The 144,179-nt window shown below is 40.2% G+C and overlaps 1 protein-coding gene and 2 long non-coding RNA genes across 6 annotated transcripts; 1 reads left to right on the plus strand and 2 right to left on the minus strand.

The window, feature by feature from the left end:
* Positions 1–22,759: 22,759 nt before the first annotated feature.
* Positions 22,760–39,931, minus strand: LOC131195935 (uncharacterized). Of its 2 annotated transcripts, none has more exons than XR_009154582.1 (2): positions 39,710–39,931; positions 22,760–24,947 (listed from the first exon to the last, which is right to left on the minus strand). It is a non-coding gene; the product is annotated as an uncharacterized LOC131195935 (long non-coding RNA). The 2 variants fall into 2 exon arrangements; XR_009154581.1 differs by lacking the exon at positions 39,710–39,931 and adding an exon at positions 39,331–39,692.
* Positions 39,932–43,716: 3,785 nt separating this feature from the next.
* MAFB (MAF bZIP transcription factor B) lies at positions 43,717–48,335 on the minus strand. Of its 2 annotated transcripts, none has more exons than XM_058175808.1 (2): positions 46,584–48,335; positions 43,717–44,104 (listed from the first exon to the last, which is right to left on the minus strand). In XM_058175808.1, exons 1-2 carry the CDS (start codon positions 47,555–47,557, stop codon positions 44,059–44,061), a joined length of 1,020 nt encoding a protein of 339 aa, XP_058031791.1. In that variant the 5' UTR covers positions 47,558–48,335; the 3' UTR covers positions 43,717–44,058. The 2 variants fall into 2 exon arrangements, with proteins under 2 accessions (XP_058031791.1, XP_058031790.1); XM_058175807.1 differs by lacking the exon at positions 43,717–44,104 and adding an exon at positions 45,390–46,176.
* Positions 48,336–50,824: 2,489 nt separating this feature from the next.
* LOC131194615 (uncharacterized) lies at positions 50,825–112,472 on the plus strand. 2 transcript variants are annotated; one of them, XR_009154242.1, is made up of 4 exons: positions 50,825–50,876; positions 55,230–55,404; positions 107,242–107,414; positions 109,813–112,472. It is a non-coding gene; the product is annotated as an uncharacterized LOC131194615 (long non-coding RNA). The 2 variants fall into 2 exon arrangements; XR_009154243.1 differs by lacking the exons at positions 50,825–50,876; positions 55,230–55,404 and adding an exon at positions 106,338–106,508.
* Positions 112,473–144,179: the final 31,707 nt, after the last annotated feature.

A 144,179-nucleotide genomic window follows, 5' to 3' on the forward strand; every position in this document is an offset into this window, starting at 1 on the left:
AGCCCAAGTAGATGAAATATTAGCATCTGAGAAGATTTATGTTCATGACCTTCTGGATGTAAGGTGACAGTATAGCTTATGCTCCACTCTGGTTGATATGCATATTCATAGCCCGTTTATTCATGGAAGAAATGACTGGATTAGCAATCGTTTGAAGGACAGCAAGCTTGAGACTAAAAGAAATTCAGGTGGCTACAGGCAGAAATTAGATCTCCATCATCTTTGTCATAAAGGCAAGTCTTGCCATAAAACCTTACCTATTCCACTTACTGTTATTGGAAAAGCCATGCATTTTATAGTAGTGAAATTGTTTCACAGCTATCAAGCTGTCAATTATTTTAGTGCAACACTAGGCTTTCTCTTCTTGATAGATGACCATTTGATTAAAAAAAAGGATGTCTTAGTTTCAGCAGATGGGGGAAGGGTGGGACATGATTCATTCAGCAGTGAATTCTTGTTCCATGAACTACATACAACATCCATATTCAACAGTGGAATTTATTTACATACAAACTATAGTTATGCTAAGCATTTCTAGCTTTCTTTTCAGTCACTCAATAAAGCTCCCAAATCCTCTTACGTACAGCCAGTTTAAAACAGCTACCATAAGATAGCTCTTACTTATTGATTTATAATCTGAGAAAATTCTCATAACAGGAGAGGAAAAAGGATTGGAAAAACAAGAGGAACGCACTACAATGACAAGGATATGGACACTACTGAAGGGGTGAAATCCAGCAGGTTCGGTAGCGAAAATTTTGGTAGCGAAAATTTTGAGTAGTTCAGAGAACCGGCAAATACCATCTCTGGCTGGCCCCAGAGTGGGGTGGGAATGAAAATTTTGCAATATCCTTCCCCCAAGAGTGGGGTGGGAATGGGGATTTTGCAGTATCCTTCCTCTGGAGTGAGGTGGGAATGGAGATTTTGCAGTATCCTTCCTCTGGAGTGAGGTGGGAATGGAGATTTTGCAGTATCCTTTCCCTTCCACATCCACCAAGCCACACCATGCCCACCAAGCCACGCCCACAGAACCGGTAGTAAAAAAAAATTGGATTACACCACTGCACTACAGCCAACCAGAAGAATTATAGAAAGAAGGAGTGAACAACTGCTTTACAAGGAAGAAGCTGGGCAGTTAGGTTGCCCCGGATTGCACTGATGAAGCTTCATAAGATTTTCCTTGCAGTAGAAATGAAAATGGGATTGTCTTTGGTTAGGAGACTGTCACACTCCTCAGATCTCTCTTACACCCTTCAAAGATAAGATAATGTTTCTCAATCTCAGCGTGGGGTTACCAAATGGCCATTTCTCAATATTGTTCTTCACAACAAGGTGGAATTGCTTGCCACTGCCTTTTTCAGGATTTTTTTTTTCAATTTCCTAATGCCCTTTATAGTTCCAGAATTAGTCTCCCATCCAACTACTAGCCAAATCTGACTCTACTTAGCTTCTATGTCAGGGAATAGGGATTAGAATAGTTGCCACCTGAATTTACCCCCTCTATAGCTGGAAATAATTCCTTGTCTTGGGACAAAAGAGAAAAAGAGAAATAAGCTGCCCCATCCTCAAAACTCTCCTCTGTAATGAATGGAGGACAAGCCCCCACCTTCCTGTTTACTGCTGCCAGTTCCTCAGGTTAACAGCAAGCGGCCAGTTCAGTCTTCAAATATATTTCTGTCAAGCAGATAGTCAGGATTTTTGGCATATATGCACACAAAGATCCTGGCAACCCTTTCTTCCTGCTGGAAGAAAAAAAAACCAATGACTTGATTTTTCAAAGGTTGAGCAGACATAGTTGAATCAGAGGCTGGATGCTGGTGGGCCTTATTATATTATTATTATTATTATTATTATTTATTTGATTTTTATACCGCCCTTCTCCCAAAGGACTCAGGGCGGTGTACAGGCAAAGTAAAAAACGAACAATACAATATACAGTTTAAAAATGCAAATTTAAAAAACTTATTATAATTGGCCTGAAACTTTAAAAATATATAAAAACTAAAACCCCATTTTAAAAATTAATGGTAGAAAATTTAAAATCAATAAAATTTAAGCCAGCCCCGCGCGAATGAAAAGATATGTCTTCAGTTCGCGGCGAAAGGTCCGAAGGTCAGGTATTTGGCGTAAGCCCGGGGGAAGCTCGTTCCAGAGTGTGGGAGCCCCCACAGAGAAGGACCTTCCCCTGGGGGCCGCCAGCTGACATTGCTTGGCGGACGGCACCCTGAGAAGTCCCTCTCTGTGAGAGCGTACGGGTCGGTGGGAGGCATGTGGTAACAGCAGGCGGTCCCGTAAGTACCCAGGCCCTAAGCCATGGAGCGCTTTAAAGGTCGTAACCAAAACCTTAAAGTGCACCCAAAAGGCCACAGGTAGCCAGTGCAGTCTGCGCAGGAGCGGTGTTACAGGAGCTACGAAGCTCCCTCTATCACCAGCAGCTGCATTCTGGACTAACTGAAGCCTCCGAGTGCACCTCAGGGGAGCCCCATGTAGAGAGCATTACAATAATCCAAGCGAGAGGTAGCAGGCGCATGAGTGACCGTGCATAAGGCATCCCGATCAAGGAAGGCGCAACTGCGAACCAGGCGAACCTGGTGGAAGGCCCTCCTGGAGACGGCCGTCAAATGATCTTCAAACGACAGCCGCTCATCCAGGAGGACACCCAAGTTCGCACCCTATCCTTTGGGGCCAATAACTGCCTCCAACAGTCAGCCGCAGCTGCAGCTGACTGAATCGGGATGCCGGCATCCACAGCCACTCTGTCTTGGAGGATTAAGCTTGAGCCTGTTTCTCCCCATCCAGACCAGACGGCTTCCAAACACCGGGACAGCACTTCAACAACTTCATTGGGGTGGCCCGGGGTGGAAAAGTACAGCTGAGTGTCATCAGCGTACAGCTGGTATCTCACCCCAAAGCCACTGATGATCTCACCCAACGGCTTCATATAGATGTTGAACAGAAGGGGCGAGAGGATCGACCCCTGTGGCACCCCACAAGTGAGGCACCTCGCGGCCAACCTCTGCTCCCCTGTCAACACCGTCTGCGACCGGTCGGAGAGATAGGAGGAGAACCACCGATAAACGGTGCCTCCCACTCCCAATCCCCCCAACCGGCGCAGCAGGATACCATGGTCGATGGTATCAAAAGCCGCTGAGAGGTCTAATAGGACCAGGGCAGAGGAATAACCCCTGTCCCTGGCCCTCCAGAGATCATCCACCAACGCGACCAAAGCTGTCTCCGTGCTGTATCCGGGTCGGAAGCCGGACTGGAACGGGTCCAGATAGACAGCTTCATCCAGGTATTGGGGTAGCTGTCGCGCCACAGCACTCTCTACAACCTTCGCAACGAAGCGAAGGTTGGAGACTGGACGATAATTAGCCAAAATAGCTGGGTCCAGGGAGGGCTTCTTGAGGAGGGGTCTCACCACCGCCTCTTTCAAGGCGGCAGGGAAAACCCCTTCCAACAAAGAAGCGTTGATAATCCTCTGGAGCCAGCCTCGTGTCACCTCCTGAGTGGCCAGTACCAGCCAGGACGGACACGGGTCCAGTAAACATGTAGTGGCGTGAAGCCTCCCCAACAACCTGTCCACGTCCTCGGAGCCACAGGGTCAAACTCATCCCAAACAGACTCAACAAGACGTGCCTCCTCTCCCTCGCTTGATCATCCCAATTCGGTCCAGACCATCCCGAGCTGAGCGATTTTATCGTATAGATAACCACTAAACCTCGGCACGCCCCTGCAAAGGGTCATCCCGCACCTCCTGATGAAGGAGGGAGCGGGTCACCAAACAGGGCGGCCGGGCGGTTATCTGCCGACGCAATGAGGGTGGAGGCGTGAACCTCGCCTCCTCATTGCCACTAGGTAGGTCCTAGAATAGGACCTAACTAGTGTCCGATCAGCTCGGAACGACTGACCTCCAGGTGCTCTCTAGGCGCCTTCTCCGCGTTTCATCTCCTCAGCCCCTCGGAGAACCAAGGGGCGGGGGGATATCTGCGCCGGGTCAGAGGCCGCAAAGGCACGACACGGTCCAAGGCCCCAGCCGCGGCCTGTTCCCAGGCCACGACTAGTTCCTCAGTCGTGCCATGGGCCAGATCCTCAGGGAATGGCCCAAGCTCCGTCAGGAACCTCTCGGGGTCCATCAGGCGCCTGGGACGGAACCAACGTGTAGGTTCCGTCTCCCTGCGATGGTGAGTGGCGGTTCGGAAGTCTAGACGAAGGAGGAAATGATCGGACCATGACATCGGTTCTGTTACTAAATCATCTAATTCCAGATCATTTAACCACTGTCCAGAGATATAAATCAGATCCAGCGTGCCTCCCCCCATGTGCGTAGGGTCATCCCATTAGCACCCAGTTTAAGCTGTACTGTGCAGGAAACAAGATTTTCTAGCTAACAAAATTTGTATAAAACTATCATTTGTCCAAGAGTCATCTATTCTCTATAGAAATAGGTAAAAGTTAATAAAGAATTACAGTATACTGTTCAATTTCTTTTTCCGTGTGATGTTCAGTTATTCTCTCTGGTGATTATTATTTCAGATATTTATGTTCTCTGTCCACCATAGCGATATTATATAACAATTGTGGCAAACCCTTTGCACTGCTTAGCCATTTCCCTTTTAGCATTGAACCTACAATGGGCCACACAGTTTAGGGATTGCAAATATTGTATAGTCAGACCATGTATAATTGACACTGGATTTTATTATAGATTTTAGTTGTTACTTATTATTTTATGCTAGAAGTTTTAAGTGTATATATACAGTGCTTTTATTTGTTCTGGTCTCTGGTCTAAGACTGTAATAATAAATTATTATTATTGTTCTGTTCTCGGTACATGCTGAGTAAATTGTGTGCTTTTATGCAACTTGAAACAATTTTATAAGAAAGTTCCTCTAAATTAAAGCCATACCAATAATAACCTTTAATTGTACTTTATAATTTTCTATGGGAAATCTTTCTTAAATTGGTTCTCTATGAATTTAACAGCTGTATTTTTTTTCCGTTATTCATATGTCACAACTTGGGAGTAACAAAAGGAATTTTATGCTTTCATTCTTCCTTTTAAAAAAACATGTAATTTTATTTATCACTTGTAAAGCTTTCATTTTCCTTATCACATCCCTCATGCTATAGGTTTAGAGGTGGTGAAATAAACAGAGTTTATTTCATTTTTATCTTCTTTTTTCCTTTACACTTGACAATAAAGACACTGCACGTTTGTTTATTTTTGCACAGACAAGGGTGAAATGGGAACAGGTGTCCACTGGAATGTAGGTCTTGGTAATAACTATCTAGCTGCACAGGTAGTTTTCACCCCAAGGGCTCAGCCATGCCATTCTTTCCTCCTACCAGTAGTTCACAGACCTTTGATTGTGGTGACTGATACACAACAGACTACAAAGAAGATAGACACACCCTTACCCAATACCTTTGCTTTGAACATTGGTGTAACAGCCTGAATGGAACTTGGTCAGGAAAAAGGATGATCCAAATAGCAATTAATCTCCCAATAAAGATGATGATGCAGGCCCACAACCCCATCCAAAGCAGCCAAGGAGAATAACCACTAATCATCTCAGTGACTATATCTCTTTTGTGTTCGCAAGTATATTTGAAACATTGGGAGCATGGTACAGAAACACAATGGCCAGTCACAAAATGCCCATTTACTGCAAGTCAAACTAGTAGATTTCTAACAGAATAGAATATATATAACTCAAAATTCAACAGTGGAGAGCCTGGTGCTCTTTAAGCTTGTTTACTAGGTAGCAGAACAGGTGTGGTGACTCTGTGGCTTAGTGACGTTGGAGATGGTGTCAGTCCTGGCAGTTCAAATCTTAATTCTCTGTGGCAGGGTGAGTGCCTATCACTCGGTTCAGCTTCTGTTCACCTAACAATTTGAAAGCATGTTCTATGCAAGTAGGTAGATAGGTACCACTTCAGTGGGGAGATGAGCTGGTCTCTATGCAGGTAGTCAGCTTCCTTATGGCTCTGAACCTTCCTAGTTGTGGCACCCATTTGTACGGCAACTCCGGGAAGGGAGGATGCTGCTGCAGGAAGAGCCTCTCATCTTTCTGTCTGGTGTGAAGGCAGCTTTCCCTCCTGTGGAGCACCTTGGGAAGAATACAAATGTTTTGTATAACCGGGCTGATACCTTGCAATAGCATTATGCTTTTCTGGCTACTGTAACAATGCTATGTGCTAATAATAATAACCAGGTAACATCATCAGAGGTAATGAGTGTGGGATTTGCTCCCTTTTTATAGAAAGTAGCTTACCCTGCCAATGTTGGTGGAGATGTCATGATATTTCCTTTTTAGGATATTATCTACTTCATTGTTTGCTGGTTTAATTCATGCTTATTTGGGGTTGATTTGGGGTTGATTGCTGGAGAGGACATGTTCTGGTCTTTTTGTTTCCTTCTTAGCTTTTTTTTTTGTCTCTTTTGCATGTTGTGTAAATATGCAAATGCAAACAATCTAAACAATAAAATATTGAAAAAGTTAAGCTTTCTATACTTGTGTCCCAGTGTTCTATTACACATTTATCTCTATGATGGCTAATCTGTGTGAACGCCAAACTTCCAGGAATTCCCTAACATTTCTTTTTTAATTTAGCTTGGTCCAGGATAGTCAGTCCAGCTCCTTGTAGGACATCAAGGACCTGATTTCCATTCCTACTAAATGTATGCCTGATAAAAGTATTTCACTTTGATGTCAATCAATTGCTTGAACTGATATACAGGAAACTGCTCTTAGAGAGATTTTTATATTGAGTATGTAGAGGATGAAGGTTAAATGAAACCAAACATTTGACAGTTTAACAAAAAGAAATAAGTGATTTCAGGCCACTAACAAATCATGAAAGTGGATGAAAATAAAAAGTCATTTTTTAAACTAACAAACTATGGTTTTATTAAGAAAAAAAGAAGCTTCAGATATCTCATTTCCTTTGGAAGCTTTAAAGTTCTGTGTGAAAAAAGAGATTTGAAGAAGAAATTTAGGCCTAGAGAATAACTTTCCTTCAGTCATTTAAACAACAGGAATAGAGTTGTAATGGATCTGAGCCAAAATGTAGAAAAAAATATATAAATGCCTTCCCAAATCTGAACAACCATATTTCTTACTTTGTAGAAAATAGATTTCTATTTGGTCAGATCTTGCTAGATTGCTGGCCTCTATCATCCTCTTCTACTCATTGGTATGCTTCTCAATAGTATATTAGTTATGCATATGAAACATCCATTTAGTACTTCAGAGGAAAGTATAACTCTCTTTCTAGTTACTGCACCAAGGGAGCTTTTCATAAAGCAGAAAGGCAAAAAAATGCCCCTGCTTGTGGTCTCAAGTGGTACAGTCCAGAATTCTTCTACCCTTTTAGGTTGCTTTTAGGTTCACATGTTTCAGCAAACAGCGCATCATATTTACAGTCCTTTGCTTTTGTCTTTGAATTTGAATGCAAAAAATCAATCTAAACAGAAAAATATTGAAAAAGGTAAGCTTTCTATAGTGTCCCAATATCCTATTATATCAAGTTATAAATGTTGGAAATCTTATTTAGGTGAAGTAAAGCTATTGACTAATTATATTTCGGTTTCTGTTCCAATAAATTGTTCTCCAACCCCCAACATCCACATCTATTCCATTCTGTTTTTCTATTTTAGACTTCATCTGTATAGCTATAAACAACTGAAAAATAAATCAATTATCTAATTAAATTAAATGTAGAGATAAAATATAACAAAGGAGAAGGTATTGATGAAGCAAATGCAAGTTATTAAGGTTTTACATTTCAGAGTAGTTGTAGGTATTTATTAATTAATTAATTTATTTATTTATTTTATCACAACAATATATGTAGGTATCATACAAAAAGATTATATAGTATATAAACACATATATGAGTAAATATAAGGAGGTATAAGAATATATATATATAGGAAGAAGAAAAGAAAAACAATAAAACAGGAACGGTAGGCACGTTTGTGCGCTTATGCACGCCCCTTATGGTCCTCTTAGGAATGGGGTGAGGTCAATAGTAGAAAGTTTTTGGTTAAAGCTTTTAGGATTATGAGAAGAGACCACAGAGTCAGGTAAAGTATTCCAAGCACTGATGATTCTGTTACAGAAGTCATATTTTCTGCAATCTAGATTAAAGCGGTTGACATTAAGTTTAAATCTATTGGTTGCTCTAGTATTATTGCAATTAAAGCTGAAGTGTCTCTAACAGAAAGGACGTTACAATAGATGATTGAGTTAAACTTAGTTAAACAGTTAATTCATCTGTTCAGCAAGCTATTTTTAAAATTATTTAATCAAAATAAGGGAAATTGCTGGATACATAGGTGACTTCTTGAGAGACAACACATGGTTTGGTTAGTTTACCCATGTAACTCATGTTACAAACTTTTATTTCCGCAAAAAAAAGAAGTGTGTGCATGCGCTCTGGAGATTTAAGTTCAAAAAGACAAAGGATGAGATTCACGTAATATACTAATCCAAAATGTAGGTTTTTTCTCTCTTTTTGTCATTTAATCTATTGTAAGAATTGAAGCTACAGTGGTTTGTGAAACATTTATGTTTATGTAGTTGTGAACCCAGCCAGCTATAATTTCCTCAATAATAGTTAAGTAGCCTTAATTACTAGCCTGTTGTACAACACAACCTAGGAAGGGGTTTAGAAACTGTGATAAGCTACATGCTTCCAGATTCTATCTTCACAGACTCTATAACATCATAGATTCACAGTGTTATGTATTTAAACTTTAGGAGGGAAGTTTGGGCGGGAACAAGCACGTTGCTGATTGGCTGATGCCTCAGCCAAAATAGTATTTAAAGAGGGGTTTTTGCTGTTGGTCTTTCGCTGGGTCACAATAAACTAAAGAGCTGTTGTCACTCGTGTGGTCTCCTGCCTCGTTATTGCCCAAACATAACATTGGCGACGAGGGTGGGATACTGAGGCAGCGAGACCAGGAAAAGAGCTGTAGGAGCACGGATTCGGAAAACCCAGCCGGTATCGGAAGCGGTCACATAGCCATGTCCAGCTATACACCGCCAGTGCCATTTGACCCGGCCAAAGAGAAATGGGGGTCGTACATGGCTCGTTTCGAGTGTTTCCTCGAAGCAAACAAACTACAGGGAGTCTCGGACAATCGAAAGCGGGCTTACTTCCTGAGTCACTGCGGACCGGAGGTTTTCGATACCGCCGAATCGCTGTCGGAACCAACGCCGGTACAGTCGGTGCCATGGCAAACGCTGCAGACAACATTGAAGGAGCACTACGCTCCGGTGCCGTCGAAGTTTGTTCAGCGTTTTGAGCTAAGACAGCGAGTGCAGCAAGAGGGCGAATCGATAAGCGTGTACATGGCCGCATTAAGGAAAGCCGCAAACCACTGTGAGTACCGGGATTTGGATGACTCCCTACTGGAACAACTCATTTGTGGGGTCCGGGACATTCGTTTACAGAGGAGGTTGCTGTCCAAAAGCAACCTAACCCTGGCCCTGGCCCTGGACGAGGCAAGGGCACACAAGATGTCCACCAAGGCGGCGGAAACCCTGCAGAAACCGAACACACCGAACACCGGCACGAAAGCAACGCCAGTCCACAGCGAAGTTGTCGAGGCCGAATCCGAGGAAGAGGAAGAAGGAGAGGTCTTCCATACCGGGCGGGCAGAGAGAGGCGACCGGGACGAGTGCGTGAGCTGCGGAGGCCAACACCAACAACAAAATTGCAGATTCAAGGACACAATTTGCCGGCGGTGCGAAAAGAAAGGGCACATCGCACAGGCCTGTCGAGCCCCTCAACCGTCCCGCCTAAAATTCAAACCGGCCAATCAGCAGAGCGCTGGACCGACGAAATGGCCAGGGATTGGCTCTTCCAAAAGAGGCGCGAAATTGAACCAAACAACTGTACGAGTGGGTCACGCATCAACGCGAATCGAAAAGAAGATATTCATACAAACACACATCGAAGGAGTGCCGTGTAAAATGGAGGTGGACACCGGATCGTCGATCACGATCATGTCCTGGGACACCGTCGCGAGGGACCTGCCAGCGGTCGCGAGACGCCAACTGCAAACCCAAAAGCTGAGAGTGCAAGACTACCAGGGAAACCGGATCCCTGTTCAAGGAGTCACGTCCGTCAAAGTGAGATACGGAAATTTTAAGAAAACTCTACCGATCACCATCGTAGATGGAGACCTTCCAAGCTTGCTGGGCCTGGACTGGTTCAGAGCCCTGGGGATGGAAGTGACCGGGGTTCACAGAAACGGAGTCACCCTAAAGGATGAACTGCTGAAAGAGTTCGAGGACGTCTTCCAGGACTGCCTGGGCAAGTACGTGGGGACCCCTATTTCGTTTAATTTAAACCCCGAAGTGGCTCCCATTAGGTTAAAGGCTAGGAGGGTCCCCTTCACCCTTAAACCCAAGATTGACCGGGAGTTAGACAAACTAGTAAACCAGGGCATACTAGTCCCCGTCGACCACGCCAAATGGGAGACACCAATCGTGACTCCAGTCAAGCCGGACGGGTCGGTCCGGATTTGCGCTGACTACAAGGCAACGCTTAACAAAGCATTGCAAAAGAGCGCATACCCCGTTCCCGTAGTGCAACATCTGTTGCACTCATTGAGACAAGGGCAGGTCTTCGCCAAACTCGATTTGGCCCAAGCCTACCAACAACTGCCCATAGACGATGACACAGCCGAGGCGCAGATGATTGTAATGCATCGAGGTGCATTCAAATGCACTCACCTCCAGTTTGGAGTCAGCGTAGCCCCAGGGTTGTTCCAAAATCTAATGGAACGTCTATTACAGGGAATACCGGGGGTCGTACCATATTTTGACGACGTACTAGTTTCAGCAGAGAACCTAGAAGAATTGGGGACCAAACTACGGAAAGTTTTGGGCATTTTCAGGTCTGCTGGACTTAAGGTCAAACTCAACAAATGCCAGATAGGAGTTGAGTCAGTAGAATTCCTGGGTTACCAAATAGACAGAGAAGGAATCCACCCCACGGAGAGCAAAGTGCGAGCCATCAGGAAGGCTCTGGCTCCCAAAAATAAGGCTGAGTTACAGGCATTTTTGGGGCTTGTGAATTTTTACGTGGTCTTCTTGCGAAATAAGGCAACAGTAGCAGAGCCGCTGCACAAGTTATTAGCAAAAAAGACTGTTTGGTCGTGGGGCAAGGCTGAGGCTAGGGCATTCGAGGGTGTTAAGAACCTATTGTCCAGTGATAGCCTGCTAATCCAATACAATGGGACATTGCCACTAGTGCTAGTCTGCGATGCGTCACCCTACGGGGTAGGGGCTGTCCTCAGCCATAGGTTACCGAATGGATCGGAAGCCCCCATCGCATATTTTTCCTGTACAATGTCAGCAGCAGAAAGAAACTACAGTCAGCTAGATAGAGAGGCCCTAGCCATAGTTTCGGGAGTTAAAAAATTCCACGAATACTTATTTAGGCGACAATTCGAAATAGTGACAGACCACAGACCACTATTGGGACTTCTGGCAGGGGACCGTCCAATTCCGGTTGCATTATCACCCAGAATGACCCGTTGGACTATTTTCCTGGCAGCGTACTCGTACAAATTGTCCCATCGTCCAGGAAAGGATTTAGGACACGCAGACGCTTTGAGTAGATGCCCCTTGCCAGAGACGATCGAAGACCCGACCCCGGGGGCACCCATCCTGCTAATTGACTCTCTAGACTCCGGCCCGGTCACTTCTAAGGAAGTGACTAGAGCATCATACAGAGACGTTATTATAAGGACTGTAATCGGATGGGTACAGAGGGGATGGCCAAATACACCGGGAGATCGCTTCAAGGACTTTACAAAAAAACGATCGGAACTGTCGGTGCAAGGGGGTTGTCTGTTATGGGGGGATAGAGTGGTTATTCCAGAGAAACTGCGAGAAAATGTGTTGGAACTGTTACATGAGGGGCACCCGGGAATTGTCAGGATGAAAAGCCTGGCAAGGAGTTATGTGTGGTGGCCACAAATGGATAAAGATATTAGCGATAGGGTAGGAAAATGCCAGGCCTGCCAAGAGTCAAGGCCACTACCCCCAACAGCCCCCATAAGAGAGTGGGAGAAACCCCAGGGTCCTTGGTCCAGGATCCATATAGATTTTGCCGGGCCATTCCATGGGCAAACCTTTTTAATCGTGGTAGACGCATTTTCAAAGTGGTTAGAAATTCTGCTCATGAAATCCACAACAGCCGAAGCTGTAATTACAACGTTGTGGCACCTTTTTGTAACACACGGGTTGCCGGACACTCTGGTGTCCGACAACGGCCTGCAATTCACGGCTACCCAATTCGAAGGGTACTTAGCAGAAGAGGGCATCCGACATGTCCTCTTGGCGCCTTTCTACCCGGCGACGAACGGACTTGCAGAAAGATTCGTTCGGAGTGCCAAGGAAGCGCTATCTAGAATCACCCCCGGTGATTGGCAAGCCAAAATCGACACCTTTCTAGCGGTACAACACAGGACCCCCTGTGTAGCCACAGGGCGCAGCCCATCCGAACTATTAATGGGTCGGAAACTAAGGTGTCCCTTAGATCGATTGAACCCTACATATTCCCCTGACAAGTACCAAGGCATCCACGAAAAAACCAGGGAAATGACAATGGGTGATTTGGTGTGGGCACATAACTATAGTGAAGGCCCAGCATGGCTTAAAGGAACAATCACTGGGGTAACTGGCCCAAAATCATACATAGTGGACCTGGGGGATGGCAGAGTATGGAGGCGCCACATAGATCAACTACGGAGAAGGGTACAAAACAAACCAGAAACCGCGCAACCAGACTCTGACTACCCAATATTTGAACCAACAGCTAACTTAAACCCGCGGCGATCGGAGGACTTATCTGAACTTGAAGAAGTCCAGCGACGCCAACCGGCTCCTCCTGAAGACTGCAGGGACGACTCTGCAAGTAATCCAGGGCCGGAGGGCCTAGAGGAGGAGCTGGGAGGAACAAACAGTCCCTCCGACCAGCTCGACTCACTCCCAGGGAATGAATTGCGCAGGTCAGAAAGAGTTAGGAGACGCCCTGTCTACCTGCGTGACTACGTGGAAAAATAACATGCAAATTCCATGCAAAGAAGTGGCTCAATGCGTTCTGGGAGGGGAAGAGTGTTATGTATTTAAACTTTAGGAGGGAAGTTTGGGCGGGAACAAGCACGTTGCTGATTGGCTGATGCCTCAGCCAAAATAGTATTTAAAGAGGGGTTTTTGCTGTTGGTCTTTCGCTGGGTCACAATAAACTAAAGAGCTGTTGTCACTCGTGTGGTCTCCTGCCTCGTTATTGCCCAAACATAACACATAGGACATAAGGGACCTTTGAGATTATTTAGTCCAACTGCCTGCTCAGTGCAGAAACCCACTATTACACCATTGCTGGCAAAAGTTTGCCCAGATTCTTTTTATACAGAAGAAGGAGGTGTATAAAAAGGTACAACCTCCTAAGATCATTTGTTCTATTGTTAACTCCATACCATTGGGGGTTCTTTTTCTATGTCCAACCAAACCTTGTAATGTAAAGCATTGTTTCTTCTGGTCTTCTGTTAAGACCTGTGGATAATTCTGCCCATTCTTAACGTAATATAACATCCCTTTAGATCAGGGGTGAAATGCTCCCAGTTCGCACCGGTTCTCCCGATTAGGTAGTGATGGCAGCTGCTGGTTCGGAGGACCGGTAGCAAAAATCCCTGGCCCCGCCCCCCCGCCTCTGCTGAGCCGCACCATCAGCAGAGGATTTTTTTTTTACTTTTAAAAGTTTTTCTTCAGCCGAAACATGCCTTTAAAAGTAAAGAAAAAAAACCTCTGATGATCGCGGGGCTGAGCAGAGATCATCAGAACACTTTAAAAGTTTTTTTTAAAAAAAACCTCTTCAGCCAAAGTGGAGAAAAAGGAAAGGGGGGGGCTTTAAAAGGCTCCTCTGGCTATCCCAGCTGAGTTCCTTATCACCAGAACCTTCAAAAACATGTTTTCTACATTCTAAAACAATTATTTTAAGAGGTTCTGGGCTGCTATGAAGGAACTTCAGCTGAGATCGTCAGAGGAGCTGACTTTAAAACTTTTTTTCCTCTGGCGATCCCAGAGGAGTTTCCTGGTCCTAGCAGGCTTTTAAACTCACTTTTTAACAGCCCCCACTTACAAGAGCCCCCACCCATGCCCAGCCAATTCCCCCTTCTCACTTATCTATAATTACTGCATACTGCTCCTTTCGGGCTGGCAACACAATACTTACTTCAGCTACTGATTACAGCCTGCTTTGACTTCCTGCTTTGCTAAATGAGGAACTCTGGGATTTGAAGTCCACAAACCTAAAGCTACTAAAGTTAGAGACCCCCTGATCTAAAAAAATAAATAAAAATAATAAAATAAAATATTTGTGCAGCTTTCTGAAATTTGGTGTGTTTCTGTAGTGTTTCACTCTAACTACACAAACACAAAATCTCACAAAGCTGTATGTGGCATTTTGTGTGTGTGTGAATCAGTTGTGTTGTGTGTGTGTAAAGTGTGAAAGTATGAGTTTCCTGCTTGTTGCAGGGGCCATTTTGGGTGAAGTGCAGCTGCTTTTACATTGTGTGTGAGTCAGTTGTGTTGTGTTGTGTTGTGTTGTGTTTGTGTAAAGTGTGAAAGTTGGTTTTTGGTACCTCTTATAGTTTTGTATACTTTATTATTTTTATTATTTATTGTTATTGGCCACGCCCACCCAGTCATCCGACCACCAAGCCACGCCCTCCAATTAAGTCATGCCCACAGAACCGGTAGGAAAAATGTTTAGATTTCACCCCTGCTTTAGATACTTGAAGTTAGGTATTTTGGTTCCTTAAACATTCTTTTCCTCCACAGTAAGCATACTCAATGCTTCCAACTATTCTTCATTATAAAAAAAAAAATTCAGCCTCATTATCATCTTGTTTCTGGCTCAATGTGATGGGTACTATGAGCAGCATTAAGCTTCCAATACTTAAGTTAGCATCTTTTCTTTTAAACAAGCTCTGATCTTTGAGTGTCTAACTTAACAGCCCTTCATTATGCGTATGAGAAAAGAAAGAGCGAACACTGCATTATCAACATGATAGGATCATATAGCAAAATAAAAATAGTGCAGATAAGACCGCAGAGTAGCCAGTTTCAGGCAGGCCCTATCAAAAATCCCCAACACCAACATTTAACCATAGCCAACTAAGAGAACTCATACTATAAAACTAATTATTGTGAGGATGAAGGTTCATTCTCTGAGCTTGTGAGTTGGTTCTGTTACCAGGCTAGGTAGCATCTTCAGCGGAGTTTAGGGAAATTATTGTAAATGAACAAGAAAAGCAGCATATCTTCACATCGTAAGGAATCTATGATCATAAAACCCTCCTGACACCTCCTCTGCCTCTGGGCTGAGAAGCATAAAAATATGAAGGTAGCGTTTCCCAAGCTTAGAGAAAGATTTGTTCTTTCCAGGTTCAAGTGATATCTCCTGCTTCATCACTATAGCTTTGTTCCCAGGGCCTAGGAAAAATTTGAGGGCTTCACAAACAAAAGGCAGTATTAGAATGGTGTGACGATGAGGTATTAGAACCATCACTCAAAGCATGGTAATGCTGGGCACATTCTCCCAATTTCTATTCTGGGGGACGGGGGGGGAGTGAGAAAAAAGACATTGGGGCAGTTTGGGTGGAAAGATAGAACTGAGGGAAGCTTAGAGTCCTAACCCTAGAAAAACCTGCGTCAGACTGACACATTTATTAATATATATTTAGTGCCAGGGAAAGCAAGTCTTGGCAGATTATAGATACATTGTAAAATGTAAAATGTAAGTTACGAGGAATCTACTAGGAGGAGAGTTTAAAAAAAACAGAAATCTAATTTAAGGGAACTTGTTTATAATCCATTTTATGTTCCTTAATAAAACTTAATGTGATTCTATATTGAATGTTTAAAAAGTGGTTGTACTGTTCTATTTCTTCTCTACCTATCATATTATGTTAAATATAAATCTATAAAATATTGGAGAAAGGGGAAAAAAAGACTTTCAAATAAATAATAATTTGGCTGGAAAGAAATGTGAATACATGCTTTAGAAATTTAAATTGGATTGTTTTAATTTTGAAAGAAAAAAAGAATCCCACAACTGTCTTCCCTTTTTAGCTGACTAATGTTCCTTATAGCCCTACTTTGTTAGTGAAAACATAAAAACAAAACCAGATTATGGGCTTCATGCGATAATCATAGGGCCTTCCTATGCATATACCAATCACAGTAAGGATAGCAACTAGTCAATAGAGGCCAATGATTGGAGTGGGAAATATTTTCCTTTCTACATACCCAAGATATATTTCTCGTTGTACTTTGCATCCCTTAAAAGAAAAGATAAAAATTGCAACTTTTCTTTCTTACATGACTACTTTAGGTGCCTGTTGTCTTAAGCAGAAAAAGCAAAAAAAGCTAATTGTTCTCCAAACAAGAAGGATCATAACAACATGAAACAAGTTTGAAATTCTGGGCAAAGGGAAAGTTGTAACTTGTTTTTGTGAGCAAGAGCATTGCTTCCATAGTCACACTGGAAAGGTACTGATACGAATAACAAGGGAAGAAGATACCCGTGGCCACTTGAAAGACAAAGCCAGTTTAAAGGTAAAAAGCCAGAAGAAATAGAACAGGAGAGACCCTTCCATTCCTAACTGAAGTCAACCTTTGAGCAGAAAGAGTGGAAAACAAAGAGGTCAGCTTATAGTCTTCATTATTTTTCAACTTTAAATAATAAAAGTCACATATAGATCAGTATATATAAAACGGGTAACATTGGTCGTTCTTAGTCATGCATTATAAGACCAAGATCAGTATTATTTTGTAAGTAGGCCTGAGCTTAATTTCCCAGAAGATCAGTTCAAAATATAGTGCTGCCTAAAGCAGCATAGCACACCTGCAGTCAACCACCAGTAGCTTAGGAACATGTAAGTGGCACTCAGGGACAATTACTATTGCCACACAAACACACACCCCAAAACTGCCACCTGAGAAAGTTACTTCATTTGGCTTTATAGCACTGTAATGATGGTCTGGTTCTTCTCATTAATCTTTGGACATGGAGGTGTAATCCTGCCGGTGTCCCTGTTTAAACCCTTGTGACACCCTTTGCTAAAAGCACATCTATAACAATGTTCTCTTACTAGCTCCCTCCAGGTATATTTGCTGTAATTCCAGACCAGCAACTGGCCTTTGGGAATTTCAAATCCTAAGAAGAGGCTTGGATGGAAAAGGAAGACACACACACCCCACCCCCATCTCTCTTTATCTCTCTCTCTTACTTTCTCATAGAAACAGAAAGCTGGAGGCAGCAAAAGACCTAGTTTGAGTTTTGTTTGGTTTGTTTTCTTCTTAATTTATGTATTTATTACTTTATTACTATTATTTATTTAATTAATTTTAATTTTTGTTGGATGATAAATATGTGTTTATTCCAAGCCTGTTTAAACTCAGTTATTGATGATTGACTGAATACCTCTGCTGGAAGTTGCTTCCAAGCCTCATTACTTCACTTACAGTATTTTCTAACATTACTTTTGAACTTCCCTCCTGTCAGCTTGAGGTTATGCCCCTGTGTCCTTGATTTTTGCTTAATACTGAAAATACTGCCTTATCGAACCTTATTCATGCCCTTAATATATTTAAGGATTAATATATTTAAATGCTTTCTCTCTCTCTCTGAGAAACCTAAAAGAAAGGCAAACATAATATGGAAAAAACAAAATTTTGCACTTGGGAGAAAAAAAGAAAGCAATTAAAAACATCTGCTGAGATTCCCAGGAAACCCATTAATTCATCTCGTCCATTAATTAATTAACAAGGAAGCATCTTCTTCATCAGGCCATTGCAATACACAGCAACTCTTCAGCTGGAAAAGTTACAGTGGCCCAACACAGATTAGTCTTGTTATGTAATGAAGCTCTTACGCTGTTAATTCAGAAGTGAAGCAGGGACACCCTTTCCTTGGGAGGTCTTGGGTTTTCGATGAAAAGGATCTTCATTTCATCCCTGTCATATGGGGTGTATTTGGTGGCTAGAACCACATGGATTCCAGCCAAGGCAGATATTGATTGCAACTCATTTAACTCCACTGTGTGACATAAATTGTCAGATCTTAGTTATTTGATCAATCAATGTCCCCTAAACAATTTTGAAAGGCTGGCAGAACACTTTCCAGTTCCCTGTAAGATATTGCATCTGACCAGTGGTGGGATTCAGCCAGTTTGCACCTATTCGGGAGAACCGGTTGTTAACTTTCTAAGCAGTTCGGGGAACCAGTTGTTGGACAAAATCTTATTTTGTTTTGTTTTTTTCACTTTACAGGGCTAATCCTGTAAGGAAGGCAGGAAGGAAAACATTCTGGTGTTGTTTCTAGTGTTTCGGGAGAAGGGCGGTATAGAAATTAAATTATTATATTATAATCTTTATTGCCCTGCTCACAGAAACTGCCTCTCTGGTTAGCCCTTATTACATTGTAACAGCTAAAGTGAAGTGCCCATCAACGTGAGTGACGTTGAGTTGGACACACCCAGTCACATGATCACCAAGCCATGCCTACCCAGCTGGTCATTAGGACAAAGACCTGGTTGTTAAATTATTTGAATCCCACCACTGATCTGGACTAGGTAAATACAGGTGAAATCAGCTTAGGGACTGCGTAGAATACATCAAATCACCTTTGCATGTTTAGGTGAAACTGGAAAGAATCATATACTCTGCCAGAGGTTCCTAGGTCTAACTAAGTTTACAAATCTATCCAGATCAGGGATATCTTTTAGAGCTATGGATTCCTTATATCCCCGTTTTTTAAAATTGATACATGAACAGTGATTTTTAGAGAACGGAAATTTACTCTTTGGTTTTCCAAATTTTTTTTTTTTAAATCTAACAGTTAAAAGGTTTTTCCTTCTCCTCCTTCCTTCATTCCCATTTGGGGGCACAGCAACAGCAATTTGAGGAGAAGGCAAAGCTAGCAAGAAAAAGTTACTCTTTTCCCCACAGTCCCATCTGAAAATTGTTTCCCAAAGTGGTAATTGGATCTGTTGATGGGGTGTTACACATCTCCTCACCCCAAGCAGAATTACATGGAATTTAGGCAGAGAAAATGATGGAAACATTACACATTATGTTTTGAACAAGGATCAAATCTGCAAAGGAACAAATATTCAATTTGATCCAAGCGTGTGTTTGATCATGGTCTTCTGAGCTAGAACTTTAGATTTTGAACTTCATGTGCTTTCCTGCCCTGAATTACAATGCTAAAAGTTTCTTTCTCTATTACTGTATATATATAGTGTGAATAGGTAGCCCAGCATCTTTGCAAGACTAAGCTGACTTAGCAATAGTTTTGTAAACCCATCAAGACAATATTGAAAAGAATAGTAAGGGATTCCTAATGAAGAGGATTGTTATATAAATATTTTGCCTTTTGAGAAATTCAGGGTGTGTGTGGAGGGATAATTAATTCTTACTGAATAAAGGAGGAAATGTGGAGATGTTCCTGTCATTCCACTTGTGTACTATTTCAATCAACTCAAAAGTAGCAAGACAATTACAATAGTATTGTAGGCTGAGCTATCTAATACTATTGAACAATTCTGACAAACTTTCGTTTCAATTTACCAGCTACCAATTTCTTCCATCGTTACATAGACTACATAAAACATCCTGGTGTCCTAGTATCCTATAGAGCTCATAGCAGGAAGCCATTTACATTCATCTAAAATGGGGCTAGGGTTCACAAAAGGAGGGTCCTGTGCTCAGCCTGAAATAGCCAGAAAATGTCTCTTTAATTTCAGCTACTTACTGGTCACTTGACTGAACTTCTGATATAAGATATGCCGAAGCATAAAAGATTTTTCACACTTGAAGCTGTCATTGGATGTTATTGATTTAAGAAAGAAAAAATTACTTTTAGCACTGGTACAGGTAAGAGTAATTCAAGTTTACTTCACTCATTGGTTCGAGACAAGACAAATACAATATCATACATTTTCCCCCTGTGCTGTGGGTAGGTAGAAGTTGGGAAAAGCTCTTATATTACCTGTATAATTTCTTCTTTTAATTCCCAAATTCCTTCCACTTCATATTACTCTATCTTTTTGTTTCCTCTGCCTGTCCCAGCCTACCATCATCTCTTTGCCCACCATCTCTACTTTTCTTTTTAATTTTCTTAATTGTCCTTTTTAATCCAGAATGGGACAACTTGCCACAGCCAACTCACTGCTGACAACTCACCATGGCCAACTCAGTGCAGGACAACTCATCACGGGTGAATTCAACCATTCAATTATTGTCATTCACATTTTATTTTGTCCCTTCTTTTGCATCCTTTCTTTAATTTGATTCTATTCTCCCATTTCTTTCATATTAGTGTAACTCTTGTCCTGTGGAGAGTTGTTCTATGGCAAGTTGGCCATGGTCAATTGGCTGTGGTGAGTTGTCCTACACCAGGGGTCTGCAAACTTGGCTCTTTTAAGACTTGTGGACTTCAACTCCCAGAGTTCCTCAACCAGCTTTGCTGGCTGAGGAACTCTGGGAGTTGAAGTCCACAAGTCTTAAAAGAGCCAAGTTTGCAGATCCCTGTCCTAGACCCTTTTTAATCTGTCTCTTCTATTACATTCCTGTTTTCCTCCTTCCCCCAACACCAACCCAGCATTTTAATCCATATATGCCAATACATTTTATTTTAAATTTCATTTTCAAAAGAAGATGATCGATAATTGGATAAGATGTTGAGAAAGAGTTTGGAATTGATTATAGGTAAAAGAGAGAAAAAAATCCTGTGATCTTAATCTGGAGTGGCTTCTCATTCACACTTTGTTTCTTTTTTTATTAAATTATCTAATTTTTTTAATGGGGGTAAAGCCTACATTGCTTCAGTGTCTAACATTGGGCTCTTGTGAGGAAAAACAGCATTAAAATGTATAAATGAATACAATATGAAGAATGTTTCTAGCTAACCTTTCTCCTGCAAGCAGTAATTTTGGATGGACTTGAAACTTTCCAACATATCCCCCAAATGTGCTTTTTCAGGAGACAACTGGACTTTCTTGAAGATGTTTTGCTTCTCATACAAGAAGCTTCTTCAGCTCTGACAAGATTGTTTACCTCTGACAGGAAATTCCGGTCAAACGACTTCTGACAGGAACATCTTCAAAGAAAAAGCAAGAAAGTTCAGTTGCCTCCTAAAAAGCACCTTTGGGACAACCATGACCTGGATGATTGACAATCTCTACAGACTTTTAGCTATACAATTTGGGATGAACACCCTTTGAATGGTGTGGGAATAGGAATGGATTTCCAGAGGGGGGAAAATGCAGACTACAGGAACTAGGAGCATCACTCAGGTGACCCTGAGGACACAGATAAACCTCCAAGTGTTTCAACAACCCTTGAAAAGGATGCAAATGACCAGCTGTTTGCAAGGAATATAAATCCTTCCATTCCCCAATATCCTGTCAGAGCTGAAGAAACTTCTTGGATGAGAAGTGAAATGTCTTCAAAGAAAAAACAAGTCCAGTTGCTTCCCGAAAAAGCACCTTGGGAACAACCATGATTTGGATGGCTGAGAATCTCTACAGACTTTTCCAACATATGGAAATCTGCACTGAAGACAAAGGCCATATTTTGATATCAAAAATCATGGACTGTGAAATAGTCATATGTTAAATTGCAGTATTTATCAAGTATCTGCTAGTCATTATCTTCCATATCCAAAGCAGCATTACTCAAATAAGAGGAGATGTGAAAAAGAAAGCATTCCAAAAATGCACAGTGTGAACTGAACATAATTTCACTTTATTAATTTACAGCCAGAGGCCAAAAACAGGGGGGGGGGCACATCCTCAGCACCCACAGATTACTGACTGATTTTGTAGAAAGAAACAATAAAATAAAATCAGAAGAAGCAGAAATGGAATGGAGTATTCTGAAACAGAGTACAGCAGGCTGAGCCACTGAATAAGAACACTCTCCACGAAAACATTTTGATATCAGACAAAATCTTGATAAATGAGAGCAATTCTATTTTAACTCCATGGATTGTTTCTACAAATGTAACTGATTTTCATAAGACATATTCCTTCCATAGCAAGGTTTTTTAAAAAAAAAATAGCATTGTCCCAGATACCGAGAATTCTTTGTGAATACAATACAATATAAGATTTATTTCTTCATTCATTTCTTCATTCTGATTTGCAAGGAGGTTGGATGGAAGCTGTACCTTGTAATAACCATCAAGTCACTTGTCTTTTCTGGGGGCTGGATAAAAATGGTATATGCAAACTTTTAAACCATTTAGTTTGATTACTTGCCAAGCCTGAAACAAGAGATATATCCAAAAATCACATGTAGCATTACCAAAGGAATGGAGTACTTGAATACAAGGACAAAAATAATTTGACAGCTAATATAAAGCTCTGTAATTTATACTTAGCTAAATTGAGAGACTTTCTTATTCTCCTTCCTAGTCTTGGAACAATTCATTTAAATATTTACTTGGATTCTGAGATCTTGCTTAACCCTCTAAGTGCCACATTTACCTTGTATTTTATTTTCAACAGAATCCCTTTTGTTTATCATGTAGAAGATTAAACTAAACGGGGGGGGGGAACCCCTCACTTATCAGCTGTTATGTTCACAAACATTATTCAGGACTAATTATGATGTATTTACTGTAAAGAACAATTGGATACAGATTAAAGAAGAGACAAAAGATATCAAAGTTACACTGATTTATTAGAACAACATTTTCACATTCTGTGACAGAGACAAGATAACTCTCTTATGTTTGTGTCTGATCCAAATTACTTCATAAATTATGGAACGGGATGACATAATCAAAGAGCTTTCTTTTGACTACAAATTTAACACTTATGCAGAGTTTACTTTTGATTAAGAATCTCCATGACTTGGCCTCGAAACCATTTTTCACTCTGAGATAATGATTCTTGTATTAAAAGAATTCATAAAATAATAATGGTAGCAGTATATTGAGGCATGTGCAAAGTGCTTTGGCTGCACTAGTAACATAAATTATTAAATATTTGACAATAGGAAAATATAATAGTGATTCATTGCAGCTACAGTTATGTCAGCCAGTGTTATGTCACTTCTTGTTTTATAAACCAAGCAAAATATTAACCTGAATTACACTTCTTCTAAATTTCAGATAAGACATATTTGGTTGGTAGTGTTTTATTCCTTTTATCACTCTATTAATAGCATTTATGAATAGTATTCACGTTTATTAATTCTGTAATCCTGTAATATTCCCATTCTACAGATATGCATAGGCAAACAGTTTAAAGAAAGTAAATTGGGTGCTAGTTCTCAAATCTGCAGGTATAACACTGTGGACCTGGTTGTTGTAAACATTTCTCCATGAAACAAAATTCATTTGTTCGTTTGATTGATATTACATTATGTTTGTTAGTGGTTTTGTTTGCTTGTGTCGTGTCCCACTCCTCCTCTGACGGCCGGGTCGGGGAAGTCTGTATCAAGCGTGGCCATAAAGCCTCTGCAGCTTTGCCAAAGTTCTGTCAGAGTTCTCAGGGCAGGCAGGAGTCCAAGATGTGACTTCAGCAATCCAAATGAGATTTTGCCTGACTCAAAGAATGCCAGAAAGTAGATCCTTTATATAGGCCATGGAGTGTGGCTCCATGACTCAGCACTTATCCAGGCCTGCCCCTCCCTTCCTTTTGCTGACGTCGCCTCTCCATTCTCCGGAAGCGTGGATCCCTCCACCCTCCAGCTGCCGGCAATTCCAGCTCATGACTGGCTTCATACTCCTCATGTTCACATGCTGTGGGGGAGGGGTTTATTTGCTCAGTTTGTCTGGGCATGGTGCCAGGACTGGGGGCTAAAGGCATGCCAGGCCATTCGTCTTGCTCGGTCTGTCCGGGCATGGTGCCAGGACTGGGGGCTGGAGGCATGCCAGGCCGTTCATCTTCATTATCCGTCTCTGGCTGAGATAACAGGAGATGAGAGGGGCCCGGCTGCGGAGAAGGGGGCGAGCAAGGCACAACAGCTTGTTTGTATCCATTGGTCTGTCTCAGCTGTACACTCAGGCCAGCTAACAGATTTTTTTTTAATTGCAAAAGATATAAACAAGACATCATCATCATCGTTGTCATCTAATAATTCAATATTTAATTCATACGAAATATAATTCTGTAGTTTTATTTTCTAGAAATTCAGTTTCTAGCTAAGAGTCAGGAACTGAGGACTGTAGATGTTTTGTTTTTTCAAGTCAATGGTCAAGATGTAAATCTTGTTATTTTTTAGATTGTTTTTAATGCTACAATGCTTTATTTTTATTTATATTTGGCAACATTTTGAAAAAGACTACTATCACCCTGAAATGGCACCATAAATTTACTTTTCAAAGTATAAGGAGACTCAAGACTCAACCACGGGAAAAGGACTAATTCTTAACATTGTCACACAATGATCTCATATGTATGTAAAATAGACAATAGTCTCTAAAGAAAAGAATGAGTCAAATGAGTACCTATAACTGAAATTGAAGATTGAAAAGATAAAGTTATTGTTCAAGAAAACTCAGATCTCTTAAAAATAGCCTACTCGGATGGTGTTGTGCTTCACTGAGTTAATAGCCAACTGTTTTAGCTTTATCACTGGAGGACCTAATAAAATTACAAGTGTCTACATTCAGTTCAACTTGTTTCTTTCTTTATGGTTTTTCAATGGAACATTGAGCTTGGTCATTTCAGAGTAACCTTATATTTTGCATCTGATGAGGTAGCCATGGCCTTAGAAGTCCTGGAGGCCTTAGAAGTCCTGGAGGATTATTTCCAGTAATTTCTGAAGCTCGTCTGTACATTTTTAGAAGGAAAAAAACTGCAGGTGAATGAATCCCAGGACTTTGTTTGCAAGTAGTCCTACCTGCCCAAAAAAAGACAAATCAGTGTTATCAGCGATATACCATTAGAAAAGAGAATATCAAAGAACATTATGACCTGAGTATATTTGAGTATGAAATGAGCATACAGATTGTAACTAACTCTTGCTCCCAATGGAGCTCCCATAACATGCTTTGATTTTGAAATACGATCATTGGGCCAAAATAACCTGGGGAATCACCTTTCTAAAGACTATATTTTTTGCACTGACTACTTGCATTGGGCTATTTCTTTTTTAAAAATGTTTTTATTATACAGTTTTCTTCATTTTACATTACAGTTTCCATTCTATACCAGCTTGTATCCACAATGTTTTACATTTATATATACTATTATGTTTACGTTATACTGTATATTTATCATTCTAAATATTTTTTACATTTTACATTTTTTGTAACATCTTACTGTAATCTAATATTGATATAATAAATATTCTTCATCTTTCTTTATACTTATACTTATTTCTGACTTCTATTTCATTAATTGTCTTTCATTGTTTATTTTCTAATCTTTGCATCTACTCTCAAGCCAATTATACCATATATTCCAAATTAAATAATATTTTGTTTCTTCTTTGTTTTTGATTTCCCTCGTCAACCTATCCATCTCAGCGCATTCTAATATTTTCTTTATTACCATTTCCTCAGAGGGTATATTTCCATTTTTCCAATTTTGAGCATATACAATTCTGGCCGCCGTTATTACATGTAGCATTAAATATTTTGGTGTTGTGTTTTTTTTTTGCTATTTCTCTGTTAATATGCCTAATAGAAATAACTCCAGTTTTACCTCTATCTGCTGCTTTACCATTCCCTCTAACCATTTTTTTATCCTTATCCAATATTTTTTTGCCAAAGGTCATGCCCACCACATGTGGTAATATGTTCCTGTATCTGTTTGCATCTCCAGCATTCTGGTGATCTATTTGGAAACATTTTTGCTAGTTTTGCTGGTGCTAGATACCATCTATAAAACATTTTACATAAGTTTTCTCTATATGCTGCCAATATTGTCAATTTATAATCTTTTTCCCACCATTTTCCGACTTGTCTAATTCTAGGATATAGCCGAAATTTTTTGCCCAAACTATCATAATTTCCTTCACTGTTTCTTCTTCCATTTTAAACCTCAATGAGTATTTGTATTTTTTTATCAATTTTTCATCTAAAAATTTCATCTTTCATAAAACTATGGGTTTTATGATGAACCACAAGAATTAGACAGGATATTACAAGGGGTATTGGGCTATTTCTATAGGTCTTCTTATTTCTTGATAAATGGGTCACAAAGAGTTGTGACTGGAAGCCTAGACAACCAAAGAACACCTTACATTAACATAGAAAACCTTCTGCCTTTTCTGGAACCAAGGTATTCTTTGACCGTATTGTAGAATCATGAGCCTTCCTAATAAATGAAATAGTCCTTGTCACTGTCATAGAAGAAGCTTGATGACATCAGACACTTCCATGCCATCATGTCTCCTCTCAGGAATAACAATAAAAAGTTTTAAATATGTTCTGTTTCAAAGAGCATTAAGCTTAATTAAAAAACATGTGGTTCTTTCACCTTATACCTGGCTCCTCATGCCTCAGGATATCATAAATTTTTGATCCCAATAAAAACGGAATTTTTGAAGAGCTGCTATTCTGCATTAAAGCAACTTTACATGAAAAGATGGTATAATAGGCAATAAAATTGAATTTTTGCTTGAGAATAAGTCCTTATTATTAATTTAACTGTTTTTATATGTCTTAGCAGCAGCTTATCATATATCTATATATTTAATTTCCTTCTCGATGCTTAGCAGCACTTTTCGCAGCTGGACAAATCTTTTAATGGAATACATGTATAGCATGGAAACATGGCATTTCACATTTGAGTCCCAAGAGGAATACTGAAAGGGGAAATAAAATATATTAGAAAGACAACTCTTTTTTAAAAAAAAAACCCATGCTAACTACTAGGGAGGCAGGGGGAGGCTATGTTCTTTTTTTCTTTCACTTTTTGTCTCTATTTCTAACAAGCTTGCCCTAATGATACTTATTTCTTGCTTAGCTACTATAAGAAATAAATTCTGGATAAGATGGGTTTTCATGAGATCTAGGAGCACAACTCATTTAATGCTGATAATTATGGCCACTCCTGAATGGTAAATACTATATTATTACATATAAAATCATTTGGCAAATATCAGCATGGATAGAAATTCCTGTGCCCTCTAATATATTTCAGAAACATAAAAGCTTTCTTCCATTCCAAGAATGTAGAAGTTTCTTGTAGTTTATCTAGCAGTCCTAACTTCTTCAAAGAATATATCATTTATTTAGGGTATATTTTAGACAGCTGTCCCTATAGGTTAAGTTATTTAATTTAACTCTCCCCAACCCAGCTACTACAATTATCACAACCTTCCTCCAACAAGGCTAGGGATTGTGAGAACTATTGTACAATTCATCTGGTGTTTTTCGCCTTTAAAGCTCTACATGGCATAGGACCAGGTTGCTTGCAGGATCATTTCTCTGCACACATTTCTGCCCACCTCACCAGATCCAGCAGAGTGGACATGCTTTAGGTACCCTCAGTGAATTCATGCCATCTTGTGGAACCTAGGAGATATTCCTTTTCCTGAAGGAAACAGTCCCCCATGGAAATCTAGACAACCTTGACCATTTGGCCTTTCAGAAAGTTATAAAAACCCAACAGTTATTAGAGCTGGGTTGTTAGTGGAATCCAATACTGATGAAGATTAAATGTCAGGAGCCTCAGATTTTGTATTTTATGTTCTCTGTTTATTTAGAGGACGGGGGAAGAGAAAGTAGTAGTATTTATGATGTTTTTAATTATTTGGGATCATAAGCATTTCAGAACCTTTTGTTAAGATGGAAGTTATATAGATTTCTTAAATAAAACAAGCACATCAGAGTCCACTGGAGTGGTGGCTATATTAAAACTAATATCATATCTGCAGGGTGTCATGCTGAAGCTGACATTTAGAGAGGAAGCCGTGCTATTCAAAAGTAAGACTTATTGAGCTCCCTGATATTGAAACCCTATTCCTACTCACAATGGCACCATTATGCCTGGCCACCCAAAGTTCCCCTTGCAATATGTCTCATCCCAGCCATGACTTTTACCAGCCCTACAATTTTGTATGGGAATAAAAATAGTGTTTCCAATATTGTTTCTATGTCATTTCAAAGCTATAGAAAATGAATGAATGAATGAATGTGCAATCCATACATATTGCCTCTCTTGAGGACAGGTGACCTATTGTAGGTGTAACCAGAGATGTTTGGTCATTTGGAGAGGAACAGGTGCTCCTTACCCCTCAGGTCACTAGCTATTGCACACCATAGCCCCGTGATGGGAAACCTATGGTAGGCATGCTCAAAGTGGCACACAAAGACATGTCACCCGGCACATGCGGCCTTGCCTGTTTGTCTTCTGGGTTTCTGGCATGCATGCGAGCAAGATGATCAGCTGTCCTTCGCGCACGTGACAGTGCTGAAAACCAGTGTGCGCATGCATGCCAGTCAGCTGATTGTCAGGTGCGCATGCACGGCGGAACCCGGAAGTTCGGCTTTTCTAAAGCACGATCCCTTCACATGCGTAGCAGTGCCGAAAACCACCCTGTGCATATGTGCTAGCCAGCTGATTGTCTGCCACGCATGCATGCTAGAACCCGAAGTTTGGCTTTTCCAGAGCGCAGCCCTGATGAGCGCACACCTGCGACGTTTCCGCGTGACCTTTTTGGCACTCGGTGCTGAAAAGGTTCGCCATCACTGCCATAACCACTTTCTTTCAGTATTAGTTCTCTTCTAGTGTTTTTCATCCTAGACTGCATTTATACACATCACTTTCCCTACCCGCTCATTTTAGAAAACATCTTCTCTCTATTTTAATCAGGTAGAGAAGAGCCGACCTCCAGTATTTTATTTGCAAAGAAGAGGAGGCATATTTGCACAATTCAAAAACATAAGTCTACTGGAAGTCTTTACATAAAGATGCAACAGGAATTTTCCTCATTGTGCTAACCTGGAAATAAGAGAAATGTTGAACATGTTGACTGCCGGTTTCCCTGCATTTCTAAGTTTCTATCATCCCCATCAGTTCAGCAGGCTAGGCAGTTTCTCTTATCCCTCTTTATGGGACATAATTAGTTAGGTTATCATGGCAGATCTGTCTCCCTTCTCTCTAGGGCTGGTTTTTCCCCCCCCCTAATTATATTGTCCAAATTAGAATTTGGTTACTGCTCAGGTTTAGTCTGCCTGTTTTTCAGGCACATGAACTAAAATCTTTACATACTGTATATTTTTTTCTTTCGCATTATTTTGGACTTCTTATGCCACATTGAGTGTGGGAGGAAGGGGAATCGATCCACACTAAGGAAGATGAAGCAGAGACCCAGATGATGCAGAAGCATCATCAGATGCAATCAATTCATTTTGCAATGACCCAACTGATGAATGTTGTCCTTCTGACTGGTAGCATGGTGAAATGGGAAAGACAGGAAAGCCCCCCCCCTTCCCACCCCACAAAAAAGTCCTCATTTGCTTACCTATATTGCGTATAGTCAAGGCTATGGTTTTCCAAATTGCAATGTATGGCTGTGAAAGTTGGACCATAAGAAAGGCTGAGCACCAAAGAATTGAGGCCTTTGAACGATGGTGCTGGAGAAGATTCCTGTGAGTCCCTTGGACTGCAAGACAATCAAACTGGTCAATCCTAGAGGAGATCAACCCTGACTGCTCTTTAGAAAGCCAGATCTTGAAGATGAAACTCAAATACTTTGGCCACCTAATGAGAAGGAAGGACTCACTGGAGAAGAGCCTAATGATGGGAAAGATTGAGGGCAAAAGAAGAAGAGGATGGCAGAGAATGAGGTGGATGGATGGAGTCACTGAAGCAGTCAGCATGAACTTAAATAGACTCCAGAGGATGGTAGAGGACAGGAAGGCCTGGCGGATTGTTGTCCATGGAGTTGCAATGGGCCGCCCTGACTTTGCAACTAACAACAAAAATTTACTAGTTAAATTGGGATGATAGTATTTAGCTAATTATATGATAACATTGTTTTCTGCTAACAAAAGACTAGATAGCACTTTAATTCAGTAGCAGAGAAGTAGTCTTAGATCACTGCATATGGGAAGTTTTAGATCATAAGATTTTTTTAAAAAATCATGTGAACTGGGGAAGAGGAAAGAGAAAGAAAGCCCTGAAAGACAAATGGCTCCTTCAGAAGGTGGATTCTTCTGATATACTCAAAATTATCCACTTTTTATCTACACATAAAACAGTATAGTTGCATTAAGATCAAGATACTCAAAAGGTGTGCTGCTGCCTAGATTTTAACCGTATCAAGCATCTTGTATCAATCAAAAAGTACTGTATTTTTCGCTGTATAAGATGCACTTTTCCCCCAAAAAATGTGGGTGGAACTGTCTGTGCATCTTATAGAGCGAATGTTGCTGAAGCCCCCCCCACCCGCCAGCCCCCCCACCCTTCGGCTTTGGCCTCCCAGCAATTTGCCTCCTTGCAGCAAACAAACAGCCTGGTCAGCTTCACACTGCCTGATTTAACAGGAGCAGCTGATTGATGGTTGGATCTATCTCCTCTCAGAATACCCCCTATCAGCTGTTCCAGGCTGCGGGAATTGCCACTACACATCACCGCCGTTGCCACCCATCGCTGCTTTCCACTATTGCCGCCTCCGCCTATCGCCGCCTCCGCACGTCCCATTTTTGGCTTCCACACGCTCCATTTTTAGCCTGCTCCAGGCAGTGGGGATAGGTGGTGACTGCCGTTTGTTGTTTGCTGCAAGGAGGCAAATTGCTGACAGGCAGAGGCAGATTTTTTTTTCTTGTTTTCCTCCCCAGAAGCTATGTTTATTTTATAGTCCAGAGCATCTTATAGTCTGAAAAATACAGTATATTTTTATCACATCAATCCCATTAGTTCCTATCAGTCCACTTTATAAGATGCTTGGAGCATTAACCTGTGAGAAGAGATATATACACACAGGGGAAAAGGTCAGGGAAAAGCAGGGAAAGAAAGACATGGTAGAGAGAGATGAGCAACAGAATCTATGTTTCTTAGATTTATAAACCACCTTTCAAATAAATTCATGTAGTTAATTACTAGGGATGTGCAGAATCTTCAAGACTATATGAATCCTGTTAGTCTGGAAATAAAATAGTTTTCCAGAAATAAATCTTGGAAATAGCTCATAATATTTCAGATCTGCTTTGGAACACCACAAACTGCTTCTGGTTCAAAAGATTAATTTCTGGAGAACTGAATTGATGGTTTAGCTGCCGGATCCAGAAGAGGAACTCTCTATCTGTTACATACTCTCTCCTTTATTTTCCTCCCTGGAGTCTAGAAACCAGTTTATCTAGGTTCTAGCATAACTTTAGAATAGAATAGAATAGAATAGAATAGAATAGAATAGAATAGAATAGAATAGAATTCTTTATTGGCCAAGAGTGATTGGACACACAAGGAATTTGTCTTTGGTGCACATGCTCTCAGCGTACATAAAAAGACAAGATACACTGATTACTACCAAATACTTGTTTCAGAGCAATGAATGCCTCTAGAGCTGAAGAATTGTTTTAAAGCATCAATGAACTATGAGATATAGACATTCTTGCTTTGAATGACTAGTTTGCATAGGTGATGTGATAAGAAAATTGGGTTATAATCTCGGAGGAATCACGTTGTTAAGACTTCAGATGAATTCTCCAACTTGATGGCTTCCTGTTTAAATCAGACTTTCCTATTCTTTTGCTCAATAGCAAGATTCAAAACAGGAAGATATAGAAACTGTGCTCTCTGTAGAGTCAAGAGTGGCTGCTTTTGGGCTTGCTTTTCAGTTTTCCATTTTTCTCTCCCCCTCCCCTCCAAAAAAAACCATGTCAGCCTTTGCAATGCTGGAAGAATTGCCAACCCCACAACAAGATTGTGTGAAGCTTAAGCCAATTGCTTCATGGCCTTTCCAGCTCTGAGGGTGCAGAAGCTACGCTGCACTAAAAGAGCCAGGAGAGAAATGAAAAGGGGAGCTTTGGACCAGGGGTCTCCAACCTTGATAACTTTAAGACTTGTAAACTTCAACTCCCAGAACTCCTCAGCCAGATTTCAAGTTTGGAGACCCCTGCTTTGGACAACTGTAGTCAGAAATCTGGCACTAGGTGCCCCAAAGAGCTGCAATGATATATTACGTCAAAAAAAAAAACTTGTTTAATTCAAGCAGTGGCATCATTTTCCAATTTCCAGCACAAACTGCTGGAAACAGTTAACCAACCCTACTTTATCCCTGGAACATTGCCAACCTAGCCCCAGTTAAGCTAAATCTTAAGGCTACTGTATCCAGACTGCAATCCTCTGGATCCCCGGTAGATAAGCAGTCAGACACAACATACTCACTCTACTTCCTTCTAAGAATCCGAGGCAGTTTTGTATGATAGCTGTACTGAACAAGTAAATGTGCACTGAGAACATATCTCAAACAGACAACAAATAGTTAAAATTGGTAATGCTCTATCAAATCCTGTTCCTGTCAAGAGTGGTGTTCCTCAAGGTAGCGTTCTTGGACCTACTCTCTTTATAATATACATAAATGATCTTTGTAATCATATCTCAAGTAACTGTGTTCTCTTTGCTGATGATGTCAAACTTTTCAACACCACTGACAATACATCCACAATTCAAAAGGACCTTGATCATCTAACTGCTTGGTCTAAAATTTGGCAACTACAAATCTCAACCAGTAAATGCTCAGTCTTGCATATTGGAAGAAAGAACCCAATCACAAAGTACATGCTTGATGGACATTGCCTCGCAGATGACCCCCACCCTGTCAAAGACCTTGGAGTTTTTATATCTAACGATTTAAGTTCCAAAGCCCACTGCAACTATATAGCTAAGAAGGCTCTAAGAGTTGTTAACTTAATTTTACATAGCTTCTTTTCAAAAAACACCACGCTACTGACCAGAGCATATAAAACATTTGTTAGGCCAATTCTTGATTACTGCTCTCCTGTCTGGAACCCATACCATATATCTGACATCAACACAGTTGAGCGTGTCCAAAGGTATTTTACGAGAAGAATTCTCCACTCCTCCGAAACCAATAAAATACCTTATTCCACCAGACTTGATATCCTGGGTCTAGAAAACTTGGAACTTCGTCGCCTTCGACAGGATCTGGGTTTAGCATATAAAATCATCCGTTGTAATGTCCTTCCTGTCAATGACTTTTTTAGTTTCAATAACAATATCACAAGAGCTACCAACAGATTTAAACTCAATGTCAACCGCTCCAGTTTAGATTGCAGAAAACACGATTTCTGTAACAGAATTGTATATGCTTGGAATGCATTACCTGACTCTGTGGTTTCTTCTCATAACCCCAAAGGCTTTACTCAAAAACTGTCCATGGTTGACCTCACCACTTTCCTAAGAGGACTCTAAGGGGTGTGCATAAGAGCACAAATGTGCCTACCGTTCCTGTCCTATTGTTTCTTCCCCTATGTATATATATGTTTATAGTACCTCGTTTCTCCTCATATATACGTTCATATATTATATAACCCTTTATGCAACGCTTGTATATATTGTTACGACACATAAATAAATAAAATAAAAATAAATAAACTTCTGGGTAGGCTTTCTAGCTTTAAACTCCCATAAACAAATATTGACAAGGTTATTTCTTCTTCCCCATAATAAACATGTCCCATTGTTCCAAGGCCACAATGCTTCCTAAGCCTCTTTGCTCAGAAATTAGTCCCATTTGATTCTTTGGATTTACTTCCAAAAGAGGCTGCAACAGTGGTGAAATGTAAAATTTGTTACCACCGGTTCTGTGGGGGTGGCTTGGGGGGGGGAATATTACTGGGTGGGTGTGGCCAACTTTTTTTTTTACTTTTAAAAGCATTTTTTCTACAACCTATTTGGCCAAAGAACTTGTAAAAAAATGCTTTTAAAAGGTTCTGGGGATCCCAGCTGAGTTGCCTGATCATCAGAGGCTTTTCTTTTCTTTTAAAAGCATTTTTTTTGCCTTTAAAAGAAAAAAAAAGCCTCTGACAATCAGGCAACTCAGCTAGGATCTCCAGAGCCTTTTAAAAGCATTTTTTACAACCTCTTCGGCCAAAGAGGTTGTAGAAAAAATGCTTTTAAAGGTTTCTGACGATCCCAGCTGAGCCACACAATCATCAGAGGCTTTTTTTTTACTTTTAAAAGCATTTTTTTGGCCAAAGAAAAAATGCTTTTAAAAGTTAAAAAAAAAAACCCTCTGATGATCGCGTGGCTCAGCTGGGCATGTGGGGGGCAGGGATTTTTGCTACCACCTGCCGCCATCACTACCTGATCGGGTAATCGGGTCTGAACCGGGAGCATTTCACCCCTGGGCTGCAACTTTAACCACACTTCTTTGGATGGAAAGTTTCATTCAGGTTAAGCTCAGTTCCTGTGATATCTCAGACATGTCCATATAGATTTCTTGACAACAGTATTTGAGTCATTTGTCTTTGTCTTCTTTGGGGATGTTTATTTCAATTTCCCTCTCTGGCCTATAACCCTGGGATCTCCTGTTGCTTTCCTGTCATACCCTGATCAGGTCTGACCCTGCTTAACTTTCTGAGATCGGCCGAGATCAGCTGGGAATACAGTTAAATGTGAAAAAGTCCATGAATATATTTTTGCCCTTGGATATCTTTTTTATATCACTATTTTAAACTGAATTCATATCATGTTTTCCCCAGGTTATATGAATCATGGTTCACTCAACTCGCGTTTTTCAGAGTTCCCAGGTTTCACTGAATGACAGACTCATCATCGGATTCTCAAAAGCTAAAAATCCTTAGCTAAAATGTAGCTAAGTTCTCCTTGGTTCAGTAACTTTTACTGGAATATATATTTATAATACAGATGTGAGAAAGCCCTAAGTAGCAAGCTAATACCCAATAGGTTTATTAACCCAGATAGTTTTTATTCCCAAGTATATATAAGCATGATTTTATGTACTAAGTTTCTCCCCACACCCAGCCATCTATATCAGGGGATCTGACTTGCTAGTCCAGGGTTCTCCAACCTTGGCAACTTTAAGACTTGTGGACTTCAACTCCCAGAATTCTTCAGCCAGCAAAGCTCTTTTATTCATTAAACATGAAACTTAGTCAACTGAAAAAGGTATTACAAATATCATTGACTGGTGCTGATGGTTGATACGAGTTGCTGCCAGCATTCTAATATCTTCTTAAAATGTACGATGTTCCAAGAAACACAGTTTTTTCTAGTTCTGCTGGTGTTATTGCAGGAAGCTGCAATTTCTTGATGTATTTTGTAAAATTCTTGGGCATGATACCAAGTGCCTCAATGACAATGGGTATCACTGTTACATGTTTCATCCATAATCTCATAGTTTCAATGGCCAGGTCGAGATATTTTGTGATTTTTTTCCAGTTCTTTTTCTTTGACTGTGGCGTCTCCTGGTACAGCAATATCAATAAATAGTATGCATCAGTGGTTGTTGTGGTTGTTGTTGTTGTTGTTGTTGTTGTTGTTGCTGTTGTTATTCAGCATGTCATGGGAACATGGGCTTTCATCTGGAGGCACCATACAGAATAACAAGCGGTCATTGAAAGGCATTGCCCTGCATAGTTTTTCTAATCCCCTCAAAAAGCTGTTCATACTGTAACTTCAGTTCATGTTGCAGTAAATACCATTTCAGAGCAAAAAGATATTGAATTAATATTAAAGTGATGCCTTTATTAAACCAATTTACAGTTTATAAAATAGCATGCAAACTTTCGGGTTGTGAAAAGCTCTTTATCAAGAAAGATGGTTGAGAAAAAAGGGGAAGTTACAATATTTTAAAACATGTTTGCATTGCATTACAGTCTGGCAAGAGTTTAGTTGGTGTGCTATGCAATCAAGGTCCTATCGGTACAGAAGTGCTATTAGTCACTAGAGACACTGTTGATATGCAAGGAAGAAGCAGCAAATAAATAAGTGTTGGATTCGCATTTTTGAAAAAAAAAAATTAAATCCAGCTGTTCAAAGACAATCTATTCCTATTCTTGGGTGAGATACACAGATTGCTTGTATAATTGAGCAGGCTGTTATGTATAAGAGCATATTGATTTGAATGTTCCACTGTTTTTCTCATGAATCAGGTTGCAGTTCCACTGCCCCAAAGCCTTTCTCGCAAAGTTAAGTCTTATGGATTTGAAAGTGGATAGATCTTGGTAGGCACATAGGGAATGGCTACTTCATACTCATGTGAGTATAAAGGTACTAGGTCAAATTAAGCATCTAGGAAACTTATTCAAATTGTCTGATTTCTGCAATCCCAAGGAAAAGCATTTTGGCCTAACTGCCTTTCTCTCCCTCCCTCCGTCCCTCTCTCTCTCTGTCTCTGTCTCTCTCTCTCTCTCTCTCTCTCTCTCTCTCTCACACACACACACACACACAGTAATAACCATAATGACTCATTTCACAGCACAGATGCAAATAAACACACCAAACGAGAGTGTATATATTGCTCAGTGAATTTGACACACAAAGTGCTGAGTTGGGGAAATTCTATTCTAGGCTAATAGTGATTTTTGCTCGGATACAGCAATTTTTCAAAATAAGGAGCATGCCACCTTCAGCTCCTAGAGGAAAGGTGGAATATAAATCCAATGAATAATAACCTGAAAGATGCTGGTAAATTTCCACATTTGATGCCAATGCAGGGCCAGGGATCTTTTCAGACCTGCTCAAGAAAGAATTGTGGGGAAGGGGCAATAAACTAAAGGTCTCGGCAGAGGGCAGCATTTGGCTAATCCTGTTTTAGCTGGCAGACAAGCATATCCGGGCCTGGTTTGGCTTTGCATAAGAAACACCTAGCAAAATTCAAAGCTATAAACTAGAATAGGAAGCAAAATCAATCAATCAATCACAGAACAGGGCAGTCATCAACCAATTCCATATCACTGCCAAGAAAATTCTAGGGAAGCATCCATGAAGTCATACTGGGTGAACACTGGAGAGAAAGTGCTATTGAGAAACAATGGGAGGGATGACTGATCTGTGGCACCTCTTTCTTCCTACTTTCCCTGGCTGGTATTCATACTTCCCTATCTACTTCATTTGCCTCCTTCATGCAGCACACTTCCTATTTCTCTTGCCAAGAGAGGAAATGAATGTTGCTGCAGGTCAGTTTGTTCAAAGCGGGGAAGGGAAGGAGGTAAAAGAGCTTTCAGGGAAGGCAACCCAATGCCCTTTAGACTACAAGTCCCATACTTCACACCAGGGGTGAAATCCAGGGGGTTCTGACAGCTTCTGGAGAACCGGTAGCGGAAATTTTGAGTGGTTCAGAGAACCGGCAAATACCACCTCTGGCTGGCCCCAGAATGGGGAGGGAATGGAGATTTTGCAATATCCTTCCTCCAGGAGTGGGGAGGGAATGGGGATTTTGTAGTATCCTTCCCCTGCCATGCCCACCAAGCCACACCACGCCCACCAAGCCATGCCCACAGAACCGGTATTTTAAAAATTTGGATTTCACCACTGCTTCACACTATCTTGTGGTGGATAATTATGATGACCTGTAGAACATCAGATTGCCAAGAGTAATAATATAATATAATATAATATAATAAAACAACAGAGTTGGAAGGGACCTTGGAGGCCTTCTAGTCCAACCCCCTGCCCAGGCAGGAAACCCTACACCATCTCAGACAGATGGTTATCCAACATTTTCTTAAAAACTTCCAGTGTTGGAGCATTTACAACTTCTGCAGGCAAGTTGTTCCACTTATTAATTGTTCTAACTGTCAGGAAATTTCTCCTTAGTTCTAGGTTGCTTCTCTCCTTGATTAGTTTCCACCCATTGCTTCTTGTTCTACCCTCAGATGCTTTGGAGAATAGTTTGACTCCCTCTTCTTTGTGGCAGCCCCTGAGATATTGGAACACTGCTATCATGTCTCCCCTAGTCCTTCTTTTCATTAAACTAGACATACTGAGTTCCTGCAACCGTTCTTCATATGTTTTAGCCATAATAAAAGGCTTCAATGGAAGAGAGCAATTTATTGGGGTGGGGGATTAAAGAAAACTCCTGTGTATAGTATCATCCTCAAAGCAATTTCTTCCAGTGGCCCCAGAGAGGATGAACTATTTTCATCATTCACTGCCACGATGGTTCATCATCCCCAACCGGCTGGGGATGATGAATATTTACGATGGTTTGAGAATGCTATAAACCTCAGAAGTCTGTAGTTAACACAGAGGCCATTTTCTTTACCCAACTATAGGCCAACCATTCAATTGGCCCTGGAGCATGTGCAAAGAACCTTTCCTTCACAAATGAGTCATAAGCACCTGCTTCGCTTGTATGAAGACACATCAGAAGAAATAAGGCAGATACACACCTTGAGGGATTCTTCCTGGGTGGTTGTGCTCATCTATATTTTTTTTTTGTCTGATTTGTATCACAGGTATATCTTTTTATTTATTTTTTTAATGTATTCACCAATACATTAGGCCTGTCCTATTATTTTGGAAGTATGACCTGCTGTGTCCAAGGATATATAATTGGAAAAGGGGGATTTACTTTGGAGTCAAAAGTACAGCTAGTCGTCGATTTACCACAGTTCATTTAGTGTCCGTTCAAAGTTACAACGGCACTGAAAAAAAGTGACTTACGACCATTTTTCACAGTTATGACCTTTGCAGCATCCCCATTCATCAGGTGACCAGAATTCAGAAGCTGAGCAACTGGTTCATATTTATGTCGGTTGTCTTAGTGTCCCAAGTTCATGTTGGCAAACTTTCCGACAAGCCAAGTCAATGGGGAAGCCACAGTCACTTAACTGAGTTACTAACTGATTCACTGAACAGCAGAGGCAAGAAAGGCTGTAAAACGGGGCAAAACTCACTGAAAAAAAGTCTCACTTAGGAACATAAGTTTATGGCCGTAAGCTGAGGATTAACTCTATAACCTTTGCAAGGCAAGCCAGCCAGCCCAGAAAGTGAAAATTGCACCTTCCTGGTTTTGTTTTTTTCCCCCAGCCTCTGCTTGTGTCAACAATTCTGCTGAATGGAGGCTCAGCTGGAAGTCAGCGCGCCTCACTTTCATTAGGTCCGCTAGCTAGAGCCCATTCAGGGGGAGTTGCAAGTTAACCCTCTCACCGCTGAAAGGTAGGGAGGAGGGGCGAGGCTGCCAAGGAAAAGGTGTGCCGAAGCCTGACAGGGCCAGCGGGCTATTGGGCGGGGGGGGGGGGGCGAAGGTCACTTGTTATAAATCGAATCACCCCAACGAAGGAGGAAGAGGAAGGGCGAATGGGGGGGGCTGCAGTGTGGCGCCGCCAAGGACTCACCTCGACGCCTCCGGTTCTCTCGCCTTCCGTCTTCCTCCTTCTTACGCAACGCATCTTCCAACCACAGCTGTCCCGGTCCGGAGCCAAGTCCGGAGTCGTCCCGGTTCAGAGTCGGAGCAAACGGATGCGTGACATTTGCCTCTCCTCCCCTCCCCTCCCCCATCCCCAATTGGGTTGATTTGAATCGCCCAGGAGGATCCCTCCCTGATTGAAATTTCTACCCCAGGGAATTACCGAGCGATCTACCCCGTTGTTTCTCAAGTAAATAAACCTGGGTTTTGGGGCTACCCTGTCGGGACCCTTTTCCAGCGTTAACCCAATGCCGATCCTCCATCGGTGGGCGGGTTCGTTCTTGTTCGGGATTTGTTTCGTAGCTCACCGTTTTGCGTCCGTCAACACGTCTTGCTTTTGTGGTCTTCTACGATTGTGCAGCCCCCAAGTGCTTTAAATCGCGTACGGAAAGGAAGGTTGGAAAAGAGAGAAAAACTTTTCCCGGGCTTCCCTAGATTTGGGCTGCAAATCTCCCGACGGCAGCTGAGCTCCTGGAAAAGAACGTCGAAGTCCCTGGCTCTCTGCTGCCATCTAGCGTTCGTCCCGATTGATGCAGCCCAGACCTGGTGGTTTCCCCCCCCCCCCGCCACCCCTTTTCCTTTCCTTTTCCTATTTCACGGCAACACGCTTGTCGAAGCTGGGTAGCGCAGCTAAGAAAAAACACGCTCCTTGCGCCCCCCGCCAGTGTAAAGTTTCACTTCTCCCTCTGATCTGGGAAGCGGACAGCAGCAACTTTGATTGTGGGATGGGGGCCTATTTCGAAATGGCCCCCAAACTCTCTGCATGCAGCCGGGCAATTCTAGCAAAAAAAAAATTCCTCAGAAAATCAAGCTTATTCTAATTCAGTGTTTCCCAACCTGGACAATTGAAAGAGGGGTGGACTGCAACTCCAGCCATATTCCAGTTGTCCAGATGGAGACACACTGGCTTAGACACATAGAGTCCGGGTACTTCAAGGGATGAGCCTTAACATGTGTCCCCTTTACCCCCCCCCCTCCCCAGCGACGTGCTCGGCACTCTCGGTCCCAGAGATTTCTCGCAACCCTCCAACGAAGGAAAGGTAGCTTTTATTTGCTTACATTATGTCCTCCCTGCGTGTTCTTGTACAGCGCAGAGCCCAACTAATTTTCTCCAAGTGCTCCCGCATTCCGGGCTTCCCCGGCCTGACTTGGAGAAGGGACTTCATTCGGGTTTCAGTTTTCGATATAGGATCGGCGGGAACGCTTCTTCGAAGCAATCAAACCGATGAGTTCAATAATTCCATTCCCATAATAATGTACTCTGTTTGGGCTTTTCCCTTTCCTTTAACGGGCCGTTGACCTCAATGGTCCAAAACGACCGACAAAGGAATGTCGCCGGCATGGCGTGCAGGGAAAAGAAAACTGAAAGGTATCCAGGGCAGAGATGTGAAGGCTGCTCGGGTAACCCCCGCAGCCTTCCCACCCGCTGGCACTGTTTTTACGCGAAGGTAGTCTGGGTGTCGAAAGGCCCTCCTGCGCTTTTCTGAGGCCCAGTTTCCCCGGTAGAAAGAAAGCGGGGCCGGGTTGGAGGTGGTGGTGGGGGGATGTGGCTCAATTAGCTTCTGTGATGTATTCAGTGCACGCATGAGAGGACATTAATATGCGGTGGCAGTTCCCACGAACAATATTCCTCTTAGGCCTTCCGACAGGCCGTGCGTGCCTTCCTCCGTAGGGTAAAGAAGGGTTTTTCTCTCTAAGCCTGGCCTCGCTCTTGCCCTCCGTGCTTCTTTCTAAACCACAAACTGACCACAAACCGGTTTCTAGCAGCTCATTGCTGGCTGCACCCACCTCTGCAGGACCTCAGTGAATCTAGAGTTGGACACGGTCGGTGGTGTGTTTTTTTTTTCCTCCCTCGACCCGTTTCACTGCTGACAAAATCCTTCCCCTGCCTCTCCAGCGCTGTCCCCCAACTTGGAGGGGGGGGGAATTAAAAGTGGGGGGGGGCATCCAGCGACCCGCTAGCTCTTGCAGATGACAGTAGTCCAAACTGAGCGCTGTGGCCACCCTCTGATTCTGGGACAATCCCACCCTACCGCTGCCAGTTCGGTGTCCAGGAAATCTCCTGGAGTTGAATTTAAACTTCGAGATTCGCTATTAGGTTAAAACAAAATAAATGGTCTGGGCTTACCGCGATCGGCCCAACCGAGATGATTTCCCAGCGCTGATTTTCTCACCAGCCGCCTTGCTGAGCGAACCGGGGTTCACCTCAAACTAAGTTTTGAAGATTTGTTGTTGTTGTTTTACACGAAGGCAGCCTTGTGAGTCTGAAACCGCCGAACTAAGGGAGATTTGGGACATCTCTTAAGGACCACAGCCGATCTGTAATGGCATCAATCTTGTGTTGCGGTTGCATCGTGATTCCTGTGCCCAGGGTGTCGAGGTCAAGGAAGGTGGCTTAGTCGGAGCGACTAAAATCATGGGGCTCATTGGGAGGCAAATGTCACTCACCGAGTATGTCCTACATTTGCCCGCCGGCCTTGAAGTAGGCGAGCTGGGACAGACCCCCTTTGCTTTCAGTCAGGGCGCACCGCTCTTGGGTTAAATGAAAAGCGGAAAATAGCTGCTTGAAACGCCGGTTGGCTTCGGCTCCAGCTGGTCGCGGTTTCTGACCGATCGGCGCTTTGTTTGTTTGTTTGATCTCGGGAGTCTCGGTGGGGGGAAAAGCGGGGAGGGGGAAAAGCATAATTAAGCGCTTGCCTTTCGGCCGTTCCCACTTTTTAGTAGTGTTCGCTGCCGCCAAGGCTGGAGGCTTAATGGAGAAGCCAACCGACGGAGGGGTGAAAAAGGGGAAGGGGATATTTCCAGGGAGACAGAAATCCCTGCCTCCACGTTGGAGAGCAAGGCAAGAACCAGGAAAAGCTCGCTCCTCAGGAAAGGCGTTGGGAGGAAGCCCAGTTCCCCAGAGGTGTTAGGAGCCTACACCGCTGTGGTGCTGGTGGCTACCATTATTATGTGACTGAGCGCACGGCCAGCCAGGTGTTCCAGCGTTTTTATCCACCTATGGCGTCCTTCTCAAGATTGTGGTTGTTATTGTGTCAGAGTGTAAAATAGCAAAACTGTGAAGAATATAACCTGTCCCTCCAACTCCAAAAAAAGGGACCTCAAAGGATTTTCAGGCCTGCTTGTGTCAGCAGCTTTGTCCCCCCCCACCCCCATCCCCTCAAGGTCTGGGCGATTTAGCTCACAGTGGACACTGATTTAGCTCAGAGTGCACATCACAGCTGCTGCTGACCCAAACCTCAGTGGGAAGCTAGTCTGTGTGATGACCATTTAATACCTGGTGCGGGTTAAGGGACGCTGGCTGGGGGGGCTTAAGTGGGTGTGGAGGTGAGAGAGTGATGCTGTGCTCAGGTAGAATCGGAGAATAGGTGAAGGCAGACCTAGGATCTAAAACAGATATGGACCTTAGCAGATGGGGAGCGGGTAGAAATGAGGGGAAGAAACTTCAGGAGAAGAATGAACATTTTAGACCTGGGGTCTCCAACCTTGGCAACTTTCAGACTTGTGAACTTCAACTCCCAGAATTCCCTCCCAGCAAAGCTGGCTGAGGAATTCTGGGAGTTGAAGTCCACAAGTCTGAAAGTTGCCAAGGTTGGAGACCCCTGTTTTAAACACCACAATCACCACGCACACAAATACCTCTGGCCTGCCCTGCCTTTGGGAATCCCTTTTCCTCTGTCACTTATCTCAGGCAAGGTCAAACTGGCATTTCCTCCAAGTGCCCAATATCTTTCCAGTGGCAACACTCTGCAGGGACCCTTCCCTTGGCATTCAGGTAAAACTTGTTAGAATTTAAAGACCTGTCAGATTAAAAGAAGCTAGAAAGTTAGAAGAAAGAGGAATATTATGGGTCATTGCCTCCCCACCCCGCCCTCATCCTTGTATTTTACCATTAAGGTAGTCTATATTATAAAGTAACATTATTAGTCCTGTGACTTGCCTTGTTTAAATGATTATCTCAGTCCCACAACTTTCAATCAAACTCCTGTATATGTGGGAATAGGATTCATGTAATACAGTTTGTATATATCTTTGCTTGCCCAGGACTTCAGTGGTGTTTCAGGAATGTGGGGGGGGGAGGGTAATCAGTTCATGAATCAACCCCTGAATTGCATTTCTTGCAACTCTGTATAATTTGCCTGATTGGATGAGTTGGTGATGATAGCAGTCACCCTTATCCTTATTTCCCACATTCAAGAATAACCCTCAAGAAAAAATATACCCTTAAAAAATGCCATGTCAATAATATTAGTAAGCAAAAATAGGAAATAATTTTAATAACCAAGAGAAAACAAAAACCAGAAACCAGTCTGAATAAAACTACAATAAGACCAAGAGGTGTTTTTTTAATATTTTTCATATCATAAGCAGGATTTGAAATTGATCCCTTCAGAACGTTTACATGAAATAAAAACATTTTCTGCTGCTGCAAAGCTGTGATTTCAACACAGTTGAATCCATAAAAACCCAAAAGCTTAGAGGGGTATTTTCTGATGCATGACTATTAATATTCACAATATTTAAAACTGCAAGCACCATGCTTTTCATTTTTCACGATTCTTGGTATTACTGTTAATTTATAAACTAATACAAACTCAAAATGCATCCGGCCAGCAGTGCCAGCAAATTCTAAAAGGAAACTAAAAAATAAAGGTTTTCATTTTGGTATTTTTGTCAGTGCAACGTAAAATCCTTTTACTGACCTGCAGGAGGAAAAAGAAGGGGGAGAAAAAAGGGGGGAATCACAAGAAATAATAATTATAATAAACACCCATAAATTGCCAAACTACTAAAAGTTCTGGCTACACTCACTGGCTGCGTGAAAAAGCAGATTAAACATTGCAAAAGCTAAACTTGGAAAGCTGCAAAGCTAAAACCACCTTTTTAAAAGAGGAAAGCTGTTTTCCCTCTATGCATTCTGAATTCATTCATCCTTTTACAGAGGCATAAACTTAAACTCTAATAAAACACGTGAGCTGCCTTGGATGCAGTCAGTGAAACTGACTCACGTTTTAGTTTAACCAAGCGGCCAATTGTTGCTTTGGAGAAGAGAGAAAAATAATTGCAAGTCTTTCTTTTTCTGAGCCAGCGATAAAATCAGGTGGCCCACACAGATGCTGGGTCACGAATGATGGACTGTCACAAGACCCAACCACTAAAATTATCCCTTGTCGCCACTTAAAATTATATTTCTCTCAGACTAATGTTTTTTTTTTAAAAAATATTTCAAAAAGTGACTCAAACATTGGAAGTTACTTGGAAGTTAAATCCAATTTGGATACAAAGGAACTTGGTTCTTTCTAGTCACAGAGAGCTGGAGATCAGCTCTCCTTAATTTCAGCAGATTTGACCTCCAAGTAATTTAATTAAGATTGGGGAATTAAAAGATGCAAGGCAAAAACTCTTTCTGCCCCAACAAAAACCAAAATGAAAACGAAATGAACAAAAAGAACCTACAGCTTTTAAAAGTGCACCAAATATACAAGGATGTTTTTTGAATGCAAAATGCTCAGATTTTTTTTTTTGTAGGTTATTATTTCTGCAACAAATGATCACTGAAAACCAGCCTGCTGAAATGTTCTTGTGTTTCGCCCTGTGCAGATTTTATGTGGTGTGGCTGTTATTTACAAGCTAACACAGAGCCCAATCCACCCCAGCTGTTCTCTTATGCAGAAGCCTCATTGATCTCTGTGAAACTTGCACAGGAGATGTGCCTAGTGGATTGAGCTCCCATATTTTTTTTTTTTTAAAAAGAAAAATAAAGCTAATAGAGAGATAGAACAAGCAGTTGCATGTGCAAGTAAAAAGATTTTTTTTTATATAGAATTTGTGACAGTTTCTTATTCAAAGAAACAAACAACAGTACAACAGGAAAAAAAAGTATGGTCGATGATCAACGACATGCGAAATTCTTAAACAAGAAAATGGTACAAAATAGAAGTTACCATACATGTCCAGCATGCAGGATTAATATTTTTAATGCAGATTTTTTTTTTGTAGGTTATTATTTCTGCAACAAATGATCACTGAAAACCAGCCTGCTGAAATGTTCTTGTGTTTCGCCCTGTGCAGATTTTATGTGGTGTGGCTGTTATTTACAAGCTAACACAGAGCCCAATCCACCCCAGCTGTTCTCTTATGCAGAAGCCTCATTGATCTCTGTGAAACTTGCACAGGAGATGTGCCTAGTGGATTGAGCTCCCATATTTTTTTTTTTTTAAAAAGAAAAATAAAGCTAATAGAGAGATAGAACAAGCAGTTGCATGTGCAAGTAAAAAGATTTTTTTTTATATAGAATTTGTGACAGTTTCTTATTCAAAGAAACAAACAACAGTACAACAGGAAAAAAAAGTATGGTCGATGATCAACGACATGCGAAATTCTTAAACAAGAAAATGGTACAAAATAGAAGTTACCATACATGTCCAGCATGCAGGATTAATATTTTTAATGCAGATTTTTTTTGTTTTTTTTTCTATAGAATCAAGCAGGCAATAAAACTGAGGAGGCTTCTCTCTCTCTCTCTCTTTAATTTCCTTTCCTATTTTACTAGCTCTCAGGGTTAAGTCCCATCTCAATTCTGTCTTTTTCAAAGCAGGCAATCTATAAAAAACCTGCATACATTGTCCTTGCTCCTTTTCCAGGCTACTGGTCCACTTCCCCCCTCGCATGTGTTCTTCCGTGTTTTTGTTTTTTTTTAGGAACTCCAAAGTGGGTATTCTAGATGGCTTGTCCGGTGCCCGTCCCTTTGTTTTGCAAAGTCCAGGATAAAGTTCTACAAGCAAGCAATCAAGTTGTATAAAAAACTTTTAACAGAAGCCTTTCCTTCCCCCCCCTCCCCACCTATCTCTCCCCTCCCCAAAGCCCCCTTTGGCTATCAAGCCGCCGATTAAGAGGGAAAGTTGGACCCTTCCCCTTCCGCCCTTCAGAGCTAAGCTAGAAACACAAGATGCTGCCAAAGAGGTTTCCCCCACAGTCCTGGCCTGGAGGAAGCCCACCCTTCCCAGGCCTCGCAGTCATTCTTCTGACTCTCTTTTTCTCAACCTTAATCTCGCTGCTGGCTCGGGAGGGTAGATGGATGGAGATGTCAGCGGAGGGGAGAGAAGGGAAACAAGTGGGGAGTAGTGGATGGGTGGGTGGGTAGTGGGGTCTTGGTTTTTTGTTTTTTTTTAAAGGACTCACATGAAGAACTCGGGAGAAGACGGGTTGTCGCTGGTGGATCCGGCTTCTCGAAAACCATTGCTGGCCAGTTTCTCGCACTTGAGCTTGTAGGCGTCTCTTTCTCTGGCCAGTCGGGTCACCTCTTGTTTGAGCTGTTCTACCTGCTGGATCAGTTGGGTCTTTTCGTTCTCCAGGTGATGCTTCTGCTGGACCCGCTTGTACCTGCAAGACTGGGCGTAGCCGCGGTTCTTCAAGGTCCGCCTCTTCTGCTTAAGGCGGATCACTTCGTCCTTGGTGAAGCCCCTCAGGTGCCTGTTGAGCTCTCTCACCGACATGGAGACCAGCTGGTCGTCGGAAAACCGGTCCTCCACGCTGCTGGAAGACGAGGCGGAGGAGGAGGCGGAGGAGGAAGGGTGAGGAGGGTGCGTGTTCTGCATCTGCTGGGAGGAACTGGACGAAGTGGAGGGGGTGGGAGAGGCCTGGTGATGGTGCGGGTGGTGGTGATGGTGCGGGTGCCCGGCGCCAGACAGGTCTTCGTGGGGGACCCCTCCGTACGGGTGATGGTGATGATGATGGTGGTGGGGATGATGGTGATGATGGGCAGCGGCGGCCCGGAAGCTCTCGAAGCTCTGGAGCTGTTGGGGCACTTGGTGGGACCCGATGAGAGCTTCCACGGCGTCCTCCGGCGTCAGGTTGAGCGTCTCCGGGTTCATCTGCTGGTAACTGTTGGCCATCCAGTAGAGGTCCTCCAGGTGCGTCTTCTGCTCGGTGGGACTGAAGCTGGGCGAGGACGGCACCGAGCTGCAAGGGGTGCTGATGGGGGTGGAAGATACCGAGCCGGCCGGCTGGAGGCGGGTGCAGTGCCTGCCCGAGCGATCGGCTCGGCCGAGCGGCTCTTTCTTCACGTCAAATTTCATCAGGTCGAAGTCGTTGACGTACTCCATGGCCAGGGGGCTGGTGGGCAGCTCGGGGCCGATGCTGAGCTCGGCAGCCATCGCGCGGTGTAGCGGCGGGAACGGCTCCCCTCCGGGTCGGAGAGAGGGAGGGAAAGGAGGTGGTTTCGCCGCTTGGTCGCCTCACTCCAGGGCCTCGGCTTTCTCAGGGGGGCCAGCCAAGTCCGAAGAAAACTTTCTTCTTCCGTTCTTCGCCGAGCCCGGGAGCCGCCGAGCCAAAGCAGGCGAGGGAGACCCGCGCACACGAGGCTGCGGCCGCTCTGCTTCCTCCTCCTCCTCCTGCTGCCGCCGCCGCCGCCGCCGCTTTCCCCTTCTCTCTAACGGAGACCGCAGCTCTAGGCAAACAGCAAAAAGAGAAACAGGACAAGGCAACTTGCCCGATTTCGCTTTCCTGGCCAGTAACCCCGCTGGCAGAAGGAAGGAAAATCCTGCGAGGGCGGATTGAGCTGCTGCTGCTGCTGCTGCGGTGCCCCCTTCCCCCTTCAGGGGGAAAATCTTTCGCTGGGTTTTAAAACACAAAAAATAATAACAAGAATAACTCTCTGCGCCTCTTTCTTTGCTTTTCTTTTGTAAGTCCGGCTTTTTTTTCAACCCGCCGCGGCGGCGATTCCCGTGCAACTTTTTGTTTCGCTCGGCAGCTTTGGCGGAAAAAGGTGGGTTGATTGGCCGCCGTCAGGATCGGCGCTGGGAAAGGGGAGGGAGGGGAAGAAGGAAAAAAAGGGGGGGAAAGGCGCCCCACCACCTCCACCTCCTCCTCCTCCTCCGCGCTCAGCTCCCAGCCGCAGCCTCCAGCGCTGGGATTGAACAGCTGTGATTCGCCCAGCCGCCCCACTTGGTGTCTTATATTGTTTTCCTCGCTGACACTCAGGCTTAGGGGCGGGCCGGCGGAGCGCTCCGACCAACCGCTGCTCGGACGCTGAGTTCCTGGGGTAGCCGGGGGGGGCGGAGCTTGTCTTGAAAGAGAGTGACAGCTCCCAGCCAGTCAGCTGACGAGCAGCTGGAGGAGAAGCCCGCGGAGCGGAGTTCCAGCTGCGCTGGTTGTGTTTGGCTGCTTTAATCTTCCCGAAATCTCAGCTCGGCCGCGCTTCTCCCCTCCCCCGCCCTCCATCCGCAGTCAGGAAAGGTGTCTCGGTCCTGATTTCTTTTTCACCGCCCCTCCCCACCACTTCCTACCTATTACGTGGAAAGGTTATTTGGGATTCTTGTTATTAATAATGTGGTCACTTTTTTAAAAAAAATCCTGGTTAAAAAAAGAGTGATTTTTACAACAGCTCAGGAAAAGAAGAGGATGATGATGATGATGATGATGATGATGATGATGATGATGATGATAATGATAATAATAATAATAATAATAATAATAATAATAATAATAATAATAATAAGTGACACTTTGCTCCTTGAGAAGGGAGGCGAGAGTTTAAAGTTCCCAGAAAGTGAAATCGGGGTACTGTTCGCGCGCGCGCGCGTTTGTGTGTGAACGCGGGCCCAGAGAGAAAAAGATTTCACCCTCCAACCCTCTCCATAACTTTTGGATGTCCCACTGAACGCCCGGAGGGGTGGAGAGTCGCCTCGGCTGTTCAGCAAGTTGCAACGAAGTTGTGAAATCAAATCAAAATCAAAATTTGATTTTGATCAAATCAAAATCGAAGCCGGAACGAGGGATTAGAAAAGCGATCCTAAATTTGGAAGTGCTTTAAAAGCGAAATAAGCAAAAGGGCAACACTAATTCCCGGCTGAGATTGAAAGGAAAGCAGGAAGGAGGCATTAAGAGTTGCGTTTCGCTTCTGGGGACGAGCTGCGACTCCCCCACCCCTCTTGCTTTCCACCATTGCATGCAAAGGAGACCTTATTCTGTATGGAGGTAGGGGTTTTTCGGAGGGGGGTCGCCGTCTGTATTTTTGTTTGAACGTTTTGTAACGATTAAGGGAGATTAAGTCTCTCTCGCGTTTTCGTCCCCTCCCCCTCCTCCCCGCGCTCCTCTGCTCCAAACGGACATAAAGCGCGACCCCAAGTGGTCACACGAAAAATCGCATCCATTAAAGGGGGGGAGAGAGAGAGAGAGAGAGAGAGAAATCCCTAACCAAGTCTGGAAATGAAACGAAGCCCAGGTGTAAAGCGAGGCACATTGCAAGGACGTGCGTAGCAAGGGGCTCTGCGCATTGAAATACTCATCCTTGCTAAAACGCAGGCATTTTAAAACCAAGCCTTCGCTCTCACGAGAGCCGTTGTTTTATTCCTTTATCTGCCCCCTAGACACATGCGCTCGCTTACACATACACAAAAAGGGATTTTCTTGATCGCTTATTCAGAGAATACGTGGTTTATATATATTGATCCGATTGAACTCTTAACCTCCGCTGCTTTTTATTCAAGGGCAGAAAAAGAAAAAATTCATGATGCAAAGCGCATTCTGCTTTTAACAGGAATGGCCAGTGACTTTTTCTTACCCAACCCGGGGAGCGCTAGGCTTTGTGCGCGAAGAAATAAAGAAGGCTTCGTCCATAAGCAACGAAGTACGGGCCCTTAACGTCAGAAAGCTCCACCGGTTCCCTCCTGGTTTTTGCTTTAATCCCAGCCCTAAACGCGTGTATTTCGGGAGCGATCTTGACGGTGTTGCCCTGACACTCTGCAACTGTAGATATACCTTTGTTTCAAAACGAATGCTAATAAAATCAACGGGACCAGGTGGTCTTGCTTCTAGGAAGCTGCCCAAGGTTTTTGGGGACTTGAGGAAGGAGGGGGGGAGAGAGAGAGGAAGGGGAAGGAGGCTTCTCTTGGGTGATCTCCGGAGGGACGTGATCTGCGGCACTCTTTGGAGTGAAAGAATGGTGTGTGTGGTTTTTTTTTCTTTTTAAACCAAGGGCTTCTGAGGAACCAAGCAAGAGGTTCTTACAATCCACCGCCCCTCCCCAACTTTATATGGCGAGGGAAAACTTACAGGCCGAAGGTAAAACTTAAGTTGCGAGCCGTCAACTAATGCGCTCGTCCAAATGAAAGGCAGACGGAAAGGAAAGCCAAAAACTGATATACATTTCGAAGTTTTCGGGCGAAAGGTGTCTGCCAGTTTCCTTCCTCCGACGCCAGTGGGCACATTCCCAGTTCTAGAGAGCTTTCCTTTGCGCCACCCCCACCCCCCACCACCCCCGGCTAACTTCCTGCGCTCGCTTCGGGGGAAAGAAACAAACCGTGGAGGTCAGCCGGGCGGCCTCTCAGGAAAGGGAACTGGAGCCTACAAACTTCCCTCCTTCCCGGCTGGTTGAGGTTTCTCCTCCTCGATTTTGCTTCCCCATCAGCCGAAGCGTTCCCAAGCAAGTGGCCTCGTCTGTCCGCTCGCCGTCCCTGCCCTCAAAAGCATAGGGTAAGAACTTAGAAGAGAGGGGTCTGAGTTCGAATCCGACACTAGGCCCGTTCGGCGGCCCAAATCCTTATGGATCTGACCTTCCTGAATTCTATACGGAGGGGGAAAACTCCGCAGCCAGAGTTCCGGGGAAGGAAAGTGCCTTCGGCCCATCTTTGGCGGAAAGCACTCGGGCGGTGGGTTCCCGGGTTATTTAAGCTGGAACAAAACGCTACCAGAAACCGGAGAGCATCATTTTAAGAGTATCTTGGGATCGAGGTCTTAACTTTGCCCTTTGTTTCTTCGCGAGTTCAGTAGGAGTGACTTGCCCAGAAGGCTGCGCCTGGGATAGGCGCCCTCAACTTCAATCCAGTTAGGATCGCATGTCCTTAATTTATGAAAAAGATCGCCGTAGGCTTGTTATTGATATCTATTTTTGTAGTTCTTGTTTGTCATAGCATTTCCGATCTGTATAAAAACCTTTGATTTTTACAGGCCCATCCTAAACACCCGCGCTCTGAAGAAATGCCCATCGAGTTCAATTCCCACCCGAATCAAGTTTCCTGCCTTAGAATCCATCAAGCGATTGCTGGATGGATGGGGACAATCCGTTTCCGGATTCTTATTTACCACCGATCGCCCCCCCTCCCCACTCTTGCGACTAGACTGAGGGATAATGCCTTTTTGAAACGCACAGCGTGAGAAGCGCCTCCTGAAGGGTTTTTGCAGCAGCTTGGTCACTACAAAGCATCCCAAGATTTGGGAGCGAGGGCAACCAAAGACTGTGTCTCAAAAGAAAACGGTCGGGTAAGGCGGCACCCTGGTGGAAAAGCGAGTAGCCCGAGCGCTTCCCTTCCTTGCCGGAAAAGAAAGTGCCCTTCAGCGCACATCCCCTCGCCGCCGCCCTCCCCCCTCCCCCGCACAGTTGTTTCCTGGCGCTCAGTAGCCAGACCGCGCGATCCGTGGAGAGGCATCCTCGCTTAAGCATTCAGCAGTCAAACCACTGCACTTCTCGTGGGGCAGGGGGGAGCGGCGGGCGGGAGGAGGGGCACAGGGCCCCGCTCCAGGCAAAGGTAGAGACCAGGTCTGGATGTTTTTTTTTTCTTTTTTTCTTAACACCCCCGCACTGTCCATTAATTCTTTGTAAATTAGATTCTTCCTTCCTTCCTTCCTTCCTTCCTTCCTTCCTTCCTTCCTTCTCCACTGAAGATTTCCTGCAGCCTCCCTGGCGGGCTTTTCTCAGCGCTCGTTTGTCATAAACTATGTAGGCAATCATAAAAAGGCGCTTCCCTCCCCCCTGTTTCAATAGCCTTTTTATTCCTACTCATTAACGGTTTAAGAGAGGCTTCCTTCACGAAATGTGGGCACATTTGGACGAAACCGCCCCCCCCCCGCCGCCGCCGCCAGTCTGGTGTTATTATGAATCGGGTTCCTGGAACTTCCAGAGATTTTGGGTCTCCTTTTCCCTGAATTTACAGGTTGGGTTAGATTACTGGGTGCTTTGTAAATTTAAATTGCCAAACCTGAATCTGCCCCAGGATTATAAAAGGCGAGAGCGTCCCTAGACTTAAAACACAAATAGGAGAGGAGAAAAATAACTCCAAAGTCTTTCTTAAAATCTATTAAATGGAACTTTCATACTCTTTGGAATCGGAAGCCAAAGACCAGCCAGAATGAATCGGATGTCAGTGGGGAGTCGCCCTGTAGTAGAGCTTCTCCCCCATAAATCATTGCAAAGCGATTCACTTCGGCTGAGTCCTTGGTCCCCAAGCCTATCCCAGAACTTTGGGAATCCAAGAGACATTTGTATGATAGTTTAGTGTTTATGTGGCTTCAGCTCCAAACGCGCCTTGTTTTCAAACCTGGGATTTCCGCCGCCACCCTTTGGGATTGGGGTCTGTTGAGGCTTGCAACCTGAATTGAAGGTGGAAATGTTGGCGTTCGGGCAAGTTATTTCCAAGGAAGTCGCTTTAACCAGCAACCTTGTTAGGCGCACTCTCAAGGAATGAAGCACCTGTTAGAGTTCGGGGTCTCCCTCCTCTTGTTGGTCCCCAGAGAATGAAGAGAAGACCAAAACAAAAACAACGTGCCATTCTTTTGCGCTGGAGATCTCCCTCTGCAATCCTGAATGGCGACTTGGAGACTTACTCCCATGCACGGGAATAAGTCTCCAAGTCGCCCGACGGATTGAAAATAACCTTTTGATTCAGGATGATTTACCTGAAAGGAAACCTTCTCTGCTTAGGAAATATATTTAGAACAGGTTGAGCTCTTCTTCCGGAAGTCTGTAAATTTTAACTCAGCCCGTTTTGGTACCCTAATCCACCACCTCAATTCATTTAATCTACTCTCATTTACATTCCCCTTAACTGATAGAGAATGAGTGCCACGATTTCCGGACTGAATCCGAATCCTAGATATAGTGAGAGTGGAAAGCGCCAGCTCCCACTGTTACTTACACCTAAGTCAATTTCATAAGCGGATCTGACTCAAGACAGATACTTTAGACAGCAAGACCTGCGGTGGGTTCAGTGAGGCTAATCTACAAGTCCGTAGACACCCCCCACCCACCCCAGATCTCGGCCTTTACTTTAGTAAGTAAGGGAGAAAAAGTAGGACGGAAGTCCCATCTCACACGCAGGCGCGCGTTCTCCCTGAGCCCGCAAAGTTTAGCAGCTACGCAGGGATCGCTGCGAGGCAGCCCAGCGCAGCATCTACGGGCGGCGGGTTCAGTGCACAGTTGGCCAGGCGGAGGCACTCCGGAGCGAAATTGCGCTGGGTTTTCGAAGGATGGCGGTGTAATTCGTACAAAGGTTCTCTTATGGGTATTTGGTCCCATCCCGTGAAAAGCACTAATGCTTTATTTCAGAGTCACACCTGATGTTTCTACTCTATGTGTAGTCCTTCTAAAAGTACGGAGGTGGGGGGGAATCCCTTTATAAAAGAAGCGGATCCGAACCACAGCAGCGAGATTAAAAACCATCCTGCTGTCTTCTGGGTGGCGGGTTCTTCTGAAGATCACAGCCGCGGATAAGCCCGGCAAATTTGAAACGAAATCCTATCCACCCACTTAAAATAAATCTATTTCAGAAGCGAGAGTGACATCTTCAGTCGATCGCTGCTTGCGATCGGGGGCGGGGGGGGAGGCGCCGTCAAGACTGAGAGACGGGACAGCTCCTTTTTCCTTGGAAGGGTAAAAAAAACAAAACAAAACACCGACAGTGGATACTCTTTCGGAAACGAGAGGTTGGGTTCATTTGCTCAGTTTGTAACGCCAAAGAAACTAAAAGGAAGGGTCGATTAGCACAGGATAACCCGAGATAGCCTCTGTTTCCAAGCCGCTTCCATTCAAAAAACCAACAACACACACACCAAAATTGACAAACCCTCGACTTGCCCCTTTAACTGCCTCTAGGATAGGGGAGCGGGGTTTGCTCTCGATCGGTCGCTCGGGGCAGTGATTTAGACGCACTTAGATCAGTTGAACAAGAAGGGTCTCTCACCCACGTGACTTCAGGCAAGAAATGTGCTCACCTGTATAGTCCCGAAAAGCCGGACCCAAAGTTTATTTTAATGGGAGGGGCGCGGATCCAGAAATGCGCTGCCGCTGAAATCGAAGAGGAATTTAATGTCCAAACCACACGCTTGAAACTAAGGGAAAGTTTCTTTTTTTTATCTCTCCGCCCCTCCCCCATTATAACTACTCAACTGGGGGGGGGAGCGTCCCTGGAATCCCATTTGAACTCCCCCACCCAAGAGATTCCGCAGGGAGGCGAAGCTTCACCGCTGCTGCTGCCATCTGGCCTTTGCGATACTTACCTAGCTCCCTCCCTACTTATCAGTGCAAGCGTCCGCTAGCTTATGCGGGGGCCAGCTGGCCAGCCAGTCAACCAGCCAGCCTGCGCTGCTAAGGGGATTGGAATCCTGCAATGCTTTTTCGGCCCGGTTCTCTTTAAGTGTAGAGGTGGGAGGGAGGGGTTGCTCTTGTTTCGGAGCGCAGGTTTTAAGAGAAGTCAAAGGAGGGCGGCGGAGGGACAGGGGTGGGGGAGGAAAGAAATTGGGAAGAAAAAAATGGCGCCACTTTGGCTGCTCCTGTGTATATATCATATATATATCTCAGAAGCAAGGAAAGTCAGCGGCCCTTGGGTTTAGTTCTGCTCCGGGTTTCTCCCTCCCCCCCACCCTTAGTTAATCATCGATTGCATATCAAGAGATGTGCTTTGCAAGAATCAGGCGTGGGGAGAGGGGGAGCGTTGAAGTGGAAGTAGCCCACGAATGTTAAGTTTTCAGTTTAGTACCTTTGTTGTTTCTTTTCTGCACCTTTCTCTCTCTCTCTTTCTCTCTCTCCCTCCCCCCCCTCCCTCTCTCTCCCAGGACTGGCGATACTGTGCAAGTCCGGTGGTGGTTGTTTTTTTTTACCCTCCTTGTAAATGTTTTGACTTTGGCCTCAATGACTCAGGAGAGAGGAACCTCCCTCCAGTTTGACTGACTCGATCCCAGGGGCAAGCAACCGGTGGATCTCTCCTAAGGGAAAAAGCCCCTAACCAAGGTAGGTCTCCTCACAAAAGCAGCAGCAATTTCTCTCTTCTGGTTCCCTTCCTGCCATCCATCCACCAACCGCAGATGCTCAAAGGCATTGCAATATCGCTGTGCCTACAACTGATTAATCCATTAGCTTAATGCATTTAGGCTTAATTAGAATGTGCACCTTAAATTGCTGCATTTGTGGGCTGCCTTTTGGTTCAGGCATGTGGGTTTGCTTGGAAGACTGTGTCACCTCTGGGAAGCTGTACAAGGGTTCAACAGGAGTGAACAGAGTTTTGATTGCATTTCCTTCTCTCCCCCCACCCCTTTTTTTAAAAAAAATTTTTTATTTTAACTCTGGCCTTCCCTCTGCATTGAGTAAGTAGAAGTCTCAGCTTTTTTTTTTTTTTTTGATCTTTTCTGATCACAACAAAGGAAGACTTTGCACATTTACATTTGTAGTTGTCTGAATTGTGACCTTTCCCCTTTGGAAATCAGTAAACGGCATGACCGTTATTAAAATAAATTCATTAATGACGCAAGCCACAAATAAATTGCTCCCAAAGATTATTAGAAATGTATCATGAGACTGAAATAAAAAACAGCCTTTCTTTGATTTAGAAGGGAAAATTTCAACTGTAGCCCTGATGGTTGTGGGGACAGACTTTAGCATTACAATCATTATAGGAAAATAGAGTGAATAGGGCTCAATCCTATGCTTCTTTTTTCTTTCTTTCTCTTACTGCAGAATATTTATGGAGATGTCTCTGAATACGGCCATAAAAAAACACACCTCTCAATCCAATCCTCAACTCAATTAAAACAAAATTTTGGGGTTACATGACATCCCTGGCATGGAAATCACTAGCGCTATAATATATTATAGCCGAGCATTTCAATATTTGGTGGCTATGTAGACAATGTTGTCTGGATGGTTTCCATTGGCTTGAATCCAACATGGCCTTAATACTTAGAGGGAAAAGATGGGAGAGCAATGAAGAACAAATGCCATAACATAATATACTGGTTCATTGGGTAGTTCTGTATTTCATTTCCTTCCCTGTTCAGAGGGAACAAACCGAAGAGAAATTATGTGTTTTCTTCTTTTTTGCCCTAAGATAGAAAAGTATGGGTGGGTGGGTGACTTTATGTGAGAGAGTTAATTAAAGCAAGGCTATCATTTTGCAAGGCTATTCAGTTTGCCATAAATGACCAAGAATCTCATATATCAATAATAAACATTTGTACAGACTACAGCTCAAACCTAGGAATAAAATATCTATGGTGGTACTAAGGATAATAAGGAGCTAGCCCATTAGAAAAGACACATATCCAATAAATCCATTGCATTTTGTCAAAATCTATCGTAATACTAAATCCAATAAATGATATGATCTCGCAATGCCAAAAGGAGACCTTGATTACCTTTTTTCATGCTATGGCTGGTTTTCACCGTGTAAACCTTTCCCATTAAGAGAAACATATGGGTGTTCAACATTGCTGTAATTTAAATAAATAGGGTTGGTTCAACTTCTTTAATGCTACGCTCACATGCAAATCCCAAAAATGCTTTTTCAAGAGGCAACTGGACTTTCTGGTTTTTCTTTGAAAACGTTTGGATGAGAAGCAAAATGTCTTCAAAGAAAAACCAGACAGTCCAGTTGCCACTTGAAAAAGCACCTTTGGGACAAACATGACCTGGATGACTGAGAATCTCCATAGACATTCACATGGGAAAGATTCTATTGGTATTGCTTTATGGTTAATGCATTTTAAAAGTACATCTTTAAAGGGGCATCATTGAAAGTTGAATATTTCAAGTATTGCTCTGTTTTTCTTAAAAAGATATTAGAATTGTGATGATAATGAGGAGGCCTTTACATTTTAAAGTGTATTGACTAATTACAGCAATAAATGCCTATTCATTTTAGCAAGCCTAGAGTGTCTTGCACATATTTTTTCTAAGCAATATATTGTTTTAAACTGGGAATGCTAAGAGAATTAAATTTGGGGAATGTTTTCTGAAGATGAGAACGATGCATTATTATGATAAATATGTGTAAATAAAATATGAGTTGAATTAATTTACTTGAGAATTTAAATATCATCCTGGAAATCATGGGCTAACCATCAATTTCCATGTGAACTGACATTAGTTAGACATCTCTCGTTAGCTTCTGGTACTAATTAATAGATCAGGTTGATCAAAAACATTTCAATTTCAGTCGTTATAGCTAATAGTGTTCAGTGATATATCAGTTTTCATTAATCTAGCTAGCTGCTATTTATATTAGACTTTTTGATTTGTGGCTAATGTTGTATCTCGTGTCTATAAACTACATAAGTTGGTGGCTGATTATATAAAAAAGTAACTCCTACTCTGTCTTATCCTTTTGATTTTGGTAGTTCACCTTTCCTTAGGATAAGCAGCTGAAGTAACTGCTTCTTTGCTGTCTTTCCAAATCTTGTTTTTCGTGTCTATTTGTTCATTATTATTTCAGAAATTAATATGGCCACCCATCTGAGGGAAAATGATTCTGGGTATTGTACCACAATCCAGTAAAACAATAAACATAAAACAATTATTACCTTACACCATTATAAATAATTGTTAAAAATATTAAAAACTGTCTGTTTGTTTTATAGAGAAAAGAAAAATAATAGGCAGAGAGGGGATGTCAATAATAATGGGACCATCTCAACAACTTCACTCTGTTCATAATGTTGTATCTATTTTTGCCTTTTTAAGAAGTTACAGAGCTCTTTAAAACAAAGGTGTCCTTATGGTGGCCTAAAGCAGTTTTCAAATTCACTGTATAAAATACTAAACTAAAAATGACATGCTGTGATTCTTCCTAAGCACAGAAAGTGCTTAGGAAATAATACAATGTGAAAGGGATCTGCCGTAATATAGCCAAGTTAGCGTGGAAATATTAAACTGCCAACATACTGTATGGAACGGTAGGAGAAAATAAAGAATGTGTACTGGGTGTCAGGTATGCCCCACTGAAAAAGCCAACCCTGGAAATGATGATTCTTGTTCAACCATGTGCCGCATCTCTGTACAGAAAGAGGCTGGAACAAAACCTATAATCATGATTTACAAATAAATTAATCAGGACTGTCATATTGGGGTTTATAAAGGAAGGATAGCTAGGCTTGGGAGTGTTTTTTGGGTAGGATTTTGGAGATGTTTAAAAAAATCCCACCAGGGAATTCAGAACAATAATATACAGATAATAAAGATTTGTGGTGTTTAGAGGCAGGATTGGTTACTTTTTAAAACATAAAAAAAAAGGCTGTATGTGGCCTTTTTAATTCAAGCCAACTATGTCCTTCCAATGGAGATGGATAGATAGATAGAATTATGGAATGCAGCTGAAAGGTGTAAATATAATCCCTGGTCCTGAGCTATATAAATATCTTTTGCTCTTTTTACCATCCATTCCCCCGTTGGGAATTTTTGGTTTGGTTTCTATTTGGCAGTTTCTATGTGTGTGTATTTGTGATGCTAATTCACAGCTACTTCTTGATTTAATACCAGTTCAGTTACAAGAGAGGGATGCACAGTTAGCATTTTTTTTCTTACAAAGTATTGTTCAAATATTTTCTGATGTATCAGTCAGGATTCAACATTTTTTCCATTGCAGATGATCAGAGAGGGATGATCAGGGATTTTTTGTTTATGTCCCCCGAGGAAAAAGTGGGAGGAATTCCATCTTCTTCACATGGAGATTTCTTTCCATTTAAGGAACAGTCCTCTTTTCTCCAGCTCATATTTTAAAACTAAACAATGAGGGAAAGTAGGTCAGGTTTGATGCAGATGGTGTTGTTCAAGGTGTGACCTAGGAAAAAAATGAGATACAAATCATTTCTTGGTGGGAGCATTAATTAAAATATGTTTTTTAACAAAAAAAATGCTTCAGTATGGTTTATTATACCTTTGATTCCTTGACACTAAGCTAGCAGGAATAGCCAACACCCCAGAAGACAAGCTCAGGATCCAAAAAGATCTCGACAGACTTGTACAATTGGCCCTAACTAACAAAATGAAATTTAATGTGGAGAAAAGCAAGGTTTTACACCTGGGCAGGAAAAACCAAAGGAACAAGTACAGATTAGATGAAACCTGGCTCAGAAACAGTAACTGTGAGAGGGACCTTGGAGTCCTAGTAGACAATCACTTAAACATGAGTCAGCAGTGTGTGGCAGCAACCAAAAAAGCTAATACAATCCTTGGTTGTATAAACAAAGACATAGAATCAAAATCACGTGAAGTATTAGTATCGCTTTATAAAGCCTTAGTAAGACCACACCTGGAATACTTCATCCAGTTTTGGTCACCACATTACATTACAAAATAGTTGTTGAGAAATTGGAAAAAGTGCAAAGAAGAGCAATTAAGATAATTAAAGGCCTGGAAACTAAAACTTGTGAAGAATGGTTGCAGGAATTGGGTTTGGCTAGTCTAGAGAAAAGAAGAACTAAAGGGGATGTGATAGCAGTATTCCAGTATTTGAGAGCCTGCCACAAAGAAGAGGGGGGTCAATTTATTTTCCAAAGCACCAGAGGGCAGGACATAAAACAATGGATGGAAACTAATCAAAGAGAGAAGCAACCTGGAATTGAGGAGAAACTTAATAACAATGAGAACAATTAACCTGTGGAACAAACAGCTTGTCTTCAGAAGTTGTGGGTGCTTCATCACTGCAGGTTTTTAAGAAGAGGTCTTGTCTGAAATAGTATAGGATCTCCTGTTAGACTAGAAGACCTCCAAGGTCCCTTCTAGCTCTATCCTGATTCTGATTCTTCGCTTTCAAATATTTGTAATACAGTGATACCTCAGTACTCATTGTTAATTGGTTCCAGGAGATATGGCGTGTACTAAAAATGATGACTACCAAACAAACCACATGACTTACCACATGACCTCTTGTTTCAGCCAGCAAGGACTTCCTGTCTGTCTTTTTTCCTCTGTCAGAGACCTTCCCAGCATGGCTGACTTCCTGTGCAACCTCTGCGGCCATCCCCTGATTTCTTTTGCAGTGATCTACCCAGCATGGCCAACATCCTGTCCATTCTACACAACTGTCCCACTCTTCCTATCACAGCTCATCAAGTACCAAACAAGTACGAGACAACATTTCCATGTCAAAATGCATTGAGTACCAAATTCAATGAGTTTTGAAGCAGTTGAGTACTGAGGTACCACTGTACTCCATTATTGTCTAATATGGTGATAGATATTCATTCACACATATAACAGTGCAGCCAATACAGGTAATCCTCAAATTACAACCATTTGTTTAGTGACTGTTCCAAGTTACAATGGCATTAAAAAATGACTTATGACCAGTTCTCACACTAATGACTATCGCAGCATCCACACACTCATGTGATCAAAATTTGGGTGCTTGGCAACCCGCATGTATTTATGGTAGTTGCAGAACCCTGGGTTGTGTGATCTCTACTGGTGAACTTTCCAGACAGATTTGCTTAACGACTGCAAGATTCACTTAATGACTGCAAGGATTTTCTTAACCACTGTGGCTAAAAAGGTCATAAAATCAAGGGAATTTATTTACCCAACCACCACACCCACCAATGGAAATTGTGGTCCCAATTTTGGCTGTAAGTCGAGCATTGCTTGTAGCCAACCTATAGTACCTAAAAAAGAGAGACTTCCTTGAAAAGCCTCCTCAGAAACAGATCAGACTGCTCGTGATTTAAATAACCACTCTGACTGAAGCAATGTAAATAAAGTTATGCGAGGAACAGAGGAATTATGTACAAATCTGGCTTCACATGTATTTTATGCATATATGTTTTTGCTGCAGAAAGAAAACAAAAAAAGTGATTTGAAACTATGACCAAGATGTGCAGTCCCCTCCTAACTATAAGATCATTGCATTAAAGCTGCTCGACACATGATAGATTTCTTTCCCAACTATTAATTTCTCTGGAGGAGATACATAGACATGAACCAGAATGTGTTTGCCATTTTAGATGGTTAAACTTGAAGTTCCTTTCCGGTGGGGAGGGGTGTAACTTTGATAATGGAACACACGTAGTCCTTGTCTGGATGGAAGTGAGTGCTGCATGGAAGTGAGTGCCCAGTCAATACAATTGCTGCACAAGTTGCCAAGTGAGACATTTGTTAAGTGAGTTTTGTCCCGTTTTACAACTCTTCTTGCCACCGTTGTTAAGTCAGTCCCTGCACTTGTTACATTAGTAAAGCAGTTGTTAAGTGAATCTGGCTTCCCCATTGACTTCGCTTGTCAGAAGTTAGCAAAAGGGGATCACTTGACCCTGGGACACTGCAACCATCATAAATAGGAGTCAGCTGCCAAGCCTCTGGATTCTGGTCACATGACCATGGGGATGCTGTAACGTTTGCAAGTGTGAAAACGATCATAAGTCACTTTTTCAGTGTTGTTGTAACTTCAAACGGTCACTAAATGAACCGTTGTAAGACAAGGACTACGTGTAATCCTTCCAGCCTGTTTGGGGACATGCAGTTCTCCCAAGACAGACCTGTAGGGTTTGGGTGATAAAGTGTAGACCTACATAACCATTCTAAATATTTCCAAGTGTAAATCACGAAGACATTATGATTAGATTTTCTAGTTCAGTCCAACATTTGCATTCACCTCATTTCAGTCTTCCCTCCCCACCACCACATAAAATTTCATGATCTGCATGCATCACTCCATTGCATTTTTAGCATTTGGGGTTGAAAAGTAGTGAATCCTCCCAGGAAGAGCAGCATCTTAACAGCAACTCAAGCTTCTGGTGCAGTTAATAGCTACTTTAAGCAGCATGTGGCAGATATTCCATTAAGGGAAGACAGCATAATTTCCTTGATGGTCAGTTTTTCTAAAGAAAACTTAGCTTTGAGAGAAACAGAATGACACAGAGAAACAGGGTAAGATTCTCTACAAACCTTTGCCCAAATATTTCTGGAGGTAGGTTATCCTTGCATATATGGGGAGAGAGAGAGAGAAAGAGTTGGAGCGAAGGAAGATCAAGGAAATAACATTATATGAAAAGAGTAAAGGAAAATGTGGTTGATGATAAAAGAGTTAAGACTTTTCTTACAGCTCTGTTTCTTCACCTCACAAAACCCCCAAAAATCTCCTCTTGAAGATGTTCCTGCTTAAAAGAAATAGAAGTTAGCAAGGCTCTTGCGCATAATATGTCCTTTCTCCTTAAGATATCTGGCACAATTATTTTAACACAGTGGTGAAATCCAAATTTTTTTACCAGCGGTTCTGTGGGAATGGCTTGGTGGGCATGGTGTGGCTTGGTGGGCGTGGCAGGGGAAGGATACTGCAAAATCCCATTCCCTCCCCACTCCTGGGGGAAGGATATTGCTAAATCTCCATTCCCACCCCACTCTGGGGCCAGCCAGGGGTGGTATTTGCCGGTTCTCCGAACTGCTCAAAATTTCTGCTAACGGTTCTCCAGAACCTGCTGGATTTCACCCCTGCTTTAACAGTTCAGTTTAAGGAAGCACCATTTTGGCAGTTTAGAGAAATGTGTCTTACTCTTAGGATTATTTATAAAGTCTCCTTTTTGTGAAAGAAAAGAAAAAATGTTTCTAAATTGCCTTGCCACATATGGGTATCACTACCACTAGGTTTTCAGTCTAAAAGCTCAAGCTCAATCCCTCCAAGACAGAGTGGCTGTGGATGCCGGCATCTCGGTACAGTCAGCTGAGTCCTCGGCTGACTGTTGGGGGCGAGTCATTGGCCCCGATGGAAGGGGTGCGCAACTTGGGCGTCCTCCTGGATGAACGGCTGTCTTTTGAAGATCATTTGACGGCCGTCTCCAGGAGAGCTTTTTACCAGGTTCGCCTGGTGCGCCAGTTGCGCCCCTTTCTAGACCGGGATGCCCTATGCACGGTCACTCACGCCCTCGTAACGTCTCGCCTGGATTACTGCAATGCTCTCTACATGGGGCTCCCCTTGAAGGGCATCCGGAGGCTGCAGTTAGTTCAGAATACGGCTGCACGGGTTATAGAGGGAGCCCCTCGTGGCTCCCGTATGACACCAATCCTGCGCAGGCTGCACTGGCTACCTGTGGCCTTCCGGGTGCGCTTCAAGGTTTTGGTAACCACCTTCAAAGCGCTCCATGGCATAGGGCCGGGTTATTTACGGGACCGCCTACTGCTACCGGATACCTCTCACCGACCCGTGCGCTCTCACAGAGAGGGACTCCTCAGGGTGCCGTCAGCTAGGCAGTGTCGTCTGGCGACGCCCAGGGGAAGAGCCTTCTCTGTGGGGGCTCCCACCCTCTGGAATGAACTCCCCCCAGGACTCCGTCAACTTCCGGACCTCCGGACCTTCCGTCGCGAGCTCAAGACACATTTATTCATCTATGCAGGACTGGCTTAGATTTTAAATTTATAGGGGTTTAAATTGGTTTTAATATTTATATTTCTATTTTTAATAATTGGGCATTAGAATAAGTTTTTTAATGTTTATTTTAATTTGTATATAAGTGTTTTATATGCCTGTGAACCGCCCTGAGTCCTTCGGGAGATAGGGCGGTATACAAATATGAATAATAAATAAATAAATAAATAAATAAAAGGCATGATGTATAAGAAAAAAAGATTGTGAGGGAAGAATAAAAGCACAAATCCAGAAACCCATTCTTATATCACTTTTTTAAAAACTAAATAAATACAGAATTACTTACATTCAGTTTATGGAAAGGAAGAGCCAAAAACTGAGGAGCTTTTTCCAAAGACAGCTAGGAAGCCCTGAAGTCTGATGACATCGGTTACTGTACCTGGTAAAAATGGAATTAGAAATTGATGAAGATGATATGCCTGTAGAGCTGGTTGTGACCTTACTCTCCTTCACTGCCCTCTGCTACAGGTTAATGGAGTGTTTCTCAACCTTGGCAAATATAAGATGACTCGCCTTCAAGTCCTAGAATTCCTGCTGCCTGGGGAATTCTGGGACTTAAAGCCCAGACATCTTAACATGATTAAGGTTGGAAAATACTGGGCTAATGTAATAGTTGCCCTCAGTTGAAAGTTTGGTGCTACCATGGCACACAAATGAAAAGGGGGAGAAAGATCAGGAATTTATCAGAAAAAGTACCTTGTTTCCCCGAAAATAAGACCCTGTCTTATATTTTTTTTGAACCCCGAAATAAGTGCTTGGCCTTATTTACAGGGAGGTCTTATTATTTTGGGGCACGTGGAGCAAGACGGGGCTCCACTTGCCATCTTTCCTGATTTCCAGCTCTGTCTCCCTAACCCTAACCAGAGGAGATGGCAGGGACTAGATGTGCATGTGTTTAAATATTTTGGGGAAGGGCTTATTTTCGGAGAGGGCTTATTTTGGGGGGCAGTTTATTTTAGCACATGTGCTCAAAAGCCCGATTGGGCTTATGATCAGGGGATGTCTTATTTTTGGGAAACTAGGGTAGCACATTATACAAATATATTCTGTAATATATAGAGTTTATATTTCCAAAAAGGGAGTTCATTAATCATTTGTTTGTTCCTTCTTTCCAGAAAGCTTTAGCAAAACAAAATCTACCTACCTACCTACCTACCTACCTACCTATCTATCTATCTATCTATCTATCTATCTATCTATCTATCTATCTATCTATCTATCTATTTATCTATCAGTCATCAAATTTAACTATCATCTATCTATCATCCGTCTATCTATCTATCTATCTATCTATCTATCTATCTATCTATCATCAGTCATCAAATTTAACTGGCATCTCACTCTTAGAGCTGCATGCAACGTCACCTCTGTTTAACCTAAGTTGCTGTTTTGTAAAGTATACTGAGCCATAACCTAACTAACCAGATGGGCATATTGTACATAATATCTTAAGCCATAAACCCACCAACCAAGGTTAACAGTAACTAAGCTTGTACACATTCATCTGCCAATTCTTTAGCAGAGCTGTTAAGTGCGTTGCCTGAATACAGTTAAAACTTTATTCAAAATGTATTTTGTAATGATATAAAATTATATTATAACATATTTTGAAACTTATTGCAGTTGGAATAATAATTTATTGCCTCTGAGTATTTTGAATCTCTTTAGATTGTCTGCAACATAACTTGAAGATTCCAGTATATGATTCAGATTAATTTGGCTATAAATAAATCTTGACTGAATCGTGGTGACTACTCTGTGGCTAAAATGAATGATATATGCTAAACCTTTTCCAGAAGTGTTGGTACTATGATTCTTTGAAGGACAAGCTGGTTGGTTGTTCTGGGAGCTGTAATTCAAATTATCTGAAGGACATCAAGCTAGGAAAGGCTGAATTATATTGCAAATTTTCAGCATTGAGTCCCAGTATTTGTCAACAACTCTTTTAATAGGATGGCCAAATTATGGCTTGATAGAATTAAAAAAACAGCCACAGAGCATCCATTTGATATGTAGAAAATTCAGAGGCTGAATTTGAAGTATCTCTTAAGTAATGTAGGATGGGGAAAAGTTCAGGCCAGAATTCTGGAGATCTCTTGCCAATAAGAACTCACAAATCTGGTATAGGAAGATTGTCATCTAAGGCAGTAGAAATCAGATTTTAATATTCTAGAATTTATCATCCTTCTTCACTCAATTTTTAATATAAATTCTTACATTTCACTTATTAGGCTTAAACACTATTTTCCTTCCTGGAGCTCAAATTGGCATACCACACACACACACACCATTTTTCTCATAATCAGAAACTAGAGAAAAAGTCATAAATGAGATCCATGTGAATCTGGATCTCCCTCATCTCAATTTAACATCTTATTATCCTGATTTGTCCTAGGTGCAAGGAAAAGCACAACTGCTACCAGTACTTCAGTGGTGATGAAGCTATCAGTACCAGCAATTAATAATCCTTGGAAGACTGAAGCTTGAATATAAAAGGTCTTTTTAAGCACACACACACACACACACCCCAAAGCCTAAGCAAAACATAACACATGGCATTATTGAGCTTAAGACTGTTGTTTATTAGGACTGCAATTGCTCTCTTTCCTTAACAATATGATATGAGATGAATGCTTTCCCCACATCATTAAATAAAACTTTTTCCATAATAAAACAATTTTAATAAAGGGATACATTCAACATCTATTCTTTATTGTAGTTTCTCTGAAAGTTCTTTTTCTTAATAGGGGAAGCATATGCAGCAAGTGATTATAGCCTATTCTTTATCTGTTGAGTTGACACAATATATGAACATTATAATGAATTCTAAATGTCTACCCAGAAATAAGTCCCAATGGGCTCACTGGGACGTCTTCTAAATAAACAAGTATAGGTTTGCAACATGTAGTTTAATTAGAATATAAATCAGCTTTTTTTCCACTTGGTATTCTCCATATTAGTCAGGATCATTTGAGGATTCCCAGCCAGTCAAAGCACTAGCTGGGGAAAGTTGTATAAAGTCATCTGATCCAGCATCCTGTTTTGTACATTAAAGTGTGATGATACATATATTTCACTCCTTTTTACTATCTTCTTTCCACTGTAATTGGAATTACAGCAAAGACAAATATGGGACTGGAGGCTAAAACATATGAAGAACAGTTGCAGGAACTGGATATGTCTAGTCTAGTGAAAAGAAGGACTATGGGTGACATGATAGCAGTCTTCCAATATCTAAAGGGCTGTCACAAAGAAGAGGGAGTCAACCTATTTTCCAAAGCACCTGAAGGCATGACAAGAAGTTAACAGATGGAAATTTATCAAGTAGAGATCCAATCAAATACCGGAGAAGAAGAAATTTCTTAACAGTGAGAACAATTAACCAGTGGAATGGCTTGACTCCAGAACTTGTGGGTGCTCCATCGCTAGAGATTTTTAAGAAGAGATTGGAAAGCCATTTGTCTGAAATAGTATAGGGTCTCCCATATGTGCAGGGCAAGGGTGAAATCCAGCAGGTTCTGACAGGTTCTGGAGAACCGGTAGCGGAAATTTTGAGCAGTTCAGAGAACCAGCAAATACCACCTCTGGCTGGCCTCAGAGTGGGGTGGGAATGGAGATTTTGCATCATCCTTCCCTTGCTACGCCCACCAAGCCACACCACGCCCACCAAGCCACGCCCACAGAACCAGTAGTAACAAAAATTGGATTTCACCACTGGTGCAGAGGGTTGAATTAGAAAACACCCAAGGTTCCAGCTCTCTTTTTCTGTTCTCCTGCCCTCAGAATAATTCAGATGATAATTTTGGTGGTCAACTCTTGATCTTGGAATGTTCCAAATATGGAATCACCCTAGAGGAAAAAAGAATAAGTTTGTTTGTTGCTTGGCAGAATCAGTTATAAAAAGTGGATTCTGATAGGTAAAATGATATTATTGGATAAAATAAAGTCTTGCTTGCCCTGGTTGAAGCTTTATCAAGAATCTCAAAGTGCCATTGCTTTAGTCAACAGTCACTGGCTTTCCTAAGAGAGGAATAATGATCTGAGAGGACAGAGAGTTGTGGATCTCATCAGACAAGTAAGCCTTTCTTGTCTACAAGGATCTAGTAGATGGAGATACGTCATCTATCTTGATCTTTGAGCCAAAAGAATAATTGAGACTGAACATGATAGATAAGCTTCCCCACCATCACAATAAGTGACAAATGGGTATAAAAGGAACAATGCTATATCACTCCTAGTGTTTATTTTTCAAAAACTAGTAGCATCCTTGAAAATAGCTGACATTTATCTCATAGATCTTTCCATGGATTTCTAGGTTATAAAACAGGAAAACAATATATCTAGTTTGCGGCTGATACAGATCAAATATTATCTTAAATCTTCTATTCCTTCACTTTCTAGGTCTCAAAAGAGAGAAAATGATTTTTTTTTTAGCCAAGCTTCATCTAATTGATGAAACACAATGGACGCAACTACATCTCCCCTACTTTGGCCAAACGCACTAAATGCTTTATTTATTCTTTGTCAGTTTGGCCACCTCTTCCTAGCTATGGTCTTACAGTCAGGTGAAAAAGCCATATATGTTCTTGCTGACCAGGTGATTCTTATATTGTAAACATTTTATTTCCAAGATCTTTAGAAAACTTTTAATCACCTGATTAGTTTCCACTAGTTTCTCCTTTCCACTTGTCAGTATTTGCCTTTATACTGGAACATAACATTATAGCTATCTTAAGGGTGGCTCAGTGGCTAAGACACTGAGCTTGTCCATCAGAAAGGTCGGCAGTTCGGCGGTTCGAATCCCTAGTACAGGTCTCCTGCCTGAGCAGGGGGTTGGACTAGATGACCTCCAAGGTCCCTTCCAATTCTGTTACTGTTATTAAGTTTCACTTATTTATGACAAATTGGGGAGGCGGGGGCTGGAGGAAGAAATGACAATTGGGCTTGCCCATATTTATCTTGGATACCTGAAGATTCCATTCTTCTCCGGGCCTTGTGGAAAAATAAGTAGTAAACAGGAATAGAAAGTTCCTGTTCAGGAGAGGGCCTGTAACAGACCTACCTCACAAAACAAACACAGTATGACAGCTTTAAGGAGGATAATAAAAAGCATCTTATATATGTTATAATCATTCTTATTTAAGTTTACATCCTACCTTTTCACCATCACCCACAAATGATGTCCTATGTGGCTAAAAATAATAAATAAAATGCAGAATAAATTTGGATACAAAATTTAAACAATTACAGACTTAAAACACAATTAAAATAAAGCATAACGTAATATTCTCGCCTGGACTACTGTAACGCTCTCTACATGGGGCTCCCCTTGAGGTGCACCCGGAGACTTCAGTTAGTTCAGAATGCAGCTGCGCGGGTGATAGAGGGAGCCACTCGTGGCTCCCATATAACACCAATCCTGCGCAGGCTGCACTGGCTACCTGTGGTTTTCCGAGTGCACTTCAAGGTGTTGGTTACCACCTTTAAAGCGCTCCATGGCATAGGACCGGGATATCTTCGGGACCGCCTTCTGTTACCACATGCCTCCCACCGACCAGTACGCTCTCATAGAGAGGGCCTCCTCAGGGTGCCGTCAGCCAGACAGTGCAGGCTGGTGACCCCCAGGGGGAGAGCCTTCTCTGTGGGGGCACCTACCCTCTGGAATGAGCTTCCCCCAGGACTTCGACAACTTCCAGACCTCCGGACCTTTCGCCGCGAGCTTAAAACATATCTATTCTTTCGAGCAGGACTGGCTTAATAGGGTTTTAAATATGGATTTTATTGGGGTTTATTTTATATTTCGTATTGTATTTTAAATTTAGGCTATTGGAATAAGTTTTTTAAATATTGTTTTTATTGAAATGTATCGTTTTTATTTTATCTGCCTGTTCACCGCCCTGAGTCCTCCGGGAGAAGGGCGGTATACAAATTAAATTACTATTATTATTATTATAGTCAGGAACATAAAATGTAAGCATCAATATTAACATAATTTAAACTGCATGGATTATCCATGCATTGTTTTTTTTTTTCTAACCAATGACACTGAACCATGTAAGATTCTATTTTTACAGATTAAGAGTTGGAAAGGATCTTGTAGGTCATCTAGGTCACCCTCCTGCCCAAACAGGAAACCCTACACCATTTCTGACAAATGGCAATCCAATCTCCTCCTCCTCCTCCCCCTCCTCCTCCTCTTCCTCTTCTTCTTCTTTTGAATTTTTTGAATTTTATTAATACAAACAATTCATGTTCCGTTAAATAGTCTGTCGTCTGGGTACAAATGTCTTGTGCAATAACAATTGAAATTTACAGTCATATTCATTATTTATCTATTCTTAAAATTGATATTGAGATACATTGCATGTCTAATACTGTAACAATTCTCTTCTTAACTTATTTAATTCTGTTAATATTTTTTTTATTTCACTAGTCTAATTTTATTTCTAATTTTCATATTTATTCTCTAGTCATTGGTAGAATAATTCCCATACATTATGATATTCATTGACAGAATTGGATAAGATATTAACAGGAACAGAAGAAAGGGTGATAAAGAAATTGAATAGCTATTTATTGGGTATCAAATTAGAAGAACAAATGAAGGAGACAATGATAGCGTGGGCGAAGAATTTTGGTTATACAATAGAATTAGAAAAATGGCAGCAACTATGGGATAGAAAGGGGATGTGGTGGCTCAGTGGCTAAGATGCTGAGCTTGTTGATCGAAAGGTCGGCAGTTCAACGGTTCGAATCCCTAGTGCTGCATAACGGGGTGAGCTTCTATTACTTGTCCCAGCTTCTGCCACTCTAGCAGTTTGAAAGCACATTAAAAAAAATGCAAGTAGAAAAATAGGGACCACCTTTGGTGAGAAGGTAATAGTGTTCCATGCACCTTTGGCGTTTAGTTATGCTGGCCACATGACCACGGAGACGTCTTTGGATAGTGCTGGTTCTTTAGCTTTGAAATGGAGATGAGCACCGCCCCCTAGAGTCAGGAACGACCAGCACATATGTGAGAGGGGAACCTTTACCTTTACCTTTATGGGATATAAACTATAAATGAACAATGTCAACCACATATAAAGAAAACTTGCATAAGATGTTTTATAATGGCACTTTCCACCGGCAAGACTGGCAAAGATGTTTAAATACAAATCAGCTAAATGTTGAAAATGTCACCAGACACCTGGGTCATATTATCGTATGTGGTGGAAATGTACAGAAGCCAAAAGATACTGGACAAAAATACATACGTGGTTGGAGAAGGTGATACAACAACATGTTGATCTGAAACCCGAAATATTTCTGCTGTGGATTTTACCAGAGACTTATAGTAAAGAGAATGTATATTTGATTATTCATGTAATAATTGCAGCTAGGATTGTATTTGCACAAAACTGGAAAAGTGAAGAGATTCCTACAGATGAGAATGTGCTTAGGAAAATATTTTATTTATTTATTTTATTTATTTTTGTCATAGCAGTGTATATAAACATTAACATGAAATAACTATATAACATATAAGCATATATATGAGCATAAGTATGTAATAACTGTATTAATTGGATATAATGAAAAGGAACAATAGGACAGGGAACGGTAGGCATGTACAGAATGTTAAAATGTACATAAATGAGTAGGCTAACAATTGCAATTCAAGAGAAGGAACAAATCAATCTCTTTTTGAAAGTCCCAAGTGATGAAGCTCCCACAACTTCTGAAGGCAAGCTGTTCCATTGGTTGATTGTTCTCACTGTCAGAAAATTTCTCCTTATTTCCAGGTTAAATCTCTCCTTGTTCAGTTTCTATCCATTATTCTTTGTCTGGCCTACAGGTGCTTTGGAAAATAGCCTGACCCCTTCCACTCTGTGGCAGCCCCTCAAATATTGGATCACTACTATCATATCTCTCATCTGATTCATTATTTTCTTCCTCCTTTTTCTCGTTCATTATAAAATGACCCTTCTACTGGTGTCACAAACCAAGGATTAAGGGAAAGGCACCTCCCATTTCTGTTTGTACTCAACAATTGGCGGCATTAGCAGGCTCTTCCTGAACACGGTGACTCCCTATAGATAATCCAACAGATTGCAACTGTAATGGAACTTCTTATGGGTTACAGCCTGCAGTTTTCTCTGAATGACATGCTGGAGATCCCACTCCAAAAAAATAATGGTGGGTGATGATAGAATTCAGTTTAGTTGCTTATCATTTACATATAATGAAAATATAAGCATTCTTATACATACATTAATGGTTACACTATATATTTGCATATTAGAACAATTATTCAGCCATTTATTTATTTATTTTTAATTTTAATGTATATTCTGCCTTGCATTCCTATTTGTTTGTATATTACATTATACTTTTTTTTGCAAGCACACCAAAAGAAAATGAAATCTGAAATGAAGCTTAAGTAACTGTTCAAATAACTTTCTTGGCAGGATATTTTCAATCCCGTAAAAATTCACAGGGAAAATATTCTGTATATGCCCTTGGGGCTTTTTGCTTGGAAATATTTTTCCTTACTGTCCAATTCCAGAAGGAGAACAAAGTGCTATTTAGAACTGTTGAAGATGAGAGACTCAGTTACCTGACAAGATTACAGGTATATCCTGGGAGCAGAAGATGGTGCATACAAGCTCAATCCCTTCTCTGTGGGGGCTTCCACCCTCTGGAATGAACTTCCCCCAGGACTTCGTCAGCTTCCTGACCTCCGAACCTTCCGCCGCGAGCTTAAAACACATCTATTTATCTGCGCAGGACTGGATTAGATTTTAAAATTTAAATGGTTTTAAATGGGTTTTATTATGTATATTGTGATTTTAATAATTCAGCCATTTCTAATAAGTTTTTTAACTGATGTTTTATTTTGTATTTATATGTATATTTTTATTTTGGCTGTGAACCGCCCTGAGTCCCTAGGGAGATAGGGCGGTATAAAAATACGAAGAAATAAATAAATAAATAAATTTCAAGTCACCTCCTCTATGTACATCCACGTGTCTATATTGACTGTATGGTGTTATCATGGTTCTCCTCCTTTCTCCAAAACCAGTTCCAGTAGAATGGCAAGTAGAATACCTGACCCCAATCACCTAACTTTCAAATTGCTTTAGGACTTGACACTCTCACCCCTCTTCTTTAACCCTGAGGAAGGTCATCTGTCAGTTCAGGGTCAGGTATTATATATTGATGAGTCTCAGTTGTATCTTTCAAGTCCTGGCTGGCCCTGTGTGGTGATCAAGGTATTATCCAATACCTGAGGTCTAGATGGGAGGAAGAGGCTCAGATCAATCTTAATCAGATTGAATGGCTATGAGTGCTTTGTCCTCTAGTTCTGAGGGTCCTCCATCCTTGGTCCTGAGTCATATCTCTGCTAAGGAATGATGTGCAACCTAGGAAATCTTCCTTGGATTTCCAGATCCTGCTCAAAGGCCTTTGCATAGATTTGATTTGGGTGATAGAGCCCCCTTTTTATAGTTACCCTTGACTTGTAGATTATTACATTACATTACATTACATTACATTACATTACATTACATGGGGCTACCCTTAAGGATGATTTGGAAGCTGCAGCTAGTCCAGAATACAGCAGTACAAGCAATGATGGGCAAACCTCCCTCTGCCCATTTAACAGTCCATCCATGTGAGCTGGACTGGTTCCCAGTTTTCTTCCAGGTGCAATGAAGACTGCTGTTTTTTTTTAAAAATTGAATTTATATCCCGCCCTTCTCCGAAGACTCAGGGCGGCTTACATTGTGTAAAGCAATAGTCTCATCCATTTGTATATTATATACAAAGTCAACTTGTATTTGCCCCCCCAACAATCTGGGTCCTCATTTTACCTACCTTATAAAGGATGGAAGGCTGAGTCAACCTTGGGCCTGGTGGGACTTGAACCTGCAGTAATTGTAATTGCAGGCAGCTGTGTTACTAACAGACTGCATTAGCCTGTTGAGCCACAAGATGGCTCAACCATGGTTAAGTTCTATGTGGCATAGGATTAGCTATTTGAGCATCAGCCCATCTCCCATTGTGACAATCTGTTATGTACTTTTGAACAAAATCAGTTTGCTTTAGGTCCTATCGATTTAGCAATTCCATCCAGTAGGATTCAGCAGGCCTTCTCTGTTGCAGTATCTGGCCTTTGGAAAAACAAAACTCTGCCTCCACCCCTCACCCCAGATTTGTATGGGTCCCAATTGGCATACTTTTAAATGATCTTTAAAGCCCTGTTTTTTCCTAGGCCATGGATTAGAGTGTTGAGTCAGTGCCCTTTGTTCTGGATGTGGTGGGGCTGGAGATCATGTTATCTTTCAGCCATTCATCATTCTTCATTCTTATAAGAACCGTGGTGGCACAATGGTTAGAATGCTATTGCAGGCTACTTCTGCTGATCACCAGCTGCCAGCCTTCCATCCTCCCGAGGTGGGTAAAATGAGGACCCAGATTGTTGGGGGCAATATGCTGACTCTGTAAACCGCTTAGAGAGGGATGTAAAGCACTGTAAAGCAGTATATAAGTCTAAGTGCTATTGCTAAATTCTAGTGCTTCATATAATTTGGTATTAACAGAAATAATGTTATTTCTTTTAGCCTATGAAGCCTCCCAGAATTATTTTTGAGTTGGTTGTCCCAGGAATTTATGTATTCATTCAGGGAAAAAATTGCTGCCTCATTTTGATGATTTTGACAATTGTTTTTATTGGCTTTAAAGTAAATCATACAGTTTTGGGAGTTTTACGTTGAAAATGGATGAATGGCTGTCTCTGGAAGATCATTTGACGGCCGTCTCCAGGAGAGCTTTCTACCAGGTTCGCCTGGTGCGCCAGTTGCGCCCCTTTCTACACCGGGATGCCCTATGCACGGTCACTCACGCCCTCGTGACGTCTCGCCTGGATTACTGCAATGCTCTCTACATGGGGCTCCCCTTGAAGGGCATCCGGAGGCTGAAGTTAGTCCAGAATGCGGCTGCGCGGGTGATAGAGGAAGCCCCTCGTGGCTCCCGTATGACACCTATCCTGCGCAGACTGCACTGGCTACCTGTGGCCTTCCGGGTGCGCTTCAAGGTCTTGGTAACCACCTTTAAAGCACTCCATGGCATAGGGCCGGGTTATTTACGGGACCGCCTACTGCTACCGAATACCTCTCACCGACCCGTGCGCTCTCACAGAGAGGGACTCCTCAGGGTGCCGTCAGCGAGGCAGTGTCGTCTGGCGACGCCCAGGGGAAGGGCCTTCTCTGTGGGGGCTCCCACCCTCTGGAACGAACTACCCCCAGGACTTCGTCAACTTCCGGACCTCCGAACCTTCCGTCGCGAGCTTAAAACACACTTATTCATCTGCGCAGGACTGGATTAGATTTTAAATTTATTGGTTTTAAATGGGTTTTATTATTTATATTGTTTTTAATAATTCGGCCTTTTAGAATAAGTTTTTTAATTGTTATTTTAATCTGTATTTATATGTTTTTTATTTGCCTGTGAACCGCCCTGAGTCCTTCGGGAGATAGGGCGGTATATAAATGTGATTAATAAATAAATAAATAAATAAATAAAAATAAAATTGACTATTTATTTGCCTACCTTCTTGATGTTTTGATTTTTATAATACTCAAGAGGGGTCCAAATAATACATTCTCAAACAGTATTCTATTTCCAATATACTTCATAACCAAGTGGAAATTAACATTTTGATACCCATGGGACTGATGCAGAGTTCATAAGAATGTATGTCTTTATGAAGCCCAGACTGACATGATACTATTTAACATGAAATTTCAATGACACCATAGAGAGTGCTGAGTGGTTGTGTCCCTGACATAGGAGGATACATACCATAATGAGCATAAGATTATGGAAAGGATAACTTTTATACTACTCTTTGTCACTGTGTATTAGCAAACCTAAGGGTAACAATTAGTATCCTGACGTCTCTTATGGTGCAAACTACCAAATTGACTTTGCAATGGGTACAGAATATTTTGATATTGTCAATCGATCTTGTTTTAGGTCTCTTTTGTTGATGCTTTTTATCAAGTGGGATCCATTCTATGACTCCCTTGGTCCACCTGTTCTTCTTGCTATGTGACCAGTTCATTTCCATTTCAATTCTTTTAGACAATGGCTAAGATGATGATGATGAGAACCAGACCACGACAAAATACGTTACCTATCATTTCTGGGATGTAATTCTTCAAAGAAGAGGCATGAATTTTATGTTCTTCATCTCATCAATTCTTAGAATAAGTGTCTGAGTTACGGTTGCTATCAATTTTTACACATGGAAAGCTGAGGCTAACAGCGATTGGGCCAAGTAATTCAAATGGTGTAACTGAAGCCTCAATTAAAACTTGATATATATTTTTTTAACTCTAGAAGAGAGTCTTTTAAAAAGGTATATTTCATACCTTTTCATGACTCCTTTCATGAAAATTTTCGTTAATATTTTTAATGAAAAAAATATATTTTTCATTAATTATAGTTAATCCAAAGTGAGTTTAAAAGGTCTCCAATTTTGGATGGGCAAAATTATCAATATTGGTTTCTTCTAGCTTCTATTTTTCCCAAACATATAGTTTTGTTTTTATCAATTTGTCTGTTTTTGCAAATATGTCATTTGTTTTGATTGTTTTTAAGTTCATATTAAAACATTGTATATATATTGGTGCACATTTTCCTCAAAGATATCAAACTTAGTTTATTAGATTCTAGTTAGTCAAATCCCCCTCAGATCCCTCGTAGAATGTTACTTCATATTATTTTCATGAATGAATGAAGCCTTTATTTACTTGTTTTATATTTTTTAACATTGTTGGTAAATTCCATTGCAAAATTCTGAAAAATGGAAACTTTCCACAGCAGCTAACTTTCTGTTGATATGTTGCTTCAAAAATGCAAAATTAAAGATATTTCCACTTAACACGTTTCTAAATATATTTGTCCCTCATCCCTATTTCCTTCTGAAACTTAGAAGAGCAGCAAGGATAGAAAACCAGATCACCAAACCAAATTCAAATTTTCCTACCGGAACTTATTCTCTAAGATGGTGATCAAAACACAGAAGCCAAACAAGGAATGATGGGTGTATCATTATTGGTTCAGCAAAATGAGACCCCTTTGCCCATTATCCCAGCAGTGCTGGTAAGTGCCCCACACACGTATCCTCTTACACAAATCTTAATATTTGGCTCCAGAAGCAGTAGATTGCCACAACCAGTCGGCAGCCTAAAACCATTAATCTCTGCTCCTTGTCCAACTGGTACTAGTAAGTAAAGAAGAAAATACACAAGCAGAATCATTGACCCACTACAAATTGGTCCTGAAAAGTCCACAAGCCTAAATAGACTTTTGCTGATCCAACACTTGTTAGGAATCTGAACAAAGGGACGATTGGCTCGTCTGACGAGCAGCCTGCTATTGGGCCTTTCACAGTGGCCAGTGATGGATGAGCAGCCTCCTTTTGAGGGGGAAGATGCGGCTCCTGGTATGGGGCCTTTTCTCATCTTAAATTTGTACTCAATAAATCACAGGTGCAAAGGAGACAGCATCAGTTTCATTACACCTACATGCTCCAGTATCAATCATGCCAACACAACGGACTGTGCACAGTTCATTTGGAGAAGCTCCCCCTCCCTCCCCAGTTTAGAGTTCTACTCACCAATGCCATTTCCATTCCCTTGTACTTCATTTCAAGTGTGTTAAGTCACCAGCTCTGTCCGTGCAGCCTGCAGAAAAGAACATTTGCCTCCCTTATTTAAGTTTAGGATTCTTTTCGCCTCTAAAGGGTATCTCCCCTGGACTGTGGGGTTGTTTTTTCGCCAGCTTCAAAATGCTTTCCCAAGCAATTAGGGCATAGTAGGAATAGAGTTTTGGGTATGATTAAAAATATTTACTGATTAGTCATATTGAACTGTGGATTTTGACCAATCAAGTTGTGATTGGAGTTTGAGTCTAAGTGTGTTCTGAATTGACTAGAAATGGTTTGGATGCAGTGGTCTACCTTTTTCCAGTCTTGCATTAATATTCTCTAGAAGATATTGGGCTGTGGAGCATTAGAGGCAGTTGCTACTACAATGTTCAATTTAGCTAGCATTGTGCTTGTCTGAAAAGGAGACACCTTGAATTTAAGATGGCCTGCCCAAATAAATGGAAAGAATCAATTGAAAGAAATTATACAACTGGACCCTATCAGGAATATACAGACATTCATGAAAAGTAAAAGCACAAAATGAATATGAAGAACAATGGTAATTGCTATAGAGATTCACAATGTGCCTTTATTCAAAATGGAACCATCTGCTTTTCTACAATTGTATTAATACTGCCCATTCCGAAACCCAGGAAACACTGTTTATGGTACTGGTGGCAGCAATAATGTGCCTTAGATTCCATATGGTCTAATTCTTGCGAAAATCAGTTATACAACAATACGTTAAAGAAGTTTCTACTTTAGTTGCCATGGCTCATATCTAGACCTCTTGAAAAGAACACATCATTTTCTTTACTTTAGACCAGGGGTCTGAATCTTAAAACACTCAAAGAGCCATTTGGACCTGTTTCCCACAGAAAAGAAAACACCAGGAGCCACAAAACATGGGTTGACATCACTCACTTCCACCAGTCACATGACCCCCTACCCACGCCTACCCAGCCGGTCATTAGGGCAGAGAACCAGTTGTTAAAAAATATTGGGAACCACAAAACCCTTTTGACATCTCTCCCTCCCTCCCTCCCCCCTCCCTCTCTCTCCCCTGTCTGTGTATCTCTCTATGTCTCTCTCTCTCACACACCCTCTCTCTTTATCTCTCTGTCTCTGCCCCAGCCGCTTCTCCATCCCCCATCATGGCCCTTACCTTCTCAGGCCAGGCGATGAGCGAGTGGGAGTGGAGTGGAGAGTGAGGGGTGGGGCCAGCCAATGGTGGGATCACCCAACAGGGAGCCACAGCAGAGGGCCCAAAGAACCACATGTGGTTCCGGAGCCGCAGGTTGCTTTAGACCTTTATATCACTATATGCTTGCTTGCAGGGGTGAAATGTAAAATTTGTTACTACTGGTTCTGTGGACATGGCTTGGGGGGATTAATATGACTGGGTGGGCATGGCCAATTTTTTTTTTTACTTTTAAAAGCATTTTTTTCTACGACTTCTTCAGCCGAGGTTGAACCCGACTTTTAAAGGGTTCTGACGATCCCAGCTGAGCTGCATGATCATCAGAGGCTTTTTTTTTACTTTTAAAAGTATTTTTTCGGCTGAAGAAAAAAAATGCTTTTAAAAGTAAAAAAAAAATCTGATGATCGCGTGGCTCAGCTGGGTCGGGGCAGGGATTTTTGCTACTGGTTCTCCAAACCATCCGCCGCCATCGCTACCAGATTGGGAGATCCGGTCTGAACCGGGAGCATTTCACCCCTACTTGTTTGCTATATTAGTTTAACATAGACATTAGTTCCACTTAAAACCATCAAATCATCAGAGCTCCCTGGGACAGTATATCAATTGTATACTGTCAAAACATTGGGGGAAATGTGTGAAGTCACTTAAATTAAAGCAAAAATAAAAGTAGGTGGTGTGTTTTAAGACTTAAAAGAGAGAAAATGGCTCAGAAATTGAACTATAAACTAAGAAGTTCCTACTTCACATTTTGGCCAGATGATTATTTTGTTCGAACAAGGGTGGGCGATCTGGCCCTAGACTGGCTGGTGCTCTTTTTCTCTTTTCCTCCACCTTCTACTGTATCTATAGAGAATGGAGATGTTAAACAATCCCATAGCTCTGTGTAAGGAATTCTGGCATAATCAAAACAGAGTTTTTCCAATGTTCTGAAATAGTAAATGCAGAAATGTAGGAAGATTTGTATGAAATGTCTACAATGTGATTTCTTAGTGCAATGACAGAGAGAGTGGGGAGGGAGTGTTATATTTTGTGCAGTAAATTTGTTCTGGAATCCAGACTATCTGTAATACCCTGTTAATTTTTGGCCAAGTAAAAAGCCATGTCAGCACAGAAGAAACGGGTGTCCAAAAGCAGTTTGGAATGAGCACACATTTGCAGCAGTCAAACAAAAGGAGTATTTCAAAAGGAACACTTTTCATTCAGTTTAAACTTAATTGGATTGGCACTTTTGTTTATTTGTCTTGAGGCTAGGGCAAGAGAAAGGAACAGTATTTGGAATACCAGATGGATAAACTTTGGATCTTTTTAATGTCAACTGAAGTACAAACCGGACATTGTCATTAGATTAGAAAATAAAAGTTCTATTACATGAATCAGAAATACGTTTTTCTTCCTAGTGCTTTCCTTCACGATGTGGGGATGTGTACAGTGACAATTAAAAGCATCAACATAATATAATGTGATCATAATGCATCTTTTACCTGGACTGGAACCAGATGTTTCATTAATGTCTGTCACTCCGACTCCACCCCAATGCAAAGGATTATAGGGTTTTTAAAAGAAAAATAAGTCAGAGGTGTCTGATAGAATCCACTTTAATTTCACATTTATATGCATTGCCTATGTGATTTGCAAATTCATTTCATTTATACAATGGTATCATGACATACATTGTATCACTTGGTTCTCTTGTAGATGCCTACGGTTCTGAGCAACTGTACAACAAATGCGCAATTTAAGGTCAATATTGCAGTATCCTTCTCCCAGAAGTGGTGTGGGAATGGTGATTTTGCAGTATCCTTCCCCCAGGAATGGGGAAGGAATGGGAATTTTGCAGTATCTTTCCCCTGCCATGCCCACCAAGCCATACCCACCAAGCCATGGCCACAGAACTGGTAGTAAAAATTTTTGAATCCACCACTGATTAAGGGCCCTTAAATATGACTTCTCCAAAACATCTATTCATTTGTGTGTGCAATCTTCACTATGGTAGAATTATGAGAAATGTAATCTATATGAAGAATATCAGAAAGGGGAAGAGTTTGCTAACAACCCACCTTGCTTTGCAGAAATCAAATGGATCCCATCAGCTGTAGGAAGACAAATCTCTTTCATTTTGGAGATCAGGGAATTGGAGACATACCAACAAAAAAACCATGAGATCTGTTGGTTGATCAACTATTAAATATGTCTGCATTAGACCCTAGCTTTGCTTCATTTTCTCCAGATATACGTTACCAAGAGCAGATAGATTTTGAAACTTGAGTTTCAAATTGTTTCTTTTTTTTCTTTTCTTTTTCTTTTTTTTTTCTTGCTTTCTTTTTCAAACGTTTTGTGCTTCTCATCAAAGGACTTTGTGCTTGTCTCAATTCTCCTTTTGGCAGCCTATAGATCAGCGTAATAGCTGTGGGTATTTGGGGTTGATGTTAATCAGACTTTTAGCTTAATTCAAGGATGAAACAGTTTTATTTGCCCATTGGACAGAAGCAGTGACATCTCATTGATCTGGACAACTCTTCCAAGATACAAGAGGCCTCTAGACTGACTATTTTAAACATTAAATATGAATAGCCCTTCTTTAAGCATGTGAAGTTATATTTGCTAAACATTCCATGGATGGCGCGGTTGTTTGAGATCTTAAAGAAAGGTGAAACCATTGTTTGAATTTTTTAAATATTTTTCTGAGTAGGGCATTTCAATGGCATTAATCTTTCTTTTAAATAAGATTGTGTTCATATTAATTAACAAAATAAATTAGAAAAATATTTTTTCAAGTGGTGATTTGAGGTGAATCATTAATATTAAAAAAGGTTTTTTATCCAGGGCTCTGTTTAATTAAAGAACATAGGCAGGTAACATTTTTTCTGGAAATAAAAAGAGCATGCAGATTCTGTCCAGTGGCCAAAATAGTCCAATATTCTCTCCCAAGAAGCTTAATGAATTCGTCTAAGCAAAGTAATAAGAAGAACATGAGTACAGTAGTATTCTTCAGTTTGTGTATCTCCCATCATAAATAGTAAAAATAGCATAGAATCATCATGGCTAATCATAGTTAACAGCCTTAACTTTCACTAATGTTTCTGATGCTCTAAGCTGTGGCCATTCCTAAAAACTCTAATAAACTTCATGGTTCTGGTTGAAGAAATCCTCTTTGAATCTTCCACATACAGTTTCATGAGGTGACAACATTTGTAATATTATTGGAAACAAAGGGAAATTTCTCGTACATGCCTCAATGATCTCAAGTTTGTTTAATATAGTTTTAAGCAGGATGCCAACCTATACAACCATCACCTGGAGCAAAAGAAAGCAATTCTTGAGGAAAGCAAACCACTTCCTTAAAAAGGTAAAGAAATGAGGACATATGCAGCTCATTTTAAAACATGTGCACTGATGATACTTTAGCTCAGTTCAAAGTAGTATTTATTATTCTCTATGTCTATGCTAACATCATTCCTAGAACTGGGACAATATAGGGTTTTCTATTTAGGATTGCGTGCAGTTGATTCAAAGCCTCAGACATGGACCTACTCTTTAAAAGTTGAGATGTTGATTATAAAGACTTTTATACCATTATGAAGAAAGTACTATGCAAAGAATCAGCAGTAATTTTTATGCAGTAATTTTATGTAATTCACATATTTAAACAAGAAGTTATCCTAATCTAGGTCAAACTATTGTCAGCCTAACCCAGGGATGTCAAACTCAGGGCTGGTGGGCCGGATCAGGCTTGCGGGGTGCTTAGATCTGGCCCACGGGGCCACCCTGGAAACAGCGAGGGACTGGCCCGCAGTGTCTCCCGAGCAAAAATAGGCTCCCGAGCTCCATTTCTGGCTGTGATGGCCTCCTGTAAGCCTCTGCCAGTAAAAACGGAGCTCGGGAACCCATTTTCACTGGCAGAACATTCAGGCCACCATAGGCACCCCTGACATGAGTGATGTCGATCTGGCCACACCCCTTGGTTTGACACCCCTGGCCTAGCCCTTCATTGCCTCTGATTCTCCAATGCCTTAAATAAAGTTCTTTTTAATTGGAATTGCCAGAGATTGTATCAAGCCAATTCTACATCCAAACCATGTGCGTTCTATTTGTTGTTTATATTTCGTTTTTTCATCAAATTTCTCTACCACCACAATCTAACAAAACAAGTACACAATAAAAGTCACAGTATACAAATACATCAATGATAAGTAATAATTGCATAAAATTGACCCCACTTTTAAAAACAATTGAAACCAATATCTATTAACAATTAATCTGCTGCTGTTAAATGTGTATTTGTAAAAGGGCATACACAAAATGAAACAGATTAATAAGAAAAAGTTTTTATTTGTAGACTATTTTAAAAATATTCTGTTCAATATCCTTGAAGATCATTGAAGGTTCTGTTTTGTGCAGATGATCTGATCTTTCTCTTATAGACTAAGATGTTTATAGCAGGGGTCTTCAACCTTGGCAACTTTAAGCCTGGCAGACTTCAACTCCCAGAATCCCTCAGCCAGCAAAGCTGGCTGGGGAATTCTGGGAGTTGAAGTCCGCCAGGCTTAAAGTTGCCAAGGTTGAAGACCCCTGGTTTATAGAAATTCATTTTTTGTTTCATAATTTTGTGAATTTTCTGATACAATTCTTGGCTTAAAATAAACATCACAAAATGAGTATTTTAAGTTTAAATGTAGTTTAAAATAGCTTTAGAATGAGGTAGAGACTTCTTTATGAGAACCATTTTCGTATTATGGTTAAGGCATCAGACTAGACACTACAGGATTGTGAGTTCTAGTTCTGCCTTAGGCCCAAAGCCTGCTGACTTACCTGGTCCCTCTCCCTCAGCCCTCGGATGGAATAAATCACAGAACACTTTTGAAAAACCTTGCCAAGCAAACTGCAGGGACTTTTCCATGAATCGACACTAACCTGTTGGGCAATAGTATATTAAAATCCTCTGGGGCCTCTGTGGCTCAGACTGCTAAGACAGTCTGTTATTAACACAGCTGCTTGCAATTACTGCAGGTTTTAGTCCCACCAGGCCCAAGGTTAACTCAGCCTTCCATCCTTTATAAGGTAGGTAAAATGAGGACCCAGATTGTTGGGGGCAATAAGTTGACTTTGTATATAAATATACAAATAGGATGAAGACTATTGCTAACATAGTGTAAGCCGCCCTGAGTCTTTGGAGAAGGGCGGGATATAAATGCAAATAAAAAATAAAAATAAAAAATAAAAAAATAAAAATAAATCATCCCCACTTTATTAATACTAAGTTAAAAATAATGCATTCTTGTGTGTTTTGCAAAACTTTATAGACTGCTGCAGAAATGGGTCAGAGTAAATTTATATCTGGAAATAGTCTGATTTGTTCATCAAATTTTTATTCATATTACGCGATGTATACTGTAGAAACAAATTAGTACAGTAGTGTAGAAATGGGGAAACAAGTCAGCAGTGTAAGACCTATGCTCCTAAAAACTAGGTTGGAGCAAAATATCACACCTATTAACCTTAACTTTTTAAAATTAAGTGCATGAACAGTATTAACTCTCTGTGTACATAATGACAATTATCTTTAGGCCATCTATTTATAAATATGTACTGCGTGTGATACAAAAATGATATGACCTGCAAAAAAATTGAAAGCACCTTTCCCATTTCTTTTGAGATGGAAGAAAAACAATCTCTTAGCTACAGAATATGGAATCAATAAAATGCTATCTTATAATTGCTCTAAACTATCTATAGGTAGGCTGCTTGGGAGGGATTGTTGGAATCAATCCAGTGGAATCTTTCCAAGTTCTTTTTTTTTTTTCCCAAGTTATTTTTCTCCGCTGATGGGGGAGGGGGTTAATCATTTATTAGTGAATGAAGGTATCCATTTCTGTTTAAACGTCAATCAGGTGATGCCAAATATTAGTCAGTTCCTAATAATTTTGAGGGATTCAAAAGATAATAAAAGTAATAGTCCATTACATTACCTTCTTCAGCAAGATTGTAATGAACATAATAAATTCCAGATCAGGGTTATAACAACTTCCATCTATTTAAAATGAACTTGTAGGGTTACTTTCATTAACTATGTATATGGAGAAAATGATCTGACATATTACTTTAAAGAGCCGTAAAACTGATTAGAAGGAAATATGCTTCTCAGATAGTGATTTTGGCCGCTGGGGACATTTTATCCTAGGGAAGAGAGAAGAGGGCCAGACACTGGGAGAATACAATGACAACGATTTCAGCGAAGGAAACCAAGACTTTCCATTCTTTGTGCTCGAGAAAAGAAGCCTCTTGTTAATAAGTCTGAAGGATCCTTCTCCGTGCTACAGGCAATTTCTGCCTCAAAATGAAACTCTTCCGGCCCTTGGAATGGCCTTTTGGCAGCCCAGGGGAAGGCTGAGGTATTAAGGGGAACTCTGCCCTCACTGCAGGATAGAGGCAAGGGAGCTAGCACTTGACTGCACTATAGAAATTACTGCGGCACCTAGAATGCTGGATTCATTTATCAATTTCATTGCAAGGAGAGGAGGGGGAGAAGAAGGGGGGGAAGAACCAAAAAGTCTGCGTTTTCAGCTATATGCTAAATCTAGACTCCCAAGCAGGTCATGTGTATTATGAAGAACCTTGGAGAAAGTAACTTAGTACTAATGATTTATACCTAATTGGATCTCTGAGTGATTAAAGTGCTGGTAATGAATGAAAAACATCCTTCTAATACTCCGTGTGCACACAGAGAAGAGAGAGAAGGGGAACAAAAACAAATGGTTCCTCTTTGTAGAAGATTTTTTTGGTTAGTGACCAGGCCAGGACACTCATGGCTTTTATGATAGCTCAGCTGAAACAATGTCATTATTAATCCTCGGTTCATCCACAAATTATTGAATTCATGGGCCAGATGAGAAGATTATTTAAACACACACAGTGAGAAATTATTCACTCCCAGGTATATATAACTGAATTTAGAAAGAAGGAAAGGCAAGCAGGCAGAGCTAAGTATTAATTCATGGAAACCAGCTCCAATGGGCCAATCCCATAACTCCAAATCCATGGGAAAATCAAAGCTCTTGTCACAAATGCTTTGATTCTGAACCTTATCCAGCTGCTGCATCTTATGTGAAAAGCAACAGAGGAAAGCACCCACGGAGGCCATAGAAAGCTGATCTGTTGAAAAATACTTGCCTTTATTGAGCTCTAAGCTTTTTTTTAAATCAATGGTATTTTTTAAAAAAAATAAATAATTTTGTTCATCGTTGTATCCAAAATGTATTGAGTAAATTTCAAATGGTAAATTATGTGAATATTTTCTGTATAAACTTAATTTGTGGTGTGCTTTAAAGAACACCACAAATTTAGATCTTGTAATTTTGTCTATTAATTTACAAAATATAAACAATTTTTGAGAAATATCCACTCTTACATATTATAAGCTATATGGGGTCTTGTTATAAAATTAGGAACCTATAAATCATTTTGGGGCTAATAAAACAGTTTTATGGAATACATTTGGAGAAACATTAGAAAATCCTGTTTACTAACAAAATTTCTCCAAAGTTCTCTATCCAGCTTTTTCTTTAAAAAAAATGCTCATTCTAAGGACAAATTGGAATGTTGTTTTTTTAAATTTCCTTGGATGATGAGACATCTCTGAAGAGTTCTGTAGCCTCTTTAATAACCTAACCTGGTCTGCAGCCTTTGTAGCTTTCCTAGCTGAATTCCACCAACTTTTCTTTGAAAAAAAAAAAGAATAAGAAAATGGAAGAAAAATTCAGCATAATGCTATAAGAAACTGTCAGGAGGAGACAGGGTAGATGGTCATACAAGGATTTCCATTATTGACAAAAAGAGACTATGAACAAGAAAAAGAGTCAATTTCATTTTTGAAATGAATGATTCTCACTAGGAATATGAAAAATATGCTGATCTTGATCAGATTTGAAGTTGTTGTACAGTGTTCTCTGTTTATATAATAAACTTGAGACAAATGATGTGCAAAATGTTTCAAATTTGAACATTTTTGAATTCCAAACTCCTGGTTCTCAGTTATTTGAATTTGACTGGCTGTTTTCATATCTGGAATGGGCTTTGTCAATAGTTTTAGAAGTGTTTTGATTTTCAAACATCTGTTTCAAATTAAAGCCAATCTTCTTCAAGCTAAAATACTTCCAATAGGACTGAAACAGCCATTTTGAACACAAAACGAATTTGAAATAGTTTCAATCTGAAACATTTTGTTCCTCATTGGCATCCTTGAGACATTTGAATTGTTTTCATCCCAAATTATGTTCATGTTTTAGCAAGCCAGAAGTTTTATTTTATACTCCAGCCTACCTCACCTAGGGAACTATTTTGAGGCCTGTTATTTTGGTACAGTTACGTTGAAAGTTGTGTTTGTTAAATTGCTTTGTTATGACTGTTATTTACAGATTTAATATTGTGTTCTGACATTTTATTGTATTTTGTGATTGTTGGCATTTTATTGTTGATGCTTCCTAATTTTGTATTCTAAACTGTTGCAGGCTGTTTTATGCCAGGAAAATGTGCTTTATAAATATGATAAATGAAACATACCAGAAATTTCTTTTCTGTACAATATTGGCAAGGCATTCAGACATGCACTTTCAGGGAGCTCTGATATTAAGGCAGAAATGCTTTCTTCTCCTTCCTTTCCTACCTTATACTGGCCTTTAAAGTGTTGAGGGCATACATGGAAGCATTTCTAAGAGCAGAGATTTGACCTGAGTAATGATTAGTAGAAAGATTTTATAACTATAATAATAAAAAAGGAGATTTCTTTAAGGAAATGCATTCTAGACACAGATTCAGCCTAGCTAGCTAATATCTTATAAAGAGGAAAGCCAAAAAGGATCTACTTTTTGTCATAATCCCTGGGGGGGAGAAAGGCAGAAGAAAATCATTTGAGATAGCACTCTCTCAGATAAAGCATAAGTGAAATGATAGACAAAGAGGAGGAACATAGTAAATCCTTCACTCTCTAACTATAACCTATTGCCCCCTTGTGGTCAGTAGGTCAAGAGGTGCCGAAGAGTCACTGCCCTTAAGTCACCCTTGCAATGGTTTAGGGGACAGGGAAAGTTAACTATTTTCCTGTTGCTGCAAGCAATAGAAGGAAATTGTTTGGACCATCCATTGATGCTGCATAAACTTCCCTAATCCTTCTGTGCTGGCCCTCTGAGTTCTCCCTTTCACATCTTTCCTACTCTCTGGTGTTAAATGATGCGATACTCTTCCCCACAGTGGCCGTGAAAGCAATCTGAGGTCAGATCACTTCCGAGGATGGGGTCCCCATATTTGCACAGAGAGATCTCATCTCTTATCTAATCCTTCGATGCAGGGTTGGCGTTTAAGGCTGCAAATTTGTGAAATTATCAAGTAGATGTACTTTAACTGAAGGGAAACAATGGACAAATGTTTGAGATACAGCATTAGAAATAGAACTGGAGAAAAAAACCGAGTAACTGGATAAGTTGGAACTAACTGAAATAAGAAAGAGAATAGAATTTTGTTTATTACGCTCAAGCAACTTTATTTTGAAGCAGGACATCATTATTTATGTTTGTTTATATGGATAATGTTCATGTTAAATTTCAATAAACTGTATAGAAGCCACTTTTAATATTTTAATGTACACTTTTGAGTTTCTATTTTCTCTCTCCATGCACCATCCCTGCCTTCTTTCAGGCTCAGTTTTTTCCTCTTTATTTTCTCTCTTTCTCCTCTCAGGAATGCCATAGATGAGATGAGATGAATACTTTGATAGTTACAAGGGTAGGTCTGTTTGGTTTTTTTTAAAAAAAATATATTTCCAGCATTTAGTAAATTCTGAGCATTTTAGGAATAATAATAATTACTGTTAAAACTAATTAGACTTGTGCTAAGCATTTCTATGTTGGTATATTCTTTTTTTCTTTCCTTCAAATTTGAATTCTTTTGTTGCATGTTGGCATCTGCAGTGGAACATCCTTTAACATATATTTTCAGGGTGAGAGGAATCCTTGTCCCTAGTTATTTTGTATTCTTTTTAAGAGAGTATTCCCTTAGCACTGCCATGCTCTTTACTGTCCTGCAATGGGTCATAACTAATAATAGAATTTAAAAATTACATATCCAGAAGAGAAACTTGAGTCTACTGAGGATGTAGATCAGCTGTTTCTAATAATTGGAAGTTCTGATTTGTTTAGCTTTAAACATCCTAATTAAGAACAATTTTTTCACATAGAAAATCATTACAAAATATTTTTAGATTTCATTGTATTCGTTGATGTTGGATATTTAGAAAGCATGGGAATTTCCTTATCAGATGCTGAATGCCGATTGCTATCAGGAACAGGCTCTTGTCATGGATAATAAAGGGGGAAAACAGGTGTCAGATGAACTGCCTGATTAATAGAGCATTACTTACAATGTCATTGACCCAAAACACAACCTTTGGGTCTAATTTTGCTTGTCATGCTGGCATCAGCCTGGAACGATGCCACTGAGGCCAATGCTACCAAGAACAGGCTTGGACTGCAATTTAATTCTCTGCCTATTTAGACAGATTTCTACTGAGTTCAGTGAGTTTTTACCAAGGTAACTGTACTAGAGACTGCAACGCTTAAGATTTTTTTTTAATGTCTCAACAAGATTTTTGGAGCAAAACAACTTCTGATACCATTAAGAAAATCCTAAGTTCTATCCAGTGGTGAAATCTGAACCGATTTACTACCAGTTCGCTGGCTGCGCATGTGCACTGCGTGTGTGCACGCACAGTGTGCACCATGCACCAAATGTGCATGGTGCAGTGCATGCCAAAAGGAGGCATGGGGTAAGTAGAACAGTGCATGGGAGTGTGTGTGATCAGCTGTGGCACGTGAACTTTTTTTTAACTTTTATTTATTTATTTACTTTATTTGAATTTATATCCCGCCCTTCTCCGAAGACTCAGGGCGGCTTACAATGTGTTAAGCAATAGTCTTCATCCATTTGTATATTATATACAAAGTCAACTTAATTGCCCCAACAATCTGGGTCCTCATTTATAGGTTATTTAAAAAATGCTTTTAAAAGTAAAAGAAAAAAAGGTTCTGACTTTTGTGCGGCTCAGCTGTGATCATCAAAGCCTTTTTTATCTTTTAAAAGCATTTTTTTTAAAGAAGCGACGAGCGGGGAAGCGGGCAACTGGGCGTTGGGGGGGGCAGAGGGGCAGGGATTTCTGCTACTGGTTCTCCGAACCACCCGCCGCCATCGCTACCAGATCAGCCTATCAGGTCCAATCGATAGCATTTCACCCCTGATTCTATCCATATAATCCCACTCCTGACATCTAAATATAAGTAAGGCATTATTAGCAGGAGAGCAAGAATTCATTTCAGCCTAGATGGTAACCTTTGGTAATTTCAACATTTGAAGGAGCATAGATAATTATAATTGTAACAATTTATTAAATTTATATGCCATCCAACTCCTAGAGCCCTTCCTCCCCCACCCCTTATTTTCTCATTCAGCTCTTCTATTTTCAAAGGGCCAACCAGACAGAAATTCAACCGATGGTGCTTTTATGGGCACCGACCACACTGACTGCAGTTTCTTGTCCCTACTTCTGTTGAAGAGTTAGTGCCATATTTCCAATATGCATTTGAGAGAGTGTTGTACCTGCACAAATGGCTTTTTCTCTCTGTCAGTGAGATTTTTAAAAAATCTTGAAATAATTAATAATTACGATGGCCCCCATCCTCTCCACCCCTGCAAACCATTATTTAGATGCCTTGATGTACGCTGCCATTTTATAAGAGCTAGGTCCTACAGAGAAATTAAGGCCAATGAAATCTATTTTTATCCTTTCAAACAATCAGTACATATGGCAATTGGGTGCAATATGGTGGATTCTGTGATTCATTTGTGTCTGTATTAACAAGACTTGACTTGCTTATTCTCCAATGCTTTCATGTTTTATTGGGAAAAAGAAACTTTACTGATTTTTAAAAAGTCATTTGCTTTCTTACTTGAAAGGGGACTGACTACATGCTGGGGTCATCTTAGTAGCACACAGCTCCCAAGTCAACCTAATAAACACCCATTCATTCACAACCAGATTCTGATATACATATGTAGTAAAGTGCTATGGAAAAATTTCTGCCTTCTAAGATATACACAAGTAAGTCAATAAATAACATATTCTACTTTTTTAAAAAACAAAATAAAGGGTGTGATCAAAGTTTGCAGTTTTACAAAAATAGAAGGTTCTTTTTAACTAGAAAGAAAATGAAATTTAGTGGCATGTTATTTCTGAAGGAAAAGAGAAGAGAATTCCTTGCCCACCCCACAAGGCTTAGTATCCTGTAAAACAGTTCGTTAACAGATAACAGAGTCTAGAAAAAGAAGGGGGGGAAACAAGGATGGATAAGCTAGATGGACAGATATATAATTTAAAGTTTTAAGTTGGTAGTTTTGAATTTTTGTAATTTTTCCTGCCACTGTTTTGTTTTGTTTTTTTACATTTATATCCCGCCCTTCTCTGAAGACTCAGAGCGGCTTACAGTGTGTAAGGCAATAGTCTCATTCTATTTGTATATTTACAAAGTCAACTTATTGCCCCCCCAATAATCTGGGTCCTCATTTTACCTACCTTATAAAGGATGGAAGGCTGAGTCAACCTTGGACCTGGTGGGACTAGAACCTGCAGTAATTGCAGGCAGCTGTGTTTTAATAACAGGCTTCTTACAGCCTGAGCCACACCACTGTTGATCAAAGCAGCCACATTATTTTCAGCGTCCAAATGTTGAACGGTGAGGTCAAGAATTTTCTAAGTCTGCCCTGCTCTGGCTCTGGCTCCGTAGATGCATCTCTTCAATTGTGAGTTTTCTAGGTGCAGATATTTTATGGATGTTTTAGGAAATCTATTTGCTGGATTGTCCTTGATTACTCTTTTAATGCAAATATAACTTTGTCTACCATACAGAATAACAAGAGTTGGAAGGGACCTTGGAGAAAATCATCTTTTTAGGATCTAAAATTGGTAACTGATTGAATTGCTTAAACCAGAACTATTTTCCTAATGGGTAATGGTATACGGCAGTGATGGGTGACCTTTTTGCCATCGCATGCCAAAAGCAGGGGGAGCACAGGGGGGATTACATGCATGCATGGCCACACCCATAATTCTATGCACCCCGCCCCCATGCATGTGGATGCAACTCCCCCTGTGCCCCTCCCCCCCCCGCTTTTGGCACATGATGGCATGGTGGGCCCTGTAGGCCAGAGCCTCTCTAGGATCCTGGGGAGGGTGAAAACGGATTTCCCCACCCCCAAGGCCCTCCAGAGGCAGGAAACAGCCTGGTTCCCAACTTCTGGTGGGCCCAGAAGGCCCAAAAATCAGCTGACCAGTGGGTGCATGTGTGCCAGAGCTGACCTTGCGTGCCCACCAATATGGCTCAACATGCCACCTGTGGCACGTGTGCCATAGGTTCGCCATCATGGGTATTTGGGAATGACAGGGAGAGATATGGAGAAGAGGGGAAGCCAAGAGAATATAGAAAGCAGCATTAGGAATGTGGACAGTGTAAGTGGCTCAGCAGGGATCCTCCTTAGTTTCTCAGGCTATAAAGGAGGGCTGGGGGTGGGGAGAGAAATGTATTTTCAGACTTGAAAGATTCATACAGTAAAGTTCATCTGGCCATGCTTCCTCACTGCTATCGTGCAACTCTGACATAATGTTTACCTAGCAATCTCCTATTCTCTGACATTACCGTATGCCTCCCACCGACCCGTACGCTCTCACAGAGAGGGTCTCCTCAAGGTGCCGTCCGCCAAACAATGTCGGCTGGCGGCCCCCAGAAGTAGGGCTTTCTCTGTGGGAGCATCGACGCTCTGGAATGAACGCTCCATGGCATAGGGCCGGGCTATTTACGGGACCGCCTACTGCTACCGAATACCTCTCACTGATCCATGCGCTCTCACAGAGAGGGACTCCTCAGGGTGCCGTCAGCTAGGCAGTGCCGTCTGGCGACACCCAGGGGAAGGGCCTTCTCTGTGGGGGCTCCCACCCTCTGGAACGAACTCCCTCCAGGACTTCGTCAACTTCCGGACCTCCGAACCTTTCGTCGCGAGCTTAAAACACACTTATTCATCTGCGCGGGACTGGATTAGATTTTAAATTTACTGGTTTTAATGGGTTTTTATTATTTATATTGTTTTTAATAATTTGGCTATAGAATAAGTTTTTTAATCGTTGTTTTAGTCTGTATTCATATGTATTTTAATTGCCTGTGAACCGCCCTGAGTCCCTAGGGAGATAGGGCGGTATATAAATATGAAAAATAAATAAATAAATAAATAAATAAACTCCCCCCAGGCCTACGTCAAGTGCCTGATCTTCGGACCTTCCGTCGTGAGCTAAAAACATATTTATTTACTCAAGTGGGACTAGCATAATAGTTTGATTTTATATTGGGGTTTTATTAATATTTTAAATTTTAAATTCATTTTTAACTATCAGCCGTTTAGTAATTGCTATATTTTAATTTCTTTTAATTGTATATATCTTGTATTTTATTTCTGGCTGTACACCGCCCTGAGTCCTTCGGGAGAAGGGTGGTATAAAAATTTAATAAAATAAATAAATAAAATAAAATCTAATTCTTTGTGTCAGAGGAGATCAGCTTTTGTGTAATGTATAAATGTGCATACTATGCATTCAATTATTAGTAGAGTGGCATTATGCAGTCCTCACCAGTTCCCAATTTCTTCAATTCTCACATATTCACTTACTCAACTTTTCTCATAGGATTTGATGGGGATTTGCTTTCCATACAGCTGATCACCTTTATTGCTCTTCTCTGATCATGCAAAGCATGAGAGCCTGGAATGAAAAAGAAAATAAACAATAGAACAAATCTAGAACTATTCTGGAGTCAACCTTTCTTATTCTGTTTCAAATACCAATAATGGAATCATATCTTGTTACTCCTTGTCTCTGGGTTCATCCACTGAGAAAGATACAACTTTCTATTAAATAAGGATGAGTATATATTTTACAAAAGAACGTCTTCTATTGGATGTTCTATGTAGAACAAGTCTAGCTTGGAGCTAATGGGATCTCACACGAGGAGAACTGCCACAAATAGCTTATGAACAGTTAACTCTAGGTGGCTTGAAGAGGTTATACGCTCATCCCAATTATTGAGAGATGTATCTTTATTTAAATTATAGTTATTGTTTTTAAACAATGCAATTTGCATAAAATATGTACATTTTATACAAAGTGACAATCTATTTGAGCCTTTAATGGAGATGATTCATTCCCTTGGTTTGGGGAAAGGAAGGAGTAACCCACAACTGTGTTTTTGATTCAGAGAATGCTGCAGCGCTAAGAGAAATCTCAAGAAATGTGGCAGGGTCAACCAAAGATACCTGATACCTTTTCTGGGCAGCATCCCCAGAAAAGCAAGAACTTATACTGTGATGACCTCAGAGCATTTAATTTTTCTTTATTTTATAGCTCACCTGGCACAAAAGAGTACCTGAAAAGTAGATGACAACAGTTGTCCCCTTTAAAGCCCTTCATGGCTTAGGACCAGGTTATCTGAGGGACCGTCTCTTGCCGGCCACATTTACCTGACTCAGTAGAATGGGGAGGCAGGGAATGCTGCAGGTCCCATCCCCGAGGGAGATACACCTGGTGGAACCCAGAAGAAGGGCCTTCTCTGTGGTGGCTCCCTCTCTGGAACATCATTCTCCTGGAGATTAGAATGGCCCCCACTCTAATTCTCTTCCGGAAGGCACTGAAGCCCTGGTTCTGCCAGCGGGCCTGGGGAACCCAGAGTGGGATGGAGCCCATTAAATGGCTAATGTGATCAGCTGTCACTGGGGCAGGAGGTGGAGGGTGGGGGTGATTTTGTTACATTAATTTATTTGATTTTTTATTAGTTTTACTGTTTATAAATGTGATTTTTATATTTTGTAAGCAAATAAACGGCAATATAAATTTAATAAACAAACAAACAAATAAGCTGCAGGACACAAGGATTTGTCCTAGATAATGTGATCAAACTTTTTAAAAATATGCTTCAGTTTAGGTTGTACTGATTCCCAAAAGGTTTCCTTCCTCTTCAAGGACTAGTTAGCTGCACAGGCATATCATTTGCTTTGTGCATGTCTTTGAAGTATTCTCAAAACACAAGAGTAATAATTGGATACTCTCACCTCAGCTGGCCTGCACAGCTTGGGTCATATATGTAAACACCCTGGTCAAATAACCCAAAAATTTAATTTATTTCCGCCCAAACAAGTTCTTTTATCATAAAGCAATAAATTTGTCTTGGTGCTAGCAATTTGTTGTGGGTGACATAACATTGCAAATTGATTAATCGCTACTGTACACGACAAAATGAAAAAAGCAAGAAATTATTATGAATAGCGTCCATCTGATACAGTAGGGATTCATTATTCAAAAGTGTTTGCTAGTGGTTAGCTATCCCCCTGCTGCAAATTACATTTATTTGCAGACTTCCTACATCATGCGGATACAAATCTACAAACATGCATTTATTAAGACATAGAATGAAAGCTATTAAAATATGAAAAATGGTTTTTTCTTGCCTTTAAAAAATATTATTTTTTATATCTAGGTAGGCCACTGCTATGCACATGCATTTGTTATGCTTTGCAGCTGAACTAGTCCTACAATTTAAGGACACTTAACTGTTTGTTATTACCTCTTCACAGGTAGATTTCAACATCTCTTTTGTAGTCAAATGTAAGAGCTGAAAAGGCGTTAGAAAAGGAGATATTTGTGCTTTTTCATAGGCTTTTAATGTTTAAAATAAAGGTGAGAGATCTTTTCAATTGACACTTTAAAGTAATCATAAGGACTTTAAAAGAATTGAAATGCATGCAGTATAGTTATAATGTGGCTAAGACATATCATTGTGTGAGAAGAGGTTAATATTCCAAGTATAAAACATTCCAGGTCTAATATACCAAGCATGGTAATATTCAAAACCTAGAAATTAGAAGTAAATAATTCTGCTCTGAAGTGAAGTAATATCATCACATTATGCGATATTTTTCTATCATTGACCAATCCAATCCTCCATTGTCTATGTTGTAGTAAGCAATCTGCAATCCTCAAACTCAATATCTCCTCGTTTTTTAAAGGTGACTCATGGAGCCCTCTCCAATAGTGCTGTTGAAATTTGAAACAAAACAGTACAAAATATAGCAGTCCAGCTGGTAAAGCATTACTTAAAAAATCGAACAGAATGACCAAAGGGGATTTAGACTCTAATGCACCCTTTTTTACTCAATTTTTGATCATAGACATACCTGGACTCAAAAGAGATGTACTTGGTTGTCTTTTTCTAAACCTCTCTCCTCCTCCTCCTCCTCCTCCTCCTCCTCCTCTCTCCCTCTTTCTCAATTGCACATTATATCCCCACTACACACATTTGCATACATACATTTGTTTATGCAGCCTGTTAAGAATTTTTTTTCAGATCTTATTTTGAAAAAGAACTCAAATTGAAGCTTGTTTACTGTCAGGTTCCAAGTAATGCACCCATTACATCTAGTTTTTGATCACTGAACTAGTTTACTAACAGGCTGTATGCAATATAAATATACAATGGTAGATTCTTCCTAGGCTAAGAGGCAAAGGATGAATCTGGTGATTGATTTAAGATTAAGCACTAAGCACTCAACTATTTTAAAAATGGGCAAACATGGATTTGCATAGCATCTAACATCTCTATATCCTAAGGTACAATTATTCCTATAATTAAAGAATTAACTACGCTCTATCTTATTGTATCAGGGAGAACTGTGACGGCATAACTACATCTCTACTATTAAGGCATTTTTGATGGACAGCTTCTTCTTTTTATTTTTAAACAATAAACTCAGACACTTTAATTAATGCAGGGATGGGCAACCTGATGCCCTGTGGCTGCAGGCAACCATCAAGCTAATTTCATGCAGGGTTTTGTTCTAATTTCAGGAGCTCTGTAAAAACAAAAAAGGTTGAAGTCAGATCTTATTAAAAGGTATCAATTCCTTCCTGGCAGCCAGCAGGAAGCAAAAGAGGAGAGAGGGAGGAAAGAAAAGGTGTCAAAATAAGAGAATGAGAGTGAGCAAAAGAAGAGTGTGATAATGTATGCCATAGCTCTGGTCGCTTCAGCCCTGCCCATTCTCCATCCCCCGAGAATGTATGGCCTTCAAAAATCAAGTTTTTCATCCCTGAGCTAGTTAACATTTTTAGTAGAAGGTTATCCCTCCCATAAAGTAAGATATGGTGACTCTACAGTTTTTAACAACAGTAAAAAAAAAAAAAATCAGAATGGAATCAGATGTCATTAGCCTCATCAAAGAATGTGATGATATCATTGAACTATCAAATATGCAAGTCATTATTTAAAACTAAGACTCCTTGAAATCCAGGCATAATCTAAGTAATGCAGTTAGGATCCGACTACAGAACACTGACAAACAACAGAAGAAGCAAACAAGAAGAGCTCAGCATTTTATGGAATATGACCTAAAACAGAGGAAGTTGTTTGCTCTGGGGTGCTGTTATTGAGCATGGAAGCATGGTGGACAGCTGGTTCTGTATGCTCAATTTCTCCCTGACATCCCATTTTCTTTCCTGGTCTCTTACTCTTACTTTGTCAAATGGGCAGTAGTATGCAGCACAAAATTTCAATCTCAATGCTTGAAAGAATTAAGTACTTTTCCAGGATTGCCTATACCAAGTTACCAGTTTTCATATCATATATTGTAAGAACAATATCTATCTATATCAATATCGATCTGTATCTATATCTATATCTATATCTCTACCCTCTTTCCCCAAAAATAAGACATCCCCTGATAATAAGCCTAATTGGGCTTTTGAGCGCATGCGCTAAAATAAGCCTCCCCAAAAATAAGCCCTGCCTGAAAATAACCCCTCCCCAAAAATATTTAAATGCATACACAGCCAGTCCCCACCATTTCCTCTGGTTAGGGAGACAGAGCTTGAAATCAGGTAAGACTGCAAGAGGAGCCCTGTCTTATTCCACGTGCCCCAAAATAATAAGACCTCCCCAAAAATAAGGCCAAGCGCTTATTTCAGGGTTTAAAAAGATATAAGGTAAAGGTAAAGGTTCCTCTCACACATATGTGCTAGTCGTTGCCGACTCTAGGGGGCGGTGCTCATCTCCGTTTCAAAGCCGAAGAGCCAGCACTGTCCGAAGATGTCTCCATGGTCATGTGGTCAGCATGACTCAATGCCAAAGGCACATGGAACACTGTTACCTTCCCACCAAAGGTGGACCCTACTTTTCTACTTGCATTTTTACGTGCTTTAGAAACTGCTAGGTTGGCAAAAGCTGGGACAAGTAACGGGAGCTCACCCCGTTACACGGCAGCACTAGGGATTCGAACCGCTGAGCTGCCGACCTTTTGATCGACAAGCTCAACGTCCTAGCCCCTGAGCCACTGCCCCTAAAGATATAAGATATAAGACAGGATCTTATTTTATTTTCTTATATCATATTATTTTATTGTCTTATTTTCAGGGAAACACAGTATATCTATTATCAATCAATTGATAGATAGATATAGATATAAAAGATAGATATAGAAGATAGAGATGATTGATAGACAGATCAGAGAGATAGATAATAGAGTTAGACAGAGATAAAGATGATAGAGATGATAGCGAGAGAGAGAGAGAGAGAGAGAGAGATGAGAGAGATGAGAGGGGGGGAGGGAGGGAGGGAGGGAGGGAGGAAGTTCTTATGCAGCCAACAGTATGAGCTGGCAGCACCAATTATAGCGAGACTTTGTTTAAAATACTCACCAGGTAGCTAAGACAGCAGATTCTACATTTATGCAACTTTGCTTGCATCTTGGGAATATTTGAAACACTGTTGTGTAATGAAAACTAAACTTACTTGCAAGGAAATGCACTGGGACAGCATTTTCTGCCTTTTCTACTGAATGTCTGCTATAGCTCATTGATCATGCACAAAGAGCATAGATCCATTGGGAGCCTTCTGTATTTAACAGAACATTCTCCTGGTGGAATCTGGGAAGACATTCTTTGACAAAGACATGGACACTATAGACAGCCTTAGACAACAAAACTGTACACACATTCCTTGGAATTGTGGGAATTATTACCAAATAAGTATGATCCCATTGTTGAGTTTAATAACTGATAAAGAAGGATTATGTTGATGGCATATTCCAATATAATAATAGTGGTAGTGTGGACTATGAACAGAATAGTTTTTCATGCTTCCCTTCTTCATCATATGATTTCTTTACTTTTATATGATATTGTTTTCTGCTAGTGTTTGACATATTAACCTTGGTTTTGTTTGTTTGAAGATTATGTGAGTAGCACAATTTCAAAAGTATAACAGAGGCAATATCTAACAGCTCTGATAATTCCTCCCTCCCTTTATAAATTTTTAGACATTATTTCTAAGTTTAGAAATATATTAAAGGCCAAAGCAACACTTGCTGAAGCCTCTGAAAGAGATAGCTAGCATGAAAATAGAATGAATGGCACATGGCTGTAGTAAGTAGAACTGAAATTCTGGGTTCATTTATTCTTTTAAAAAAACTCTAATGCTCTTAAACTTGTATAAAAATAAGGATCAGGAAGAGAAAAATAGAAAGAAATGGGTAGGGCCACTACTTAAAGAAGATGGTAGAAAAATAATAGGTGATAAGGGAATGGCAGTGCTCCTTAACTCTTTCATATGTTCAGGATCCAGGCAAATACAAACCAACCAATCTGAAGTTGATACTGAACAAAGCTCTTGAAAAGATTATTCAGTGATTATTTTTTGAGCATTGAGAGACGAATGCACTGCTTTGAGGAAGCCACCAAGAAAGCCAGCCTGAAGGGAAGAATGCAGACATACATTATACATGATAGTAGTCTTCTCCAAGCAGCTTTCATAAAGACACCTAGGCAAAATTATTCAAAATTCTTACAGAAGACCAGACTGATCAATGAATGCAAATCACTGGTTCTCAATATTAGGAGATGTGGACTTCAACTTCCAGAATTCCCTAGCCAATACGAGAGGGAGAGAGAGAGAGAGAGAGACAGAGAGAGAGACAGAGAGACTGAGAGACTGAGAGACTGAGAGACTAATATTGGATTTCAGTTACTGAAAGTTCTGTTTGCAATCAGAGAACCAGTACTCACAACAATCCCAGCAACTGATCAATCTGAGGTTGTTGATATTTCTCCTAGCAATCTTAATTCCAATTTGTGATTCATCTAGCTCCGCCTTTCTCTTGATGTGCTCTGCATATAAGTTAAATAGGCAGGGCGACAATATACAGCCTTGCCGAACTCCTTTCTCAACTTTGAACCAATCAGTGGTTCTGTGTCCAGTTCTCACTGTTGCTTCTTGACCTGCATATAAGTTTCTCAAGAGACAAATAAGATGGTCTGGTATTCCCATCTCTTGAAGAGCTTGCCACAATTTGTTGTCATCCACACAATCAAAGGCTTTAGCATAGTCAATGAAGCAGAAGTAGATGTTTCCCTAGCTTTCTCCATGGTCTAGCATATGTTGGCAATTTGATCTCTAAGTTCCTTTGCCTCTTTGAAATCCTGCCTGCACTTCTGGTAGTTCTCGGTCCACATACTGCTAGAACCTAGCTTGTATGATTTTTAGCATAACTTTGCTAGCATGTGAAATGAGTGCAATGTTTGAACATTCTCTGGCATTGCCCTTCTTTGAAATTGGAATGTAAACTGACCTTTTCCAATCCTGTTGCCACTGTTTAATTTTCCAAATTTGCTGGTAAATTGAGTGTTGCACTTTTACTGATTTTTAAGATTTTGAATAGCTCAGCTGGAATACTGTCACCTCCACTAGCTTTGTTGTTGCTCAGATTTCCTAAGGCCCGTTTGACTTTACATTCCACCATGTGGAATGGCTCGAGGTCAGTAATGGGATGGTTTTAGTTGCTACCTCTTGTGCAATGTTGTGAACCTCCATCCATAGTTCTTCAGGCACTGGTGTCTATCAGATCTAATTCCTTAAATCTATTTGTCACTAGTAACATCTTTTTCCTTTGCACAAGAGCTGCTGAAAGAGCTGCCATCCATTTTTAGCTGGAATTTCATTCTTTCCTCCTCCTCCTCCTCCTCCTCCTCCTCCTCCTCCTCCTCCTCCTCCTCCATAGACTACTCCGAAAGTTGGCAGAAATAGTTCCTGCATTTTGGATAAGAAATCATTATGGCCTTCTGTAATGTATCTTTAAGAGTTTTGGAGGGAAATTAGAGCGGGAAATAGCACGTTGCTGATTGGCTGTTGCCTCCGACTGAACTGTATATAAAGAGGGGTTTTTCTGTTGTTTGCTGCTGGGTTCACTATAAACTAAAGAGCTGTTGTCACTCATCTGGTCTCTTGCCTCGTTATTGCCCGAATCTAACACCTTCCATGAACCATCCTCCAAATCAGGTTGGCCTGTACTATGGGAAAAACAATGCATAATGTTTTGTATACAAGCTACTACATTTTTCACACTTCTAGTTATTGTACATTTCTTTCTTTTTTTAAAAAAAAACAGAGTTTAATAGTATACAGCTCTAAAATGACTGTACCCTTTCAGTTCTACTTTACCTGTGAATGTCAGACATTTTGTTAAAAAGCAAAATTACTGCCATGCAGGGTTTTGTTCCTTATCTGACAATGGGATAAAGAAAGCTCCATTTAAATAAATCCTATTTTAGATTTGGAGACTAAATAAGCTCCCAAGAGAAAAAGCCCATCAAAGTTCCATAACTGAGTCTCTTATCAAAGGTAATAGATGGCAAATAATCAATTGATCGATCAATCGATCAATCAATATATCTTAAAATGTCCCAGCTAATGCAATAGCAGAGACTGTGAATTAGTTTCATTCATCATCATTTAAAATAGAATATGTAAATCAATAATGTCTAACCAAACCAATACCTTCCTATAACAGAATAATCATACAAAAATAAAAACAATACATTTAATTCAGACTGAATCTATGGAATTTAGCATTGCTCCTAGTATTTTTTTTAAAAAAAATTCCTGCTAGCTTGTGGGGTTTTGTTTTGTTTTGTTTTTGCTCTGCAGTTTTGAAGGGCAACTATGATCATGCATAATTAAAAATATAGCCAATTTACCATGAAATGAAAGTGATGGCAGCCAATGAAGTGGGGCAGTGTGTGGGGGGGTGAAGGAGGGGGGAGCAATTGCCTTTGGGTAGAAGTACTGTATCTCCTTTGGAGGCATAATGTCTTGGTGGGGCCTTTTGAAACTCAGTGCTTCTTGGAGAAAAAAAATGTTTTGCCTAATATGAAAACATTTATTTCTAGATGTATCGCTTTAACTCACTTTAACTGAGTTGTTAGTGAGATGATGGCTTCTTTTAACCCATAAGTAGGTGCTGAATCTTAGCCACTATATTACTGATATCACAACATAAGCATTACATAAATTAGGTAAATTCAATCCGAAAAACAAGGCACAGAACCCATAAATATATTAAAATGGCTTCCTCAGATTTCCAATGAGAAAAGGGAGTGGTGGAAATATATAGATCTTATATGTTTGTTCACCATAGTGAACGAACAAAAAACATATAGAATATATAGTTGTCTTCAGCGACACTGTAAGGACAAGATTTTTGGGCACATGTCTAGGGTCCCACTGAGAAGAGGGAGTAGAAAGGGTTCAAATTCAAAATATATTCTAATCTAAAGAGGAGAACAGAGTATTAAGTATGGGAAAATTGCCTGTTTCAGTGGACATACTACTACTTCATTTTTGGACCCTACATGTTTGAGCTTCAAACAAGCTTTTCTTTCCTTTATCCTAGTCTTTTCATAATGAATTTTCCATAAGTCATGCCAAACCATCTTTACTTAATTTTTCAAATTGCTCTTCTAACAGATGATGTCTGTTTCATTGTCTTTCATAACTCACCTATTCAGCAGGAAGGGATGAAATTAAGGTTTCAGCTTGTTCTTTCAACCTACCTATAACATACTTCTCTGATTCATTTCTACTAACATCCATTTCATCTGATATTTCTGTAATTTCGATCCAATGATCTCCATAAAAAATTCTATCTTCCCAACCAAAATAAATTCAGTGGGGGGAAAACGGCCAGGTTTATTTTAACAGTTTCTACTTACACCTTAGGTTTACTGTATAGTATATATAATTTTAATGTAGGGACAGCTGGAGACATTTAGCAGTTCAGGAGAAAGAATTCGATGAGTATAAATTACATGCCTAGTATATGCAACCAATCGTCACTTATTTCTTCAAATATTTAGACACCTCACTAAAGACAGAGTTGGGATAATCTAAAAGGTCCATTACAGATAAGATCACCAGTTTCTGAATACCATTTTTTTTCTGGAGACACTGCAATAATCTTAGGATCATGCCAAGCTTCTACTTTTCTTGATTCCCTTATTAGCAATTGTCACTATGTTCTCCCCTCCCTAACTATTCAAAATGATGATAAATGTCACCCTGTGTCATCATTTCATGGGACATGTATAGGACTCTTGTAAAGATCTCCAGTACTATGACTGAGAATGAAAATAATGTATTTGAAGTAGGTAAACTGGAGAATTGAATGGATGCAGAGGAATTTATTCTCATATTCAAAATGTGACTGTCTTGGTTTCATTGGCATTAGCTGCAAGTCCAAGGCAGAAAATAAGGAGTGGCTGTTTTGATGCTAAAGCTCTGCTAGTGACTACAGACTCTATTCTGTGAATAATTTGATATTAGGCTTTGTTTCTAAAGTTAGGTTCGAGGCCCAAGCTGGGACTGCTGCTTTTATGTCTTTCCCTCCTCAAGCTTCTGAACCTTGTCTCCAGGTTAATTGTGGAATTTCCCCAGTTTATGGTTTTGATTTCAACTTACATTTCTTGCAACTGGGTTTGGGGATGGTTTATTGGAGTTCATTGCCACTATGAATACCTCATCAATTTATTAATAATAGCGCACTTTTAATGATGTCTATAAATTGTTCCTGAAATCATTATGCATAACTATTTTGAACTCTGTACTCAAAATAGGGCAGGAATATTTCTGGATATCATCCCACTGCTTTAAAAAAAAACCTTATTTTTTTCTCTCCACAAATGTTTGTATGTCTTTAATTGAAGCCAAACTAATCCATATTCTATTTTTCCAACTTATCTCAAGTACCCTGATCAGATCAGAGCAAAACAAATCAGGGGTTCCCACTGGGAACAGGTCAAAAAAATCAAATTGTCTAGGATCATGCAGCTAAAGTCCTCCCCTTATATTTATCTGCTCTTGTTACAGGTTATTTTTATGCATACTTATTTTTAAAAAATAAGCCAAGAAAACAGTCACAGCAAAAAGATTTCAGCACCAAATCTCATGCAACGGCACCATTCCCCTTCATTTTGCAGAGGTTCTTTTATCCAATTTCACAAAATAATTTGTTTTGCTAAGAAACTGGAAGGAAAAACAAGGAGCTAAGGGAACAAAGTCCCTACTGAATGAGCAAAGACCAAATTCTTGAAAACCTCTGAGGTGCTTGCGTTAATGTCATGTCATTACACTGTACTGCTGTGCAGGTTAATATAATTGGGTTACTGTGTATGAGCAATGATCCATAGCATGTTATGGCACAGAAACAAATGACATTTAACTAAGAGATTTGTAAGGCACCTTGTTATCTGCATGTTGAACAATTGGAATGGATAGTCAGATAGCTAGACAAGCGACTGATGTATTAGTTGTTGGGTTTACTGGACAGGCTGGATTTATAACAGCACCATTCTAACATAATTTATTAGACCCATAAACAGACAGATCCAATGTTTTTACTTAGATTACACCCTTGTCACACTCTCTGATCCTGAGCCAGCAGCAACCCTCTTGTAGCCTAATTTAGTATTCACATGAAGTACAGCTGCTTTGGGAAGCAGAGCCAGGGAGGGGGCAGGGGCTGAGTGGCAAACACACCTTTCCATTTTGGCACTTCAGAACGCCATGCACTTATTAGACAAATGTGACTTAACTGCTGTGCATAGCTTGACTCGCTATCTTGTCCCTGGCAGAAACTAGATATTGTTGATGAAAGAGGTCAGCAACACAAAAGAGATTTTCACCCCTAGCAAAGGAAAAGAAAAGAAAAAAAGCAAGCAGCTTCTGACATTTATTTATGCAATGAGAAATCTCGAACACATATATCAGCTAAAAGGGAACAAACTGACAGAAAAAAGTAGAAAGTCTTGAAGTAGCCTGTTTTAACTGGCAAACAGTTCTTAATAGGGATGAAATTTGGCCAAACACTGGCAAAACAGAACAATTTAGAACAGACTGGTCTTTTTCTGGAGCAGAGTGGCAAGCCATAAGTATTCTGTTATGACTTCTGTCGCCGGTCAACTCAACAATTGATAGGGCTTTTGGTTAGGACAGGTAAAGGAAAAAGAATGCCACGGTAGCAGGAGACTCTATGGTGGGTGTGAACTGGACTTTTGGTCGGCAGAGGAAAAAGGACGCCATGTTAGGAGGAGACTCTATGGTGGGGGAACCGGACTTCCGGTCAGCAGAGGAAAAAAGGATGACACATTAGGAGGAGACTATGGTGAGGGAACAGGACTTCCAGTTGGCTGCAGAATTGAACAGGGGGCTTCTGGTTAGGACCTTTGTGGCTCTTTGAGTGTTTAAGGTTGCTGGCTCCTGTCCGAAACTTATTTATATGTGGGGCACCTTGCGGGAAGGTATCAAAGAAGCCAGTTGGCAACTGACTGCATGGTCACACTGTGCCCATTACTTTCCCTGCATTACAGCCACTCTCTAGACTTCTATTGCCCTTCCCAAACGTATGGTCCTGTTGTTATACAACAAACTGGACACACAAGAATTTGTTTTAAATAAATATAGGATTGTGTTATTAGTCCATAGTGGTCTTGCAATGGGGCCTTTAAGGAATCCAGTGCACTAATGCATTCAGGATGTTTCTTTCATTCATCCTGGCCATTAGCAATGGGAAGGAATGCATTTAGAATTATTTTAAATGAAATTAAGTTTAGGCTGTTATTAAACCATTCCAGCAGATCTTCTCCTTTGTGGTCTTTATTGGGATCAGCATTGTGTTAAATGAGCTATGTATGTATAACTGAACAGGGATAGCACAATTTAAGAGCCTGCAGTGCTAATGGTTCACATGTTTTTATGGACAATCATGATACTATCAATGATCCCTCAAACTTGCCAAATCTTGTATGAAGAGATGGAATTATTAAGTCAGAAGCATTTCCGCTCTTGCTGACTCTGCTAAGCCGTACTGGAACTAATAGAAAATCTGTGCCATAAATAACAATAGTCATGCTTCAGTTTGTTCTGAAACAAAATGTATCATTAAACAAAATGAAATTGATTCAGTTCGTTTAGAATAATGTTTCACAAACCTTCCAGATACTTTGGAACTACAACTCCCAGAATTCCCAGCCGCACAGGTTTTTAATTGATTTGAAGAGCAATTAGTTGCAAAAAGCTGAGCTAAGACGGACCTTCCTGATAAATGTGACTCGGTTTAAAGTGAGAGTTTGTCTCAATTATGAGGTAAAAATGACCTTGAGAATTTTTTTAATGTTTTATTAAAGAACAGACAATAGGAAAATTTAATTTCTGATATTTGGTCTTTTTTTAAAAAAAAAAGTTATTTCCTTTCAGCCTCAGGAGGTTAAATAGGATTCTGCATTATTATTACTATCATCATCACTATCATTGCCAACATATCTGATTATACATTGACAACATATTGAACTGAGAAAATTAAAGGTGATTTTCATATTTTACTTATATTTAGACAGGTTTTCCTTAATCTAATGTTCTTTCATGTCTGGTTGGACTACAACACTCTAACTGCAGGTAACATGGCCAAGAGCTGTGTTGGTTGAAACAATAGGAAAGGGTGCTATTCAGCAGGTTCTGACAGGTTCTGGAGAACCGGTAGTGGAAATTTTGAGTAGTTCAGAGAATCGGCAAATACCACCTCTGGCTGGCCCCAGAGTGTAGTGGAAATGGAGATTTTGCAATATCCTTAATGGGGAGTTTGCAGTATCCTTCCCCTGCCATGCCCACCAAGCCACACCCACCAAGCCACACCATTCCCACCAAGCCACGCCCACAGAACAGGTAGTAAAAAATTTGAATTCCACTACTAGGTTAGAAAAACCTCATTTAAACATGACAAACATCATGTTGACTCTGTTTGTCAACCTCTCTGGAAAAACTAAGGCAGCTGACAGCACTTTAAACTATTGAGTCAGGCCTGGCATGTCTATATGACATGTAGTAGCTTTCGAACAAACAAAGGTATATCCCTGAATTAACACAGGAAACATAGAAAACTTTATAGTGCCCTTAAAAACAACATCTACCGAAATGCAGATAAGGTGTTTCCCCCCCCCCCATCTATTCATATATCCCTTCATAATGCAAATGTATAATTTAAGAAGAACTTTTCTAATTTCACTGTATTTAACATGTTTCTACTATCTTTCTCTTGCAGCACCCAAGAAAGCGGATAAATACGAAGAGTCCAGTTTTAATCTTGCACCATGCAGGAGACCTACTTTGATGAAAGATGTAATTTCCAGGGAAAAAATGCTACCTTTAATGGATTAGAGGCTAATTCTCCCACCCTCTATTGTGTCTAAAACACACTGAACTTTAAAAAAAAAAGTAAGTAAAGAGAAATATCCAGATAAATGGAATAGTTAAAGGTACCTTGGTGCCACTATCACTTTTCTACTGAAAACTGATAATAATGCCAAGTTCTGAAAATTCAGCCTGAAAGAAAAATAATTTAAATTTCAGACTCTACAGAGCCCATGCTGTTACATCAAAACCTAAACTTCACAGCTGTTCCTGGCAGTTGGCAGACAAAATAAATAGGCCATATATATCAGCCTTTTTTTTTAACCAAGTACCATATTTTTCAGAGTATAAGATGCACCTTAGTTTTGGGGGAGGAAAATAAGAAAAAGGCTGATTGGCAGGTGGATCGGCCTCCCAATCAGCTGTTTCCAGAGGTGAATTTTAGCAACAGGTTCCTTCATTGTGAGCTCTGTGCCTTGCTTTTTTTTTCTGCCACTGAAACTTCTGAAACTCTGTTTCAGAAAAAAAAACTTTTTTTATGCCTCTGAAAGCCTCTGAAACAGCTTCAGAAAAAAAGCCACTGAAGCTCTGTTTGGAGGTTTCTTTTCTGAAGCTCTGTTTAGAGGCTTTTTTTCTGAAGTTCTGTTTGGAGGCTTTTTTTCTGAAGTTCTGTTTGGGGGCTTCTTTACTGAAGCTTCATTTCTGATGCTTTTTTTCAGCCTCTGAAACCTTCATTTGAGAAGCTGGGCAGGGCTACGAAGTATAAGACTCACCCAGATTTTCACCCTCTTTTTTTGGGGAAAAAAGGTGCGTCTTATACTCTGAAAAATACGGTAATCAATGGGAACAAAGTTTCAACCTGGAGACTGAAATCTTAAAACCAACTTTTCCTAAGATACTTACATTCTCCCTGTATCCCTTGTACAGAGAAATTCATTGGATGGATCGGAGATCCAGAGGTTGACCCCTGCATCCAAAGGTTCATAGACATGAGAGAAAGCAATAGCAGTTTTCTTTTCAATTTCCTCTCCCTTTACTTTTATGAGTTACTTCCCAAGATGAGAATTATTATTTCTAGCACCGTGCAACCTTGTGGTCCCAAATCTTTCTCTTTTCTGTTCTCAACATATCCATAGTTTGGCCTCTAATCATGTCAGAGCTACTTATCTTGGAGCTAGGGGTTTTGTGACCTCAGATCAAAAAGAGATGCCTGAAATTTTCTATAGCCTCCAGGTTTCTTCTTCAAGGGGTGATAGAAATGCAGTTTTAATGGACTTTTAAAGAACTGGGCCCATTGGGCTTGAATAGGATGATACTTTAAAATTCTCCATATGACTGTACTCTGTGATAAGCCCAGCAATCACAGAACTCATCATTTATTCTAGTCTATTGGTGTAGAGAGGGAATAATTGATAAAAATAGTTCCTATGACTTTTCAATGCCCAACAAGGGGCTGTGTGATGCCGAGAAACAATGTGGCTATTTAGATGGGGGTGGGAAGTACACCTGAAAAGTCAAAGCTTAGAGTAGACTCTAATTTAGATTTACACTTACAAGTTGAAAAACAACTCAGAAGTAGGTAATGGCAAAACACTTAATGCCCAGAACATTTCATGAATGTATCCCTATAAGTTATCCAGAGTCAATCTTGGTTTGAAGACAATTTTATTTCTAATAAATTCCTAGAAGGCACAGGGCCAAAGATAATAGGTAGAAGAATGAGCAATTGGGTGGAGGGATGTTTATGGTTTGCCTTACTTTTTATTATAAATATATTAGAAATACACCCAAAAGCCACGACTCACTTATATGAAACATAAGACAGTTTACAACAGACTTATTCACTGATATTGGAGGTTCATTCTCCGAGCTATTGGGTTGGTTTCCAAACATTTTATTACCTGGCTAGGTAACATCTTGAGCAGAATTTAGGGAAATTCTAATCTAAAGAGAAGAATTTAATTTTTTCCTAAATTCCGCTGAAGATGTTACCTAGCCTGGTAACAAAACATTCGGAAACCAACCCACAAGCTCAGAGAATGAACCTCCACTCTCATCCTACAGCCAAACTACAGATATTTGTAACTATTGCGTACTGATATTATGTATATGTTAGCACCCACTGACATGTTATGACCGATCAGAATTCAGATGAGTTTTGATAATTAGGGCAGTAGAAAATGATAGAATTCAAACTGCTAGATGGTGAATAAGAAAATAAGCTTTCATCAGCATAAGTAGCTATTCAAAATAACCAAATACTGTGATCATTATGAAACACCAAATCAGTAAAGTTCACCCAGAATAGGAACATCAGGATTTGGAAAATTGGTGCTGAATGTTGAGAAGCTAACGGATTTTAGCAACAATATTTTGCTAAATAAGCAATTGAAAGTTACACTACCAATTCACAATTAAATTTTATGACTTACTGAATAGTCTATTGTCCATTGATGCATCTTTTTCATGCATTCTTCCCTAGATAGAAGGCCAAAGTTTTCGTTTTACCAAGAGGATGGGACCCTGCTATTTCTCAGAGACTACCATGAGATGTATATCAATCTTTCTCAAAACACCAAAAATCATTTTGGTCCATCTGAATTGACCAGTGATAGATGATGAATAACCAACTTGCTGCTATTTGCTGTTTTGTTTCACAGGCTAATGTTTTGCTCTTTATTATAATTATTATTGTAAACCATTCCAAATCTCTGGAGTTAGGATGGTATGCCAATGTTTAGGAAAACAAATAAATAAATACTTTTTGGATCGTTAAGAGATTTTAACTCTCAAATGGAACAGAAGAATTAAGCACCTAAATTCTGGAATTAGTCCAGGCAAGAATCACAATGAACACCAGCTCTGATAAGACTATATTAACTGAATCTTGCAAGTCTGAAAGTATTTTCCCCCTTCTCTCCTTTTACTGTCTGGAAAACTAGAAAGGGTCCCTTCTGAAGCACTTCCCGTGCATTCTTTCCTTTTGTGGACTTCTTTTATTCTAGACCGGGATGCCTTATGCACAGTCACTCACGCCCTCGTGACGTCTCGTCTGGATTACTGCAATGCTCTCTACATGGGGCTCCCCTTGAGGGGCATCCGGAGGCTTCAGTTAGTCCAGAACGCGGCTGCGCGGGTGATAGAGGGAGCCCCTCGTGGCTCCCGCGTGACACCTATCCTGCGCAGACTGCACTGGCTACCTGTGGCCTTCCGGGTGCGCTTCAAGGTTCTGGTGAACGTCTTCAAAGCGCTCCATGGCATAGGGCCGGGCTATTTACGGGACCGCCTACTGCTACCGAATACCTCCCACCGACCCGTGCGCTCTCACAGAGAGGGACTCCTCAGGGTGCCGTCGGCGCGACAGTGTCGTCTGGCGACGCCCAGGGGAAAGGCCTTCTCTGTGGGGGCTCCCGCCCTCTGGAACGAACTCCCCCCGGGACTCCGTCAACTTCCGGACCTCCGAACCTTTCGTCGCGAGCTTAAAACGCATTTATTCATCTGCGCAGGACTGGGTTAGTTTTTTTAATTTATGGGTTTTAATTAGGGGTTTTAAATGGGGTTTTAAATTGTATCTAAATTTTTAGGCCGTTATTGAATCAGTTTTTTATATAGTTTTTAATTTGTATTCTATGTATTGTGTTTTTATTGGCTGTGAACCGCCCTGAGTCCTTCGGGAGAAGGGCGGTATACAAATATAATAAATAAATAAATAAATAAATTTACCAGTTATCCTGTTTACAGCTTCTCCTCCTGGCACCCAAAATAATTCCCTCATTCTGCTACACATCATGACATGTATTTTGCCATTTTTTTTGTAGCTAGTTACAAACATCCATGGCTGTATCCTCTTCTATCTTCCAAGTGCATTTATTTATTTGATTAATAGAGACACCCACCTCACTTTTACATGACTCTAGGCACCTTACAATAAAATACATAAAATACATACATAAAATACACAATATAAAAATTGCTTCCAATGTAAATGTGTTGTCTTTGGGAGGCTGCTAGCTGTATTTTTGCAAAGTTAATGCAAGGAGAAAATTCTCATCTGCCCAATGGTCTAGGGAAGGTTGCTGCAACAACGTATTTAATTAGGTGATGCTGAAGATTTCAGCATCTCCAGAACACCCGGGGTTGTTATATGCAGAATGATTATTACTACCTTCTTTGTATGTGTATGATGTATGAACTGTATGTATTTCTTTGATAAATTGTTTTTAAATATTTCCTCTTTTTTATTAATTGAAGAGGAAACTCATGCATCAATGACAATTTTATGCTGGTTTACACATAAATTATTTCTCCACAATGTTCACTTTTATTATTATTGCCAATATTACAGCAAATGCATTTTTTTGCCTTGTAAACAAGATTTTGCTTACAGCTAAATGAAAAGAAGTAAAGTTAATCACGTTGAAATAAGAGGTTTAAGACTGTAATCCAGGGATGGTACCTCAACAGATACTTTTTCACAGTTAAATGGTCTTCCTCGAGGATAGGCAAAAATATAACAAGTTCAAGATCTCAAGACCTTTTCCGTCCTAGTGATCTTCAAATGCCAAATTTTAGATTTTCTTGAGAGAAGGAGGAAGGGAGGGAGAAGGAGAAGGAGAAGGAGAAGGAGAAGGAGAAGGAGAAGGAGAATGTTATGTATTCATGTTTGTACCTTTAAATATTTGAGCGGGAAATCAGCACGTTGCTGATTGGACGAAGCCTCCAGCAGAACTGTATAAAAGGAGAGGTTTTTCCCCCAGCCTGTTGCTGGGTTCACCCTATATTAAAGAGCTGTTGTCACTACCCTGGTCTCCAGCCTCGTTACTTCCCGAACTTAACATTGGCGACGAAGGTGGGATCTCGAGGCTGAGGAGAACCAGAACCGAGCTGAAGCACGATAGACCCGAACCCAGCAAACCCAGGGCAGAAAAGCGGAGATGGCCAGTTACACTCCGCCCGCACCGTTTGACCCGGCTAAAGAGAAATGGGGAACGTATATGACCCGTTTCGAAAGCTTCCTAGAAGCCAACGAACTGCACGGAGTTCCAGATAACCGAAAAAGGGCTTATTTCCTAAGCCACTGTGGTCCGGAGGTCATTGATATCGCGGAAGCCCTGGCAGAGCCAACGCCGTTGCAGTCGGTGTCGTGGCCAACTTTACAGACTTTACTAAAGAACCACATCGCACCAACGCCGTCCAAATACGTGCGGCGGTTTGAATTCGGAGGCGAAGACAGATGGAGGCGAATCCATCGGTGACTACATGGCCGCCTAAGAAAAGCGTCCAAGGACTGCGGATACCGTGACCTAGACGAGGTGCTCCTCGAGCAACTCATCCGAGGGGTCAAAGACATCCGTTTGCGGCGACGGCTGCTAGCAAAGAGCAACCTAACGCTGGCCAACGCTCTGGACGAAGCCAGAGCACATGAAATGTCCTCCCAAGCGGCAGAGACACTGCAGAAGCCGGTCCCACAAAAGGCGAGCGCGAAGGCAACTCCGGTGCACCAGGAGGAGGTTCAGACCGAATCCGACGGTGAGGATGAGGAAGGGGTCTGCCGCACCGAGAAACGCGACAAAGGGGACCGAGACGAATGCGGAAGCTGCGGGGGTCAACACCAGCGCCAACGCTGCAAGTTTAAGGACGCGACATGTCGGCGGTGTGGGAAGAAAGGGCACCTAGCCCAAGTTTGTCGAGCGGCCTAACCTTCCCGCCGAAAATTCAAATCGGCCAATCAGAGCACGGAATCGGCAAGGCGACCCGCGATTGGCTCAAACAAAAAAGGCGCGGATTCCAACCAAACAACGGTGGTCATAGGCCGCGCCTCGACCCAAGTGGAGAAGAAGATCTTCACCAAGCCAAAAATAGAGGGAGTACGGTGCCGGCTTGAAGTAGACACGGGATCAGCGATCACCATCATGTCCTGGGACACTTTGGCGAAGTCGCTGCCGTCCGTCGCGAAGCGCCACCTGCAAGCACAACGGCTACGAGTCCACGACTACCAGGGGAATCGCATCCCTGTTCGAGGGACCACCTCCGTCCGAGTCGAGTACGGTCCACACAAGAAGACCCTGCCCATCACGATCGTCGAAGGAACTCTGCCCAGTCTGTTGGGACTAGACTGGTTTCGTGCCCTGGGCATGGGAGTGACTGGCATCTACAGAAGTGACTGTAACCTGAAAGACATTCTCTTTAACGAGTTCAAAGATGTCTTCAAGGACTGCCTGGGCAAGTACAAGGGGACCCCTATTTCCTTCAACTTAGACCCCAGGTAGCCCCATTAGGCTTAAGGCAGGAGAGTCCCTTTGTCCTAAAACCAAAATCGATAAGGAGCTGGACAAGCTCATAAATCAGGGATTTTGGTGCCAGTCGATCACGCAAAGTGGGAGACGCCAATCGTCACCCCAATAAAGTCGGACGGGTCAATTAGAATTTGCGCTGACTACAAGGCGACGCTAACAAAGCCTTACAGAAAAGCGCTTACCCGGTTCCGTGGTGCAACACTTATTGCACTCTTTGGGGCAAGGGCAAGTCTTTGCGGTTAGACTTGGCCCAAGCCTACCAGCAACTGCCCGTAGACGCCCGCACAGCCAAGCCCAAACGATTGTAACGCACAGGGGCATTCAAGTGCACCCGATTGCAATTTGGGGTCAGTGTGGCACCAGGGTTGTTCCAAAACCTAATGGAACGACTACTGCAGGGGCTCCCAGGGTAGTCCCTACTGATGACGTCCTAATTTCAGGGAGAACATGGAGGAATTGGGGAGCGTTTAAGGAAGGTTTTGGGATTTTCCGGACAGCGGATTAAAAGTCAAGGCAAACAAATGCCAGATAGGGGTCGAATCCGTCGATTTCTTGGGCTACCGGATAGACAAGAAAGGAATTCACCCTACTGAGAGCAAGGTCAAGGCAATTAGGAAGGCTCCAGCGCCTAAAAATAAAGCAGAGCTGCAGGCATTCCTGGGGTTGGTGAATTTCTATGCGGTCTTTTTAAAGAACAAAGCAACCGTTGCGGAACCGCTGCATAGGCTCTTAGGAAAAAATACTGTTTGGTCTTGGGGAAAGACAGAAAATAGGGCTTTCGAAGCAGTAAAGAACCTGCTCTCAAGTGATAGCCTGCTCATCCAATATCACAACTCACTACCCCTAGTGTTGGTTTGCGATGCCTCCCCTTATGGGGTGGGGGCTGTGCTCAGCCATAGACTTCCAAACGGCACAGAAGCCCCTATAGCTTTTTATTCTAGAACGATGTCCTCCCCAGAGAGAAACTACAGCCAATTAGACAAAGAAGCACTAGCCATTGTGTCAGGGGTTAAAAAATTCCACGAGTATGTCTTTGGGCGGAATTTTGAAATCGTGACTGACCACAGACCGCTACTGGGGATACTGGCTGGCGACCGCCCAACGCCTGTGGCACTTTCGCCACGCTTGACCCGATGGACTATATTCTTAGCCGCTTACTCGTACAAGCTGCAGCATCGACCAGGAAAAGAAGTGGGGCATGCAGACGCGTTAAGCCGATGCCCACTACCAGGGGCGACCGAAGACCCCACTCCGGGGACGCCCATCCTACTTATTGACTCTTTGGACTCTGGCCCAGTCACATCTAAGGAAGTGGCTCGGCATCATACCGGGACATTGTGTTAAGGACTGTACTCGGTTGGGTACAGAGAGGGTGGCCCGCTGCGCCGGGCGAACGGTTCAAAGAATTTGTTAAAAAACGAGATGAGCTCTCGGCTCAAGGGGGGTGCCTGTTATGGGGTGATCGTGTAATAATTCCTGATAAATTAAGGGGAAAGGTATTGGACCTCCTCCACGAGGGTCACCCAGGGATCGTAAGGATGGAGGGTTAGCTAGAAGCTATGTGTGGTGGCCACTCATGGACGCAGAGATTGCTGAGAGGGTAGGAAATGCCAGGCTTGCCAAGCGTCCAGACCTCTACCCCCAACGGCCCCAGTCAGGGAATGGGAAAAGCCCCAAGGGCCCTGGTCAAGAATCCACATTGATTTTGCTGGCCCTTTCCACGGCCAAACGTTCCTAGTGGTGGTTGATGCATTCTCTAAATGGTTGGAGATCATACTCATGAAATCCACTACGGCTGAAGCAGTAATCGCAACCCTGCGCCACCTATTCGCAACTCACGGGTTGCCGGACACTCTGGTGTCCGACAATGGGCCTCAATTCACGGCAGCCCAGTTTGAAGAATACCTGGCAGAGGAGGGCATCCGACATGCCCTCTCTGCGCCTTTCCACCCTGCGTCGAATGGCCTTGCAGAGCGTTCCGTCCGGAGCGCTAAGGAGGCATTGTCCAGGCTCAAGCCAAGTGACTGGCAAACAAAGATAGACTTTTTCCTAGCCGTCCAGCACAGAACCCCAAGCATGGCCACCGGAAAAAGCCCAGCCGAATTACTAATGGGACGGAAACTCCGGTGCCCACTTGACCGTTTGAATCCCCATTACACGCCAGAGGGTTACAAGGGGGAACTAGAAAAGACAAGGGAAATGAGCATAGGCGACCGGGTGTGGGCCCGTAACTATGGGGACGGCCCTAGTTGGTTCGCAGGCCAAATAATAAAGATAACCGGGCCAAAATCGTACGTGGTAGAGCTACCAGACAACCGAGTGTGGAGGCGCCACATAGATCAGTTAAGGAAACGAATAACTGATCAAACCGAACCAAATGAAACAAATCATGACCAATTTGAATTCACAGCTGACAATGACCCGGGGGAGGCGCAAGACTTAGCTGAGGTCCCAGAGTTCCAGCGACGCCATCAGGTCCCCGAGGGAAACAGCTGGGAAAGTTTCAGAAGTAATCCAAGGCCGGATGGCCGAGAAAAAGAGTCAGCCCATAATCCAGAGCCCGTTGGCTCAGAGAAAGAGCTGGGAGGAGAAAACAGCCCCTCCGACCAGCTCAAAACACCACCCAGAACTGAACCGCGCAGGTCAGAAAGAACTAGGAGACGCCCAGGTTATTTGCGTGACTACGTCGAAAAATAACATGTAAATAAATATGTAAATAGAGGCAAAGTGTTTTCTGGGAGGGGAGGAGTGTTATGTATTCATGTTTGTACCTTTAAATATTTGAGCGGGAAATCAGCACGTTGCTGATTGGACGAAGCCTCCAGCAGAACTGTATAAAAGGAGAGGTTTTTCCCCCAGCCTGTTGCTGGGTTCACCCTATATTAAAGAGCTGTTGTCACTACCCTGGTCTCCAGCCTCGTTACTTCCCGAACTTAACAGAGAAGAATTATTTATGTGCTGCATTGGTCCTGTGGCTTCAAGTTGCCCGGTGTCTGTAGTGAATACGGAGGATAAAGCTAGCTGAACACTTGTTTAAGCCCGTGTTGTGAATATATTGCATTGTAGAAGTAGAATTCAGCCCAGATATGTCCTGAATTCACATATGAGACACTTAATCAATATGCTTTAACACTTTGTTATATCACATATCCATTTTGCTTTTGGCTTCTGTTCAGTTCAGTTGATGATGTATACAGATGAATCCATCAGACGGCATGGGATTTGCCATTATATACTTTTTGATCACCTGCTGTCTTGTAAATGCTTTCAGAAGGAAGAGTTTCCACAGCTATATGCACTGATTACACCCCCCCCCCCCTTTCATCCATAATTCACAGGGGGAACGAACTAAAACAGAGTATCAACTTGTGGAAAATGTGCATAACCTAATTTATAGATCATAAATGCAAATTCAGTAATAATTTGAATTAGTAACAGAAGATTATAATTAGAGTTAGTGGGAGAAAGCCTGCTGTATCCAGATAATCCATGTATTTGACCTACACATATACTTTAACTGATAGGCCTAGACAGGACATACTTTGTGAAGATTTTTCTACTCTAGTAGATTTTTGGCTTATTAAATCAATTATTATTGTGCTTGTTGCTCATAGCTGCTAACTTCCTGCTGCCCCTTTATAAATTAAAATCAGAAAGCTCTTCAAGTAAAAAATTGACCTTTGATGGTCCTTTGGGCAGAAGATGCTATCAAATAGTCAATGTTCTTTTATAAAATAGGATTCACCACCACATTAGCTTGTCTTTTTAACTGGATGCACTGTGGCCTGTACTCAAGTCCTTTATATTATACACCATATCTTCATAAGTGATGTCCTTGCTAAATCATAGAACACTTACAAGTATGTAAGGCTTTCAGATCAGTACAGCAAATATAAATAATTTCTGCTTGCTATTCACCAGAATCAAAATTAATCTGCAAGAACACAGAACCTGTCTTACACTAAATCAAACCACTGATCCGTTTGAATAAAGCCCGGTTTATTTTAACTAGCAAGACATCCTTTTCAGACCTATCTGTATGCAGGAGACTGAAGTAGGCGTTCAAAGTAAAAGTTCGATCAAAGGATTTTATTGTGAGGCTTACTTGAACTTCCCCTTTCTTTTCATTGCATTTTATATCAATCTTTCTGTTCCATTTTTTGGTCAATTAAAGTTAATGGCCCATAAGTTGAAATGAACACAAGAAATCGAAAATACTTAGATAATTTGATATTGTAATTAAAGACATTATCTATATTAGATGAAACATTATTGTATCAAGCAAGTGGTCATTTTAAATACTGAACTACATTTTGAATGCCATCCCTCATATGGGGATACAATGGAAACAGCCTCCCATCCTTTTTCCCAGTTACAAAATTGTGCTGCTTTAGCCATGAAGATCTGGCTCTCTAAATCTAGATATACATTTTTCTGCTCTGATACAACCTATACAACCTAACATCTTTCTGAGCAATATTTCCCTTGCTTTTTTATTTTTAAGAGGCTTTAGAGTGGAAATTTATCTCTGCTGAAGGTTTGTTTAAAGTCATTATTTCTACATGGAGCATGCATTTTTTTAAGAGTCCAGAAAATAAAACTCGATTTCATTCTTTCAGATCTGTTCATTCAGATTATGCATTTGCTTTTAATATTCTGGAATAAGAAATCTTTCTGGAATAGCCTGCATGATCCTTTGGCCATACTGCTAGCTGATATAACCTGTCATGGATTTATTGACTTCACTCTGCTTGAACTTTGCCAGCTGAAAAACTGGCACTTTTTACCCTTTTGTTTTTAGAATGTCATAACTCAGGATTTCTTGTCCAATTCACTTTAAATTTTATAGAGAAATTGGCTACAAATCTAAACTAACAAATTCTGAGTCTGAGAGTACATATATTCTTGGCCATTTTAGATGTCAGGATATAGTTTACAGCAAGAGAAAGAGAAAGAAAGAAGATAAAATGGAGAGTAAATAAAATTGTGTCTTCAACGACTGAAAGACACACACTGTCCTATTTTAAAATTTTGGACATTTTTTTTATCCAATGACTTTTCATTAAATTTGTAGGTTTTGCAAGGAAAGATTGGTATAAATATCCTTTATGCTTGCTAAAATAAATCTGCTTTAAACTAAAGTTTGCAATAATCTAGAACAAATTTCTAAAATTATGTCAAGATATATACACCCTACTCATCTCTGAATAAAAGAAAAAGCACTAATTTTATGTTCAGGTTAAAACTTTCATTTCAGAAACTGAGATGTACCAATACAACTTATTTTTATGTATCCTGGTCATCTCTGATGCGACAGGCAGCACATATATTTAATAAATAAAAATCACTTCTTCAAAGCAAGCGTTAGCGCCAAAGGCCCAAATGTGACTTACACATCAGAGTGAAATAAACAGTAAAGCATGAATGCTTTTTATAAATGTTATCAACATACAAATATTTTATTGCTGATTTGGAGGAAAAAAAAGCTCATGTGATTTTGAGAAGCCTTATTGGACACAACTCTTTTTCTATGCTATAGCCAATCAGTGTAGTTAGGAGAGAATGGCTATTCTTCCTACAGTTTTGTGAAGTGCACCAAAAAAAATATCTACATGAAAATTAAGCACAGCATGCATTGAGTGAGCAACCTGTGGATCACAGCAGAGTTCACATGATAGAAAGTCTATTGAGAATCCCTATCACTTGATTGGGAGCTTCTAAAAGAGTTGAAGGCTTTACATATATGAATTTTACTCTTTCATCTTGAATCACAACATGAACCTTATGTAAAGATGCTGAGAGACAGAAACAGACCAACAGAGAGTCCTGAGAGAAAGAATATATTTTCAGCTTTAGAGGAATTATAATTATATAATTTCACGTACACTTTTGAGATTTCCCTCCTAAATGGCTGCTTGTGTGAAGACTCTTTTGCCTTTCTAAGCAGTGTGTCTAAAGGAAAACTCACTGAAAATTCAACCAAGGGCACTTTGTACCTTCGTGTTCAAAAAAGTGCACGTAGCTACCCTTCCTCCCTCATTCCCCCACCCAGTCAGAGCCGGTATCTTTTCTCATTACAGGCAGCGGTCCAAAACCAATACAAATTAAATAAATATCCTGCTGAGAGCTTTAGGTTTGAAAATAGCCTTTTTACTGTACAGATGTGCACTATCTACAACTGCCTCGGCCATCTTTAGTCATCATTTATTTTTATTTATTTTTAAATTAAAACTAAAAGAAGAAGAAATTAAAGTCTAAATATTATCAGGGAAGCAAGTGTTTGCATTTGTACACTTTGATTCCATTTTCCCTCAGCATGCCATGTGCTTTCATCCTATAATGGCTCTTCTTTGTGAATCCCCATCTCCTCCCACCTCACAAAATAACCACAACTCAAACAGTCAGAGACAGATCAAGACTGATAAAAACACTAATCAGTAGCTCCATTTACAGATACATATTAATGGATACAGTGCAATTTTGCTTAATGTCTTGCTGTCTTCTTACTACTGCAGTTCCCATCGGTGCATTCTCACATAAGAGGCTTTGCCAGATGGAAAATAAAACTCCATTTTTATAGGTATTTCCAGGCAGAAGAAACATTTGGTTTGCATTAGTTCTAAATGTATAATATTTATTGCCTGAACAATTTTGTCTTTTATAGGAAGGATAAGAAGAACAAAAATAGGCCTGTAACTGAAAAAAAAATCTTTTAGAAAATAAAATCTGCTAACAGCAATTTTTATGGTCTAAGTTTGTAAGTTTGTTTTCATGTATAACATAGTAATAAACAAATAATGGAGGTTGCTTAGATATATTTACATTTTGCATCATTTTTTACCTAAACTCAAATTGCACAGTATGTTTTAGGGCACGGGTGTCAAACTCGATTTCATTGCGGGCCGCATCAGGGTTGTGTTTGACCTTGAGGGCCAGGGCCATGATGGGCATGGTCAGCTCGACATCACTCGTGTCGGGGGCACTTGTGGTGCCCTCTGCCAGCAAAAAAGGTATCCCAAGCTCTGTTTTTGACTGTGACAGTTTCCTGCAACCCTCTGCCAGTGAAAATGGAGCTTGGGAGGGCCACCCGCAGCCCTCATGAGCTCCGTTTTAGCTGACAGAGGCACCACGGGCTGGTCCTTTGCTGTTTCCAGGGCAGCCCTGCAGGCCAGATCTAAGTACCCCATGGGCCGCATCCGGCCCACGGGCCTTGAGTTTGATGCCCCTGTTTTAGGGAACCTACTTACTATCCCAAATATGACATATTAAATATTTACTTTTGATAAATAATGCAACTGGAAGCAAGTATGATAAAAACATAGAGTGAGTTTTAACTGGACGGTTATTTTCCTATTATATAAATAATAGGGTCAAAGTAAGTTTTGCTCTGGCAAACCAATAAGGTTTATCAGAAATGCTAATATTTGTAGGATCAAGCTATAAGTCTTTGTTTCATTATAGAGGCACCAAGGAAGGAGGATGGTGTTAAAAAAAAGATGGCCGCAATTACATATAGAAGCTCTAGACCCTTTTTTGTGTATTTCATACATCTAATACATAAAAGGGCATATTTTTAACAACACACATGCAGTTGTTGTCTTGTTTTTTGGTCTGGGTATGCCTATTTTATTAATTAGGCTATGGATGGATATTCCATATTTGAAGGTGAAATACACTCAGAGCAATATATGAGAGGATGAGGAAGTATAGCAATTGTATAAAATATAATTCCCAGTGTTTATATTTTAAATATAACAAAAGAGTGTGTTGGGAAGATCCACATAGTGCATTAGAATCATTTGGTATATTTGGGGATCCTTTAACAATAAGCAAAATAAAATAATCATACAATCTCGTTGACTTACTGGGGTAATGAAATGTCTGCAAGCAAATGATCGAGCTCAGAGAACACCAAAAACTCCATAATCTTACCATCCTATAGGTGGAGAATAGGTCAACCTATTCTCTAAACACCTGAACGTAGGACAAGAAACAATGGATGGAAACTAATCAATTTAGAACGAAGAAGAAATTTTCTGACATTAGGACAATTAATCAGTGGAACAACTTGTCTCCAGAAACTGTGGATGCTCTAACACTAGATGTTTTTAAGAAGAGATTGGACAACTATTTGTCTGAAATGGTATAGCTTTCTACTTGAGCCAAAGGTGGAATAGAAGATAATATAATATAATATACTGTAGCCAACCTATTATATAATATAATATACTGGTAGCCAATTGCAATTCTACTAGGAAATCAAAAAAGATGGGAATAGCTACAAGTCTGTAATTTTATGAAGCCCCCAGACACCCTCCAAAAGAATGGCTGGGATTCCATAAACTTGCTAAGTTTTGTGTGAATTTAATAGTTGCACTCTAAAATATCACACATTTGTTCACAAGTATATCAAATATTTCTGAGACATAGCAATCTGTGAGATGAGTTGGATTAAGAAGTAGAATAGAATAGAATAGAATAGAATTTATGGCCAAGTGTGATTGGACACACAAGGAATTTGTCTTGGTGCATATGCTCTCAGTGTACATAAAAGAAAAGATACGTTCATCAAGGTACAACATTTACAACACAATTGATGGTCAATATATCAATATAAATCATAAGGATTGCCAGCAACAAGTTATAGTCATACAGTCATAAGTGGAAAGAGATTGGTGATGGGAACTATGAAACGATTAATAGTAGTGCAGATTCAGTAAATAGTCTGACAGTGTTGAGGGAATTATTTGTTTAGCAGAGTGATGGCCTTCGGGGAAAAAACTGTTCTTGTGTTTAGTTGTTCTGGTGTGCAGTGCTCTATAGCGTCGTTTTGAGAATAGAATAGAATAGAATAGAATTTTATTGGCCAAGTGTGATTGGACACACAAGGAATTTGTCTTGGTGCATATGCTCTCAGTGTACATAAAAGAAAAGATACGTTCATCAAGGTACAACATTTACAACACAATTGATGATCAATATATCAATATAAATCATAAGGATTGCCAGCAACAAGTTATAGTCATACAGTCATAAGTGGAAAGAGATTGGTGATGGGAACTATGAAACGATTAATAGTAGTGCAGATTCAGTAAATAGTCTGACAGTGTTGAGGGGATTATTTGTTTAGCAGAGTGATGGCCTTTGGGAAAAAACTGTTCTTGTGTCTAGTTGTTCTGGTGTGCAGTGCTCTATAGCGTCGTTTTGAGGGTAGGAGTTGAAACAGTTTATGTCCAGGATGCGAGGGATCTGCAAATATTTTCACGGCCCTCTTCTTGATTCGTGCAGTATACAGGTCCTCAATGGAAGGCAAGTTGGTAGCAATTATTTTTTCTGCAGTTTTAATTATCCTCTGAAGTCTGTGTTTTTCTTGTTGGGTTGCAGAACCGAACCAGACAGTTATAGAGGTGCAAATGACAGATTCAATAATTCCTTTGTAGAATTGGATCAGCAGCCCTTTGGGCAATTTGAGCTTACTGAGTTGGCGCAGAAAGAACATTCTTTGTTGTCCTTTTTTAATGATGTTTTTGATGTTAGCTGTCCATTTGAGATCTTGCGATATGATAGAACCCAGAAATTTGAAGGTTTCTACTGTTGATACTGTGTTGTCAAGTATTGTGAGAGGTGGAAGTATGGAAGGGTTTCTCCTAAAGTCTACCACCATTTCTACGGTTTTGAGTGTGTTCAGTTCCAGATTGTTTTGGTTGCACCACAAGGCTAGTCATTCGACCTCTTGTCTATATGCGGATTCATCATTTTCTCAAATGAGACCAATCACTGTTGTGTCATCTGCGAACTTCAGTAGCTTAACAGATGGATCATTGGAGATGCAGTCATTGGTATACAGAGAGAAGAGAAGTGGGGAGAGCACACAGCCTTGGGGGGCCCCTGTGCTAATTGTACAGGTATTTGATGTGATCTTGCTTAGCTTCACCTGCTGCTTCCTGTTTGTTAGGAAGCTTACAAGTCTGTAGCTGGTTTAGCTTAGTTAGAAGAATGTCTGGAATGATGGTATTGAATGCTGAACTAAAGTCTACAAAAAGGACCCTTGCATAGGTCTTTGGAGAGTCAAGATGTTGTAGGATGTAGTGCAGAGCCATATTAACAGCATCATCTGTTGATCTATTTGCTCGGTATGCAAATTGCAAGGGGTCTAACAGCGGATCCGTGATGGTTTTCAGGTAGGAAAGCACTAGCCTTTCAAAGGTTTTCATGATTACAGATGTTAAAGCAACTGGTCTGTAGTCATTCAGTTCCTTGATGGTGGGCTTCTTCGGCACTGGGATGATGGTAGAGCGTTTGAAGCAAGAAGGAACATAACACATCTCTAGTGATTTATTGAAAATATGGGTGAAGATGGGGGCCAATTGGTCAGCACAGACTTTTAAGCAAGAAGGAGTTATCTTGTCTGGGCCTGGAGCTTTTCCTGGCTTTTGTCTGTGAAATAGGTCCTGCACTTCCTTTTCTGTGATCACTAGGGGTTGTGAACCCAATGAAATGGGGTCAGTTGTAGGAGGCTTGGCTGTTGTTGGTGTGTCTGAGATGGGGGTTGTGGAGATAGGTGGCTGTAGTTTCCTTTCAAACCTGCAGTAAAACTCATTCAGCTCATCTGCCAGTTGTTGATTACCTTCAGCCTGGGAAGGAGGTTTGCCATAGCCGGTGATATTTTTAAGAGTTAGGAAATGATCAAAAAGACCCAGTGAGTAACTTGAATTCTAAATTATTTTGATCCCAGTCCAACACTTTAACTTCAGTACTGCATTGTAATTTTCCTTTTTGTTCTTTCTTACCCAAAAATGTAGCAGTTAGTGAGTGGGAGCATACAACTCAGTTGCTCAGTGGCTAAGATTCTGAGCTTGTTGATCAAAAGATCAAAAAAACAAAAAAACCTCTTCACAATTGGATAAATGCCTTCCTGTCAAACAGACAACAAGTGGTCAAAATTGGCAACACTATATCTAATCCTGTTCCTGTCAAAAGTGGTGTTCCTCAAGGTAGTGTTCTTGGACCAACACTCTTCATACTATACATAAATGATCTCTGCGACCTCATCTCAAATTATTGTGTTCTCTTTGCTGACGATGTCAAACTATTTAATACCACTAGTAATACTTCTACCCTTCAAGAAGACCTCGATTTAATTTCCGATTGGTCTAAAACTTGGCAACTCCAAATCTCAACCAGCAAATGCTCAGTCTTACATATTGGAAAAAAGAACCCTAACATCGAGTACAAACTTGATGGACATTACCTAACTGATGACCCCCACCCTGTCAAAGATCTTGGAGTTCTCATATCAAATGACCTTAATGCCAAAGCCCATTGCAACTACATAGCAAAAAAGGCCCTAAGAGTTGTAAACCTAATTTTACACAGCTTCTTTTCAAAAAACTCTACACTACTAACTAGAGCATACAAACATTTGCCAGACCTATTCTTGAATACAGCTCATCCGTCTGGAACCCATACCACATCTCTGACATAAATACAATAGAAAGAGTCCAGAAATATTTTACTAGAAGAGTTCTTCACTCCTCTGAAAACAACAAAATACCTTATACCGACAGACTTGAAATCCTGGGATTAGAAAACTTACAACTCCGTCGACTTCGACATGACCTGTGTTTAACACACAAAATCATCTATTGCAATATCCTTCCTATAATAGACTACTTCAGCTTCAATCGCAATATTACAAGAGCAAAAAATAGATTCAACCGCTTCAAACTTGATTGCAGAAAATATGACTTCTGTAACAGAGTTGTTAATGCTTGGAACTCATTACCTGACTCCATAGTCTCTACTCAAAATCCCAAAATCTTCAACCAAAAACTGTCTACTATTGACCTCACCCCATTCCTAAGAGGGCTATAAGGGGCATGCATAAGAGCCCAAAAGTGCCTACCATTCCTGTCCTATTGTTCCCGTCATCATATCAAATTGATATAGTTAATGCATATTTTTTTACATATATGTATATATTTTCTTCAAAATATGTTGTTTTATCTATGATAATTGTTTGTGTATACTGTTGTGACAAAAAGAAATAATAAAAAAAAAAAAAGGTCGGCAGTTCAGTGGTTTGAATTCCTAGTCCATATGATAGGTAAGGGGGTGAACGCCCGTTACTTGCCCCAGCTTCTGCCAACCTAGCAGTTCAAAAGCATGTAAAAAATGCAGGTAGAAAAATAGGGACCACCTTTGGTGAGAAGGTAACAGCGTTCCGTGCGCATTTGGCATTTAGTCATGATGGCCACCTGATCACGGAGACATCTTTGGACAGCGCTGGCTCTTTGGCTTTGAAATGGAGATGAGCACCACCCCCTAGAGTCGGGAATGACTAGCACATATGTGCAAGGGGAACGTTTACCTTTATACAACTATTAAATCATGTGTATTTACATAAAAATATTTCATTACATATAATACTCTCTGTTTTATGCTAGCCAGCATTTTCACCAGCATTTTATCTAGATCCATCACCTCTGTTTGAGTTTACAATATGCAAGTAATTATAAGGTTTTATAAATATAGATTTTGAAAGAAGTCCAGAATATAATTAACTAGAGACCCTAACCCGACTGTGAGCTTCTCTCTATACTGTGCTTAGTAGAACAATTAGCAAAGTCTCAATATGGATTAAAAAGTTCTGCTCTTTGAATGAATGTGGAAAAAGCTTCTGAAATTCATATACTGTCTTCCACAGAGACGTCACAGATTTTGATCCCATCAGTAACCCTGTTGTGTCTGACACTTAGATGGACATATTGAATGTGTCTGGAACAAAATTCTGCTGAACCTATTTCCACAGGAGACTACATTGAATAATATTAATGACGGAAAGATGGGAAGAAAATAGAAAGATGGAGACTAGCTTTATCACTTAACTTGAATTCTCTCATAATATTGGTTTCATGGAAGTTCAGTTCAAAACAACATCAAATAATTTTTATATATTCCAAGTAGTGTAATGTTGATTTTCAACTTAATTTGGAATGCAGTTTGATAAACAGTTATTGGCACTAAGAGATGTTATTGTTGGAAAACCTATCATATGGACTTAGGTCTTGTGTTCTCTCACAGTTTGACATATGGCATGTATTTCTTTTTTTAAAAAAAATAACGTTCATAAAACATCTGTTAGAAATTAGAGAGTAACACATTTAAGATGTATTAAAGTGCACTCTGATTAGTATTTCAGCAATAAAAATAAGGTATTCTGACTGAACTGTCTGTACTTTCACGCATCTGCCAACCATCTGAAATTTGCAAACACTTCTCAATAAATGCTCTTTGTACTTTAAAAAAAAACTCACCATAGTAGGAAAAAAATTATGCCCCAAGTGAGTAGTTTCTTCTAATACTTTCTAAAAGAAAAAAAATCAGTAAAGGGCGATAAACACTGAGTGATTGCATGAGATGATAAAATATCTTTTTTTAAAAATCCAACCTGCTGAAGTTTGGTATATGAACTATAACACAGTTCTTAGTTCACAGAAACCTAAATACTTAGGCAAAAGTGTGTGAAGCATTTTCACAATAAACCAGTGCCAGTCACCAATAATTGATGGATTATTGGCCAGAGGATCAAAAGAATAATATGAAGTCTATATATTAAGGGTAAAGAAGCTGTGTCTTCAAATGAAATGTCCCAAAAGACTTTATGTGAGTTTCTCCTCACTTGCTATATCACTGTGGCAAACTTTTGGGCTCAGCATATCAAAAATTTGGAAAATGCCATGGAAAACTCTACACTACTAACCAGAGCATATAAAACATTTGCTAGACCAATTTTTGAATACAGCTCGCCTGTTTGGAACCCATAACACATTTCTGATATCAACACAATTGAATGTGTCCAGAAATATTTTACAAGAAGAATTCTCCACTCCTCCGAATACAACAAAATATCTTATGCCACAGACTTGAAATCCTGGGTTTAGAAAATTTAGAACTCTGCCGCCTTCAACAGGACCTGTGTTTAACTCATAGAATCATCTATTGCAATGTTCTTCCTGTTGAAAACTTCTTCAGCTTCAATCAGAACAATACAAGAGCAAACAATAGATTTAAACTTAATGTTAACAGCTTCAATCTTGACTGCAGAAAATATGACTTCTGTAACAGAGTTGTTAATGCTTGGAATACACTGCCTGATTCTGTGGTCTCTTTTCAAAATCCCAAAATCTTTAACCAAAAACTATCTACTATTGACCTCACCCCATTCCTAAGAAGTCTATAAGAGGCATGCATAAGAGCACAAACGTGCTACCGTTCCCTGTCCTATTGTTCCTCTTCATTATATCCAATTAATATACTTATTATATACTTATGCTCATATATATGCTTATATATTATATAGTTATTTCATGTTAATGCTTATCTATACTGTAATGACAAAATAAATAAATTAAAAAATATAGATCAAACTCTGTAAAGTCAAGTTAGTAGCTCTTGAATTTTCTTTCTTTTTTAAAAACAGATTGAAGTCATGATCTTTGCTAATTATTATACTGATGATAACTTACTGCAGGGTAAGGAAGGTTGCACTCTTTATAGAAATTAGCCATACATAATAAAATATTTCCTCCTTTTTTATAAAAAAAAAATTAGAAGCATATGTGCTTTTCTTTCTGTTGCAATTCATACTTTTCATGGTCTTTGGTTTGCTGAGCTCCATTTATTCTGCTTTTGCACCAAGGTAGTACAAATGGGAAGAGAAAATGGTCCTTGACCATGTGCAGTACATCTTTTCACTTTCCTTACAGTACTGTTGTGAATCTTACCCATTTTGTTGCACCTTAGGGCCCAATTCAATGATGAGAATTGATTTTTTGGTACTTCAGTGACCATGAATGGAAACTGGCTATATTATTTTTTATTGAATACAGTCTGAAAGCATGAACACTCAACCTCTCCTCAATACTCAGTAATAAAGTAATACCAACATTTCCAAGCTCTTCGTACGTTCATTATTTCAAATCTCTTTGGAAAAAAACTACATTTTTTATCCAGAGTTTTTTATGGATGGGAATTTCATATTTATTATATTGACCAAGGTGATTTCTCTCCTTTGGCTCCTGTGTCTTGGATTGTAATAACTTCTGAAGAAGGCATTTAGAATTCTAACCGATCTGTATGCATCTTCCTCTGCAGATACTCTTATCTCCAACAGTTGTGATAGAATCTAATCCAGATTCCCATGAGGGAAGGGAGTGCATTCCAGAGAAACAGAAACAACTCAGTTCAGATAATTTATGTGAGAGAAAGAGGGTGAAGATTTTCTTCCTGAATAGTTTCCAGATTATATGCTTTTTGGAGGTGATGGTTTGCTTTAGTTTGGCAAGATTCTGTCTGTTGGTGAGGAAAAATAAAGAAATCTGCTTGGAAGAATCACAATGTGTTTTTCTTGGTTTTTGCAATTTGACATCAGTTGAATTGAAAATGATACTAAACAAATCCACACTTTGAAAACAAAAAGATGGTATATTTTATGACTATTAGAGACAGAGAGACAGAGACAGATGAAAATTTTCTAAGAAAATTAAAAATATAGAACTGAAGACACTTTATTCATTGTTATTAGATAACAAATGGCAATATTGGCATCTGTATATGCCAATATAACTACAGGTTTCCTGCCTCTCCAGATTTTTTTTTAAATGTTAAGATTAAAATAGGGTGGGGGATTTGGGAGTCTCATATGTTGCTTGGAAGCAAAGCTATTTAGAATGCCTCTCAGCCTCACATAAATCTGGAGAGAATCTGAAAATAAACAGACAATGTTCCACAATGTTTCATTCTAGGGGCATGAAGGCATATTGCAGATTATTTTACTTTGAATATTTCCAAAATAAGGAATTGTTTGGTTGTCAGTCACATTCTCTGCTTTCACAGAAGGAAGTCTACCAAATCCTGTGGTTTCAGGGGCCTAAATTTCATAATAAAAATAATAGCCACCCGAGCCACAATAATGCCTTGTATTGTAATTCTCGATCCATTTATTCATGCAAACAGAAAAGAGCAGACATTGCAAACACTCCATTTTTCCAGAAATGCATTGCAAATTCATCTTATACTCACGAACTCATGGCATTTCTTTTTATATCAGAAGTATAGTTTCTTTTTTAAATGTGGTTCTATTAGTTTGGCTTTTCATACAAGGTAAAGAACTGTAGTCTTGAACTACAAATTTGCCTGTGCCTTGGACTTCAAGAAAAGAAAATGTATCTTTGTAATTGATGATGCAAAGGGTTTTTTTATTATTATTATTAAAGAAAGACTTTCTGTAAAGGGAGAATTTTTTTCCCAGAGTGACAAAAACAGTGATTACTGGGGTAAGGGGAAATCTCCTGCAGGTATTAGTCTTATCGTAAGAAGTGCCAAAGGTCACTATGGCACTTGTGATGTGGAACCGTGATGAAATACTATGGGAAAAAAGCAAGTCCCACAGCAGCAGCCTAGGCATTTGGTGGTCACAGCTATGCACCACTTGTGATCAATGAGTGTGAAGGCAGGGTCAGGGCTATAGCAGTGGGAGATACAGGCACTTTGCAATCTAGCCGGGCCCCAACGAGACGGCTGAAATTCCACGATTCATTTATCATAAACTAGCAATTTGCAAATGTTAGCACTTTTCCCACAGATCATGAGCAGTGAGTGACTTTAATAAAAGAGAGAGAGGGAGAGGGAGAGGAAAGAGCGAAGGAAGGAAGGAAGGAAACCTTATATAATTAATGCAACTTCTTGAAACTGCTTTAATTGGGAAAGTGTTACCTTTTTGTAAATAATTGCCACACAGGTTCTTGTCTGGCTTCCAGATTCTGTTGTGTTACATCAGTTTTACATCACTTAATTAGCCACTTGTCTCTGTTCCCGGTATTTTCTCCCCTTTTATCCTTAATTGTTGTTCTGAGATGATTTCCTATTTTGTTTGACTCTGATGATCATTAAAAGCTTGAACACTTCTGTTCGTTTAGAACCTATGGCATTTTTAAACTTTAAAGAGCTCAAAGGAGAAAACCCTGGAATAAAAAAAAGAAAAACAAGAATGAAGGACTTGTAGAAAAACACAGCAAGTTGCAAATAACTATAGCAGTTCTATATTTACATGTTCATGTTTAAGGTAGAAGGAGGTAATACCCTTCTACCTTAAGCTATTTTCACAATTTTATATTAGGATTACATGCTAAAGATAAAGGCTTCCTTAAGTCAAGCCCAGCTTTCTTGGCAGAAATACAGTTTGAAATTGCCTTCTACAAGGATATTTCCCCCTACTTGTCAGCCTAGCCTACAACCTTGAGATCTCCTGATGCCAAGACATCAATTTGCTAATCTGGTCTGACCCCAATAGCTTTTTCAAGATTAGCCAAAGTTGGCATACTAGTCACTTTCCAAAATTGTACTCAAACTAGCTTGGATCAGACTTGGTCCTACTTGGATCTAAAAATAGACCTAATAATATTAGTAAAGCATAGTTTAGCCACAACAGTAATGTAATTAGTGTTGATTTCAATGATATCCTTTGAAAGAATAATGCCTGGAATGAATCATGGGTTGTTATTTTGATGCATGAAAATTTAGTTCTCCTCAAGAAAGGGAGCTCCTTCACTCATTTCAATTTATGAAATGAATGTAGAAGAGTAACTCATTTTGGTACTAGCCTTTCCAGAACAATGTATGCAGATTGCTCACCATCACTAACCCGACCTTTAGCATAGAAGAAGTATGAATACACAGAGGCCTCTATAAAGGTTTCTCATTTGAAAGTAGAATACTCACTGGAATTCTTATGCTGTCGTCATAATCTTCCTTCTAATAAATGTTTATTAATCTGAGGTTTGACAGATTTGTTCTTTGGGTTAATTGTTTCCAGCCCAGTTTCCTTGGAGAGAGGGTTTTTTAGAAAGCAGTTTTTAAAAGAAGGAACTTACTTTTAAAGGCAAATTAAGCAAACTATCCCACCTAAAAACAGCATTCTATAAACTAAAAACCAGTGATGTTGCCTCAGAAGAACAGATTGCATCCCTCATGCCCAATGGTTATGTGTTTTGTAGGGTGAGTTGAACACATCTGTATTCATATAAACCAGACACATACACAGAAGGGTTGTGCAAAACCTAAGAGGGGATGCTTCAATCTGGTGATGATTTAATACCACCGCTACTACAACACTTCCCGTTTTGCAAAGCAAGGCACAATGCAACAAAAACACTGCTTTGCTTTGTCACAACACTAAGGATTTCTTAGCTTTGGCTCCAAACTGCTTCCAAAAATGTGAAGCTATCCAGTAATATATGCACTTGCCTATAATTACAATAAACACAGAGTTAAATGAAATGTCCTGTAAACAGTATCTGTGTATTTTAGTTCTGTCTGTTCAAACAGGCAAATTACATTACTGGGGTCCAGGAAGGAGGATATAAAATGCCAGTTGCATCAATGAACAAGGAAAGTGTAAATCTAATCCTCTTTCAATGTGATCTTGAGGGAATTTTTCCTCCACGGATGCTATTTGTGTTGGAGAAATTCATCTGGAACTTCATCCCAATGCTATTACTGGTTTCAAGTAGGGACAACAGCAAGGAAGGAAAGAGTTAACTTCTTACTCCATGCCTGATGAGATCTGGTAAATGATTCCTTTAATCCCCTATATGGTTGGCTGCTGCTGCTGCTGAAAACAATCCAGCATTTGAAATAGAAATATGGATTGAATTTTAGATATAATTCAGTACTTAGTGTTAACAATAATCATCATTATTTTGTAAAGGACTGGTCTGATATGCTACTATTTCTAATTGTGAAATTTTCATTATTCTAAGAAATATTATTCCTGTCTTTATAGGGACTTATTCACACAGGTATTTGCATCAAAGAATTAAAAAAAGACAAGATGGCAGATTTGATCACATGACTGAAATCTAAATGAAGTAGGACTTTGCTCACAGCTGCCATCCTGCCTTTAAAAAAAAAAAAACTCTCGGTCCTTGTTACAGACACAAATACAGATGGGATGTGCAAATAGTGATTTCCCCAAATATTGGTTATAAGAACCAATTAACCAATCTGGTTAATCTGTGGTTATTATCATACAATTTTACATGTGTAGATTCTATAAAGTTAATTGTACTCATAGCACAATGAGTGCATCTTAGCTTTATAAAACTTTAATTTGAATGTTATCACTTCTTCAATTAATATTGATTGCAAGAAAGCAAATTCCTGTTGTACATTAAGAACAGCTTCCTAACAATAATAGTCATTCAATAGTGGAACCAATTATTTAGGAAAATGGTGGGTTCTTCTTTTTTGGTTGTATTCCAGCCAAAGTTTAACAGCTTCTACAAAAAGTCATCTGGTTTCAATGGCATCTGTAGGATCGTTCTGTTTCTAGGAATGTGGTGGTATTGTGCTGATGTCTTAAGACATCTACAAAAGAGGCATCACCTGTTGTAGTGATATCACCTGTTGTGAAGTTGCTTTCATCAGTTTCACAACCTGGGTCCCCCATTCCCTGTGGATGTGCCTTTCCTTTCATTCCATTTACATACATTATGCTTTCATAATCAATTTGTTCAAATGACATATTTGTGCAAGGAAGTCCTATTTTTGATAATTTACTAACATTTTTCTTGCCTTTATTTTATATGCAAGAAAATATTGTTTCAAAAGTTATAATTTATGATGCAGTTATTTGCTTGCATTTTTTCCAAGAAACAGAAGCATTGCCATTTCTACTGAATAATCCACAATTATACTTCATACATTTAAAGAAACAGATTACTGAATGGCACAATAGTTGCTTATGCAAGTCATTTGCCTACTTCCCCTCTTCTTGCAGCAAAGTTTGGGTCTCCTTACCAGCCCTGGGAAAATAAAATAAAATATTTGATCTTGCAGTTGTTGCATCAAGAACTCTAAAACATTTAATCAGATCCCCTTCATGGTCCTTCTAGTACAGTGGTGTCAAACTCGCCGCCCACGGGCCAGATGCATCACATAATGGCCCCGCCCCTGCCTGGTTTAGCGCAGGTGGGAAAAGTCCCACTACATCACATGACACTGCCATGATGACACGAGTTTGGCACCCCTATTCTAGAGCAATACTCTTTCCACACTAATGTAAAAAATCACATCCTGAATGGCCAGAGCGAACTTTGTTGCGTACATCTATGGAGGATGTTAATATTCATATATCATTTTACATGGAAAGGAAGGATGGAAAATCATTTTTAATGAACAAGGATACAACAGCATCACTGGACTGTGTTTATTATTTTCGAGCAGCTGAGTAGAGATTAAACATTTTGAAATGAGTGATGTGTAATATGCAGATTGCTGATTTTTATATGCATATGTATTGTATGAAATCTAGCAGAGTTCATTATGGCAGCTAGATTTTAGCAAATAGAATAATGTTTGTTGCTATGTGTTGTATTGAAAAATAATTTGATTTTTACTATATGTATGACACGCTGTAGTTTGCATGATATGTCTTTTATCAGGTTTAGCTATGATAAGTTTATTACTATTACTAAATAAGGATATTACTATTATGATTGTCATCCAGTTGTTGTCAATAAATCTGTACAATCGAGCATGGCCAATGATAAGGATTCTAGCACTGATTGGAATGATATCAGAACCCCAACCTGTATATAAAGACAGTTATTGTTTTATATCTAAGGATAATCTATGTCCGTGATGGTGAACCTATGGCATGCGTGCCAGAGGTGGCACGCAGAGCTCTCTCTGTGGGCATGGGCGCTGTCACCAGGTGCTCTTCTGGTTTCCGGTGCGCATAACCAGCTGGTCTTCATGGATGCTGGAGTGCTGAAAAACAGCCTGAAATGGCCCGAAAAATAGCCTGAAAATGGACTGAAAAACAACCTGAAAACGGACTGAAAAACGGCCCAAAAACAGCTTTAAAAATGGCCCCAAAACAGCCTGAAAATGGACTGAAAAATGCCCAAAAAACAGGCCTGCCTGCCGGCCAGCTGGTCTTTGGGTTTCTGGTGCTCCAGTGCGCGCACCTGCACATACCTGCACGCACATTCCAGTTTGGCCGCTCAGTACTGAAAAGGTTCGCCATCACTGATCTATGTTATTTCCTCATGTTTTTGCAGTAACACAATATGATGCTGAAAAATCTGGAACACATTGTGAATTGCAGGGCATACCCCAGAGCAGAGTATACAAAGAATTGTGCTGACAGAATAACTAAGACTATTGCCATTATGGACACAAATAATTAGTTCTTTTCATGAAAGAGGAATAATGTTCTGAGATTACAGATTCATGCCAAAGGCAGCTTTCACTTTTTTAAAAAGTTAACTATTGTGAAGTTCTAATGCAGTATCATTCTTTATTATATATTGTATACTATATATTCTTTATTGTATATTGTGAATTAATATAGTAGAGAATCTTTGCTATGGCCGAGATCTTTTGTTTATATTTCTCTTGTCCAGTAAATTAATTCTATTTTCAAAATGCTAGCATTCCCATATTTATTTCTCTAATCAGAATCACCGTGTGACTCATGGATTTGGATTCTGAAATTTTATTTGAAGAACCATTGACTTTAGGGGGGGGGAAAAGAAGAAGGGTTGCATGAATTGATGCAAGATTCTCATTGTCTTCCCATGTTTATTCATTTTTAGGTTGTGTGCCTTTTCAGTTCTGTGACCGTTTATTCCGGCTTTTTATGGAAGCAGAAAAATCTCCTTTGTTACTAAAGATTATTTTGCAATATGCTGCTATCTCTGATCAGAGGGCAAGTGACTAGGAATGAGCCTTAAAATGTCAGATCCATCTATTATGGTATAATAGAAAATCTCCTGGAAATCTAAGGTCCTGGTAGTAATGTTAGGGCTATGGGGATATCAAAATATGGGCTCCTGAGCAGTGATTTATGATGTCACCAGAAGCCCAGGACATGCATTGAAGATTCATAAGATATGACTTCCTCTCATTCAATTCACAGACTGCTCACTGTACTGCAGTTCATACACTAACATTTTATAGATGTCTACACAGAAGCTAACTTTTGTAAAAAATATATCTGGTGGAGCAAAGTTACCATATTTCAGCTACCGTATTTTTCAGAGTATAAGAAATACCTTTTTCCCCCTAAAAGGGGATGAAAATTTGGGTGTGTCTTATTCACCGAATGTAGCCCTGCCCACTCACTGGCCCCCACCTTTGACCTCTGCTTCCCAGCAATTTACCTCATTGCAGCAAGCAGCAAGAAGAAACAGCCCATTTCAGCTTCACCACAGCCTAATTAGCAGAAGTTGATTGTCCCTTGGATCTGCCTCCAGACTCTCAGCTGTTTCAGGCTGCAGGGATTGCCATTGCCTATTGCTGCTTGCTGCAAGGAGGTAAATTGCTGGGAACAGATTTTTTTTTTCTTGTGCTAATCAAGCTATACTGAAAACAAAAATGAAAGTAAAGCAGGCTATTTGCTGTTTGCTGCAACAAGGCAAAATTGCTGGGAAGCAGAGGCAGATTTCTTTTTCTTGTTTTCCTCACCAAAAAAGGTAGGTGCGTCTTATAGTCAGGAGCGTCTTATACTCTGAAAAATATGGTAAGTAGAATGAAAACCAGCACTTAAAAAAAGGAATTTGTGAGAACTTGCAATAAAACTGTGCCACCCTTTATCAAAGTACAGAGAAGGGGATTCAGATCAAAGAAAGGAAAGGAGTGGAAATAATACACTATTGCCTTGTTCATCTTTCCTGGAATTATCTTCCATTATGGTACAAAATTATAAGAGTCCAATTTGTTGTCAGGCAGAAAAGGTGTCTGTGTATGATTTCTCACACAGGATAGATCTTTATTTGAATCGCTGCTAGTATAATTCTTCAATAAAAGGCCATCTACATTCCAGGGACATATTGGGATAAGGCACCAGAAAAAAGGAAAATAGTGCCCATCAATATTTTATCCCCTGAACAGCTGATTACGGTATGGTGTTCTCCTAACCTCTATCACACACTATCATTGAAATTTATGTATGATTAGGTTGCATTGTATTTTTAATTAAATTATAGTAATTGTACTATAAGAACTTACAGTACAAATAACTCTACTATTTAAGTACTGTGTTACAAAATGATATATTATTTCTAAATCCGCATATGCAATCTTTCTTTTTTACTGAACATGTTGGAAAAGAAGAAGGATCCAACTCTATTAGTTGGAAGCTTTCTATTGGTGGAAAGGCAGTTTCTAAACCTGAGAAATAAATATATCTGTCTGGAAAAGTATAAGGCTGGCCAATTTTGTGAAATACAGCACCTGCTATACAGAAAATATTTTAATCATAGGCAATTTTCACTATTACACGTTGAGAGCCAAATCATGCATTCTATGTGTTGTTTCACACAGAACACATAGCTGCATTAAGTTTTCTTGAAAAGTAGAACAGTGTCAGATCTATATATTATTTGGATAAGTCATCAGGAACTTTAGAACTGTAGGTGAGACAGGGAACATCTCAAAAAAAAAAAAAAAGATAAAAAGCCTGTGCTATTGCCAAGAAAACTACTTAACTATACGTGTCTATGGAGATTCTCAGTCATCTAGGTCATGGTTGTCTCAAAGGTGCTTTTTTTCAAGAGGCAACTGGACTTTCTGGTTTTTCTTTGAAGATGTTTCAGCTGAAGAAGCTTCTTGGATGAGAAGTGAAACAACTTCAAAGAAAAATCAGAAAGTCCAGTTGCCTCTTGAAAGAAAGCACCTTTGGGACTACTTAACTATACCCATGTAGCAAAGGAATGAAGATCTATTCAAAGGACTATGCACATTTACTTATGGCTAATCAGAGTTAGCAGAGATTCGGAAATGAGAATGTGGGTTTTTTCCCCTTCCGTTGTCATATGCAAACTCAAACTTCTGTAGAGGACAGCAGCTGGGGTTTTAGTGACCAAGGATTCTCTCCTCTCAATTCATTCATGAACTGGTAAGTGTTTTTGTTTAGTTTCTTATTTCATTTCAGCCATTGTGATATGTAAACTATGTTTTAAAGCTCTGGGTCATGCATGAGGCCAGGCCAAAATGGCTTATTCAACAAAGCTATGGTTTAAAACATTTAATACAATGTGTGAAGACTAAGGACAGGCTATATGGGATGTTGAAGAAGTGACAATTTAGCTGAGTTGATATGATTTGTGGCCCACAAGATAGTGTAATGTTTCTGAGCACTCTGCGTAAACCTAGCCAACTTGAAGCTGTTTTCACATTACATATATGCAAACCTGATGTGTCAGGGAAAATACATAATTTGGCTTTGCAGCATTTAGAGATAAACTAGGTAATAGAGGAGAGAGAAGCAGAGACACAGTACTGCCATCTAATCTTCCTATTTGATAGGGTGGGATTTGACTCAGCAGAAATTCCTGATACCCCTTCATTCACTTAGGCTAAAAAGGCAGGTGACAGGAAAGGTGGAAGCTTGCAGTGCTCTTGCTCGTAATCAGAAAATATTGCTCTCTTCTGCAGCGCTATCACTCTAATGCTTTTCTTCTTAAGGAACAAGTTTGGTTTTTGTTTTTGGTCTTACAAACCATTCCCTTATTGAATATGCTGAATATGAGACTGTTTTTTTTAATAAAAAATTTATTGCTTTTAAAACAATAGCAGAAAAAGAAAAAAAAAGGAACAAAAGGCAAAGATACATAAATTATCAAAAATGTGCTTAAAACTAAGTGAAAAATACAATAGAAAAAAAAGGCTATATGTCATTATAACAGTAAACAGTTAAAATTCTATATATAATTATCGAATGCAAACATTACAAAAGATGTGTTTGTGTGTGTGTGTGTTTTTAATACAGTTACATAACGTACATTTTTAATCTACTGTATTTTGCATAAGGTCCCCTATTTCATTATATTTATTCATACAAAGTCTATGTCTATAGGCAATGTATTCATAGGTCGCAATTGCAATCAGGTCTAGCACTGTGCTAATTAGTGCTAATCAGCTCTTCAATCCCGTGCATGAAAGGAGCCATACATTCATCTTTCCAATGTTGCAATATTAGTCTTTTAGCTATAATAAGGACACAGAGAATCCATTTATGTTGTCCAGTTGTCAGATTCCAGGTAGTGGTTATGTAATTCAAAAGAATATTATCCTCTGGGAACTTTACCCTTTGTTGAGCAGTCACATTTCTATGCTGGTGAACCTAACTGTGCCTTTCTTGGAATGATACACTGTTAAAATACAGTTAAAATATGTTTTCTATCCTAGAATGCAATCACAGTCTTGAGCATTATTTTGGACAATGGCCTGAGGAGATGTGGATGCAAAAATCTACAGCTACTTCCTTGCCATGTTATAAACTGAGCAGCGCATACATTCAAATACTGTTTTTTTTGTTGTTGTTTAATACATTTCGCCTTCCAACTAACCACTGAATTGTTTTTGATTTTCTTCTTTCACTACTAAGGCGGCTGCTGCCATCTATACAACACAGGCAAAAATGTCTGTGTTAACACATTTTAAGGCTGGTTTTAATTTCTACAGTGCTCCCTTTAATAACAATGTCTAATTAAAACATCTGTTAAAAAGTCTGTAACATTAACTTTACAGGCAGAATTTAATAGAATTATGCTGGGAATTGCTAGCATTTAACGGGTTTCCTAATTGCAGTGCTTTAAAAAAATCCACAAATTAAAACCAAACCCTTCCCCCCTATTATTATTATTATTATTATTATTATTATTATTATTATTATTATTATCATTATTATCATTATTATCATTATTATTATTATTAAAGCAAATACTATGCTCCAAAGGCAGGCAAGCTTTGGAGTGTGACTGAACCACAACAGCTTCCAATCAAGAAATCTAGAGATCTATACAGCTCAAGTTGTAGAGAACCAAGAGTGGATTCAAAATAGAATATGTGCACTCTTTTCAGAGATCATTGAAAAAAAATCATGGATGAATGTTTCTAGATCTCATGAATTTTAAAAATATAGCAGCTCAAACAGCCTACAGAACATTAAATGTTTGCTTCATTTAATAATTTATTAATTTAACATTAATAAGCAGCAATATATACAACAGGCAGCATTTTTCTGGTTTCAGTTTCCATATAGTACAGATACAGAATGTTTTGTTACTACTCCTGTTATTACTCGTTTTGAGTAAAAACTTAAAAAATAACTTTTATATAACTAACTATACCTACACTATACCTTTAACTAATTTACAGAGGAATAAATCATTCAATATTTTTTGGAGTCTGACTACTTCAAGTAAACTGAGGGGAAAATAGCAAATTCTCTTTCCTTTAATATGCAAATGTGTACAATATCTGCAAATATTATCAGAGCATAAATAGCTATCTCCTATGTTAATCTAGACTTTTTAAAAAGCAATAGCATTATGGAACATGAAAAAATGTAAAGAAAAATATTTCAGACTGAGAAAATGATTAAATCAATTACATATGTTGGACTTCTGCCCACTCTATCAGTAAAAGCACCATATCAATCTGTAAATGGTATTTCATGCAAACTATGAAAAGAAGAACAGCAAAAAATCTATCCTAAAATTCAGTTTGATAGTTTAAGTTGGCTATTCAAGAATCACATTGCCTGCATTCACTCATTGCACGAAGCTGGAATGTGGTTCCTTTGCTTTTGATTTATCCAACATATGAATTCAATCATTATTTGTAAACTATGGTTTATGGTTTAAGCACTTTTGGACTGTCCCACAAATCATAATGGTATGATATGGGAATCCAGACATTAGGTATTCACTTTCTGTAACTGATAACTTCCCAAGTAACCCTCCATTATAAGGCTGAAGAAATATATTTTTTTATTTTTTTTATTTTATATTTTTCATCAAGCATGTATTTTATGACAGATAAAAGTGTAAACATAATTATAAATACATGAAAAGGATATGAATAAAAGAAAAAAGTGATGGTAGGCATGCTGGTGGGCTTAAGCAAGCCCCTTAAAGAGCTCTTAGGAATGGAGTGAGGTCTACAGTAGACAGTCTAAGGTTAAAGTTTGGGGGTTTGGGGAAGAAATCACAGAGTCAGGTAGTGCATTCCAGGTGTTGTCCACTCTGTTACTGAAGTTGTATTTTCTGCAGTCTAGTTTGGATCGGTTTACCATGAGATTGTATCTATTGTGTGCTCTTGTATTGATTTGGTTGAAGCTGAAGTATTCATTCGCTGGTAGGACATTGTAGCAGATGATTTTATGTAGTATGCTTAGGTCAGACTGAAGACGGTGAAGTTCTAAGTTGTCTAAGCCCAAAATTTCAAGTCTGGTGGCATAAGGTATTTTGTTGTGAGCAGAGGAGTGGAAGACTCTTCTTGTGAAATATCTGGACTCGTTTGATTGTATTAATGTCTGATATGCAGTGTGGATTCCAGACAGATGAGCTGTATTCAAGAACTGGTCTGGCAAAAGTTTTGTATGCCCTAGTTTGTAGTTCAATATTATTGGAGAAGAATATATCACCCTCCTTCCTTAAAGATATATATTTTCAAACTAAGAACAAACTGAAATGAATTGCATAATTTTAATTGGTTATTTCTAAACTTTGGGGACGTTAGATTCAGAGAGGGAAGAAAAGTAAACAGGAAACCTACCTATTAGATAATATGTACCAATAAATGATTGTTTTCCTAGCACATACTCTTATACGTATCTGTAAGCTTAAAATTTCTTTGAGCCTCTCTTACCTTTGCTTAGTGAAAGAAAGAGGATTATAATTCAAATACACCCTTTGAGCGACACAAGGTTAACTACAGTGTTGAAAGGGTGATTAAACAAAAACTACTTTTAATTTTTGCTCAGGAAAATATACAAAAACACAAGAGGGCTCTTTTTTGGTAGAATTTTTAAAATATAGTTTTTTATTTTTACATGAGGTTAAAAGTAAAACAACTAAAAGAAAATATAATATATTTACTTTTGAAAAAACTAATTAATAACAGACCTTAGAATCTCATGACTAATCTTACAGAAAAAAATTAGAATGCTATAATCCATTAACAATTCCAGGAATGTGGATAGATAAACGAGATGATAGCCAGATCTTTTGTCTGTTAATCTGATTGCAATTTGGTTTATTTGTAGCTCCATAGTTATCTATCTGTTTGTTGTCCACCTGTCTATTGGCTATCCATATACAGGATAAACAAAAATAAACAATCATTCCATAATTTATTTCCTTTTTTAATTGCAAGTTCTTATCTCTCTCTCTCTATTTTTAAAGAAAAAAATCTATTTAGAATCATTGTCTCTTAAATGTTACTATCACACTTATGTCTCTGTCTGTGGTAATGGAACTAAATGCAAACACCTAAAGCCTCCATTTGCCTAGTGTTTGCTTTGAACCTTCTGCTGGCAAGGTGGGTGGGTGGTGTTTCGAGATTGCCATTTCATCAGAATGAAGAAAGCAATTTTTTTTTTTTTTACATTTATATCCTGCCCTTCTCCGAAGACTCAGGGCGGCTTACAATGTATAAGGCAATAGTCTCATTCTATTTGTATATTTTTTTACAAAGTCAACTTATTGCCCCCACAACAATCTGGGTCCTCATTTTACCTACCTTATAAAGGGTGGAAGGCTGAGTCAACCTTGGGCTGGGCTCGAACCTGCAGTAATTGCAGGCTCTGTGTTCTAATAACAGGCTTCTCTACTGCCTGAGCTATCCCGGCCCCTTGGGGATTTTCTTATCAAATGGTCTCTTCCATATCACTGGAACTTCAGTAAATTTTATCCGAAGTTCAAGGGTTTGTGGGCTCATTAATGTTTAAAGCTTTTCATATTGTTTGGTTTCTTTCTCCAAATTTTGTTTAAAATAAAATAAGAATATTCCCATTTGGAAAGGAAAAATAAAAATACATTTCCTTTCTTTTTCTTACCTCTGTTTATAAGTACATGTTTATTTTATTAAAAGATGCATCTTTCACTACCTTCTACTATTTCTACTGCTTTTATAAAGTATTTATAAACTGCTGTCAATTACTGTACCAATATAATTAAAAAAATATTTCTACGTTTATATGAATGAAGTATGCTGATTTAAATATATATAGCAGTTATTTTTATAATATGATTTTATTCCAAGTGGGTTTGTTTTCTGATCTGTAATTATTTACAGTGCCTTCAAAAAAGAGGTTTTTTGTTTTTTTTAATCATTTATTCAGGCACACAAACCTAGTTCTAGTCTCCAGATTTTACAATTCCTGCCCATTCTTCCTGGACTGAGTTACTTTCACAATGGAGAAGGAATCAAAAAGTTGTGGTGGTGATGGTTGTTCTACTTTTCCACTAAGTGGGTACAAAAAAACCCCACAACTTCCGTTATAAATAAGACAAGGCAACAAAAATATACCACATAATACAAAGATTAAGTGGCACATGAACAACTTTCCCTGGCCTTAAGGCAGACTGAACTTTCCTTAAAAGGCAGTTCCATCAATGGGCTGCTATTCCTAGCTACTGTCCTGAGAATAACTGACGGGAGCAAGGCCAGAAGTCCTAAGCTAAACATAGTGCTGAGGTTAGATGGAATTGGGGGAAACATATTTGCAGCTATCCACTTGTGAATTTATGAATCATTGAAAGTAGACTATTTCAGTCTCAGCATGCACACTGGCTAAAGCCGGGCATAAGTCCTCATTACCATTAAGTTTATTAGTATCTCTAATAACTTCAGCAGAAAACATTTGTTATAAATATAAATATTTGTTACAAATATAACAATATAAATATTATTAAACAATACAGCCATGGTGACGCAGTGGTTAGAGTGCGCAATACTGCAGGCTACTTCTGCTGACTGCTGATTGCCAACATTTTGGCAGTTCAAGTCCCACTGGCTCAAGGTTGACTCAGCCTTCCATCTTTCCGAAGTCGGTAAAATGAGGACACAGATCATTGGGGGCAATATGCTGAGTCTGTAAACCACTTAGAGAGGGCTGTAAAGCACTATGAAGCGGTATATAAGTCTAAGTGCTATTGCTATTGTTATCTTATTAATTATAATTTCCAGGCCTGAGAACCATTTATGCACAGCACCTCCTTTGTCTGCAGATCTTCAGGATTTTGATCCTCATTTAGTTCCTCAATTGATCTTCAATTTTTTAAGTCTTTAAAAAGCTCCAGATTCCTTCATCTTTATTTCTGGGAATACCCCAATGGGCTCCATGAGTTTTTGTAGAAAAGGTAAAACAGGACTAGAAAAAGAAAAAATAGTGGAATAGTAGAAAATATCTTGTAGCATGGTGCCTCGAGAAGATATTGGGTACCACGTTGGTAGATGAGTGCTTTATTATTGATTATACCTTCCAAATGTAGACCTTAAGGAAGATATGTAAGTTTTCTTGCCAAAGCAATAAGGGTTGACACACACTTAAATTCACAACAGATGGAAAATATGCAGGAGAGGCTCAAACAGATACCTCCCTAATTCACAAAAAGGGAGAGGAGATAGTACAGCCTTCCATTTTCCCAAGGTTGGTAAAATGAGGACCTAAATTGTTAGGGGCAATATGCTGACT

This window comes from Ahaetulla prasina, chromosome 3 (genome assembly GCF_028640845.1).
Source record: "Ahaetulla prasina isolate Xishuangbanna chromosome 3, ASM2864084v1, whole genome shotgun sequence".
Lineage (NCBI taxonomy): Eukaryota > Metazoa > Chordata > Lepidosauria > Squamata > Colubridae > Ahaetulla > Ahaetulla prasina.

Coding starts and splice junctions, on each gene's coding strand:
- MAFB (XM_058175807.1), bottom strand. CDS start 47,557: ATGGCTGCCGAGCTCAGCATCGGCCCCGAGCTGCCCACCAGCCCCCTG. Junction 46,177..46,583: donor TCTTCTCCCGAGTTCTTCAT/GTGAGTCCTTTA, acceptor GCTTGCTTGTAG/AACTTTATCCTGGACTTTGC.